At 33.7% G+C, this 144,179-nt stretch overlaps 1 protein-coding gene across 1 annotated transcript; it reads right to left on the bottom strand.

Annotated features, from left to right (window-relative positions):
* Positions 1 to 23,129: 23,129 nt before the first annotated feature.
* Positions 23,130 to 95,583, bottom strand: LOC124359558 (transmembrane protein FAM155B). The gene is made up of 3 exons (XM_046812405.1): positions 94,898 to 95,583; positions 30,223 to 30,406; positions 23,130 to 27,429 (listed from the first exon to the last, which is right to left on the bottom strand). The coding sequence occupies exons 1-3, from the start codon at positions 95,444 to 95,446 to the stop codon at positions 27,140 to 27,142; spliced, it is 1,023 nt and encodes a 340-aa protein (XP_046668361.1). The 5' UTR covers positions 95,447 to 95,583; the 3' UTR covers positions 23,130 to 27,139.
* Positions 95,584 to 144,179: the final 48,596 nt, after the last annotated feature.

The following is a 144,179-nucleotide window of genomic DNA, read 5'->3' on the forward strand; positions in this document are numbered from 1 at the left end:
GAATTCTGTTTTTAATACTGTAACTGTTACTACTGCATCATGGTGCATAACCTTGCTTCACAAATGTATAATTTCTTTCTTTAAAAGGTCAAAGGTTTTAAAATGTTTTATTAATTTAGTTTGAGTTCAACACTATTAACAAAACATATATTGTACAATTAATTGTAAAATTAACCTCATAAATTTATTTTTTATATTTATAAATAAACAAAACTGAAAACTGTTCAGCTTTATTTCTTTTGAATATGTAGTATCTAAATGTTTTGAATAATTACAAGAAAATTATCCTTGTGAGTAATGAGTAACCTCATGGTAATAGTTCCACTAAATTAACCCAATATGCTTCATATTTGTTGACTGCTGAGAAATAATGCCCAGAAGTTTTAGCAATTTACCTTAAACAACCAGAAACTGATTACTTGTGTCACACATAGATAATATTTCTGTTTGTTTAGCGCTTACTAATAATGTATCAAATTATTTAATTAGCCTTTTTAGTGAGATCACTTATAATGTAATAAGATGAAACCCTTTTACAATTTTAAAACAAAAAAAGTTGACATATTTAAGGTAATATAATTTCAGTGCTCATTTAAAATTTCAAGAGAATCATGGTAGACTTTGCATGATGAAGACACATACATTGAAACTATAATAGTATCTATAATATTTACTATTAGATTAGTTTCCTAAAAGGAAACGTATCTTCTTCATAGAACTCGGCCCACTATCCTCGGCTGTATGCTCAGTTTTAGTTTTTAGAAATTATGAACATTTGTAGACCTGATCCAATAAAGCTATGTCCTTGTTTACCAATGTTCCCTCACTATATAATCATATTTCCTAGGTTCAGTGCAAGAATTATATAAGTTTTTAAACACTCAATCACTATTGTATATGTCATCAGTTAAAAATGGACTTGTTTTCCTAGCCATAAAAACTTGCACTTGGCATTGATTGATTCACAGGCCATTTGCATTGTTCATTGATTCACTGCACTCATTATATTAGTGCCTGATCTCTATCTTTATTCCTTCAGTTACAATATGCCACAATTTCAAAGGAAGCCAATTTATTAGAGTAACTACTTACACACATCCTCAATTTTGTTATTTGTAAGTTGAATTGACATTTATAGCAGTGTTATAATATCCAGAACACTAAATGGTTTGAATTCATATAATTGGTGCCATCTGTTAAAACAGTTAAATAATACTATTGCCATTGGTGTTTGCAGTACATCACATCTTGTGAAATAATAAATTATAATTTCCTGTTTCAGCGAGAACATTGAAATATACTCTTACCAGGATTAATCTAGTGTACGGGGTTAAGATTAATAGCATACTGCAGTTAAAACTATGAATTAGAGATACAGTAGCGCAAATTTCATCAGTTATGTTGGGAAGAGCATGTTTTGGTTTGTGGAATAACTATTGGAGGACAATCACATTGAGGCATCTACTAATTTGTGTCCTTACTGTGGTACTCATTTCAGAATATACAGTAGATGTTCAATAAATTTACGTTTTCATAGAAATCCATTGAAACTTCATGTTCACTATTGTGTCTAATGTTCAGGATAGTTTAAGATAAGAATAGGAATTGAGTTTACTCCATTATCTGCTTCTCTTGTAGTAGTGAGTAACAAAGCCTTGTAATAGTGTTCACACTGAGATAGAGAATGGTGAACGGGTGAGATTTGGCACTGCAGGCTGGATATCAGCAGACCACCAAACCAAAGTATTTAAGAACCAGTATTTTATTTATTTCAATAAAAATATATAACTAATTGTGAAAAGTTAGAGATAAATTGAATATTGACTTTATAATAGTCTGTACATTGTGCTATTAGATCTTTTTGTGATAGATAATTTATCATACACATTTAGTTTTAAGTTAAAATAATTTAATTGAAAAGATGTGTAAACTTTGCTGTACCAATGACACAATGTATACATGACATTTTATGCATAATTTTGAGAAAAGATTGATTTTCTCGTCCAAATACTTTGTTAATAATGCACTCCAACCTTAATATTAATTGGAAATGGAGTGACTTTGCTTGCAACCATATATACTAGCAGTGACAGATCCTCAGGACGTAGGGAAGATCAACTGGGGAAAGATTCCTCCAAAACACAAAAAATAAAAATAAAAATGGTTAAAGAGTAACATCTCAAATTATGGTCCATTATGTATGTGCAATTTTTAAATTCTGTGTTTGTGTTTTCTTAAACCTTTTTTTTGAAGCAGTGTTATTAAAAAAAAACAGACATTTTTAAGCCACAGAATGGCCTTAAAATGCAGGTTTGTAAGTTACACTTTATAAAAATTTCCAGAAGAGGACTTCCACACCCCTTTATGCTTGAGGCTATTCCACACCCCCAATCTCGCCCAGTTGTGTAAAAGTTAACCTCTTAAATTTATAGTCTATTTCCGTCACTGCATGCTGGCTTCATTATTATACTTATTAGCCTCATACCGATTTGAAATAGAGTAGATTTTTAGGCAACCCTATTCACCAGACTCAATACTGACTGGAAATATACTAGCTTTGGTAGCAAACATAATATGCTACTTTTAATACCATACTCCCCATTCTTAATAATAATTTTAAGTATGACTAGCTTCGCTACCATCCATATTTGCTAGCCTCACTACTGAATGGACATAGACTGTCATGGTTGACATTTATTTTTACATCATGAATACAAGGAATCTTGTACTGGAATCTTCCCTAGTCAGAATCAAAGCGGAAGTGGGAAAATGCTAATCTTATCTGCAACCTTGTCTTGACAACCACATGTTAATGTAATACGTAGTCACATTCTTTGTTATAACTCTTTCTCATTAGCCGCAAGATCTCACCATCCTTAAGACATAATTGGGAAAACAAATTTGTTGTTACACATATCTTGCCAGCCTCAATTATTTATTTGGAAAACACCTATCTTACCAACCTCAAGATCGTATTAGATATTCACTGCATTAATGTCAAAACTTGTCTTGCCACCAATATCATATTTCCCAGCAACGTGATCTGAATGCAACAGCTTCAATAGTAACTTCCTTGCACTTCATGTGGGCATTGGGAGTTGGTAGCCATTGACAACCCTGTTTCATTAACCTCAAGGCATATTGGGATACACTGACTTCACCAGGAGCTTTTTCTCATTAGACACAAGTAGGAATTCTATTTCATCACTTGCTGAATTGGAAGTATACTTGGTTTGCAGAAAATTATATTACCAGTTCTCACCAGACTCACCTTGCATGAGTGTGTACTTCCAGCATTGACTGATCAGCTTCAAGGCAAAATTGAAATACGTTACCTTGATCTGCCAGCGATTACATCTCATCAGTCTTAATGTGGTATTGGGAACACACCTGCTTTGCTGGAAACTTATCTCACTGGTCTCATCACTGGATATACTCTGACTTCACCTGCAACTCTATCCCCATGTCATGGGCGCGATAAAAGAGGGGGGGGAGCTCAAATCCACCCCAAAATGTTGAAAGATGTAATATTGGCATTGCACCCAGTAATCTATTGCTTAAGTTTATCCATTCAGATTTACTTGAGCATATTCTTCTTTCAATGCCTCCGTCCTGGCTCATATCAGCTACCAACCATAAAAGTAGTAATTCAAAATTGCTTCTAAAAATGTTTAACCCTACATCGGGCGCTAAACGGAGTTTTCCTCCGTGTATTTTTTATTATTAAAAATAGTACTACTTTTCTGATGTTGGCAGTCGTTTCCCGCAGTGTACTTCACGAGCATCTTTCGGGGAAGCGAAACAATAGCCTCCCGCTTATCTTTGTCAAAATCTGTCAGTGTGAGGTCTACTTCCGTGCGAGACTGGACGATTCCTCCGTGAGCGCCCGATGGTGTGTTTGTAGTTCTTGGACGAAATCTCCGTGAGCGCCTTATTGTGTTTGGTTTTTATGGAGTAATAATCCGTGTGCGCCTAAATGTGTGACCTGTGATGGTTTTTTTTTTTAAGTTTTACGATATATTTTATTTGAATTTTGTGAAATGAGAATGAAGATGAGAGACTTGTCAGTACAGTACCAGTGTGCTAGGGAACATTTCAGTATTCTTTATGGAGTGAACATTGTCGTTATAAGAACCAGAAGGAAAATGTTTTGAAATTTTGTGTAGTGTGTAAAAAAATCTTTAGTAAAGAATAAAGTTTGATTTCAGAGTAATAATTGACATTACAATTGTATAATATCTCAAGAATTGAAGTAAGTTGTTTTTGTAAGAAGTTAAAAACTAAGTTATTTTCCATATATTATTACAGTAGGTTAAAAATGTTTACAATTAATTGCATTAAGACTTATATCTTAAAATTAATTATGTTGTTATTATACAATAACATTTTTTAAGATTTTGAATTTCTTATTTGGAAAATTCATTACATAAGAGAGTAATTTTTATATAATTTCTAAAAATGAATATATTACATTGTAATTAAATCAGTATGAATATTTAAACAAATAAAAGCAGTTTAAATGACTATGATATCCATTATTCGCTAACCTGGAGGAAACCTCCATGAGCGCCTGATGGAGGGTTAAAATTGCTGAAAATACCACCTTAAATTCACATTTTGGTAGATTTTCTGGTAGCATTACATTAGATTGTTGATAACTCAAAACCGACCAAAGAACAATCAAATTACTTTTATTGTAGGTATGTTTTTTCACGGCTCAAGATTACGAGTCAATGTGAAATATTGCTCTAAAAGCAATTTTTAAAATGTGCCAATCGAAAAACAAAGAAATAAAAATACTATCTTATGTATAAGACCACATAAAGTCTATGGGGGAAATGAGGTGGATAGAACCAATCCAAAAGTTCTAAAAATAAAACTACTCCCAAAATATCTGTATAACAGCAATTAAACTTGTTTCAAATATAGACGTTAAATGTTTTGGTTTAGATTAGGTCTATATAATTTACTCAAATTTAGATTTACTCAGTACCCTCATTATAGTATGCTCTTCAATCAGATTAGCCTCCCCAAAGCCAGGTTCTTGTTACACCACTGTTGTGGTCATGTTTTTATTAATGATAATAAAAATATTTTATATTTATCATTTGAAAGATGGCACACTACTAGGTGTTAATTTCTTCTATTCACAAAGATCACACCTGGTCTTATTGACAAAACTTGAGATAGACTGACCGGACTTCTTTGGTGTGTACTAGGATCGTTGCAGGTGTTCACAGCTTTCTAGCAGCTGGTTTCATATCTACCACTCGATGTTAAAATAATGCTCACAAAGACTCTTGTATTAGCTTACTTAAAACACTATGACATAGTCATTAATGACACGACTGTGACGCTTTCTAATAAATTCCAGTGTGTTCAGAATTTTGCATAGTCTCATTTTCAATCTCAGAGGTGATGATCACATAACACCAAACAATTATTTATATTAACATTTAAAGATCTTTGAGACTCACTCACCCTCTTGCACACTCCTTTAAATACTAATCACCCCAGTTATTTGTCAAACAATTATCAATTTATGTGTGAAGTAAGTGAACTAAACACAAGGAGGGGTATTTCCTTCCTATCTATTCCAATTTATCAAACAGATAATTTTAGTGAATAATTTGTAGTTTCTGCCTTTCGGTTGTGGAATGCTCTTCCAGCAGATATCACAGCCATTGATGAGTGTGCTTGCTTCGTGGAGGCGGTCAGAGGCTTGATGCTGAGGGTATAGCATTGGGCAACCTTGGTGTGTGGCACTTGGAGCATTGGATAAAAAGTTGAATGGAGTGTATCTGTTAATAAGAATAGAAATATATGTGTATTTAAATTAGTTATTGATCACTGTTTCTTTTAATACCTTCACTATGACACAAGTCATGTACCGACTTAAGACAGCTAGGAGTAGAAGGTGCATCTGCTGCAGTCAATGTGGCTAAGATTTATTATATATTTTTATTTTACTAGTTTAATTTGAAAGAAATAGCACTGTTTTTAGTTCTTAGTGTACTTTTTAGTCAACAAAGTTACACTACTGGAAAGTTTAAATTTGGGCACTGTACATTTTTTATTGAAATAAAGCATTTTAGACATAATAACTTTTATTTTGCCTCTACAATTATACTGACGTGGCGCAATGTTTATTTAAGGTTATAAACAATGGATTTTATCTATCTAAATTTGTTATTGTATATCTGATAATTGTATAAAGTCAAATAATGCATGGGACAAAAGAGGAAAAGCTAATTTATTGAAATGAATGAGGTTGAATATTTCACTACGTACATAACTATACGTATTTTGAATCCTACGTGACTCACCATTTTGTCTGGTGGACACGTTCCCACTACTGTGATTGTGTATAATTCCCATAATTTGTTACATTTATTTTCTGTTAGTCTTATTACTATATCTGAATGTTAGTGTAGTTTAAAAAAGTATATTGTAATTAAGGTTATTAGTGAGTTTTGTTAGGTTTTCATATTATATAGGCTAGGTCTAAATTATTCTAATTCAGTGCCGTTATTTTTCACATATGCCATTTTTTATCTCTCATTTCTTTATTTCTGTACAAAGTTTATGTACTATCATACACTGTCCAAAAATATTTATTTTACTGTTATCAAAAGAGCTAAGTGTTGTTCTTTGGAAATTTTTATTTTAAACTATAATTTTTTAGAGGTTGAGTAGTTAAAAGGGCTGTCTGTGTATTCTGTGCAGGGATATAAATTATTATTAAAATATGAATATTTACTTACACATTATAAAAATGGACTTATACTTTTCTTGCACCATTGAGAATGAACAATTTATAAACAGTTTAAATGTAAAAAAATTCATTGTTGCATTTGTATGGCAATTTTTATTCTTGTCCATTTATATATAACCTAAACCGGAGCTACTTTACCCCACTAGGGGTTACTTTACTAAATTTTCTGAAAGAGATTTTATGTTTGTGGATCAGAACATACTGATCGGATTTGACTGGGGATATTTTTATTTTGTTGTTAGTTACACTGCTTTATGATTTGCGAGAAAGAACATTAATTCCCATCATTTCTTGTTTGTTTGGTTTGAGATTAGTTGGAAGTGTCAATTTCCTAATATTTATATCTTCAATCTTTGACATCTAGACAGGTTGTGAGAAAAATACTTACGGAGTGGAAAAAGACTGGTGGATTCACATGTTCAACTCTCCTACAGCAGGACTTTACCCTCCTTTTACAAAAGGTTTTGGAGTTTATTGAGCCTAATTCTAAAACTAATCCAATGTCTGGTTTCAAGTCATGTGGAATCTATCCAAATAGCGATGATGAACTTTTAAAGAAAATTCCTCATGCATCCATTACTGATAATGATATTGAAAGCTCCTTTTTGGAATCTTTAGAAGAGATAGGTGGACTTTGAAAAGTAACGAGGGAAGGAAAAGGAAGATGGATGTAGCTACGGGGAAGGAAGAGCATCGGTCCCAAGCATTTGGTAGGTTTGGTTAAAGTGGCATCATCAAGTAAATCAAGTTAGAAATGGCAAAAGAAGTAGTAAAATACTGGAAAAAAATTTCCAAAGAAAAAAGCGGAAACTGAATGTGAAGACAGTGAAGAAGTGATATGGTGTTGATGTTCACACAGTAGTAGAAGAATATGAAAGAGAGCTAATGGAAAAAAGAGATTTCGTGGAGTTACTGCAGGGAAAAAAGGACACTTTCCTTTCACTAAAAGTGTTTTCAGAAATGTTGGTGAGTTTTTAGTCTTTAAATATGAAGAGGAATTATTTCCAGGAGGAATTGTAAGTTTCAATGATTGTGAAGTGAACATCTCTTCAATGCAGGAACCCTAGAAGTCATGGAAATGGTCGGAGCTGAAAGACAGTCATAATTATGCTTGACAAGATGTGCTTGGATGAATCAAACCTCCAAAACAAGTTTCTAAGTTTGGTTTTTTCAGTCCCAGAACTTGTTGTGTTAGCTGTCAGTTGAGCATATATTTGAACTTCACATCCAGTGTTTTATTTTAGTGCACTAGTAAGGTTTTAAAGATACATTTAAAAATATATAGGTTTGTTTAGTTTGGAATAAAACGTTAATTGGTAAACGGTCAGAGAGAAGAGATTCTCTGATTAGATATATCTTTTGTACGATGTTTAAATAAACCTTTAAGTTATTTATAACTAAGTTTGAGTATTTTACCATCTTTAAAAAGTCTTACTTTACCCCATTACAATGATTTGGCTTATATATATATATATATATATATATATATATATATATATATATATATATATATATATACAGGGTGTATATTTAATGTCTGGAAACACCCAAATATATCCTTTAATAATTTAAATATAAATTTTAAACCTCTTACAATCGTGATAGGAGATTGGGCATCTACTTTTTGGAACAATGTTTTGTTATGTCACACCAACGGGGGGACGTCCTGCCGAGGGTATCGTGAATATTCTTAATGGAAGCCTATACCTTGTGATACATAATTTTAAAGGTAATAGCTTACTGAATTGAATGCCACAAACCGCATCTCAAAGGAATTATTCTATCAGAAAATAGAGCATTTTTAGTATTGAAAATTTACTGATGTTCAACAATGTAATTTTAACATGGTTCTTGCCACAAAATGTGTTACACTAATTTTTTTAGCATTTTTTTAAATGTTCAATTAAATAAAACAAAAATTTCATTTTTAAGCTGGTTCTATTAGCACAAATTTGCCAGTTTTTATTACAGTACAATTATGGAAATACTTATGTTATTGATTTCTTATTACAAATAAAAAATAATGTATGCTGTTAGAAAAGTCTTACAACAAACGTTTTACCTGCATTTGGTGTCAAAGCAATTGTTCGAACTGTGTTCCTTCTACGGTTTGACAATGAGCCAATCTTGTGTAAAATGATTCGACAGAGTTTGCCTAACATTTCTTCAGTTATCGAAGCAATCTCCTCTATAATCCTTTTTTCTTAGGTCTTCCAAATTATGAGGCTTTCTTCTATAAAACATTGGATTTTAAATGACCCCATAGGAAATAATCGATTGGTGACAAATCCGGAGATCTTGGAGGCCATTCGATTTCTCCTCTTCGGCCAATCCATTTATGAGGAAACCTTAAATCCAAATACTCTCTTACCTGTCTCCCATAATGGGGTGGAGCACCATCCTGCTGAAACCATACATTAATCAAAGTATTCTCCTGATGCAATTTGAATAGTTGGGATTATTTCATTTTGGAGCATATTGTAGTAAAGTTCGGCATTTAAATTTCCATTGATGAAAAAGGGTCCAACAATTTTGTTACCTAAAATTCCACACCATACGTTCAGTTTTTGTGGTTGCTGTGAATGGGACTCAGTAATCCAATGTGGGTTTTTCACTAGCCCAGTAACGGCAATTGTGCCTGTTAACATTGCCATTTAGGAAAAAAGTTTGCCTCATCAGAAAATAGTATGTTGGTCAGAAAATCTCTATTGTCATCACATTTGCGCCATCACAAGTTCACAAAAACTCAACTCTTCTGTCGTAATCATCCCTCATTTAACTGTTGGACTAAATGAACTTTAAATGGTTTGTATTTATTAATTTTCAAAATCTTACTCACAGACATAGGGTGCATATCATGTTGCTGTGCAGCTTTTCTGAGCGATGTATGTGGGTTTTCAATAAATGTTTGCAAAACATCTAGTGCATGTTCTTCATCTGTTGCAGATTGTATCCTACCCGACTTTGGCCGATTACGTACACTCCCTGTCATTCAAAACGCTCAATAGTTTTTTGATATTGTTGAAACACTTATGGGATTCCTTTCTGGGAAAGTGTCATTAAACAAATTACAAACTTCCCGATAAGATCTTTGACGATCGCCATATCCTCGCATCATCAACAGAGTAATTCGTTTCTCTTTCAGACAATTCCATTAAAATGCCAAATAAAAACTGAACTACTGTAATTAGATAACTTGTTGACAGCAATGCTTCAGAGACACTGATTAACTCGACAGGAATGATATGACCTTTGTCCATTTGTAATTCCCAAGCTTAGACCTGTCTAGTGAAAGCTCCATGCTCAACAAACTGAAACCTGTAGACCAGATGGATTAATAACACAATAATGTTTCTCATAGGCTAGTGACCTTTGTCTCTTTAAAACCTTCCTGCTGACTGGAAAACACCAAGTACAGATTCATAAGTAATCAGAGAAAGTGACTCATAAGTTTTATTCATTGTAATAAAAACTGGTAAATTTGTACTAATGAAACCAGCTTAAAAATAAATTGTTTATTTTATTTTAATTGAACATTTAAAAAATGCTAAAAAATTAGTGTAACACATTTTGTGGCAAGAACCATGTTAAAATTACATTGTTGAACATCAGTAAATTTTCAATACTAAAAATGCTCTATTTTCTGATAGAATAATTCCTTTGAGGTGCGGTTTGTGGCATTCAATTCAGTAAGCTATTACCTTTAAAATTATGTATCACAAGGTATAGGCTTCCATTAAGAATATTCACGATACCCTCGGCAGGACGTCCCCCGTTGGTGTGACATAACAAAACATTGTTCCAAAAAGTAGATGCCCAATCTCTATCACGATTGTAAGAGGTTTAAAATTTATATTTAAATTATTAAAGGATATATTTGGGTGTTTCCAGACATAATATACACCCTGTATATATATATATATATATATATATATATATATATATATATATATATAATATTTATAGTTTTAGACTCAGAGTAAAGTAACTCTCTCTATGGAGCAACTTTTCCCCAAAATAAATAAGTATATAACTAATAGATAAACAGTTGATTTTGAATAACATTATTCAAAAAAACAAACACCTAATGTAAATACTGATTAGATTTATATCCTTACATATGATGGTGATAATTTATAAAAATATTATTAAAAAAGTAAATCCAAACACATTTTAATGGAATTTGTCTGGAAGTATCTCCAAATGACTATTTGGGATTTATTTTATACCCTAAGTGTGAGTCTCCTCCAAAATAATGTTGTATATACATCACTGCCTCCTGTCAGTTATGGGAATAACCTAGTAAAAGTATCACTCTAGCTTCGAGGTGGCACTGGAAATATACCAGCTATACTAACACCACTTTCATGTCAACTATGGAAATATCTTTGTTTTGCCAGTAATACTATCAATTCAGTTTTTATGTGTCACTTGCAATATACCAGGTTTGCTGGCACCACTTTCAGTTAGAGATTAGGAATAAACACTTATTTACTCGTGATATTATGTGTTTAAGTTGCATTCACAGGTAATGCTATTTTGCTAGCCTATATTCCACCAAAATAATTAATATAACAGATGAATATAATAGTCATACATATACGTTATTCTAATATAGGTATATTTATTATCTTGGTGGAATTACGACATTTAGAAATCAAATGTGAGATATTCTCAGTTTATATATTTATAGCATATTTTAAGGTTATTTGTTCATTAAATCATATTACATAAAGTTTCAGTTGTTAAATGGCTGTATTAGAGATGAAATTTAAAACTGTTACACACGTGGTTGATAAAAAAGATGCACCCATTGTGATAGATTTGATTTTCTTTCACCTAGGTGTTAGACTCTGGAGTGTTACGAGAGCCAGAATAATCTGGTGAGCATATCTCCAATTTAGAACATTTTTCAACCACTGGATAAGAAATTCACCTTCCAACTGGTGTGTTGTTGCTACTAGATGCAGATAGGAGCAATGTGCTAGGAAAGGTGGTAGTCAGAGAGCCATCAGATTATCAACAGGCAGTGCTTACATCACAAGCTCTCCAGTGGTCTAGGAGTAACTTTTCATTATAATGATTGACTCTACGTTCAGCCAGGTCGGTCAAAGAGCTTCCTAGCCAAAATAAGTTTTCAAATATTGTGAAGTCTTCTAAATCAGGTTGCCAAAAGCTCTCCTGTTAGTTGTAATAAGCCATCGTCCTGTTTAAGTTTTATGTACGTTGAATATTTCATCTTAATAAAAGCAATAAAACAAACTTTATAGTTTAGAGTATGTTAAGCTTTAGACTAGGTAAAAGTCTAAGAGAAGACATTATCCAACACTAAAATCTGTTACCGCTTGAAACATTCACTAGTATACTACCTTGCAACCAATGACAGAAATTGTAATTATAAATATATTACAGAAAAGTATCCATTATTTAACTTTAGTTGAATGGAATCGGGTTATTACTGGATAATTCAAATGTATTAAGTAGCTTACAATCGTCTGCCAACTAATTTGACATCCCTGAATGCTGAATGATATCTCATAAGTAAAATGTGAACTGAAAACAATTTGGTATATGTGATAGCTATTCTCTTTTTAATTGGAATGTCTACAGCTTGTGTGAACACCAAGCAGTGCGCTATGCTGATCCTATCTGTGCTACACAAACTGCATTCATAAATAAAAATAATAATAATTAAAAATGGAATAGTCCTTTTCACAGAAGTGTTCTTCAGCCAAGTACATCATAATCAGGAATCTCAATGGGATACAGTTTTTTTTTACTCTTTGAAGTAATTTTATCGTATGATTAACCCAACTGAAGAAATAATGGCAGATTACTTTAGCATTGTGGGCCAAGTTCCACATTCTCTTTCATAGTTTTAACAGAAACGGGCCACATTTTTTAGGTTCCACCCTTGGACTGTTTTAAACTTTCATGATTACCTGGATTGCAAGAAGAACTTTCATTGCTGACAATAGTATCTTGCTCCACAAACAGTTTATAAAAACTGACATAAATGTTGCATTTATAAATGGGATCTCTTATTTACTGTATTTCAGATCCTCAAAAAATTCAATTTTGCACATAATATGGTTCATTGGAAAGCACCAAAGTATTTAAAGTATGTATAGACATTACAAAAGCGCAGACAAGGAAGGTATTGTTGTAACTGCCAGCTATCTTATTTACCATTCTTATTATATGCACATGACTTAAATACACATATCACAGTAACACATCACTAACTTCTGGGAGATTTAAAGCACAAGCATCCATTGATCATTGTGAATGATGGTTACTGTATCAGTAATGTTTTATAATAAAGCCTTTAATTTTCTTTAACTATGGTAGATACTATTTTTTATGTTCAAATTTACATTACAACAATATGGTACTGATTTTTAAGGAGTTCCTGAATGATTTCTGATGCTAATCACAGAACGTAAATGCCACACACTTCTGGATAATATTACACTTAACTAATGCACTACACCTCTAATTTAGCATTTTGGTAAAAAATATAGCGTTATTGACGATAGTTTCTGAAGGACTCAATATCATATAGCTCATGTACAGAATTTAATTAAGTTAACTGATCTCTTCTGACATACACTTTTTAGCAATAGTGAAAATGTAATAGTAATAACGCGTAATCATTATTTTGCAATATGTTTTTGAATTTTTGTTTATTTATTTCTTGGTGAATAAGTAGTAGCACTCAGAATTTGATAATTCCAGGATTGTCATATCTATTCTGTTGCTAGGCCAATATTCAAGTATCTGCCAATCTTTTACAAACACATTGTCTCAAATTACTTTTACATAAAAGAGTTGATTCAAAAGTTATAATAATCTTACAAAACCCTCCTGTACCAACTAAACACAATGAGTCCAGTAAAAATAATTTTAACATTCTCAAAATACAAAGTGTAACAGAAGGTAAAATTCCAAAAATGTCAGATGAGCCATTAAAAAAAATTGAACCATACTTTGAAATAATAATAATAAAAAAAACAAAGAGTGTATCATGGCTTAATCGGCCAATCTAGCCAGCTATTTAGTTGAGATATTTATGTGAGATCACTTTTTGTACCAAATATGAACTTGTTTTAGTATTTCTATAGCTTTCATTTCCACATACTGCGTAATATAGCATATATATATAAAACGTTTTTAACAGAGGATCTTCCTGTAAGTGATACCATGAGGACAATTCCAACATGTTTGAAAAGTGATTTTGTGCCATACTGTTAACAATTTATTTCATTATTATTATAGTTTACCCACCTGCTTAGTTAATGAAAACGCTATTTTCTTTGCTACCAATTTTATTACCATATTTGACTATTAATTATGAACTCATGTTCATATTGGACATTACAGGGATTGGAACCCATTGCACACAGTGTCTGACATAAGCTGTAATCTAGGAAAGTTAAAACATGTGTTTGTCTAAAATGTGAATTTTATGGTTAGATTTTATTACAACTCTATTATCAACTGCTTTTTTTGTAATCTGATTGAGTCAGTTTACATGAAATACCATATATAATAATCGTAAATAATTACTAAGAGAATATAGATAAAAAGGTTAAAGCTGGTAGGCACAGGGTGAAGTGAATTAAAAATGTAAATGATTTACTTTATATGCAATGTTTGATGTAATACACATTTAGTGATTTAGGCAATTCCACTAAAAATCACTATAATAAAAGTTAAGGAAGAGCGCGTCAGCTGCTGGCCGTGCATCTAAGGCTCCACTTTTAACACGAGGATAAAGTTTAAAACTATTATGAATAGTAATTAAACTATAGAAGCTTAAATTTTAGTGTCTTAATGCTGGCGGCTTATAATATAATATATTCAATATAAAGTTCCTTATGGGAAAATCTATACTGAGTATAAACTATAAACAATTAGTATTAACAGATAATCATATTTAAGTTAAATAGCATTTTCAAATCTAAGCTTCTAAAGTGAAACATTTGTAGATTTGAGACAAATTAATATTCATAACACAATCTTAAACCTTATCTCCATGTTAAAAGCGGAGCCTGATGCATGGCAGGTAGTTAACTCATGTTCCCTCTTAACTGTTAATATTTTGCAGACATTGCCGTAGAAGTAGTACAGTTTCTATTCTCAACAGCTCTCGCTAAGAGAGGGAACCATTATAGTGTTGGGTGAGAGGAAGATCGAACTGGTGATTGCAGTCTGGGCCATTCCCACAGGAAAACAATTAGCAGTTTATAATTGGATCAAATAAATCATTAAACAATGATTTCCATGTACAGATAAAACACTACACAACATTTTAAGCTTTATATGCATGAAATGAATCAGTCAAAACAATTGTTTCCAAAAAAGCTTTTTGAGTGATTGGGTATGATTGCTGGTGGAACAGCATTCTATGAATATAAACAACTATTTGGAAAAATATATGACCCTTCATTATTAAATTTTAAATTTTGGCGATGGACTGTCAATTGCAGTGAGAAAAATTAAGTCTTTTCTCAACAAAGCCATGTTCATTTGTTATAGTACTGTTGTTTTAATAATTGTTTGTTGTATTTCTTATCATAATGACTAAGAAACAAGTCAATGTGGCCAGCCCATCTCCAAATAAATATTTTACTTGGCATAACAACCAGTAATTTACCATTTGATTCCAAAAATTACTCATATAAGCTTAATTTTGTCCTTGACTTCTATAATTCCACATTTAGTATAGATAGTGTAAAATACCCTAGCACTACAGTTCTGGCTTTTTAGGGATAAATCAAACCCCTTTCATAGTGAATCCGCTTATTATTTCAATATAATAATGTTATCTATGTACAACGAAAACTGTGTATTAGATTAACTTGCATAGAACTATGGAACCGTTCAGATAGGGAAATTAACATGGGACTATATTCGCATTATATCATTATTATTGTGAATTAACAACAGGTCGCAACAACGAACAACTCTTCTCTCTCATAACAATCAACGAAATAAAACTTAAGTCTGTTATCAGGCAGTGCCACCCTCTACTCTACGGCGCGGCGCCGGCGCGACGAGCTCTGCAACCAGCGCCTGGCTACATTATGTCTACAAGTATTGTTGTGTTGTCAGTCCGACTAACACTGCAGGGGTATATACACAGTCTAGTCAACCTTCCCAATTTTTAATGTAAAATCATGTAGCATGGGTCCTCTAGATTTTAAAACTCTGTGTCTTTTACAATAATTAAAATTCATATGTCACATATGAACCCATCAGTAGTAATTTTGTAGTGTTCAAAGTACAAAAAATTAATACAGTAATTCTTTTTTTTAACTTGTGACACAGAAATTGTATTTATTTTGAAAGAACCCTATCAGTAACCAACAATGTAAAACACTAACACTGTTAGGGAAAAGTAGTTCAGATTGACTATTTCTTTTTCATTTTTACAAACATTCATCTTGATGAATCTTTTAAGCTGTAATTTGCTTATTAATCTGCTGCAAAAAGTTATTGAATATATTGGAGACCATGTCTTTACAAAATAGGAAATGTGAATTGTAATGAATGGCCGCTGTATCAGTTTCTTAGGCCTACTATATAAACTCCACTTTGTACAAACAACATTAAAACGAAATAAAAAATCGTTTGGTAACTTTTACAACATTTCAATAACTCTCACACTAAAAATACCCAATGATTAGTGTCAACACATGTTGAGTAGGTATACAAAATCACCAATACCTTATAAATAACAATACAATTTGTGAAATTTAAAATTCTAAGAATAAAAAAGAATATTATAATAGTAATCCCACTATATAAGCACATACTGTAAAATTAAAATTACACCAAAAAAAGAAGAAAATACAATCTTTAAACTAGTATTAACAAATTTGATAGTTTTGTAATAATATATATCTTAAATTAAATTGACTTATTTGGACATTTTAAATCTACAAAATAATGTTTCATACAAAATATCAACAGTCAACATTTTCTAGCTTAGTATAATAAAGTAACAATGGACGTGAAGGTGAGATGGACAGTTTAATGTATTGATCACATTTCTGGTTGGAAAACCTATTTAGAAAATAGCAGTTTTGCAAGGATGTATGGTGTGATTTGCATTAAACAGAGGAAAAAACACATTAGATCTCTTGTAATACTGAATACTTCTCTCAGTCTGGCCATCATTCAGCCTAGAGTCCTTGTAAAATTTAAAAGTAATAACTTCCAGGTTTAGCCAAAATTTAGGAATTTCATTCAGCTTTTTAAATTCATAAACTTATGTTTCATTATATTTGAAATATTTTTTTAACCTGAAACAAATTAGGTAATATTACAAATATACACATTTTTAGATAATAACTTTCTTTGAGAAGTCAAATTCCATTGTATTAAGTTTTTATGGTCCAGTAAGTAACAAAATATTTCCAAACTTGGCATTCACATTCTGTATAATGTTAAAAACTTGGGAACATGTTTGTAAACAGTGAAGATTACGGATCGTTAATTTATTGGCAGCAACAAAAATTATTTAAAAAAATGAAAACGTAGTTAAGAACATATTATGTTTTAAAAAGAGAAAATATCAATAATTATGTAATTTTAATACAACCATAAAATTGTTTTATACAGAATTTAACTATCAATCTTCTAAATTATACACTCTAAAATTGATTCACTATTCCATTAGCAGATCTGAATCTCAGATCATGAACTTGAAGTTTATATTCAATGTACAGATCTTACTATTAAATTTATATATTCTTTAAATAGTGTTTTATTATGAATAACTTTAATATGTGTATATTTTATTGTTTTAATTTAAAAACATATTATGTTTCATAAGTATTGTAAAACATTAAATCATGACAACTTTATAATTATTTTAAAACAATTGTAATTAAATTTTTTTATTTGTATATATATATATATATATATATATATATTTATTTATATATAGTCATCTTATATCTCTGTGTATGTGTAAGATGATGCTGCAGTTAACATGTTAATGAAGAATCGTAAAAAACAATTTTAACAAATAAAACAACAGAACAAACACAAATTTTATTATTTGTTTTGTTTTTTTGGGGGGGGGGGAAAGGAGTGATCCTACTTGATCGAAATTGATATTTCTTTGAAAGAACACTATCACTACTGTGTTTAAAAATATTTTGGTACAAATTAAAAATTAATTATTAGATGAAGTTGTTAGATTGTATACGTTATGTTTGTCAAGAAAACATAATGGCACAATATTAATAGCTGTAAAGTATGTTTCTTTCATTGTTGACATGACTACAGATATCTCATTTATACTTTAGCTAGTTATAGTTTTCCACAGTTGTAACTTATTAGATAAAGCTAGTTAGACATTTTGAGATTTTGATAACCTAGAAAGACACAATGCTAAATGTATTACCAAATGTCTCTGTATCAATTTATAGAATGTTTTAGAATATCCAGAACAACTTGTCTCTTAAAGCTAAAGTGGCCCATTTGTGCATACCAAAAATGGTGTGCAGGTCGTATGGCAAACATCTTATAAACATACTATTTTTGGATAATTGCTACTCTCACCAGTTTAATTTGATTGTAGCAACAGCCAAGGCGTTCAATTTTTCTTTTCAGATTAAACATTTTTTAAATTCACCTCAATGGTTAAGTGGTTTGGACAGTATAGTTGGCAAACAAACAAGCCTGGTCTTCAGCTACAAGGAATTTTAAGACCAAAACTATTAATACTATTTTTGAGGACAAGGAATAATTAATTGAGTGTATGGAGGAAATCCAATCAACAATTTACCAACCAAAAACAATAATGAAAGCAGTGTCATAGCTCATATCCTTACAAATCAGAAATCTATTATTGGCTTTCTGCTTTTCAAAAATCAATGCGTTAAATGGATATTTTATATAATCAGTTACAGCTAACATAAACTGATAATGTGAGGACTACAGCTAATGTTGTCCAGGCTTATTTCATCAAGGCTACTGATAAAGATAAAACTAACATGGAGTTACATGGATATAAAAATGTAAATAACCACCAGATTTGCTTTCATATCTTGCTTCAGAATATATCTTTTAAGTAAAAACAGTTGTTGGATTTCAAACAATTTTTTCCAAAAATTAATTGAAGATGCAGTAAGTGTGTATTATTTGTATGAAAAATTGGTTCAAGATCTAGTTATACAACAACATATACAAGCGAGCTGAATTTAGATACATGCAGTACATGGTGTGGTCAGTTTTTATAGAAAATAATTTAGTGATTTTATTCTCAGAAAGCTTTTTTATTAATTATTGCAGTAATCTTAGTGATGACTATAGCAACATAGGATGATGTTTTTCATTCCATAAGTGATAAACAAAGCAACATAATCTTTAATTTGATCAACTTGTCACAACATGCTCAGCATACCACTGTCTGTCTGTAATTAATTCTATGTTTCAATCAAAACCAAACATATTAATTAATTTTCTTTAATTTAGCATTTATTTTTTTATAGATAATTAAAAACATATACTTTATAGTACATGAGGATACTTAATTTTTAGCAAAGAGAAGATTGCTGTTTGAACAGTTTTGTTATATAATTTTAGGCTTTTCAATACTTCTAGCCAAATGGTTCACACTTAAATTTTGTCAGCAACAAAGGGACAAAATTGGAAATAAATCTATAAAGTACCATTAATGAGCTACCATAAAAATAACAAATTGAGAGAGGAAACGTTTTATTCAATGCTGCCACATCATATTTTTTTACAGTAGCTGCTGAACAACCATGGTTATACTTACAACATACCTGGCACCAGGTTATTTATTTGATTCCTTATTGAGAGATATATTGTGATAAATGTGTCCTTCTAATGTTGTCTTCATGAATAAGAACATGAGATTAACCTTATAAAATAATGATAAAAATTAGATTTTATTTTTAGATGTTGTTCTTGTTAATCTGTGTAGGCTTAATATACAAATTTTATAGAAGTTATAGGTATTGTTAATGTGTCTATTATTCTTATCAATTTTTTGTTTTTTTTTCATTAACATTAAAATAATATTTCCTTTAATGCAAGAACTTTTATACCAGTAGCTTTAAAACAAAACAAAAGTCATTGCACATTTGCAGAATGCTGACAATTTGTTAAATTAGCCTTTATCAAGATCTATTCAAAATACTAGAACAATTGATCAATAAAATTACTGTAAATTACAGTATCATTACAACTATATTATATTTACAACTGTGTTAGGAAGCCTAGAACTTTTAAATACAATCCAACAAGTGCCATAGGTGATTAATTCAATAGTAATTAATTGTATATGTATTATTATAACAAAATAATGGTAACAAGTAATTTCAATGCTGAGATGGATGCTGGTGTTCCAAAGAGAAATGTGACCATTTACTTAAAAATATACGTACATTTTATAACTATGTACTCATTTCTAGTGGCAACAAACATAAAAATACCATGAATAACCTATACTATCCAGGAACTAATATTCGTTACGACACGTAACCCTACGACGTGAGTCATGTACAATAATTGTGATAGAAACGCCTTACAACACCCGGTATCGAGCTAAGTTTGACTTTTTACAAGGATTTCAACACGCATTAGAGTTGCTAGTTACATTAGTACACAGTTGTAGAAATTTTGATAATAATTCCTTCTAAACACATTTATGAGTATTACTATACAAAACGATAATAACTTTACATTTAAAAATTTTACTGCAAGAGATGTAATTGTGACTTCTACTGTAAATATATTAGTGATTTCATTTTGAAAATATTGAATTTGTAAAAAATAAATATTTGGAAAACAAAAACAAATTACACAGTAGAGTTGTAAGGAGGATAAACAAAATTATAATTGCTGATTCAATCAATAAGAGTTGAATTATGGTTGTGAATACATCAATGCACCAATGTTAGCTTTTTAGGCACAAATACAGATTCAAGATCCTTTAACTTGTATTTTGCATTGTAGTTTCAGACACAAAAATTATGTGGTATTTGGATAAATCACTAAAGAAGGGCACTTGGAATAACAAAAGTCTTTAATAGTTATTCATAAGGTTAGTGCAGATTATGTTTAATGTGAGAATTCTGATTTTACATTTAAAAAGATTAAAAAATAATATAAAATGTTGCTATTTTAGAAAAAGTTTTTAACTCATAAAAAATGATCTTATTTCTTATTGGTCAACATTAACATAGATTTATATATATATTTTTCAAAGAATGTACCGGAGTTTTATTTGGTTTAATATTTTTAAAAGGTAAACGAAGCATTTTGTCAACAATCCATTTATTTTAACACAATACAATAAATATTTTGAAAACAAGAACACAATATTATAACGATCTTATTATCAATACAACATCCAATCTATGTTCACCCATCAATAAAATTATGCATATTTAACTTGAATATTGAAATCTCCATAACCTCATCAGAGACTGCTGATTCAATCTTGAGGTTATAAACTATTTAGGTTGAAATTAAATTACATCAATTAAAGGGTTTGTTTGTAAACTTAGTAATTGTTTTACCAAACAAAAAATACCATGTTTTGTACTTAATGGTTAATTTAAGTCCTATCTGAAAAATCACCAATTCTAGAAGTATAAAAATAATTTTTTTAAAGACGAACGAAAGAAATAATATATAAGTAAAGTTTTGGAACACATTGACTTTTTACCCACCGCTACTTTTAAATAAAGGCTTCATGCAATACAAATTAATACAAACTAAAGTAAATTTGTATTTTTATATTAAAACAATGAATACAAATATTATCTGTACAGAATACTTCACTATGAAAGCAATTATTCCCCTGGAAATTAAAGTATTTTTATATTGTTTGGAATAACAACCCAACAAATATTTATAGGCAAGTTATTTTTGAAAAATTATGGTTTTCAATTTTTAATAGGACGTTTTTCAACAACCTTTGTAAAAATTACGTAATACAAATACAATCTCTGACATTTGGAAAATGTATCTATGAACTTATTATATACATTATTTTCTCACAAATAAAATATTTAGATCTTTCTATTAATTCAATTTAATGTGATATTTTACTAATAACTATACAGGAAACAGTACATTACAAAAAAATATATACTTTAAAATTCCATGAATGAATAGCTTAATCATATTTCAGTGAATTAATAAATTTATCAAATTTAATATTTTAATTGGTAGAGATTGTTCTACTGTAAGATGTTCGTTGTAATTAATTAATAATATATTTTTGCTTTTTATTGTAGTTCTAGAAAATAAATAAAATAAATAAAATTAAACCAAATAAGTTATTCAGATTGTTTGTTCAGCTGTAGGATTTTCATTTGTAAACAATATAAAGTTGTTGTTATCATAAAAAAATCAAATAATTTTCAATCAATTAGTTTGAAAGTAGTACAACTGAAAGTAAAAATATGTAATAATTTGACAGCTCAAGCAAGCTATACATTATTACATAATTTTATTTTTGTATATATTGTACACTTTAGCTTTAGCAATAAACCTTTAAAATTAGAATCATTTCTTGAATAAATTAGTTTTAATTTAAAAGTTTTTCATATAAAGCTTTTTAAAAAGCTACTTAAATAGAAAAATCTTCTTGACCGCAAATCAATTGCATATCTGTTCTATTGTTATTGTTGGCAAAAATGATCTTTAGGTTGTAGCCTTTTTGAAAGTGACGACTTGCACTGCCTAATTTGACTCTTACAATAATTATACTAAGTGATAAAGTTTTAAATAACTTCTTAAAAGTCCAAACCTGTCAATTTAATAAAATCAAAATAAAAACATGAATTGACCAATCATCAAAATGTATAAATACTATTATTTTACAACATTGTTATCTAATTGGTAAAAATATTGTATTTACTTAAATTAGGGTATTTAGACTTGAGAATTTAGGAAATTAAAAATGTGTTATGAGTGTTTTACGTAATTTCATACAAAAGTAGTACTGTGATACGAGAAAAATTAATTTTTTTAGGGTAGCAGTAATATCACAAACATCTGAGGGTGCCGACCCAGTACTAGTTAATTGTGCGTGTGGAGGATATTGTACTAAATTAGCCTAGGTACGGTTACATCTACCATTGGATACGTTGCTAATACACGTCCCAACATAACCAAACCTTGCAAAATATTTGGTGTTTGATCAAAATAATCTACACCTGGATAACTCAGTTACGTTTGCCTTATTGAGCAGTTGAGTCTTTTCAGTATTATATTTTAAGATAAATTTAGCATTGGACATTTTATCAAAATAAAATGATCTTCATGAAATTTAATCTAATAAAAATACTTGGGAACATGGTAGAAAAATATTTGATTTTATAAAAATATAATTGAATTCATTAAAATATTAACTAATTAACTAAGCATGTATTATTTTAAATATGTTTTTCGAATTCATCATATTAATGATCTGAATATTTTCATACTAAAACACATATCTTTACCTCAACAACTGTATAAAGTATTTAATAACTTTACTTTTCTGAAACATATATCAATAAACTTGTCAGATTCACAGTAAAAACATTTGTATTACGAAGCTTCTTTGTCAGTATTGTATCTGCACTTTACTACAAATTAATCAGAACACTCCAAAATCAAGGTCAGTCTATGGGAATTAATTAACAAAAACATTTGGTAGCCAATTTTAATTCTAAAATGTTATATTGCTGTTGTTCTAACAATAATTTTAATAATGATATCCATAAGACATTTAATAATACTCATAGAAAACAAAAAAAATCTGAAAAAAACTGTTTGTTTTGTGATTCTGTGCAAACAATTTCATAAAAACTTAAAGAATAAAATTGATAGTATGAAATAGTTTTGAACACATTACATTGTCAGCCAAGTCATAGTGTGTCATTCATAATTGGTTACTATTATTGTATGGGCGGTTCTTATATATTAGATAACCTGTTGATAAGGTTTTAGTTTGATAACTATAAATCACGGAATTTCAGAATAGTAGTGCAGTGTACTGATTACTTGAAGTGTTGTTAAATATCTATTAGTACTTGTACTTTTAAATTATAAACGAGTGGTACCGGTGCAACTTATTTCGTTCATAGAGTATTATATCTTAATATCTTCACAGGTTTGCTAGTGAAGTATGGGTAATTTTTCAGTAAAGTTTTAAGTTACTGTGACTGAATAATAAATGATTTTATAAAATATTATTTATGAATAAGTTTTCCGGACAGGGCTTAAATACACTCAAAGTTTAAATCAATTTGTACTGGCACTTCTGATGTCCTGAAGATTGAACTCTTGTATCACTTTATGTTCATCCAGTCTGGGTTTATTTAGATATCTGGACGTTACTTTAGAATTACTAAACCCCTTTTATGTTACTGGTTAGAATATGATGTCAAAATCATCTGTCTTATTTCCACAGTCAAGAGTAGAAAGAAAAAATATTTCAAGGAAAGAAGTGAAGAAAATGATATCACCATAGATTGAAGTCATACAAAAAGTTCCTGGCAATAATCCTATACAGAGCCCTATGGGGTTGCGCTAATTTTAGGATCTTGATCTTCTTGGTTTTTACACTTCATTTATTTTTTGTTTTACCTTCAAAACTTCTCCAGTCTTTTAGATAGCTTTTAGGCAACATTTTGACTGTTTCTTTAAATGAGCAGTGTATATAATGTTTTAAGGGATGATGGTCCACAAAACTTAATTGCTTGATCAACTTCAATAGGATATTTAGTATCTTATTGAAAAAAATTATGAAACTTAAAAATTCTGACTATTTTTAGGTAGAGAGCATGCTCTATTGTCTGCCTATGGCAGGCAAACAGTCATTGACGATACATGACGATGGGGTAGACAAGACAGAGATAAATTCTTGCCAACTGTGATCAATACAGTGCTACAAAATAAAAAGGTTTGTATGAGGTCTGTACTTGCATATTTAAATGGAAAAGATTTTCATTATACAGTATATTATGAATATTAAATGGTTTTAAAAACACTACATTATAAAAAAACTTTTACTTTTAACTAATCTTTGATTCTCATTGTTAAAATTTCTTTGTTTTCTTTGAAAATTTACTGATCAAAATTTGACATTTTAAAATCAAAACATTGCATATTTTGTTACTTTAAATCTAAAAAAATATAGGGAGGGAAATGAAAACCTCCTTCTGTTTCCCTAAAAAGTGTTCTAGATCCATAAGACTCACCAGAATACTATCTCAGAGGTTCAGAAACTTTCAACTTAACAGATTTTTGTTCCTATTTTCAAAGAGTCAAAATCAAATAAAGATTAAGATCACTTCATAAAATCTGTTTCTAGCCATACAATAAGAACTAAATGTTTTGAGACTTTAGAATTAAGAAAGGGCATCTCAGCTATGTGCTGTACATGTTTTAAAATAATCTATTAAGAAATAATATACCTAAGTTTAAAACAGTTTAAAATTTATATGGAAAGTTTACATAAGCAGACAAAAGACTTGATATTTTTCACATCTCATTACATAATATGAGTTAAGAAATAACGTTAAGTTTTTCATTGAACCATTTTCTTAAAGATAAAGCAGTAGGAATCACCACTTTATTTAAATTAAATCTTTACTAACAAGTTGTTATTCTTATAAAAAGTACAAAATTTGCAAAGACTTAACTGCTGCAATTGGCTAAAGCTGAGTTCACCCTTCCAACACGAAGTAAAATATAATTCTGATGTGTGAATGGTAGCAGAGCTAGATACGCTGCATACATCAACGCAATCTGTATAAAATATAACTAATATCATACAATATACAAACAATAGCAGACACATATTTCATTGCGTTCCCTATCTATTCTCGGGCTGTTTCTTGTTTTATTCATTAACCCTCGACAATTTAATAGTAATTATTATTTATTCCCTTGGTTTAAATATTAAAATTGTTCTAAACACTCCATGTCCACCTCAGAGCACTACAAATTTTTTAAACAATTGTCATAAGTTTTTATCTGTAAGAAATGGTTTTCCTGGCAGAGAGTAGATGGGAAGTTGTAAGTTTAATCCTTAGTCGCACTTCAACAACTAAATCGACCACTCGTACACTGTGCTTGAGAGAGAGAACGAAAAGGGTAAACTAAAGGACAAGTCTTAGTTAGGAACACTCACCACGTGAGAAACTAGAATCAAAACCAGGTGTGATCAAGGTGTTATAGAATCAGATGGAATCACAAACCTGGTTAACACAGAAGCTTTACCCTTACAACTGTTTGGCTACCTGTATTGTAGTGATATGCGTCGGTCATTGTAGATTTGTGCAATTTCAGTTTCACGAGTAGTTAGGAGTCAATTGTTCTAGTTCCCCAAAGTGGGATTTAAACCTGTTTTACTTCACCAAGACCCGAGGAAATATTACACTATGGAAGAATATTATCTCCCATCAAACAATTTATGAATGCTTTGTATCAATTTTACGTTGTTTCGATGTATATACAATATTTGTTTCAATGCGTAACAAATAATTTTGTCAAGGCATGACATCCTTCTGTCTTGGATATTTGGCCATCCCAATTTAATTTCAAGCCCATACATGAAACATTTGATATTAAATATTTCAATCAATGAATCAATTGAAATGGTTTTTTTCATGTTATATGTGGTTTTTTTTCTTCATTAAAAATCAAGAAATAAATTTTTGTTGCAAACAATTTGGCTTGAGATTCATAGCAATAGAGTACTTTAGAAAATTCACTGACTATAATGAATGATATAAACATGTAAGTACAGTAATCTGCAGTTAGCTAATTTTAGGTTTAAAAAATTGTGTATACAATTAAAGTTTTAAACTATACCATAGGCAAAGGTATTTACTATTTTGATAAGTTTGTATGAGTACAAACTTGTAAAACGATGATAATGAAACAATGCTCTCGATTTTAAATCAATTAGTATTGAAAACTAAAATTTGTGAACATATTTTACATGTTTAGATGTTAGTGTAATTTTTTCTGCAAAATAACAATTATGAAACTCGTACATGAACATATTTATTTTTATGAATAACATTTTATACTTTATTTTGATTTAATGTTCCAAATGAAAAAGTTATATTAATTAAACACAGCGAGTCCTGAAGACCCTCTAAATTACATGATTATCAGTGTTTTTCCACTTGGTGATGTGCAACAGGTGAGTATTACAAAATAAACTTTTAACATTTCATTTGTCAACCTGAAAAATGTGCGACGAAGAGCGCTGAACTGTCGTATGGAAGCAAACCGATTTTCAATTTATCATAATAAGGCATTGACACAGCGGTCCAGCCACTTCCCTCGTCTCCCTGCTAGTAAAAACTATTTCCAACTGATTTTAGTTCTTTTCCTACATCGTCGATCTATTAGATGGCCTAGAAGGAGTACACCGAAGAGCAATACACTCAGTCTGGCACGAGGGGCGGCACTGGCACAGGGGGCGAGCACCGATGTCGCACCGGTGGCACAATGTTCTGCCCGCGAACCACTGGCATTGGGGAGGCACTCGGCCGGCGTCACGCACAACTCACTCGTCCCACAATGTGAGAAACAGCAGGACGACGAGTAGGTAGACCGTTGAAGCTGTTCCCCCGTCTCCGGGATATTAGGATCTATAACACCAGTAAAAGAAAATTTAAAATTACTTGAACAATGAAAATGAAAAACCATTACCAAACTTCAGATGATACTCAAAATAATTTTTTCCAATACATATGCACTACTTTTATAGATATCTGACACAAATCCATGGTATTTTTGAAATGTTTATATGATTTTACATGAACCCAAATGACATAACATGCATAAACTTAGGTATTACTAAGGATTTTATTTTATCAGCTAGTACAACTGAGGAATGGAAAATGGTATTTTCAACACATGGATTATATTGAGGGAGGAGCTCTTCTTTTTGAAAAAAACAATTTTCTATTATTTTATAAAAGAAAACTCACAATAATCCAATAATTTTTATATTTTCACACAAGGCCTTTTGACATCAAAGATGACATCTTCAGGTGCCACCACGATTGACAAAGGTGCAGGACGATGGCATCTTTGATGTCGAAAGGCCTCGTGTGAAAATATAAAAATTATTGGATTATTGTGAGTTTTCTTTTATAAAACATGGATTATAGTTACTTTACAATCAATTGATTAATTTAAACAATCCTGCTTCCTGCAGAAGAACAATTTGCTCATGGTAGAAGTAGTGGGTGAGAGAGAACTTGATTGTTTTGATCTCAGGAAAAGTCCAAATGTCATAACCTCCACAGTTAGGATGGATCATGTCTAGTTTGATGTGTAATGCCAGATTGGTTGCAATATAGTACAAATTTGCAACAGAACACATGATTGTCATGATACAGTCTAGTGACGGTGGCAGTGAAGGTATTTACAATATACACTGTAGCTAAAAATATCACAGGGATTGTAGTGGATGCATCTTACTACTATTCTGACAGTCCTAAAGTGCGTACATGTGATACAGTGAAGTGTTGCAGTGGCAGTGAAGGTCTTTACAATATACACTGTAGCTAGAAAGATCATAGTGATTGCGGTGGATGCATCTTACTACTATTCTGACTGTCCTAAAGTGCGTACATGATACAGTTAAGTGACGCAGTGGCAGTGAAGGTCTTTACAATATACACTGTAGCTAGAAAGATCATAGTGATTGCGGTGGATGCATCTTACTACTATTCTGACTGTCCTAAAGTGCGTACATGTGATACAGTGAAGTGTTGCAGTGGCAGTGAAGGTCTTTACAATATACACTGTAGCTAGAAAGATCATAGTGATTGCGGTGGATGCATCTTACTACTATTCTGACTGTCCTAAAGTGCGTACATGATACAGTTAAGTGACGCAGTGGCAGTGAAGGTCTTTACAATATACACTGTAGCTAGAAAGATCATAGTGATTGTAGTGGATGCATCTTACTACTATTCTGACAGTCCTAAAGTGCGTACATGTGATACAGTGAAGTGTTGCAGTGGCAGTGAAGGTCTTTACAATATACACTGTAGCTAGAAAGATCATAGTGATTGCGGTGGATGCATCTTACTACTATTCTGACTGTCCTAAAGTGCGTACATGTGATACAGTGAAGTGTTGCAGTGGCAGTGAAGGTCTTTACAATATACACTGTAGCTAGAAAGATCATAGTGATTGCGGTGGATGCATCTTACTACTATTCTGACTGTCCTAAAGTGCGTACATGATACAGTTAAGTGACGCAGTGGCAGTGAAGGTCTTTACAATATACACTGTAGCTAGAAAGATCATAGTGATTGCGGTGGATGCATCTTACTACTAATTCTGACTGTCCTGAAGAGTGTACATGTTTCGTGATACAGTGAAAAGAGGGTGATAAGCTGGTTCTCAATTAATTGGTACCAAATTCACGTGAGCATTTAAATGTTAATGCAATAGTATGCAACAAAAATAATCAGTGTTCCTCCAACAGGGTACAATTTAAGACATAGTATAATTCACATACGTGAAGGCCAAATATTTGAGGTGATGAAGTTTAAAAAGCAAGATTATATAAGCTATTTTCATTTTAAACAACACTACGAAAAGAGCCAATTATTTCTCTTTCAATTTAAAACTTTATTGAGGCTTCAGGTAGTGTTATAATTGAAGGGCAGAAATGGAAAAGCCTTATGTCATGTAAAACTTTGTGCTCTTGTAACCAATTACTATTTATCTTTAATTATCCCTTTCAAACATTACAAAATCTATCAGATATGCAAAATGTTGTATAGTATCACATTCATTCTAATATATACCACCTTATTTATTTTAGTCTGGGTAATTCTCTTAAGAATTACAGAAGTTTCATTGTTATTGAATTGGAAAAAATCTTAAAAGGAGAAAAGAAGAATTCAGTCAGGCAATAAAATATAGAGATGAATTACCAGATCAAATATCATGAACATCCCTTTTGATGTAAAGTTGGATAAATACAGGTTTGATTTGGGCCTTAATCTTGAAATATACTGGTGATACATAATAGTTAAGAAAGTTAATTACACATGAAAATATAAGGATTAACGTAAAAACCATTGTCAAACAAATGAACGTTTGACCAAAAGTGTGGATACATTTTTTTTACCTAATCACTTGTTATTTTAGAAATCAAGTATTAAAATTTAATGATTAGTTCATTATATAACAGCAATAAATTCTGCTTGCTATCCACATTATTGTTGGAGATTTAGAAACTTTATTTTAAAAGATCATAAGGTCTTGAGAGTATTTTTATTAAATTTGGGCGAAAATTAAATTGGAAAAATTTGAAGTCTTTGAATTTGTTTTATAAATTAATATAACGTTGATGGGTAAAATATTTCAGGATAGTATGATTAAATAAATTTACTCCTATAGTAGCCTAACCTTACCGAGGCACAGGAAAGTGGGCTCCCCCGCATACTGTGTGGGGTAGGAGGGGGCACGGTCGCTCGGCAGAAAGAAGGGACACTTCTGTTCCACCCTCTGGCACACGGTTCGACAAGGCTTCACTCTATGTCGACCGTGAAGCCAGTGAGGCACCAGGGAGGCACACACCCACTGCCGGTACGCTTCCTGCAAGCACAAACGAATTAATCATTAATATAGGAAAACCACACGATAAGTACTTGGTTTTTAAAGTTTATGTTCTATTCAGTATAAAAAAGTGACCAGAGAACATTGATGTAAATAGTAGAAGAGTAAAAGTTTAATAGTATTAGTACCCTCAAACAGTTGCATTTAAAGCCATCTTGTTTTGGATGAGCAATTGTGCCCTCAATGATATTAATTTTTTAAACTAAGTTCATTATTCAATGAAAACTAAATAAATGAAAATAACCCAGCTACGGCTCCAACCATGCTCTTAAAGCCTCTGGCCTCTGGCTTGGTATTTCAAATTTTGGGCTACCACTGTTCACCAGGTCTGTGAGATCTACTGAAGTCTACCTCTGCTCACTGGCTCTAGTTCTATAGCAGCTTCCAAAAGTTTTCAGTTTCTAAAAGTCTGGAAACTTTATGAGAATTGTTATTTCCCAGTCTCAGGGAGCTCCCAGTCTCTGTATGCTTCTAGGTCCTGGGAGCTCTGTCCTCTAGTAACATCTGGTGTTTCCAAGCTCCCAGCTTCTGCAAGCATAGTAGTGTACGCTAGAACGTACAGCAGTTGCGTAGCCTAACTAAACTTTCAGAAGGAGGATCGAATATCCGTGAGTTTAAGAAAGGGCTGTCCATTGGAAGATTTACAAAGTGTTGTGTACAAAGACCAGTTTTAAAGCAAATTTTACTTTAGTAACATTTACATGCTTGAATAAATCATCCAGGCAAAGATAAAAAAATCATCAATTCGTTAAAAGTTTTCTGGATTTATGGTCTTTACTGGTTAAAAATCTTCCTTAGGAAAATACAATTATATAAAAACACTCTTAAACAAATGTTTTAAAGAAACTCTCTTGTATTTCTAAATTTAAAGTAATACAAGGATGAATAAAATATTAATGGGGTTTTTCTTTTTAAAACTCCATAGGTGAAGTGCTTGACATAATGTCTTCATCTATTTTGGGGGGGGGGGGGAGAAGTCAATATGCTAGGAGTTCAGCATACCAAGTCAGATGGGTTATTAGGACCAAATCTGAGAAAGAGGCCCAAACGCCTGTTGTGCAAGGAATTATTATAACATTTTTGTTGCGGAAGGATGTAAAACCTGCCAAAATTTTTTGTTGGTTAAGTACATTTTAAGAAACGTTTTCAAGGATCCAAGTCCACAATTTGCACAAACAAGTTTGAAAAGCCTGAGAGTCAGTGTAAAATGAGAACCATGCACAATATAAAAATGATATAAGAGCCAAGACCTGTATTTTGCAGGAAAAGTTCTTGCTATAATTTTTTGGGATTGTAGAATTGCTCATTAATTTTCTCCGTGAACGGCATACAATTAATGCTCTGTACAACAGCCAATTCCTTGATTATGAAACTGTACTTTCAGTAAAGACATCAAGATGTCTATTTGAAATACAATTCTGCTCCATGACAACACTCGCCACACAAAAACAGCTGCATTAAATCAAGAAACCAAATTCATTAGAACATTTGAACAGTTGAACATGACTAAATACAGTCCCATGTAACATCCGTGTAGCATGTTTGTGCCACTTAAAAAAGAATTTTGAGGTCACCACTTTGACTGACAATGGTGAAGGAATGGAAACGATTGTATGCAATCAGTTACAGATTAATTATTTGATGATGGCATTATAAATATTCCGATTCAATGGGGGAAAAAACATGTAAATAAAAGAAGAGATTATGTAGAATTAGAAGGGTTCAAAATTAATTTACTCTACAAATAAATGTTCTAAAAGAAAACCTGGTTAATATTTGATTTGCCCTCATATAATTGTTCTCAATGTTTATACAGTAAGCAGTTTATCGTTCTTAACAACAGTCTTGATAAAATTACTATAACTTGTTGAGTGTTTGCCAGTAGAATGTACTTGCCAACCATCATATATCACAGAACCAAAGACTTAAAACACTAATTACAAGATAAAAGTTAATTTATTATAATAATGCAACATGAGGTCCCAACAAACTAAACACATTTTTTGAATACAACTAACATAATGGAAAATACACTTTTATTTGTAGTTGAATAACTGATTTAGGCCAAACTAAACTTTTGTTAAAATTACTAAAAATGAAAACTTAGTAATCATAAATTTTATATATATATATATATATATATATATATAATATATATATATATATATAAATATATATATGAAATGTTTATTAGACAGAAAGTAAAACAAAATTATTTATAAATAAATAAATAGTCTTTCCATCTCAGTAAGAAGAATACTTAGTTAAATCTTGTAACTAGAATATTAATAATTTATTTCTTATGGGATTTATATGTGATCAATATCTCGAAAACTGTTTGAGATACAACAGAACTGTATGTTACAAAAAGTTCAATAAATGGTATAAGCATCCAAAATACTTAATATTTTCTCTAGGTTTATAAATAATGGAGTTGTGATCTTTAATAGTATTAGCAGCTGTTATATTGAAATACAATAGTATACAAATGTGGCTAATGACCATGACCAAGATATATATATATACCGGTATATAATCACAGATTTTGGGATGGAGAAACATCTAATATCCCTCCTGGCTGCGTCACTGGTTATTGACTTGTGGCAAATACCAGCCACAACCTCTTCCACCATCAGTCTTTTGGCATATGAATACTCTGTTATCTGGTGGTATTCTTTGTATTATTAAAACTCATCTCCATAATAAATTGATAAAATCCATGTATGATATCCAGACAAGTTGTGTAGAAAACAGTTTTGACCCATGATGGTTAACCCAATCAAATGATAAAAAACCTTCATCTATTTGTTTCACATAATAAATACTTTAATTTTGGCTATAACAAATGCATTTATAAGATTTAGAAGACAGTCATTGTAGTATGAGAAAAGTTCTAGTCCTGGGTTTTCATATTTTTGGTACATATGTTTATATAAACTTTTGCAGAATTCATTAACACAATAGTAATTGTATGAAAAACAGTTTTGGATTTGTAGCTCTGCACTCCTGCTTAAAAGTACTTCATGTTAAGTACTTACCATTGGTCTATGCCATATTCAAATGCATTATCTAAGTACATGTTGTGGTTATTTGAAAACCGTTTTTGGGTGTTGAGCTCTATCTTCTTAGCTCATAATGTGCTTCCTGAAATACCATTTTTTTTATTTCATAGAAAGTCCACACTAATTTTTGTTTAAACTCTTAATGTTGATCAGGAGAGCCAACTAAAGTATCGTTATAAAACTGAATTATCAGTTGACCAATAGTAAATGAACGTAACATTCTCTAGCAGAACCAAACTTTCTTCCAAAAAAAGTGAGAAAGAGAACATATTCAGTATTGCTTTCAAGTTTAAAAAATGTATTTAGTTCAGTATGAGAGGTCATACTTTGCATGTTCCGCTCTAAATTAGACAGCCAAGATCAAAAATAAATTACATAAAGCACAACTTTTGTATGCAAAACAAAATGTGGATGAGCTTTGTTTAAAAAAAAAAAAAAATGAATTTTCCCTCCAGATCATGACCATAACACTAAATTACCCTAATTTCCTGAGTAACAGTTTAAATAATTTCCCATCCTCATGATTCTACATTGACAACTCTTTTCACCATTACAGACCCCACTCTGTATAAGAAATTTCAGACCATGCAACACAACAAAAATAAACATAAATAACCGAAAAATCTCCAATTCAAACCCCAAAAAAGTAGCTCACTGGACTGATGATGGACAAAGCAGAAACAGCAAAAAGATAAACAAGACCAAAACTCAAACAACTTTGTAAAGACAAAATGCTACTTTTATAAGCCGGGTAAAAGACCAATTTATTAAAATAATCATGGCAAGTCTCAAACCAAGAAAGACAGGAAAAAATGAAAAAGAAAAACGGAATGGTACTTAAGATGAATGGTAGAGCGGTGAAAGACCCCAAATATTGGTGGTTAATCACAATCACTTCTTTGCTAACACTGTATAATGAGCATTAAACGAAAATAAACAAGGAAACAACTTTCTTCAAAATATTTACATCCCGAAACTAGAAATATTGGAAAAACACTCTCTTTCTATTCTGCTTATTTTTTAAAACTTATTTTTAGGTTTAAAACTGCAAGGGTCTAAGTTAGGTCTAAAAATGTACTAAAAGCAGGCATTGCCCAGTTTCTTGCTCCACACATACTAAAAAATTGCTTTAAGTCCATTTTTAAATAGATATATACTAAAGTCTATCAGAGCACAACCTAATGTTGCAATGTACGTACCCAATACTCTCATGAGGAATGGAGAGGGAAGGGAGGCTCACGAAGTAGGGGAGGTCAGTCTAAAATGACATACCATTTTGATTTTTCACTACAGATTTTTGTTTTGAAAGGTTTTTACTAAGATCTTTGCAATAACATATTTTATATATCTTTTTGAACTATACATCTGTTTTTAATTTTAAAATATCTTCAAAATTTTTTTTAATTAAATATTTTAAAATTGTTTGCAACTATGTCGTTTTAACAATATACTAGGATAAAATGACATAACACTCTTTTTTGAACCAAAATGAAAAACAAATTCTTTATTGGACATAAATTATGTTTTAGTTACAGTTTCACAAAGTTCACATACAATCATTTTAGTTTTTTTATCTAGGCCAGTGCAATCCATATGAGCCCAAAGTTTGCATGACGAACATTGCAGCCAAAGTTCCCTGGATTTCGACTTCGAATACAGTTCATTACAATAAATGCAACTTCGTCCTCTTCTTCGTCACTGTTGTCGAATAGGTCTTCTTCAAACGCATCATCTGGTTGAAATTGTAACCGCTTCTTTGTGTTTCTCAAGCTCTTCTTTTGTTCTTTTGCCACTCTGAGGACTTTTGTTTCTTTCAACACTTTGATAAAAGGAGAACTGGTCAAATGTGCTTCAAGTTTCTTCTTTTGGCGCTTTTTTATTGGAGTTAAGGCTTGAGGCAGTGGAGAGATATCAGCCACAGTTAGGCCTACTACTTTGCCAGTGCTTGTAGATGGACCTGGAGAGTCTGCAATTGTTTGCACTGATGATGGGCTCGGCTCGGGTGTTGTACAGGAGTTTCTTCATTAGGCGTACCGTTTTCTATTTCTCGAAGCCTTTTTGTTGTTTCACTTAAAGCGAACAAATGTTCAGGAAAAATATCTGGGTTTAAAGGATACATTCCAGTGTGCAAGAAACCTTTCACAGCATTGACTACTGTGGCAGCTTTTCCGTAAGCTACAGAAAAAATTGAGCAAATTTGATACACTGTAACAACTCTTCCGGGGTGATTCCGCATCCATTTATGAACCTCCTTGTTATAAAACGTCTTAAGTGGGCCAAAAAAGCTTACATCCAGAGGTTGCATTCGGTGAGTGCAGTGAGGAGGCAAGCACAACATAACAACTCCATTTCGTTTGGCAAACTCGAGGACAGTCACATCTTTGTGACTCCCATGACCATCAACTAATAACAATATTTTTTCATTGATTGAAGGCTGAGTGTGCTTTACGACATGTTCAAGAACTTTAAGAAAAAGTTCCCCAGTCATCCAGCCTTTTTTTTGGACAAGCCCCAGAGAACCAGTGGGTGCGTCATCTAGAAACTCATGTTTAAAATTTTTCCGTGCAAAAACAAAAACAGGTGGAATGTAATGGCTAGTGGCACTCATAGCACACACAACAGAAACATGAGATCCTCTTTCTGCACTAGTGATTGTTCCAACTTGCTTCTTACCAGTTGTCGCAAAAACCTTCGGTGACTCTTGCACTGTGGATAGTGCGGATTCATCAAGATTATATATTCTGTTAGGTGAAAAATTATTTGAACTAAGCATATGTTCATAATTTTTGAAAAAAGAACCAACACTTTCCTTGTTAAATCCTGAAGCACGGGAAAAACTAGTACTCTCTGGTTTTCTTAAAGAAATGCCAGGATTTCTTTTCCGGAACCCTGCAAGCCAATCCCATCCTGCTGCTTCATTTTCACAGTTGAATCTGTGATCAACTCCGTTCTTTTTAGCAAGTTGAAAGGCAAGCTTTCGGACCTCAGTAGGGGTTAGTCCAAAGCCCCTTGATTCCAAGAGCTTAATGTGTTCAAGTAACTCCTTTTCTGTGTCGGTATCAAATGTCGGTTGAAACCGTCCAAGTCCTTTTTGAGCTCCTTTGAACAACTTATTCTTACCTCCTTCGGCCCTCCTTCTTAAAGTAGCCTGAGGCACTCCAAATGTTTTGGCAGCTTTCAGCCATCCCATAGTTTTTTCTTCAACTGCTTTTAATGCAGCATAGACTCCTCACTCCAAGACTGCCTATCTGTTTTTCTTCTGTATTTACCCATCTGGAAAAAACAACAGAATTAGTCATATTCGAGCACGACAAAATGTATCATTTCACACATTTATATTTTTTAAATCTAATAACTGTCGAATTAAAAAGCTGTTAAATACAGCGTTTTTAAAATCTTTAAAATAAAACAGATTGCTTTATTCGTGATAATTTCAATTAATGGGTGATTTACTTTTTTAAATAAAGATAGAACGTTATAATATTTTTTCAATTATAATAAATAATTAGCACATTATTTATGGACTGGCTTTGGGTGTGAGAGAAACAAAGCACTTAAAAATTAAACAAAGAAACAAAAGGTTTTTATGTTTCTTTTAGAAAGTAATCTGGAACATAACCGAAGCACATTGATAAGTTTTTTTAAACTTTTATGCAGTGTTAGAGAATTCTTAATGTTTTTACGACAGATAAAATTGTAAAAGAGATTGGCTGTGATTCAGGGTAAAATGACATACTATGTCATTTTAGCCCATTTAAGTATATGTCATTTTACCCTGAACCACGTGATTTTAAATAATCTTAATTATATTATTATTACATTGGTTTTAAGGTTGTTTGGTTAATCAAACATGTACCTGAGACTACAAGGATTTCAAAAATAATAATAGTTTATAAGTTACTACTCACCTTGATGTAGAAAAATAATATTTATTACATCAAAGAAAAAAACTTTTGGTAAAGACAACACAGGAACTCAAATGACAATGGCCTCCGTGACCCAACTGAAGCTACCAGCCAGCTCAGACCACTGGAGACGGCAGAGTACCAACTGCTGAAACTGAAATTACTTGTATTTCCGCTCAAAATTTCCCTCACGGTGGGAAATCACGTGGTGTGTCATTTTACCCAAGTGTGTCATTTTAGACTGGTCTCCCCTAGTAGTCTTGGGTTGGGCTAGATGGTTCACTCTGTAGGATGAGTAAGTTATAGGGGCCAAACCAAGGCCAATGGCTTTTCTGATATAGTTTTTTAGAAACCTACAATACTATCTTAGTTACAGTAGAACTTTCAGTTCTTGCTGGTTAGTATACATACCCATAACCTCATTGTCTTGCAATAAAATATATGTTAAAGTTCTTGACCTGTCTGCCTCCAACGATCTTTCACTTTGGCACTCGAACAGGAATTTTTTGTGATCCCTCTACTAGACAAACTAGGCTTACAACTGCCTAAAATATCATTGCTTACTTGATTGAGATATTATAGCTCTCTGCTTTTGGAGACTATGAAACAGCACTAACCTGTCTTGACAGGTATCTAGCCAACAGACAAAAGATGGTGGATGTTAAATGCCTCCTTTCTTACATTCTGAAGTGAGCACAATCAATATTAACACAGCTCAGAAATATGTAACATGGCGATCTGTGTTGAGCACCACCCTATTCTTGTTGCTAACACATGTTCTACTAGACCAATATAATATAGAAAGCCGACATACTGCCATATATGCAAGTGATACTGTTATTACAGCAACAATTGATCAAATGATCAGCTAAAAATCAATACCTTTATTGCCTTTAAGCTGATAATTTAGGTATTGAACTTGAACGTGAATGAGAAAATTATCCTGCATATTTATAGCATCTAGGAAAAAGAAGTTGACTATCTGAACTGAACATAGAAGAAAACACAAAGTAACTTGGAATGGTGACAGATAAGAATCTTACATGGATTGATTAATTGTGTAAAAAAGCTTAGCTGAAGAACATATATCATAAGACTGATTAAGAAAACAAGCAGGAGTAAATCAATCAATGTTGCATATTTTGCATTTTATTAAACCCATCTTAGATACGTTTGGTATTACAGTATAAGGTTAAACCGGATGTTAAAATCTGGAAAGCCTTCTTGTTCAACAGAAAAGAGAATAACAAACCAGTTGTCAAAAAAGTAACTAAGAGAGACAATGGGATTTACACAAAATCATAACAGATTTTGTATGCCTGGGCACATCAAGAAATAATAAACATCAGCTATGTAGACAACTGGCCCCATAGCTAGAAGATGCCTTGTAGAAGACTTAAATTATCAACCCAGCCAAGATTTGGTTCGCCTTGTTTATATTTTAGTATTTTGTAGTAAGAGAAAATATTCTTGGAAATAGCCTCTACTTATGAACATATAGAGTGAAGAATTTAAAACAATGATTGTTATACTTTTCTTGTAACATAAATAGTTATTCCCTGTTAACATAAATAACTTTTGTTCTGTTCTCAAGAATATGAACAATAAAGAATACAAATCTGGATAGCAAGGGCATCCAGAATTGTTGGGGTCTAAGGCTATCATGTTACGTGGTTATCTTTGTTGCCATTTGCTCCATAATACAAATATGCAAATATGGTTTAAATCTAAGTAATAACAAGGAGTACAGAGTACTTGTGTAACAACAAAAGGGCATGTAGAGTACTTGTGTAGCAACAAAAAGGTGTGTAGAATAGTAGTATAGTAAAACAAGGCATGCAGAGTAGTTGTGTAGCAACAAAAAGGTGTGTAGAGTAATTTGTAGTAACAAAGAGGTGTGTAGAATACTTGTGTAGCAACAAAAAGGCATATAGAATAGTTCTGCCTCCTTCCATCTGATTAGCACTCATTACTTGCTGAACATTCATGCAGACATTCCTGAAGATACATTAAAAATTACAGTTGTAGTAACATATAAACATATAAAATTTGTTTTCATAAATATCATGCAATAGGTCAATTAGAAATTTACATGACAATTGCTCTAGTTTTTACGTCCTTTCCTTCTTTGACATGCTGTCCTTAAAAGATTTTACTTTATATTAAAAACCTTAAACATTTACAGAAAGTTTGATCAGACAAAATAATAAAAAGGTTTTGTAGTAAATAAAACTGTTGCTTGAATTTGAGCAACAAGGTATACAAGTTATTGTTAGTTTTTTTATAACATTGATTGAATATCTGAACAGTTGAAATATTCCAACTTAAGAAGCTAAGGATAGCTAGGGATACTGTAATTGTAAAAAGAAACTTACTATCATATTATTTAAACATTATTATCCATCTAAAACAATAAATAGTCTTTCATTTTGTTTGGCTGGACTTTCCAAGTAAAATAAAACTTTCCTTATATTTCACTTTCTTGAAGAACTTGGAAAAGAAGCATCCTTGAACATGGAATCGTATGAGTACATTTTCCCTTTTAGAGTTTTTGTTCCCTTTAGAAATTGGATGATAATTAAACTTTTTATTATAAAAAAGATCAGCACTCAATTACTCTCCTCATTTACATTGATGGTACTTTGATGTAAAGTACATGCAGGACCTTACCTGTGGTCTTGCTTGCTTTAAATACAGTTATTAGCTGATACATCTTTTAAGTTATGCTATTGAAATAGTCATAAAACTAATAGTTTTAGTTTAAATTACTTATCAAAGATTTATTGTACAATAATTATAATACTGTACAGGGAAGACTGGACGTTGATTTGTAACTGGAGGATTTAGAGTCATATACACCTATGAAATTACAGTCTGACTGTTAAAAAAATCCATCAAAAAGTTTCATGCACCAAAATGAGCTAAAATGTTACATATAGCACAGGTTTACTTGCCAAGGAACCTACTGTGTGAGTAATATAACATTGCTATCAACAGTCTTTTAAAGAAATTGCTAGTTTTTTTGAGGGAAGAAAATAAAATATGAACAATATTAATTAAAAATAACACAAAACATAAAAGATTAACAAATTATTAGAGTATCTTATGAGAAAGTATATACACACAGTACTTATACTTTCTATGTGGTGAATAAAGAAACATTGTCAGAGGTTTTTTTTGTAAAAATATTTTACAGTATTTCAGTAATCGTTTTCTTAAAACATAGAAGTCAGTTTTTCATTTTTAGTTATAAAAACTGAATATGATGCAAAAACTCTCTGGCTTGAACACGCTTTAAATTTAATCTATTGAATTTAATGACTTATCCTCATGTATCCATGTAAGGTCTTCTAAACCTATCATGACATCTGTACAAGGTCATTCAAATCCTCATATTCAATGCATAAGATGTGACAGCTATGCAAAGAGAATCTAGATACTGCAAAGCACACATTGTAACTAGAGATCATGTGGTAAAATTGGGCACTTTGAGCCTTGTTGTTTAAAATAATTTTAACCAGAGAAAGTTATAATACATTTACTCTGTGGTAATAATTTCTTAAACTTTTTACTGGTATGATTATGGATCTATACTATTGAATCGTACAAACTATGATTTCAGAATGATTCTGTTTTCAAAGTGGTTATTAATTATCCTTACTACCAAATGCACCTCCTAAAAGCCAACAGTTCTCATGATAGGGTTACAACTAAACAATGCACCAGTCCTTCCTCGTAGTCTGGAATCTGATGTTGTCACAGACTTGACTCCAGGAATCTTGAGTCATGTTCATCTGAAGAGATAAAAAAAGTCGGTGATGAAGAAGCTCCAATGAACTCTTTACATCAGAAACACCTAAACTATAAAATATAAAAATATAGTTTAGTCTAGGTGAAGAGGTATTCTTATTTTCTTATCAGTTGCACAAGTGCAGACAATCCAAATCAGACATCTCACTAAGGTAATAAATATGACCAGTTGCTATATATTTTCTGTGGTATAATACTAACATCAAAATTGTTTTAGAACACATTCTCCTAATGTATTTTTTGGTTAGGACATACATGAGTTAATAAGCTTAGTAATCTAGGATATTCGATAGAATTCGCTAGTGCTGCACTAGGTGTTACTGGCAATTACTAAGATGGGCCACATTGTAATTAGACTTTTGTAATGCATATTGTGAAGTAACACATAGAAGGATTTCAATTTGGTTAAATTTCCAAATAAATTTTTAAGAAAATCATGTACTTGGTTACTGTATTTAGACTAAATTTGAAAACACAAGACAGGTGTTTGCAACTTTATATTGCCTTGTTTTAGATGTGATGCACTAATTACAAAAAAAATCACGATCATCCATAATTGTTTTGCTGTGGGTTTTTTTAACAGAAGGATAAGCAAAAAGCACACAACTCTATAGATTTTATTTAACCCATTTTACCAATACTTTTATCATGTACATTACTACATATATTATAATTGTTGCTGTAATAAATTGTTAAGAAGTCTCCGAGACATGCATCATTGTAAGATTAATAGTTATTAATTACCTCATCAGTAGAATTAATGTGTATTTATTTTGATTTGTATTTATCACTTTCTTTATGATTTACTAATTGTGAATAAATGCATTTTTCTTAACTAGAAAATATTTTGGTTAATTCAGTATCAAGAAATTAATATAAAGGCCTACATTTGCTATCCATTAGTTAAAATGGCTATTATTATATCCTCGTTGTTACATGTAGCACCTTTAAATTTTAGACTAATATAGTCACTAGTTAGAGTTATAGAAATAGTATTACACAATAGTATTTTGAAACTTTACAACAACTGTATTACAAATCTAATAGCAACTTACTTAATGTGTTTAACAGGTGGAGACACTTAGCTGATCGGGTCCCTACATCAATGTTTGATACTGCTCCCTCACACAACTCTCCCACCCCTTTCATTGTGACTCATTACTCTCCTGGAATACCTGGGAATGGATCCTGGGCTGAAGATAGCTAACTATTGAAAGGAAGGGGAGATATTACTTGTACGAGTACCTATATGGCTATTTAACCCAACGAATTCTTTATTCTTTCCATTTACGAGTATTACCACATGTACAACAGATTGCTTGCAGCTTCTGGCCTACGCTACCAAAGCAGTGCACTTTCATTATGAATATTAGCATACATATATTATAATTGTTTCCCAGATTAGTCTCATACTCAATTAGTCTTCACCAGAAAGTACAAAATCTTACAAGAAAAGGTTCATCTAGATCATTGTTTAATTATTCCTTAAATTAAAGTTAAGTCTAAAATTAAAGCTGAGCTAATTATTTTTCAAGTAACATCAATGTACATGGGTGTCAAAGATGTCTGCATAAAATACTAGCATCACTATACTGTTTAGATAGAACAAACTTTTTTTTCATACTGTGTGCATTTTCCATTGTATTTGGCCACAATTGCAATATAGGCAATAATACTTTTTTAATGTAGGGCTCTATGAAAAGTACTTGCAGCGCTCAACACTATTAGTCTACAGAGTACGGAGAGCTGATTTGGAAGCTTCCTAATTTATTTTATTGTCATACAGACACTGCCAACAGCTATTTTATGTAAAAGGTGTATTATTTGCTGTATATGTGTGTGTACGTATTTTCGGGATTGTTACATCACATGAGTTTTAGGTTAGCGTAGTGGAACTTTGAATCAGTGTGATCTGGAGTTTGAAGAGGTAGGCTTAGTAAAGCCAGGGAGTGATCAGAGGGGTCCCCAGAGAGGAAGTGATCAAGTAGTCCCTGGGAACACGGATCGAGCAGTGATTGGGTACGGGAACGAGTTGTTGATTTCAGCTTGAATCAATCGGAGAATTAGCTGAACATCAAAAATAGCAAATTAAAAACTTAACGTAGTATGAGCAGTAAAGTCCTATACCTTTTCATAACTGGAGGAAGTTAACTTTCCTTCAAACTTCTAACATAATGCGCTAAAGGTAGACAGTTTTGGACACAGTTTTAACTAACCTTAATTTAATAATTATCCCTGTTGTCAGCTTAAAAGGTATTTCACGTCTAAAACAAAATCGCATACAAAAATATATTATACAATGCATACAAAACTGAAAACACTCACTCAAGTCAATTTTATATGTAATTTCTACGTTTATTAATGTTTTGTATAACACTTTATTTTTTTGACCAAACCTAATTAAGTATCAAAGAAAATAACTTTGAGTTAAAAAAAATAATGATAATGCTCAGCTGTATATTTGTTGACAAACTATCATCAGTAAAATTGTGTTTTTATTTTATCTATTACTCTGTGCAATATTAAGATAAGAATAACTTGTCATTTAAACGTTTTCACCAAACTGTCTATAAACTGTCTACTATTGAGTACGAGTATTTAGGTTTATGTGTATGTAAAATCATAATTTTCGTCTTTATTATGTTGAATCCCCTCATAAAGAATTTAATTTTTCCTGAGAAGTGATTGCAACATTAAGAATTTCTTCCTCATATTGTATCATTATCAAAACGTATGATAATCATTTTATTTCGTTAAATATGTCATATTAAAACGCTTGTCTTGATGTCTAGAAAAGAAATGATTATAAAGACCTCCGTTTTGAGCTACAATACTTGGCTCTTTTGTTTTCTTTCCCTTTGGTGTATACAAAGGGAAGTTTTGCCATTTGAAAAGTTTTAGTTGTGGGGTGGCGCTCTTTGGGGGATATCCCTTTAAATTTTTGATTATGCCGAAAGGTAGATCCCATTGACTGAGACATATTCCCCGTATTCCCTTTATCTTTCTAAAAGTTGTTAACAAAATTGTCAAAGGAGCCGTTTGACCATCCTATACTTCTTCAAACGGACCAAATACCTTTCCTTTGCAATCTCCTTTTATTGTGTAAGAAGAAGTAAGTTACTTTTACCACACACAGTTACATTCAATTTTTTTCTATGAAAATTAAACTTAACATTTTGGTGTTCAATAATATATATAATTGATTATATGGTGTATATAAGAAATTACAAAAATGTAATTTAATATATAATTGTTGATTTTTTATTTCTGTGTAATTTAATAATTTTAGTTATTCAAGAGCTTTACTTCTTTAAGACAACTCAGTTTTACATTTTATTATTACTTCACTAAATATGATTTTAAGTTGTTATCTAGTAGAAGAAACTAAATTATTAGTAGAGAATACCATTTACAATATATTTAAAATAAAAAATATCTACTACAACAAACTCCACGCTTTATCAACTTATATCTGATACAATTAATTGGTTAGTTTATTTTAATTAAAAAATGAATTAATTAACTTGTTTTAACTCATACAAGTCTTTCATTTTACTTCCCAGATGTTTAAGGTATTCAAGGAGTACCTTTATAATGAGTATCTCATTTTAGACCTAAAACCCTTTACTTTATCTTTTATTTCTAGCCTGATTTTTTACACACAGTCCAGATCTGGAGCATGCGAGAAAAATGATAATTCCATTGTTGCCATAATGCTGCAGGTCTTGTTTAGAATGTTCTATGAATTGTTGTATTTAAATACTCGTATTATAAATAATATTATGATCTAGATGTAACCTACATAAGAACACTATACTGTATCAATCATAGAACACTACTCATTTTCTATATCTGAAATTATCCACAGTTGGTGGAGACATTAGTAAGCACCGATCTTTGTTATGCGCTTTATAATGTTAATAAGAGATGAAAACATATTAATAAGCCAACATTTTAGATTTAAACCGTTATAATCAGCTGTTGTAAAAAAATTGTTGAGAGGCATGGGGCATTACTTCTCCCTTAAGCAAAACTGATCTAACTCCCAGTGCTTTAAGAATTCATAAATAATCATAATTGTGTTTTAATTATAAAAACTTTTAGTTTAGTGTTAGAAAATTTGTTCGTATACCGTTGTACCTTCACAGATAATATGAAGATATTACCAAAGCTGATATTAAGAATGTCCTAAATAAGCTGACATTTTGGTTAGGGTCAACCTTTTGATGTCAGGTTTATGGCATTGTATTCTAATAATAAAGACCTTTAATTTGATATGCTATTCGACCTACGTCCCTATTAAAAATGCGCTTCCGGGCCGTTCCCTTGGTAGCGTAGCGCTCCACTGAAAGCGTGTTAAAATAGTTTTTAATGTAAACTAGCAATATGTAAAGTTATGTAGCTCTATTGGCCTAGGCTTATCCAGTGGGAGATTTGGGGACTGTAACCTCCTCCCTCCAATCGATACAAATATTCAAGGTAAATTAAAATTGCGTTAAATTGAAAGTATAGACGAACAATGTAACATAGTTAACTTTTTTTAGTTGTTTCGATATTTTAACTATAACAGCTAACATATAGTAAAGCATAAGAACCATACATCGTAATTTTTCGGAATGACGTTTCCGTCTGTGACCCGTGGGTGTTGTCAAATATAATACAGACCTCACTTCCCGCGCTTCGGGTGAGAGAGAAAGCCAGCAATGGCCATGAACGCCTCTCTTTAAACAATTTGTAATATTCTTAAATTAGTTCTCATCGCTTTCGTTATTGGCTCTAGTCGTGCATTAATAACTTGTGTTATTAATGAATACCGGTAGTGGTAGTACTAACAAAATAAAATAAAAGTACAAGACCTCTAGATTGCTGATTGTACCATTTAGAAATATTATAATTCTTAAAAGTAATTAAATTTCACTCAGTGTTATTGTTACACTTCTCCGATATTGTTTCAACCAAAATTGTGTAAAACGTATACAACATTATATGCTTATCAAAACGTGTTATAAAGTTCACCTACCCATAAAGAATGAACTTTCAACACTGTAATGGTGAACTTCTGATATATCTCAGGTTATGGAATAAACCATTTGATTGATTTCAATCAAGTGTTCACAAAAACTGTACTTCCACAATTAAAGTGAACAAATATAATGGTTCTTTAAATAATATCTAACTTGAAGTTCATATTTTTTATGTTTTATTATACACACTATAACATGTAACATGTTTTGTTTGCATCAATTTCAGGAACAAAATATAAATAAATAATAACAAAAGTGGATAGGTGATAATTTTATACGTTGCCCTCAAAGAGTTGCCAACAGCAACAATCAAGCCCCTGGCGTAATCAAATTTTACCCTAGTAATAGGTTTTATGTTCTAACTTCTTCTATTTATAATAAATATTATTTATGGTGGGCCATTTATATTTACAATATAAGCATCTTGAGGTTCTTGTCTGCTAATTTATAATTTTTTAATAAACATCTTTGGCTATAAAAAAAAATTAAAATGTTGATTTGTCTTTAAACATCTCTTTCGTTGAACACTTAATTCCAATTTTCAAGTTACAATGTTCTATGACAATTTTCTTACTAAAAATTAGCAGTTTGATTTTTTCATGTTCAGCATACTTGCTTCTAAGAAACTGCTAAATAAGAGGCTAATTTGTTATGTTATGATTGTTATGTTGCCTGTAGTAGTTTGTCTAAAACTGTAACACAATAGAATGTCTAATGTGGCAATAGATTTTTTGTTATCAAGACTATGATGACATTAAAATCGACAAAAACAAAGTTGATTAATTTTCGTTGATTTATATTCGTGTACGTTCTTAATCATTACGATAGTTATTAACCGATTACTATAACGTGTTTTCTGTTACACTTTATGCATAAAAGCCCAAAATTACACAAACAAAGTAATTAAATATCGTGCTTTGTAAATAATATTTAACTAAGTTTATATTTTGTTCTACTATATATTGGTCATAGCTGAGCGTTTGCTGCGTTATGCGCAATGCATGCAGTAGACGTCAACTGATCAGCCGCGGTAAACAAAACCATACAAATTACTAATTCATGTCTCAAAATTTGTGTAATTGTATATACAGTAAATATATCCTCTTTAAAAATATGTCAATGTATACCCTGATATTTTTTACCAACCTCTTTAAAAATATGTCAATGTATACCCTGATATTTTTTACCAAGGATGCCATGGCTTGAAACTAAAATATGTAAATGTAAAATACATATTACTTAAGTAATGCAAATACACGGCCATATTTTCAAGTAAAAAATGTGTAATATATAAGTATCTTGGAAGTCCAAGTCTTGGTAAAATATCTAATACACTAGCAGCATGCAAATTCTAAGTATGTGTTTATAGTTATTATGAATCTTAAATAACAAGTGATTTGAATAAATGAGAAATGTTATTTGCTGTGGCTACAACGTGATTATTTTTGGTTAGTCTGAAAAAGCTTTGATGCGTTCAGGTCGATTGGTAAAAAGTTTAATTTGGGATTTAGAATATTTAAAAAAGGGATAATCTAGTTGACAAAAGAAACGTAATGCATAATCAAACGATTTTTGAATTTGTAGCGATTATATAGCCGATTTTATAAATATATGCTTATAATGTAAAATCATATGTTTTTAATTTCTGTTCAGTTTATATAGTATTGTCCTGGTTAAATAAAAATACTTTAGTTTTATTATTTGTGAAATTAAAACTACTCTTTATTACAATTTAATTGAAAAAAAAAAATCCTAAAATGTATCAATTTTTAAAACAATCTAGGTTGGGTGTAGCCTATATGCAAATTCTAAAACGGCCACCCACGGGATGATGCATTATAAATCATTTACAAATTTATAGTTCGTTTATGACCACATAATGGTGCACTGCAACTGTTATTTAAATTTATAAACTCATTGAACATGTCTGTACGTGTGAGATTTATAGCAAAGCTGGAAGAATTCCCAAAAATTATGTACAAAACCCGTTATAGTTTTTTGTTCCACATAAACTCAACAACAGACGACAAGAAGGAAGCTGGTGAAAGTATTGAGTCACCAAGGAATTTATTCAAGCAACAATTGTTTAACCTGTTACTACGGAGCAATGTAAAGATAGATTTCACGAGCTTTTATTAGTGGTTCACAATGCTCTTAAGTAAGATAAAGCATTTTAGACCATTCGTCTCTACCATTTAAAGATAGTGCGATGAACCATTTTTATGGATCTTGCTAAAAGAAAATCTTGCAAAGTATCATTCGTTGGTAATAATTAGGTAAGTGTGGAGATAAAAAAAATTGGTGATGGTAACGAACTTCCTACCTGTGGTATGATCGTGTACTCACTTGACTTCTGATTATAACCTAGTTAATCAGTATACAATCTCACTATGATTCAAGGATTACACAATACAACCTAGTAATCCAATAAGGCGAGTCTCAGTAATAATCCTTGGCACTAGTGGCAGAGAGCGAATTTGCATTTTATAAACATTGTATAACCTAGTTTTACTTGAAATCGATATAGGTATTCGTCCAAAGAAAGAAATATGCCGTGTTAGCAACGATAGTTTTGGTGGATGTCGAATTGGGAAAGTTTGAAAAGGTTTTACAATACGGAATAATATATTTTTACATACTTTATCTTTCATAGCTTTAAACCGACAGTAAGACACAAAAGAATAACTATATCACCGCCAGACAACTAGATAACGAGACTGCAAGTCGGCACTTTAAGAGCCTGTATATAGTTAGCTGACGCTGATCTAATATTTGCTCGTCTGATAGTTGGTATTAATTATTTTAAAATAAAAAAATATGATCTGAGAAAATAATTTCCCATAATTTCGTATTTGCAACTCTTCATATTTCTACCTCCATAAACAATAGCCCGGTTGACGATCAATTACTTTCTTAGGGAAAATGTATCTATTATTTTCAATAAGTATACAATGTAAATTGGTTCTCGGTTCCTGGGTATGTGACATGAGTCGTAGTACATTCTAGTACTGAAAATTAAATTATTAATTTAAACTAATCCAATTTCATGGAAAGAAGATATGGTTCGCAAGGTAGTCAGTCTTTTACAGTGCATATGATACTTGAATGACTAAGAAGTACACTTCATATAATTATCTAGGAGGCTAATACAAATTTATCTGTTTTTAGGTCTTTGAAAAACTCTACCGATTTGAAAGGAGATCGTTTTTTGTAAGTAATATCGTTGGTGCTTTCCAAAACTATGAATGAAACTAGGATCGAAGGAATGAAAGATATGTGTACTTATTTAGATGGCGTTAATATATTGTGAGCGCAATCAAAATAAGCACAATATTATAATGATAGCAGTTTATGGAGGTTAAAAGTGAAATACGAGCGACTATTGACAGGAAATTGAGATTTTCTCATAAAAAACTATCAACATACTGGGGTATGCGAGTACTAGACTATACTTGACAATGACCATACTTATGCCCATCGCAACTGAAACATTTACTTTCTCAAATGACGTACAATCTCTTCGAATGGTTTCGGGGATGGTTTCTCATTATTCTAAGTACCGTACATAAGGAATTTTTCTTAGAAAATAGGCCCACTAACTAATTGTATGTTGCCACTTTCATGTGAGGACATGATTGTTTAATCAAATTCAGTACAACTTAAAAGTGCTACAATTGTTTTTATAAATTAAGTATATTTTGTTACATTTTGCTACAGATGCTTCAATTTTGCTATATTTGTTTGCACTGTTCAGTTTTATCTCTAGGAACTATCTATCTCCAACAACATTATTCCTATACTGAGAAAGTCTACGCTGTTGTCGAGACTCTCAGGAAATGGAAAAATTATCATCTTGCAGAGAATTAAAAACGAATACTGGCCTCATCGTTGGAAATACAGCTTTGGAGAAAATTACTAGAAGGCGTCTGTCTGTCGACTTTTTTTCCAATATGACACTGTGTGAAGGCCAGGTAAAGACAGTCTTGAAGCAGATGCGTTTTCGAGTTTAGTTTATTTTGGTGAAAAATTGAATTTTATTTAGACAAACTGCATTGGTCTCTTTGTCATCCCGTTATCTTATCCAACATGCTTTGGTTAGATGGAAAAGTCTTGCATATTCGCTGGAAAGTATCAAACGTAGAATTGCTTCCTCTAAAATTTGTGCTGAATTGAAAACTATATTTTACATCAAGGGGTTTTCATAAATATCACATTTCCGTCTCAAAGACTGAATGATTTCTTCTGCCATCATCTTTTAAAAATAAATACACCTTGAAAATTAATTGTGGATAAATATAATAGTTTAACATTGGCACACTCCTGTCACGACAATTCGTGATTTAGACGTCACTGAATAGCTTCTAGCATAACCTCGTCGTATAATCAACAGTGACTTGGACATATTGGACGTTATATGAAAAACCACTCAACTCCCTCAGAACACATAATCTATCCATTAATAAAGAAGAATCAGTGTTGCATGCCGCTCTACACAGCATAGATCTTTACTTTGTACTACCTATCAGGAGCGAATACTCAAAGCGGTCTGTCAAACTAGATCTTGGCTCGTCAAGCCTGGACCAGTTTTTCTTTAAGGGGGCAACGTACCCAAAAAAATTTATTTTTTCTAAAAAAAATTTTTATTTTATTTTTTAGTTTCTAAAATGTTTGGAAACAATAATCAATTATTGGTTTTGCATTATCATTGCCAAAAGTGTGTTTTTTTTTTTTAAATAAAATCTATTAGCGTGTAGAGCTGATTTTGTCTCCTCCAGGCGGCCATTATAAGTGACAAGCTTTATATCATATATATATATTCATAATATATCATATAAATATTCATTACTAATGTATTTTATTGCTGTATTCAGTATATTAGAATGTCATAGTTTCAGAACTAAAATCCCAGCTTTTTTATGTGTGGTAATCACTCAGTAGATCAGCTGTTGTCAGTGATCAGCTGTTAGTTCCAGTTACTTTACTCTAACCTCACTTTGTGAATGACATATGTTTTTTGTGTTTTGTTGAACAATTAAGTGATTTAGACTATTAGATTTGATTTAGTCATGAAGCAATCAACTAAAAACCAATACTAAGAAGAGTGTTGCAGTCAAAGAAAAGACTGAGCTTGAAGTATAGAAAATACCATCAGGAAGTTAAATTGAAAAAGATGAAAAAGGAAGAAAAGATATTAAAAAAAGAAAGGTGTTACCTATGGGGCTGGACTCTTTTAAGTGTAAAATATATTTACACTAAACACAAAAACAATGATTATGTAAATAGTCTTACTTTTCATGGTATAATAAACATATGAAGTTTTTTGCCTTTTCCCGTAAGTTTGTTTTTTCCGTGTTTTTCAACACGTTTTACAACGTAACTTCTTTATTTATTGACCTAGAGAACTCATATTTTGTACATATGATCTTCAATATATACTGCACAAAGTGTAGTATGGGATTAAGTATATTTTAAATTATACTCCTAATATAATTTTTTTCCATTTATAGAAAATTAAAATTTTTTGAAAAAATTTAAATAAAATGTTACTTACCTATTTTGATAACTACACAAAATTCGATACTACACTTTGTAAGGCTATTTATTAGCTTTTAAAACAATATCTACAAATTTGGAATAGGTGCAATACAAAAACAGCTATGTTGTAAAACAAGAATTCTAATTTTCTTGAAAAACCCCCTCTCTTTCCCCTAAAGAGTGGTGGGAGGGGGTTAATAATATATTTTCTTTAAACCCTGTCCTAGAGAGACACTTTAATGAACAAAAAGATTAATTAGTGGCAGAAATTAAAAAATATATGTTTTGGGTACATTGCCCCCTTAAGGCTCAAAATTGGAACTCTAAATATGATTCTCTCTAGTGGAGAAAGCTGGTGAAAGCCAAGACGAGGCAGCTGTTTGTACAAGGCACCCTACTACTTCTCCCTCAGTTGGTGAACCACATCAAAATGTCTTTAAATTGATGAAACAACTATGATGATGAACTCTCAAGAATTCCTTCCAGTGAATCATCTACAGGAAGGAATTGAAATATTACAACCCAGTGAGATATTCGCAAACTGTAAACACATTATTAACAGCTGTCTATGGTCAACAGACTCCATTTTATTTTATATATTATTGTAATGATTATATATATATATATATATATATATATTTTTCCTTCTAAATAATAAGAAAGATGGCTGTGGTATACATTCATATGTAAAACAATGTACTATGAAAATACATTTTTTTGTTTCATAGAATGAGTTATTCATGGTATTTCGTTAAGTGTTATCACAATAGTTTTTTGTGAGTAAAACATTTTCCTCAATGGTTTCTATTTATTGGAATGCAAAGCACAACTTTTATATTAATGGTAGTAACCGAATACAATATTTCTGGTTCTCAGCTTTTAAACAAATTTATATAGTGAGTTTGCCACGATCACTCAGTTAACCGATTGGCAGAGCTTGCAGACAGTGACATTGCGAGGTCCAGGGAGCTACTGACAGTTGACCCTACCGTCCTCACTTATATCGATCTGACAAGCGCTCATGGCGGGCACGACAGACACTACTCCGCCCGCTCACCGCTCACCGCTCACCGCACCCCGCCTATACATTTTCAAAAAAAAAAAAGAAATATAAAAAAAAATCTGGAACACTAAGCAACGATTCTGAATATTATCTGCACAACGAATCTGCAACTGAAATTGTTTTGGCATTAACAGCAAATAGGCCAAATACAACTAGCCACGTCTCAATTTAAGGTGGTCTCAATCAACCAAAGAATGACATATTTACTTTCCCTATCTAAAGCATGTGGTCTCCAATGAAAGTCGCAATGTTTAAAACGATATATGATTTGACTGTCTTTTACATGGATCAAATTAAATGTTAGTTAATTCCTGAGCAGAATACTGTCTTTACTGAAACTAATTAAAAAAACGTAATATTCAAGAAATATTAGTTGTAGGGCTGAGTCTCAAATTACTTGGATATGGATATACGATCCAGGATTTTCTGGTTGGAGAGTGAAGAGATTACAGGATAGTTGTGCATATGTTCAAAATGGAACAACCTCAAAAAAACCTCATGAGCAGCTTGGCAAATGTTTGATTGCTTTAGTGGTATTACATTAAAAACCATATGGCAGTTATATTTTTGAGTCCCTGAATTATCAAAATGTTTATTATGTCTCTAGGTTCGGAAATAATGTTTTAAACTATTACCCTTCTTGTTTATTGCCCACTGATTTATATTATCACACCTTGAATAAAATGATCCCTATATTATCATCCCTTGAAATGCAATTATTGTTATGGCCATTGTCTTGAACAGGCTAATTTTTTATATTTTTAATACATTAAAATTGTAATAAATTCTTTGAATTATATATTTTTGACCACTGCACATTTTAACACTAATTATACAGCAACTCATTACAATAACAGATTTAATATTTATGTACACCATGAATATTGCATTATGAACGTAATTTGCAAAAATAAATTTATAAAGGTCACTTGTTTTATAAGGATTTTACCATTTTAATAAATGAACCCGAAAGCTTACATCGGATTTGAGTAATGATGCCTGAAAATGATGGAAAATACAACATAAATTCACTACATAGCAAATGATTTAGTGGACATGTTTAAGAATATCCATCAATTTGATCAAAACCATTAACATAAAAAAGTAAAATGTGTTGCCACAGTCATCATGGATTGTATTTACATTGATTCACAATTAACGAAATAAGGAAAGAATTGTTTCGTTGCTTTTTATGACTTCAAATTATGGGACGGAAAACATGGAATTGTTTGGAATTAACAAAATATTAATATTGGTTTTAACAGTCTTGTTTTGTGTTTGCTTGTTCATAAAATTCACTAATAAGTCTGCGTTTAAAATATTTAAAACAGTTTATTAAAGTCAATAGCGGTTGTTAAGCTAGTTAGCCAAGTGCTTTTGAATACATGTCGCAAAGAATTAAAATAGAATATTAAAAATCCTATCAGTAGCATTGATACGAGAATCTCCTGCACTTAAATAACAATCGGAGGTTCCACGCGTTTAGCCCTATTTATCAAATTTTGGCCACATATCACAAAAGTGGAAATGATGTAGAGTAGATAGTTTAATAGTTTCAAACATCTCAATGATCCCGAAATACACGTCGAAACGTTTAACGGTGTTTTAGGCACATTTATACTAAAGTCTTTCAGAATATGACACATTTGCATGGGACGTTTTAATTTCCTATTTTTGAGGAGGGTGTCATTGTTCTTCTAGTTTATATGAAAAATGCAGTAAAAAGGCCTACTAACATCTGCAGCAAGGAGCGTTTTCATTATGCAACATTATTTATAACGATGGATCTATAAAAAAACGTAACACACAGACGTCGTAATATTTGATTGGCTATGACCATTCTTGCTATGGTAAATACTATTCATATAAAAATAGTCCATCACAGTTTACGGCGTCCTCGACGAGATAATAACAACTTGAATCCCAAGGTGCAGCTCACATAAAATAAAGCTACCACTCGACAATCATGCGTTCTGTGGCAGCTTTGTACATTACATGCGAAGCTGTCTCTTCGAAATTGGAACAGCACTGGACAAATACATGGTATTTTTTTCTCGTAATTCGTTTTCTTGTTAGGGGGCAGCAGAGCAAACGTGCACGAATTACAGTAGGTAGGTAGTGCAAAGGAAGCACGGTACTCTAATGGTAATTAGGCAAAGACTCTTAGAACTGTAGAGTGATTTGGCCTTTCCCGAACGCATTTATAGTGAATTCTTGACTTACTCTGTCATAAATAAAGGCGCGATCAGAACCTAAGTAATTATTTTAATAAATTTGGAACGGTTCAGTGTTTTAATGGCCGGAGATAACCTCTATGAGCTTTGTAACCTGCCAAGCACAGACTCATAAGAACTGGTGGTTCAATGGGACGGTGGAAGCCAGAGAAGGGACGCTTAGTCTGCCGTCGCACACTAAATAGGAATATGGTTTGGAAGCCAAACCATCGCTGAACCAAGTAGGAACGTAGTAATCCAGAGTTTTCAACTTTTCCGATGTTAAATGTAAGAAGAAAACTGTTATACATACTAAAAAGGAAAAAAAGGAAAAAGGTGTTATTCTATTAAGTTTTGGACTCTAAACTAGCGATTCGATAAAATTGCAAGTGAATTTTCATAACCAGCGTAACCAAATTCACTTAATTGTATAGGATTATTAGAATACAATATGCTATCTTCGTAAAGTTTAACTGCATTAGGTGGAACATATATGTAAAAATACAAGTGGGCATGATTTTAGCTGAATCTGTTTTAGCGTGAAGTTAACTTTAAGACATAACATACGTAAGTTCGCAGTTAGGATGTATCATAAACTGATTTGTTTACAGTAGTGAAATGCAGAAGCTATAAAATGTAATTAACTCTTCCATTCTAAAATTTCAAAATTAAAGGATATTTTCATATGTTTGACGTGAAATACCAAACGCATTGTCAGAGATGGAGTTGTTACATACACCTTTGATCGTTCTTTCTTTATCGAACAATTGACGATAATGATGATTTGAAGTAAAAGTACGGGAGTTTCTATTTCAAATAACACATATAATGAGATATAACGTAAGATGTCTAAGTATATTTATAACAACAATAAAGTGTCTAAATTTATCTGCAAAACCAGCGTCTAAAACATGTGCGTACTTAAAGTTTCAGACGTTACAATAAAAATACTTTAAGCGGCTTCTTCAATAGTTAAACACCTGGCCTCAGGCCATCTTTCCACAAGAACACCGCCCGAGCAACAGCTGGCTACAAGGAGCGCGAAACAGGAAGGAAATGAAATTAACGGATCCGGATACGCCGCTGTTGCTGCGGTACATATTTAATGTTAAACTGGTCCGACTACGAGAGGGCTCTGATGGTGTAAAATATCTGAATTGCCTTTGAGCAGAGATTATCCTTTCACCTATTTCAGCTCTTGAAAATATTTTAAAGATGAGACAGTTAATATCATCTACTGATGGGCCTTCACCACACCGTTATGGTACAGTGTCATCTAGACTAGAATACGGTTTGCTGTACTGTCAACACGATGTTTAACTACAAAGAGCGTTTAAATAGTATGGAACCATCTTTATATTTTTAATGGCCACAATTAAATACGTAGATTTTATTGCGAAAAAAGCGTATTTGGTATGCGTTGGTCTACGTCCTGTGTACTTTGATTTATGTAATAAAAATCTACTGTCGAAAGGTGCATAATGTTTACCCCATTTTTAGGAGTAAATGTAATGTTTTGAAAATAGAAGGGAATGGCCTTAGAGGAAGCCATAATGGTTCTAATACAAAGCTATGCTCATCATTTGAAGACGTATTTTTTCTGAATAAAGATCTGCAAGTTTAACATCGAAAGGAACATCATTTCAAAGCCTGCGACTGGTAAAGTTTTAATGCCATGTATTTGAGCAGATGAAACGTCATTCTTATTAAATCAAATATTCAAATAAGTTTTCTAAATATATTTTTTCTACACTCTAAAAGTGTGCAATCCGTGCGTATAAAGTTGGTATTGCGTTATATAATGCTTCTCCACGATTCCATCATGTTGAAGTTTCCTGCATAATTTATTGCCTCATCATTTCTAAATCATGAGTTTTTGCATCGTAAACATTATTTTCTAATATCCACAAAAAATAAGTATATCAAATAAAGTAATTCGGGTTAGGAAGGAGGAGGGCAAGATCGCCTCACATATTTCTTCGTAAATTCGTATTATTGCAGGAAAATTTCGTATAAGCCTGTCATACTCGTAGGCGGAAGTGAAGAGGTGCTATGTCTTGCTGAACAAGCTATAGCAACGTTTTGGTTATATACATTTCATAACAGGGATTTTTATTTCAGTATTTGTTTCTGTAACATATTAAGATAAACTGAATACTTAAAAGTTGAAAATGAAAACTATCGTCAAAAATACAAGCCCATTTATGTTTGTGGAACGATTTAGATGTAAGATTTTACTCTACAGGGAGGATTTTGGTTAATGTTAATACTAACTTAATACTACTACTTGTTAATACTTACAGTATTTAAAGTATAAAAGTCTCGTATAAACTAAATAAGCCAGACAACGTTGTCGCATAATAGGCTACGCTAAAGTTTCGTGTAAAATTAAAAACATTAAATCGTGTCTTATTTTACCAGGAGAAGTATGGGCTGAAAGCCTATTATAACACTTAATTTGGAAACCAATGATTAGAGGAGACTTAGGAAAAACCAATCTCAATAGCAAATTTAAAGTATTTGCTCGTATTATTCTCAAGATGTCCTTCACTGAGGATCAACTAAATTATATAATACGTAATTGATTATATAAAAGGATGTTGAGTATTGAATTAAAATATTGTTACGTAGTGGGTATTTTATGACATCTTCTGTACGCATAAAGTAGTTTTGTAATTAAATTTGCCTCTATTGTTCAGATTCCTTCTGTTACAAGCGTTAGGCTGTGGAAATGTTATAGCTGTGATAAAAATTGTAAAATCAAAAACTACAATCAGAATAAAATGAAAAAGCTCGAATCTGGATAACATATTGTCAGCCATAAAAACCTATAATTACCTACACATTTCTAAAAAGAGTTAACGAATTGATGCTAGTAAATTAAAAATAATGATTACGTTTTAAAACATTTCTAAAATCTATTTAAAAATCATCTCATAGGAATATGCAAGGCTATAACAATCTCATTTCCTGGTAACGGAGAACCAAGGCGGAGTAACAATATTCAAACAGCGTCCAATAACGAAAGCCAGACTAATAAAATCGCCTGTTACCAGTGTAGAGCAACAAGTGGGAACGTAACACCAGGCTAAGTCAACAGATAACTGCCAGTACACGTTCACTATGGGGGTGCGAGCAGGGGCGGACCGGTTAATAATGTATGTTTATCTGTGTGTCCACCTCATATATGTCCGTCGATAGTCGTTAAAGGCCACCTAACATACCACTTTCCTACGTCACAGGTGGCACGCGTGTTTATTACTTGTTTATTTGCGTGATTTAGTTCTTTACAGGTTCGGAGTAGGTGCTTTGGACACAATGTGTAAAGAAGATTTAAAAATTGAATCTTTAAGATTGAAATATCAAACTCACAGCTTCACAAAACTAACTTTAGTTGGTAATATAATGTTTACCAGATATATCTCTTCTTAAAAATTTCGGGTTGCGGCGAACAGACTCTCAGCGTTATTGTACACAAACTATTCTATCACTTCTTGATTATCAGCTGTACTTTTTTTGAAAATACGGAAACAAACATGTAGATGATTACAATGATCGATTGAGATATTGCTTGTACTTACAATGCGACCAAGCACGCCTAAGTACAACTGTGTATGTCTCTCACAGCTCCTGCAGTCCTACCGATAGTTTTATTACAGCCACAACGTAATTAAGGCTGGCGACTCGTAATTCTCTTAAGTGGTAATATTATAATCGATTATAATAGTCTGTAACAAAAGGCAGTTAGATCTGCGAGTCCATCTTGACTAGTAACAAGGCTACAATACTAGGCTTTTATGTATTATTAATTTCTTATATATATATATATATATATATATATATATATATATATATATATATATATATATATATTATTTTATTAGTTAACACATGTAAATTTATTTCATTTTCTTTTAAAACACTTGGCTCGTTTTAATAAATTTCGATTTATCTAATCGAAACATTATGCGACAAGAGAACATTTTTTATGGTTGGCGATAATAATGGAAATTAAATTACGAAATGAAGTATGTTTTCAACAAAACTCAAATATGAAAATAATAAAGTTTTTAAGAGAAGCACAGTACATTGCATCACATAAAATTGGTGAATTGTATTATGTGTATACAAAAATCAATTTCAACAGTCAAGTTTATTTGAACTTAAAATTTACCTAGTTAAAGTGACGACCAATAAAAATGGTTTTAATTACAAATTTGCAAACCTAGCAAATTTGAGTCCAATAACATACTTTTCTCATAATTCCTTCGGCGCGGTATATGATCGTCTCGGAGCGCAGAGGTATTAGTATGTTTTAGATTTTACGTGTCGCCTTTTTGGGGGAGTCTCCACATGAGTTCTCCGAGCCAGCGTTTGAATTTACTAGGGGAAACTCATCTATGACTATCCGAGCCGACCTTACCTTTATCGACTTAAGAGTGTCTACCCAACCCTTGTGCGAATACATTGTTTTATTCTATTATAATCTTTTTATATTCCTATCCATTTTCACATATGTTGCTGAAAATGTCAAAGATGAAACTATACACCGACGAATACAGACTTGATGAAGGTAAGAGTACACCAGTTGACATGTGCGCAAGTTTCGAAATCATGAGCGTTATCTCAACGGCATCCCGGTGAAATGTAGTGCTTCACTTTTCTTACAAGCTGCTTTGATTTTACTACCACCACAAAGTACAAAGGGTAATCATGCCAGGAAGACCCTATACTGTCTCCTGGAACCCCGCTCCCCCCCCACGCTGTCACGCCTAATCCTTGAGACGTCATCCTTTGAGATGAGGGACATCTACTGAGGGGACAAGTACCATCATCGAACTCTATATAGAGATATTGTTTCGTCTACATTTAAAGCCTATTCTATCTCGTAGATGAGTGTGCACCATCATTAAATTAAATCTTGCCTGCGTAGAAGTGAAGGTTCACGCACAGTTTGAAGTCCATAGGTAAGTCGTTCGTGAGATATAGGATTGTTCTCCTGCCGATAAACATGCAGACAGAAGAATAATTTTGCCATCCCTTTGATTGATAATCTTTGCTAACGCTCAGCTAATTAGTTAAACCATATTCAGCAAATTTCAGTTTTACAAAGTAAGTTGATTGCTTTACCGCCATTTATATAATGTTAATGCAATTTCATAGGAGCATATGAATGGGTTGATACGAAAGAACTCTCCAGTTCCACGAAATAATACACATTATATAATTATAGAATGTGATTGATAAACTCGACTAGCCAAGGGCTTAGATTACCAAGTAAGTAAAACATTTGCTACAATCGGCCTACAGTGGTCATTTAAATACTATTTAGCATTAAATACATGAATAACAAACACAGAGAACTGATGTAGTCTTCTTATAGACTGTAAAATTAAAATAAGGAAAAATTAAGTGATGTAATTCTTTGGTATATCAAAAATATCCTCTAGAACATTAAAAACTAATGCACGAAGCATTTTTAACTGACGTAGAATCACATTTACCACTACTTTAATTTTTAATCTGCTAAACGTAAAAATAATTAAAAATGTTACCAGAAACTCAAAAAAAGGAAAAGTCCCTCATCATGAACCTCGCAAGACAACATATATGAGCACCGGAGCCAAATCAGTCTGAACCGTCCACAAAGGGTATAAAACGGATAAACAAACAAATCAGTGAAATCCGGAAGTTAACCCATCCCCTAATCGGGCGTATCAGGAAGAGAGACGTTAGTTTGTATCATTGATAGCAGTGCCTCCCTCAGATCGATTTAAATAAATATTTTATAAAAAAATAGTAAACGTCTAGATGTCATTACACCAACAACCAATCCGACCGTGTGAACCGAGTGACCTTGACGTGGGGGCAGTACGGAGCATGTTTAATTAGAGCAAGGGACTTGCGCGCTCCTGGTGGCCAATTTAATAAGACACTCAAGGTTTGCTGAGGTGGCGGCAGATACAGCACGGCACGGTACAGCCAGGCTCGTCACGGCCCGGCTCAGCTGGTGCTCTGGTCTCGCCGCCACAGTTACATCGATCAGCTGGTCTCGTCCATTCACTCAACAGCTGCCTCTTCTACTCTAACCTGTTAGTGCAGTTTCTTGGGCGACGACTATTCTTCATTCGTACGAGGCGATTTTTTCTATACTTTATTGTGTAAGAAACACTACCAAATCATTTAGACGTGCGTCTTCACCTCTGCGAAACAATTGTCAACGTCAACTGCAAATTTCCCCCAGTTATTCAGCTTCACAATTTTGAAAGTATAATCTTTAAAATGGACTAATGTTAAAAGCGGGAATTCAAACTTTAACATCCCGAAACAAGCAGCAAGAGATTGTAATTAGTACTAAATTAAATATTATATTGAGTTCAGACACGTACTATTGTTTAAGCACAAACCTTTAATTTTTTTAAATCTGCTCAGCAGAATTTTCAAATACTATGAATACTAGTAAATAATATGAAGTACAAAATTCATAAAACCTTCCTTTAAAGACAGATTTTTAAAGGTAGTGTATACTTTGGCCTAATAATTGGTACATAGACGTATAAATAGTATGAATTCAATTTAACAATAGAATAACTGAAGTTTGAAATTTTGAAATGTATACAATAACAGAATAACTATACAAAAATCATACTAAAGTAATGAACAATTTGGCAGTAACATCGTCGCCGAACTCCAGCTGCTCTATCGAGAATAAGACCCCAGCTGTGGCGTTAAATGTATTATTGAATAGGCGTTCCCAACGTCAATTCAATAAATTGTAAAAGTTACAGTTTATTCCGACCTTTTTAACCTCAAAGCATGCTACGAATCTCAAGGACGTCACGACAAACCAATAGTTGCGTTGAATATTGTATAAATGTGCCATTATTCAATGATGTTTAATTCCTGTATACGTCATAGCTCAAACCAGACGATTTCGCCGTTTATTACTGGCCAATAACGATGTCTAGAATAAATGTCATTGTTGTTTATCCGTGCTATCCGAGTTACATTTATGTTGATTATTAGGAACCGGGTAGTACATTCATGAAATCGTGTTGTTGCTATCCATCCGAGCTATTGATTGATAGAGAGCTCTTAAAGATTCGGAACCACACGAGTTACATTTGTGTTGATTATTAGGAACCGGGTAGTACATTCACGAAATCGTGTTGTTGCTATCCATCCGAGCTAGTGATTGATAGAGAGCTCTTAAAGATTCGGAACCACACGATTTACATTTGTGTAGATTATTAGGAACCGGGTAGTACATTCATGAAATCGTATTGTTGCTATCCATCCGAGCTATTGATTGATAGAGAGCTCTTAAAGATTTGGAACCACACGATATACGTTTGTGTTGACTATAAGAAGCCGACATTGCATTCATAAAATCGCGTCGTTGCTGTTCATCCGTGTTCGTAATTGATAGAAGGCTTTTAGAGATTTGGAACCATACGATTTACGTTCGTGTTGATTATAAGAGCCCGACAGTAGATTCTTAAAATGGCGTCGTTGCTGTTTATCCGTGACTTCTCTTAATTTCCATTTTAAACAGTAGCAGTGACCTCTTGTACGCGATTCATAAAATATTTCTTTCTCGAAGGTTCATTTAAAAGTTATTTTTCGTGTTAACTGTCATGTGTTTGCTCAACTGGAATTGCAAATGTGCCAGCCTGTAGCTGAAACGGTGATCGAGGAGGCGGTTAGGATAGTGCAGTCGGTTTTCGGTTGGAGTAAGGCTTTTTTTAACAATTTTATACAACGGATTAGTCACAGTCCTCTTGGATACTTTTTATTAAACCAGGAACAATAGAATTTTTTTTCATTTTACGAGGGAATATGCATATTAAAGCAGCTTTTAGGAACATCTTACCTAATAATGCTCAAAGAAAAACAGTTGAAGTAAGGATACAGTTGTTAACAATAAGCCTATGAAAACGAAAGATGGTTGGAGGAAACATCATGTTTTTAATTATAAATTTATAACATTAATTTGCTTTAGAAAAGTTTTACTGAGACACGTATTTCTGTCTTAAATATGCAATTTACATAACTAAAAACAGATCATTACTTTAAGTTATAGTTTATGTAGATTTTATTTTCACCTGTCTCTCTTAAGAACTATTTACGTATTCTTACTTTAAATTGCTGTGATTCTATGAAGAGTGATCATAACGCGTTTCTTCTTTTTCTGTCTGCAAATGTATCTTAAAAAGATACCACTGTACCATAAGACCTTTAAAAATAAAAATCGAGAGCGGAAAAAGAAAAAGACTATTCAAAGCCTAGCTGCGAAAATAATGTATAGTGTAGTATAAGAAACATTGCTCAGTACCGGAAGCTTTTTGAGGGAGTTAGTCCTAACAGTATCAATTATCCAAGTTGCACATCAAATTTATCACATATGCACACGGTTGATACAGAGTAGAGTACAGTACTTTGCAGCAAAGCAGCCTAAGTACATAGGTTTTCGTTTACTTCCCAGTTGATTTTGTGAAGCTTTTGTATCAGGTTTGGTATTTGCCTTTACGCTGTCTCTTGAAGATGAATTGTGAAAGAAAGAGATTTGTCTAAAGTGAGGCCAGCTACTATACACCCACATTATTGTGTACCATCACAGTAATGTACACGTAATGGAATATACTCTACATTCGCTACTGCTTCCCTCAGAATTTAATTTTCAATCTGGAAGCTGAAGCTCAACTCTTTCAAACAGTGCAAGTAAAGTTACAGAAATATTTAAAATGGATTGTGACTTATCAAATATAATACATCTGAGCGGAGCATGAAAACTTAAAATCCCTGCACTACAACATTCATAAATATTTGTGTAAAATATTATTCAACGTTATACTTGTGTACGAATTTAACTATCTACAGAATATGGCAGTGCTAAATAAATCCATTTGATTTGATTGATTTTTGAAAATCATTCAATGTTCAATATCTACTTATAATTTCCGCTAACGAAACAAAGAAGAGATGTTGCCAGTAAAACAGGATCAAGAAAAGTGATAGCCTCGGGTGATTAGCACAGTTTATCTCAATGTGGGGGGGTGATCTAAGAGATCCGGTATGGAGCAGCGTGACGTTCTACACGCAGCGGTCTCCAATATCTCGCTTACGGCCAGACGGACATCAATTATTAACCCGGACAACCTTTAAGTGAGCGGTACTCGATTGTCATCCCCTCACCCCTCCACCCCTACCCACCCACCGTAATGCCTTGGATTACTCATGAGTTCCCACTCAGTCGCCGACTTTACCGACCAACATGCCTAGTTTGTAGAATAAGTTCATACACATTACGAACAACTACTCGTTTTGGAATAAAAACAACCTTTCAGAAGTAGCAAAGTATGATTTTGTTCTGTACAAGTAAAATATGAGTATATTTATGATAAATATTAAAGATCTGTATGTAGTTCGAAGTGTTTTTGACGTACTCTTCTATTTTATATATAAACAAGCAGTACTCGTTGCTTTGCAACGATTTTATATTGAATAACATATGTCCTTTTTGGATGAAATGATAAACACTGCTAAAAGTAAGTGATGGCATTGAATGACATTCTGATCTCCTGACTCATTTCAGAATAATTGGACATTAATTTAGAGCATTCGAGGCCCTGAAGTTAGAGAGTGAAACGATTTTTATGAGAACCAGTGAACCACTCAATTGCAAATTTTTCTGCAACATTCCATAATATTTTAATAGTTCTAACAATTTCTGTAATAACCGAATTATTTTATGTCAGTGTGGTGATGTAATATGATGGAGCCCTATGTCAATTTTGAATCGAAAGTAGATTTATTTATGGTCTATATTTTTTCTGTGTTCTTTTCAACAAAGTTCAAAAGCTACACCAAATTGTGGCTGGTTCTCATTCTATGTTTGCGCGTGTAAGAACACTTCTAGTTCAAGTGTATTATATTTAAGACGACATAATAGACTTCACCTTGTTATCACGACCAAACAATATACATACGTTGATGTGAAAACAACATCATTCTAAAATCTTCTACTATTCTAAGGTATTATTGGAGTCGTAGTAACTTGTAGATTGGTACCCCGATCAAGATATGTGGGTATGAGAAGTCCACATATGAAGTATGTGTGTAATTCCATTTCTAGAACATCGAGAAGCTGATAAACATAAAAATAGCTCTTCTAGGTTGCAACTCATTTCAACTCCTATCTGCAAGATGAATCTTTTGGAAAGTTAAAAAACACAACTGTATTTGTACCTTCTCCCACTAAGTACAAAAGACAGAAACTATCGTTTTTACAGAGATCTGTTTGGCAATTATTGTGTTTAATATGTTATACAAGAATTGCATCTAGTTACTTTCTATCGTTAAGTGCATTAATCTAAATAAAACCAATGTTTAAGTTAATTTAATGCCTATGATAAATGTTAATGTTTAGTATTCATTCAAAAGCTATTGAATTTTTAACTTTTCCAAATCAACAATTAATTAGTCAAGTTTATATTGAAAAAATTTTACCTCATATTAAGTTTCAATTATTTAGAAAATAATTCCATAAGGCTCAATTCAAAAATAAAATTTTTAATTGTGGTTAAATGTATTATTGAAACCGTGGTAGATATTATTTGTAGAGCTCAATGTTTGATTAAAATCAGAATATTTCTCTAATTCATGATTAATAATACAGAAAATATTACAAATGTAACAATTAACAATAATTTTACAACTTTAATAAGTTATTAAACTATTGTTATCCCACACACACGATCATTTTTATTACACCCAAAACAATCTTGTTATTTGTAAAAAATCATAGTTTGCTATTAACTAATTACAATATTGAACTGATTTTAAAAAGTTGTATCCATTAAATAAATGGTTAAGGAAACAACACAAACTTGTAACAGAATCCTTCTAACAATGGCACCCACCCCAAAGGTGGGTTGTTCCAAAAGTTTTTGATAGTGAGGAACTGCCAATCGCAATGTTTACAGCGTAACAGAAGAAATTTTGTTAATTTAAAACAATTTATTTAAAAACTTTACTTAAGAAAATTGTATCTTTTATAAATAAAAACATATGCGTGAGATCAAGAAGACCGGTATTATTCACATCTAGCATCATGGACCAACGAAGGGAGAAGATTACGGATCACAAACTTATGTACTATGTTATATAATACTAGCTGTTTCCCGCGGCTTCGCACGCTTTTCGTAAGTTTTGTCCGTATATGAGCACTTCTGGTTCAAGTGAATTATATTTCCAACACTGATGTAGAGTTTACCTTGTTGCCAAGGAAGTCAAGAAAGTCTGTCAAAAGTGTATGTTTATAGCCATTGTACGCCTACATTAAAGTGGTCTAACACTCAAGCTTAAAGTTCACCAGAAATTTATTTTAAAGACAAATATAAAAACTTAGCGCCTTCAAATAATGTTTGGCTATTTAATATATGTAATTGGAGTTTATAATATGCAGGTGCTTTGATAACTTTTATATTTTGCAGCGCCGCCTGGTGGCGAGTTGCACCAATGGGCATAGCATATAAACCTTCTCCTACAATACTACATATACATACAAATTTTGATAATGATCGGTCACATAGTTTCTAATTCTATAAAGGACATACATACAAACATTCATTTTTATATAGATAGATGTGTACCAAAGTAACAAAGAGCAAAAGATGATTTCTTATAGAGATTTTAAAAAGTGTATTGTTAAAACTCTACTAAGACTAAGACTACTACTGAAACTTGCTAAGATTGCTGCAGTAGAGTAAAATGTTACGCAACTTCAAGATATTGTAGACAATATGGAAAACTTCATCACAACGAAAAAAGCAAAGAAATATATGATAAACAAGCTCCATGAAAATTAGATAATCAGTAAGAAGTTAAGATTAAAGAGGAAACTGAGAAACAAGTATCAAGGGACAGTGAAAGCTGGAAAATATATAAACTATATAAGAAATTAGCTAAAGTATATCAAATGACACACGTAAAAAAATGTCTGTAGGAGCTAGAGGTAAATAAAACCCCGATTGGGGTTAATACTCTTCTTAAAAAAACTGTGATATATTAATTGATAATATACATTTCCCGAACCACATGCATGTAAACGATATAAATAAGTATTTTGTAAAGATGGGTGGCGAATGCAATAAAAGAAATGACATTGAAAATATCTTTAATTTTTCTCTCGAATCTGAAAGAGAAGTAAAATATGCTATGAATGAAATAAAAAGCAAAGCAGTTAGCAGTGACCGTCTATCTATACAAATGACAAAGGTTATGAGTTCTTATGCTTTATGAGATTTACTCATCTTATTAATGAAACGGTATCAAAGGCAAAGTTCCTTAAACATTAGAAAGTAATCATTACACGCCCTATTCTAGAAGTTACGGCCCCTGAAAATGTCCTGCAACTGCGTCCCATCTCGATATTGCCAGTAGTTTCTAAAATTATGGAGAAGGGTTTTACGCCATTATTTTGGTAATGAAAAAAATATATAATATAGACAAAGACATAATATGGGTTCAGAAAGAATACTGTCCTGGTAAATTTACTTAGTAATCTATTTGATGCAGGACTTGGGAAGATATAGCACATTAGTAATACTGGACTAGTCACAAGCACTTGACTCTTTAAACAAACATTTGTTGTCGGTGATAGTGAAATGTTATGGATTTGGTGAACGATTAATAGAGTGGGTTAAAACATGTCTCATGAGACAGATAGGTGTACCACAGGGGAGCTGCCTGGGGCCTATGCTGTTCAAATTGTACATTTGGTTTTTCCAGTTGTGAACAGAACTGCTCAGTCCATCAGTACACAGTCGATTGACAGTTGCTCTCGTCCTATCTATTCCAGTAGTTGTACCCACCTAGTCATCGAGGGCTATTTACTAAATGCTGATTTGGAAAATATTGCAAAGTGGTAAAATAAGTGGTCAGAGTAAGGCTGAAGTGTAAGGAGGAGTTTCCATATCAGGAGCCAAACATGTACAATAATCTTTCCGAATTTCTCAAAGGTGTTGTTTATATTCACACTTTGAAGAACAAACTGAAAAGTATAATCATTAGGCAGTCATTTGATTTTTGTAAGTTAGTTATCACCAACAGTATTAATTTTAAGTATTGTAGGTTGCACTAACTAATTTTAATTGGTTGGTTTTTACGTGTTATGTTTTTCATGGCTTATTCTGAATACCAGTTATGATGTACTGAGAAACTTTGAAAATAAAAGGAATTTTTATTTATTTGTCACTCCCTTCAGTCAGCTTAAGTACTATACACACTGTAAAGATCTGTCTTCAACACATTTTCTGTGGACCTGACGCCCCTGAATACTTCTAAATACCCTAAAAGTGTCTACAGTTCTTTTTGGAATTAACGCAAATTCTTTCTATTATTCCTGACTGAAGGGGGATGGGAAATAATTCTTGACTTGAAAAGGGTTGTAACTAAGTTTTTTTAAATATGACTGTACTGACCTAATAGGAAGATTGATGTGAATAAGTTGGACTGTCACAGAATTGTGTAAGATTTGGAAAGATTCCTCTTCAAGTTTTTGTATCTCAGGGTTGGATACAAGTCAAGGGTGAGAATATACGCTCAGAGGCATTGGGGATTGTCAAAGCAACTGATTGTTTGAGACGTTTAAGAGCTACAATACTGTCCCACAATTTCATTTTACAATTTCAAGCGTTCGTTCTAATTTCCTCAGTGTACCACCACTTGATTTTATCTTCAGTGCAGAAGAAACAATCTGGAAGTGATAAATATACTTTTAAAACTATTTTGACGAATAGCTTAATATGACGACCGGCAGAATAATACACAAAACTCACTATTTTTAAAATAAATCAAAGCTATAATCATTACTAATAATATTCCACCTACAATTTATGGCCCATTATTTACTTTAACTATGGAACTTTAAACCAAATAATTAGAAACGAGTAATTATATCATAATAATTTTTAAGATTTTTGACATTCCTGGTATAAGTTTTATAATCGCAGTGATTAATGTATTTTCTAAGATATTATCATATTAAGGTTTGATAAACAGAGGAGATACTCTGTGCAATTTGGGGGGTGTTTGAGACTGTCTCAAAAATTGGACTTTTCGTGGTGTGAGACGTTCGTAAAAACTTTTGAAAAACATTGAATCTTGTAAAAGTGTAAATATTTTCACTCCTTTAAGTCACATATCTTATAATTTATGTACCCACTACTACAATTTGTTCAGCCGTTATTTTGTGGGACTGACTTTAACATGGCTAAAATTACAACTTTAAATGCCCAGTCTCCTCAAATATTAGTGTATGTCAATATTGTATAACACCTTTAACAAATACTCATTGTAAAATATAGGAAAGAGTGATTGTGTTTGAACGTCAAACAATATCCGACATTAGTAACCACATTAATTATATATTTATAGCTTGTAAAACGATGACGCTATAAAAACAATAGGTTTAACAGTAATAAATTGGGAAATGTATAAGACAATGTTTGCAATAGAAATAATATTTGAATACAGTAACTGTATTGTAACCCTGATGTGTATAGCTGGTAAATAAATATTGTAATGCGGCTTATATATTGTATAGTTCTAGATATGTGATGTAGGCTATGTCGTAATATTTTACTATAGAAGTAAAGGAATGTATTTAACAATACAATTTTTTATCAATGGGTACATTAATTATATACGTATATTACAGTTAGAGAGTTATTGTAGAGTAGTATAGGATGCAATGATACTAAGGAATATAAATATCAATAATATAAGTAACAGATCGACTAGATTGGTGGTGGTTCGTGAGGGGGAGGGATGGTCACGTGGGAGGTTAGAGTCACGTGTACTTCACGTGCTTTCATCGACCCGGCACGTTCCTCACTATTTTCTAGCTGGACCAGTGGACTGTAATGTGCAGTTGTAGTCTTCATTTTGTATACATATTTAATAGCTTTTAAAATATTAAAGTTATAATATAAATAAGTATATAACAATATGAATAATATATATATATATATATAAAATTCTTTTCCAATAAATCTGAAACTTATAAATAGGTAACGTTGTATATCTTAATTTACCCAATTACAGTGAATATTTACATTAAAAAGACATTACACATACAAATCTCGACTCTTAAACATTGTATATCGTTTTAAGTTTAGTTAATTAAGGAGTTAGCTTGCATAATGTTAATTTATAACATTATATAATATAGTTATGTTGCTGTTGATATATAATAGTTGTTGACTGCAGCTAGGATAGCGTTGATATACAAGTATAACATGTTCGCGATCGAATGTCACTGTGATAGTGAGTGTAGTAAACCAATCTATTAGATGCTAAGCTGTTCAGTATCCAAAGTATTAATATTATACAGTATACTATTAACAGGCATAGTAATAATGTTATATAACATTGGCTGATATACTCGTATAATACGTTTGCTACAGAATGGTACTGTAATAGAGAGTGTGGTAAACCAATATACTAGATGCTCAGCTGTTCAGTATCCAAAGTATTAGCATTATACGGTATACTATTAACAGCTACAGTAATGATGTTATATAAAATTGTATACGACAGCTATTGTAGGGCTGATATACCCTTATAATATGTTTGCTACAGAATGGTACTGAAAAAGTGAGTGTAGTAAACCAATCTATTAGATGCTCAGCTGTTCAGTATCAAAATTATTAACATTATACGGTATACTATTAACAGCTACAGTAATGATGTTGTATAACATTGTATACTACAGCTATTGTAGGCCTGATATACTCGTATAATACGTTTGCTACTGAATGGTGAGCCGGTTCAATACCTATATCTCCCCGGCTCATGTGTGTTTTATATAGTGTATGTGTGTGTGGTTTATTGGCTGCAGAGGCCACTGACCATTTGAAGGCGTTTGGCCTTTCCGGGAGAGTGGCGTCAAGACTCCGAGCCGTGGTGTACAAGTTAGGAGTAGCTCCAGTTTAATATTTTGTTTAATTAAGTGTTTGTTAGTTTTGCTGAGCTGTTTTCCTTCTGACATGTGCGGCTAAGTTTACGGCCCCTCACTGATGAGGTCCAGGAGATGAGTTGATTTTCTGCTGTCATCTCTCCATCATGCGTGGTCGCAGAGAACCTTCGCTTTTGCGCTCTGCTGAAGGACGGCCACCATGATGGACATTTCTACTAGTCAACATCTGTGATACCCTGCTCATATTCTTTATTTATTTGTTATTGTTATTGTTGCCATTTATATAGTTTATATTTTGTTATTTAATTTTAAGTTAGTTTTAGATATTATTTAGTTATTTCTTGGATTTCATTAGGAGCCCGCCCTTAGCCGAAGGATACCGGGTGGAATTGGCATTTCTTGTTTCAAATTATGGCGTTTCTAATTTTTGTATGCAGGTGCACCTGACAAGGATTGTTTGAGGTATACTACTGCAGGCACTTTTTATTTTTTTTTATTTTTTTTATTTATAGTATATATATATATATATATATATATATATATATATATATATATATATATATATATTTATTTTGACTGGATAGGCCTATGCTGTGTCTTAGTAAATGAACCTGAGTATACTGACCACGGTGTTCTTTTTTACCTAGTTTTGTTTTGATCCGGCATCCCGTTCGCCACCATTGTTGCTTCCCTGATGGTTTGCTGTGGGTGTGCGAGCGGCGATGTACGGTTTCAATGGTACTGTAATAATGAGGGTAGTAAACCAATATACTAGATGCTCAGCTGTTCAGTATTAAAGTATTAGCATTATACGGTATACTATTAATAGCTACAGTAATGATGTTGTATAACATTGTATACTACAGCTATTGTAGGCCTGATATACTCGTATAATACGTTTGCTACTGAATGGTACTGTAATAATGAGGGTAGTAAACCAATCTATTAGATGCTCAGCTGTTCAGTATTAAAGTATTAACATTATGCGGTATACTATTAACAGGCATAGTAATGATGTTATATAACATTGGCTGATATACTCGTATAATACGTTTGCTACAGAATGGTACTGTAATAATGAGGGTAGTAAACCAATCTATTAGATGCTCAGCTGTTCAGTATTAAAGTATTAACATTATACGGTATACTATTAACAGGCATAGTAATCCTATATTATATACAGCCGCATGTGTCTAATATACTATACAGCCGCATGTGAAACTGACTGACTGACTCACTGATATATAGATACAAATTCTAACATAGTTCTAGAAGTGCTGGAAACTTGAAATTTGGCATGCAGGTACCTTTCGCAATATGACCCGGAAGAAAAGTCTGAAAACTGGACATTTTTACTTTTAAACCCCTCAAAAAAATTATTTAAAAAACGCGCATTTTTTTTACCCTTGCAGGCCTTTTTTGTAAGCCCGATAGCGGGCGAACCGTTGGAGCTAGCTCGGATCTGACGAAAAATTCATAGTCAGGAATGAAGTGAACTACAAAAAAGGTCTAGTGACTTTTTGTTCTATCTTTCATGGTTAAGCGACAAAACGCTCGAATATTTGACATTCCAGAGATTTTTTCGATAAAAATAATGTTTCGAGCCCGATAGCGGCCGAATCGTTGGTCGTAGCTCAAATCTGATTGAACAATCAAAGTAGCAAATTACACGATATACAGGAAAGGTCCAGTGACTTTTTGCCCTATCTCCATTGGTTTGGCAGAAAAACGTGATTATGTTCAATTTTTTTGTAATTTTCACGTGAAAACTTTGTTTTTGGGGTCGATAGCGGCGAAACAATTGGTCGGAGGCCAAAATAAAACAAAGGTTAGATTTAGGAAATAATATGATCTACAAAAAAGGTTAATTGACTTTTTACTATATCTCCATTAGTTTGACCGCAAAACGCGATTAAGTGAAAATATTTGGAAATTTTCGCCTACAAATTTACATTCCGGGCTTGATAGCGCTAAGCGGTTGGTCGTAGCTCAAAACAAAATTTCAGTAAGATTTAGGAAATCACGTGATCTACAAAAAAAGTTCAGTAAAATTTTGCCCTATCATCAACGGTTTGGCCGCATAACGTGTTTTAAAGTTTTGATTTTTTGAGTTTTACGTGAGATTTTGTATTCTGGGTTCTATTTCAGACAAAATCTTAGTTTTGTCCCAGATTAAAAATTTTATTTTAATACAAAATAATGCGATCTACACGAAAGGTCCAGTGACCTATTACTCTATCTTCCATGATTTAGCCGTAAAACGTGATTATATTGAAAATTTCACTGAAAAACTTACTTTTCGTGCTCGATAGTGGCTGAACCTAAACCTAGCTTAAATAAAAAACTTTTTGTAAGTAGCTATTGATAGGATCTACAAAAAAGGTTCAGCAGCTTCTGTCGTTTATCTTTCCGTAAGCCTGATAAATGCTATAAATGGCTAATTATTCTTTGTCGTCAATTTTAGGTTTTTTAAATGTTGCAACTATAATTAGTGCGATTCATGCTGGTTCCAGATTGGCCTTGTATTACTACGTTAACGAGTGAATAAAACCCCCTCCACATTGGGAGTTTGCTGAGCGTTAGTGAAGCTTCAATAGTAGATAGGGACAGAGTGTTTCTTTATTTATATTTATGAAATATTAGTTCATTGTCAAACCTCTGGCGTGGAGTAATAATTTCCGAAGTAATTTAAACCCCCTGATCAACGTTTTATTTTGATAAAAATTCCTCGTGCCCAGACACACATTTACTAGAAAAGTAGGCTACCACGCGTTCTTTAACCCCCGACAACATTAAACCCCCCTCCCGTGAATTGTCTGGTAGATGAACTCCTAATTAAATTACACCCTCTGATCTACTTAATAATCTGATAAACGTTGTTTTTCTTTTCGTTACACTAAATCGGGTTACACAATAGCTGACCAGTGCAGACTTTTATCTCAAGCGTTGTACCGACTAAACCAAAGCTCGCAGCTAAAATCTGACGACAAAATCTAAAATTAAATTTCGGACAAGAAAGGTCCAGTTCCTTTTTCTCGTATCTCTAACGGTTAACCCGCAAAATATCATTAAAGTCAAAACTTTGATTAAAACTGAAATATTCAATAAAATGGGTCCAATTTAATTCCGAATTCCGCTTATCCCCGAATCTGGCCAACACCCGAAAGGGGGCCTGAGGTGTGTAATTAACCCCCGGTAACATTAATCCCCCCGGGATTTCCTGGTATGACCAGATAATCTCCTGAGTAAATTAAACCCCCTGATGTGTTCACCCCCCCCCCCGGGTAACATTAACCCTCCCAGGGAATATACTGGCTTGACCTCATGTCCGAATTTTACCAATCACCAATTCTCTTAACCCCCCTTGGGAAGTTCCTGGTATGACCAGATAACCCCCCGATGTCTTAACCCCCGGTAACGTTAACCCCCCCCCCCTTGGGAATTTCCTGGCATGACCTCATGTCCGAATTTTACCAATCACCAAATCCCTCTTATCCCCGAATTTAAGGCACTTACTTTGGGGGCCTGGGGGCGTAGCCCCCAGCGAGCCGAAGGCGAGTGATGTTATATAACATTGGCTGATATACTCGTATAATACGTTTGCTACAGAATGGTACTGTAATAGTGAGTGTAGTAAACCAATCTATTAGATGCTCAGCTGTTCAGTATTAAAGTATTAACATTATACGGTATACTATTAACAGGCATAGTAATGATGTTATATAACATTGGCTGATATACTCGTATAATACGTTTGCTACAGAATGGTACTGTAATAGTGAGTGTAGTAAACCAATCTATTAGATGCTCAGCTGTTCAGTATTAAAGTATTAACATTATACGGTATACTATTAACAGGCATAGTAATGATGTTATATAACATTGGCTGATATACTCGTATAATACGTTTGCTACAGAATGGTACTGTAATAGTGAGTGTAGTAAACCAATCTATTAGATGCTCAGCTGTTCAGTATTAAAGTATTAACATTATACGGTATACTATTAACAGGCATAGTAATGATGTTATATAACATTGGCTGATATACTCGTATAATACGTTTGTACAGAATGGTACTGTAATAGTGAGTGTAGTAAACCAATCTATTAGATGCTCAGCTGTTCAGTATTAAAGTATTAACATTATACGGTATACTATTAACAGGCATAGTAATGATGTTATATAACATTGGCTGATATACTCGTATAATACGTTTGTACAGAATGGTACTGTAATAGTGAGTGTAGTAAACCAATCTATTAGATGCTCAGCTGTTCAGTATTAAAGTATTAACATTATACGGTATACTATTAACAGGCATAGTAATGATGTTATATAACATTGGCTGATATACTCGTATAATACGTTTGTACAGAATGGTACTGTAATAGTGAGTGTAGTAAACCAATCTATTAGATGCTCAGCTGTTCAGTATTAAAGTATTAACATTATACGGTATACTATTAACAGCTACAGTAATGATGTTATATAACATTGGCTGATATACTCGTATAATACGTTTGCTACAGAATGGTACTGTAATAGTGAGTGTAGTAAACCAATCTATTAGATGCTTAGCTGTTCAGTATTAAAGTATTAGCATTAAACGGTATACTATTAACAGCTACAGTAATGATGTTATATAAAATTGTATACTACAGCTAGTGTAGGCCTGATATACTCGTATGATATGTTTGCTACAGAATGCTACTGAAGTAATGGGTGGCTCTATCTACTCAGCTAGTCGGTATCTAGTGTACATTATTGACTGAGCGTTAGCGAAGGCTATCATTAGGGAGGCTGAAGAATTTTATTTCTGTCTACTGTCAGCACTATATCTAAAAAACGAACTGATCTATGGATGTTAATTGTGCACGAATTCATTTCTATATGAGAAACACTGAGTTCGGTAATGGTGTGTGGCTCCATGGAATGTGGCTTAACGTTAACGGATAATTTTACATTGGTCTTTTGGGTAACCATGATGACAAGGAGAATTTATGTCTATAAATTAATTTTGAAAAAATCTTAGTGCACTCACAAGAATTTTTAATATGTCACATATTAATACATGAAGTCTAACTGTTCCAACACACACAACATCATTTATGGTGACTTGGTGTGAAGACTTATTATTTTAAAAGTGATATGATACTCAGTTTAATGAAAAAATGTGAATAAACAATATGGTAAAATATCTCGAGAAAGATTTAATTTGTAGACTTAATGTTGTATTTCATTTTTGCATGAACAAGAATGGGTTCTATAATAGTGCATGTCCAATATTGTATTTTACAGTAGGATGACATAGTTTTTTGTTGTGGGGGATGTAAAAATGTTTCTCATCAAGTATACATCTTTGCCTTTTGTTTTATCTGTCAGTAATAAAACGAGCTATAGACTTTTGCATTGAACTTCAGCAAATCCTATTATGCAACACGTGGTGTACCCATACCTTGTACCATTAACTGGAGTAATGATTAGTATATAACATTGTATACTATAGCTAGGGTAGGGCTGGTATATAATACGTTTTCTACCGAAGTGTATAGTATGAAGGGTATTTCATTACGTAATCAGCCACTCTGCAGCCAAAATATTATCATGGTACACTTTAAATATCCAGATAAAGTACATGTATAACGTTGATACTATAGTTAGTGACGAGTACATATAGATCATAACATTGTACTATACCACAGCTATTGTATGGTTTGATTTATAACATCCTATGTTTAAAATAAACATCTTGGTTTAAAAATTATACGTTATGTCCGACAGATAATTGAATGCTACAACTAGCAATATCTGCATAAAATGAAAATATTTTTTACGATTTCGATTTATCCCGGTTTGATATTTATTATGATCTATGGGTTACATGCCTATACGTATAGGGGTATATGTTTGTATTATAAATACAGTTACCGGAGACCAAGCTATGCGCGGCTTCAGACTGAGCCAAAAGGTGCATACTGAAGATATAACCCAGTGCATTCTAGAGTGTATGTACAATTCATGGGCTTCTAGGGTCTACTATAATTGATTATAAAAATCATTAAACGGCGATTTAGAGTCTTTTTCCCAATTCCGTTGAGAAGAATTCCTCCTGGTGTTCGCGCGTCGATCAAAACACCTAATCCTTCTTGCATAGAGTGTGTGCAAGAAGATATTTCTTCTACTTCCTCCCAGTTAGGCTTGTTTTACAGTCACTAAATTTAGGGCGCTCACCACATTTTTCTTAGAGACAATAAATCAAATCTCTACATCACCATTACGTTTTAAATAAAGTGTTTGCATCCGCCGTCAACTTTACCGCAGCAAAAACACTCTCCTCTACCCATGGGGTTTATAAGCGCGCGTTTTTGAACTAGTCCAAGCTACGCTTCTAAATGGATATTTAACAATATACTCATCCATAACTCATTTTCCATAGTTATTTTTGCCATCAATCCCCAGTAAAAGATATTGACGCACCTTTATAATTTATAAGATAACAGGTAAAAATCATATTAAAATATAATATTCCAGATTTTAGAAACCAAACAATTGTAGAAAATGTCAGTGTAAAACTTATTGCTAACTTAGTAACAAATGTGATATGATTACTTTTTACATATATTCTGTCCATCGAATTGATCTGAGCATTTCCAAATGGTTAATTTTATGACAAAAATGTCAACATACAAAACTAATTAAAGCAATAATAGTCTTACTGGGTAAACCTTCAAGCTCATTGACTATAACATTTACTTCCAAGGCTTATTTTAATCTTTCAAACCGAAGCCTTCGGCTGGATTCCAGATTGTATAGAGTTAGCTCGTATTAGATTAATGGATTTTCAATCACAAGAGTTTTATAGGTTGTGTTCCATAAAAATATAAATAAATACAACTGAAAATGCTTATTAACCTTCATACCATGCTTATTAACGATATCCCACCTGCCATGATTACAGAAATTCCAACCTTACCCTCCCACAAGTCCACCTACGTTGCCACTAAATAGCGGATGTTATTGAATACTTCATTTAAAAAGATAATTTCTCAAAAGATAATGTTTCTCGACACCAATACAAGTTAAAAATTTGTAAACACCCACACTCCTTGCTCCCTCTGCTTTTAATCTTCATCAATCTTTATTTGTTTGTGCTGTTAAAACGAGGCAGTGAAGAAAACCCACATACCATCATTACTTAAAGGTATACATTTCTTCCCCCACCTATTACTTTCATCTCCACCATTCATAAATGATGAGTGTTACTAAATACATAATTAAAAAGTGTAATTTTACTCAAACACTGATTCCTACGACATCATATACAAGTAGAGAAATGAAATTTAAACATTTGAGAACCTTCCTACTCATTTCTTTGAATTTCACAGATATTGCTTGAGGCTTCGCCCTCTAACTTTCAGCTTAAGGTAGTTTGCAGCCTTTAGGAGGTTTTAAAATTGAGAGACTCGGCCTTAAGATCTCTCGTCCTCTGGAAGTTCTAGGAATTTGGGATCTTTTGAAGGCTCTCGGCCTCAGTGAGCATCAAGGCTCTTGCCTTTAAAAGCGTTCTCATCAATTGTGAATATCCGATTTGTATGTAATTTTTTCTGGAAGCACTTGGCCTCTAGAAGATTCCTCTTAAAGACGAATTTGCTGCATGGAAGTCTTAAAGCCTCGCGCGTCTCTATAGATTTTTGAATTATGGGAAATACTGCTTCTAAAAATTCCTAGTCTCTGGGAGTGAAGAAAATTACACTCACAACGCGCTGACCACTGCAGGTTTTTGAAAATTTTTAACCTCTAGAAGTTTAAATTTTTGGAATTATTTAGCCTCTGGAAGCTTCCTGCCTCTAGTAGCATCTTGATACTTTCGGTAGCTCCCAGCTAATATAAGCCTACCAGTTCCTAGATTGTCAGAGCTTCAGACTTCAGAAATGTATCGACCCTCAGAAGATATTGGATTATAGGAGTTCTCGAGTTCTGGAAAAGCTCAGTTACTGGGAGTACCTTCTCTGCTAAGGCTGTGTCTCTTGCCTCCAATGTACCTTTCTTACTCTTGAACAAAATATATTCTATAAAATGTACATGTCACCTTCTAAATATATGCATACAGTACTCTTGGTTCAATTTGCAGTGTTTCTCGGTTACACTTTATTCTATACAACGACCATTAACAATTTTGTTTAAATTTTATAGATCTTATAGATCAAAGAATGTTGAATAGAGAACCTGAGATTCCGACTTCCTTACTTCACAGACGCTTATTAACTGTAACCGCTTTGTTTGTTTAACGTTCGCTTTACTGTTGCTTATAATTCCTCCAATCTATCATGAATAACAGCTTTGATACAAACACAGGACGTCTGGAGCAATCGTGTAGATAACGGTCTTATTTAGTACCACCGCTTTAATCCTCTTCACTGTCGAACGTCCTCACTAAGCTTTGTAAAGATTAAGAGTTATGGACATAATCGTGATGATAAACAAATATTTGTTTACACAAAATCGGTCCAATAAACACTCTAGAAATATACGTTAAATTGTTAACTGCTGATAATTGTGTTCGAAAGTAAGAAACTAAGGATTGACATCAGAGAAAATAATAGGAATTAATGTTTAGGAAATAATGTCTCAATAGTGACTAATGTTAGACACAACAAAATTCACTAGCTCAATTTATTATTACTTTCAAATATTATCAATCAACTGCTTATGAATCATTTGTATTGCCTGCAATCTTAATTGTAGCGCCACAAAACCATTAAACTTCAAACAATTGTACTAATTTATTTTAGTCGAAGAATTAATTATAGCAGGTATCCCATCGAAGAATAACGTTTCATTTAGTAGACTATTTATTGTATTTAATACTAATATTAATTAATACTAATTAATAATTTAATTTGTCACAATAAATGTTAAAAATACTATAGTTCGAACATATCATTGCAAGCCTATGTTGAGGAATTATAACTGTTGTGTAATGCATTTAGGCCTGTAATATATTGTTAAAACCTCATATGAATATTAAAGATAAGTTTCTTATGATAACACTTCTATAAATATTGTGATTTGTGATCAAATTACATTATAATAAACAATAAAGCGAAACTGTCCGGTTTGCAATATGACTTGTATCGTCCAGTAGTAACTGTGTTATAATTAGTTTAATACTCTTCAAAAGACTTAATAAAATTTGTATTTGAAACATATGCTACATTTGGAGATTAATAAATAAGCTCTTTTAATGCAGTTTTAATAAAATTAACGTACAAATGATAGCAGTGAATAAACCTGTTTACTGGTTGATATGGTATGTAAATTACTCCGTCAATATCAGAGGGATTTTGTTTCTAAAATTTCTAGACTAAGTTTGATTACTTAAGAATAGCCCTTACAATGTAATGTTAAGGGTATTTTGAAGTTTTTATAAATGCAAAAGTAAGGTCAAGGTTTATAGTTTTTCTACCTCAACAGTTCATAGATTTCCTATTTGAAGACGACCGACTATTAAATAGATTATTCTCAACATATAAAGTAAAAAAAAATCAATTTTTGACTTCAGATATTTCAAAACCTTGTCATATATCTGGAGATTAACAACGCTGCCGTTAACGAACCGCTGCATGTTAGTGTTTAAATACTGCATAAAGGGACCATACAGATATGGTCCCTAGTGTTTTCACGGCGCTCAACGGCAATATAGGTACAGTTCCACGAAACACAACGGCGTTAGTAGGCAATATAGAGACAAGCAGCGGTTGGTAGCTACGTGGAAATAGGGGTAAGTTGAGCACTCACACTGAGTGTCAGTGTCTCAGTTTATTATCTGGGCTGAAACAACTTAAAATAGATACATGACTTCCTTATAACCCTGTACCTTCGCAGCGGTAAGTGTAGTAATGCCTCGCCGACGTATTAGTACTGTGAATACTACAGCAAAGTATTTTACAGATCCTTGTTGTCTCAAGTGGGATGAATTGCACAGTTAAAATAGATACATGACTTCCTTATAACCCTGTACCTTCGCAGCGGTAAGTGTAGTAATGCCTCGCCGACGTAGTAGTACTGTGAATACTACAGCAAAGTATTTTACAGATCCTTGTTGTCTCAAGTGGGATGAATTGCACAGTTAAAATAGATACATGACTTCCTTATAACCTTGTACCTTCGCAGCGGTAAGTGTAGTAATGCCTCGCCGACGTAGTAGTACTGTGAATACTACAGCAAAGTATTTTACAGATCCTTGTTGTCTCAAGTGGGATGGATTGCACAGTTAAAATAGATACATGACTTCCTTATAACCCTGTACCTTCGCAGCGGTAAGTGTAGTAATGCCTCGCCGACGTAGTAGTACTGTGAATACTACAGCAACGTATTTTACAGATCCTTGTTGTCTCAAGTGGGATGAATTGCACAGTTAAAATAGATACATGACTTCCTTATAACCCTGTACCTTCGCAGCGGTAAGTGTAGTAATGCCTCGCCGACGTAGTAGTACTGTGAATACTACAGCAACGTATTTTACAGATCCTTGTTGTCTCAAGTGGGATGAATTGCACAGTTAAAATAGATACATGACTTCCTTATAACCCTGTATCTTCGCAGCGGTAAGTGTAGTAATGCCTCGCCGACGTAGTAGTACTGTGAATACTACAGCAACGTATTTTACAGATCCTTGTTGTCTCAAGTGGGATGAATTGCACAGTTAAAATAGATACATGACTTCCTTATAACCCTGTACCTTCGCAGCGGTAAGTGTAGTAATGCCTCGCCGACGTAGTAGTACTGTGAATACTACAGCAACGTATTTTACAGATCCTTGTTGTCTCAAGTGGGATGAATTGCACAGTTAAAATAGATACATGACTTCCTTATAACCCTGTATCTTCGCAGCGGTAAGTGTAGTAATGCCTCGCCGACGTAGTAGTACTGTGAATACTACAGCAACGTATTTTACAGATCCTTGTTGTCTCAAGTGGGATGAATTGCACAGTTAAAATAAGCATGGTCCACACATTGTTTCACTCTTAACAAATCTATAATTGTAATAAATAAGTTGTAATTTGTAATATATAATCATGTAAAATACAGTGTGTTTCTTGTTAAGGCATTAGCTTTTTATCCATAATATTGTAAAATTTAATTTTTAGCAGTATTACCATCATTGACAAAGTTAAAAGCTTTTAAAAAATAACAGTAAAGATGCTATGTGGTCCTCCTAATCTAGACTGTAAAATCAATTCAATGAAATTTAAAACCTAAAAGTCAAAGAGAATTGTACAATACTTACAAGACTTTTAAATATTTGTAATTGATAAATAGTTTTAAAATTTACTTCTTAATATGAAAGAAATAATAAATGTTGAAAACATACATTTGTATTTGATGTATTTTCCCGAGTACCCTAGCGATCAGTGGTGTTCAAATTTCCACACACCGTGATGCTTTCCACCAAGTGGCAAATCTCCTGCAGTTATACCTTGATAATGAGATGTTTCCAAGCAACCCTGATGTCAGTGATGGTTAAATTCCATTATCTATCATACTTTCCACCAACAGGTGTATCTTTCACATATCATTGTACCTTGATAATGAGATGTTCCTAAACAACCCTGTGGTTTGCGAAAATCAAATTACCACATTGCGGTCAGACTTTTTAATAAAAGACGCATCTTTTGGACTCTTACCTTTATGGTTGTTCCATCGTAATATAACTTAAATACCGCCGTGATTATAGTTTATTATACAATCTATCTGTTTATCTGATCCATCCAGTGCACCTAGCTCGAGATCTTTTTATTAACTCATAATCATATATTCTTGACTGGTTAGTATAGAAAATAAGTTAAAGTTTGGAAAGGTATTTGTATCGAAACAAAGTTCACTTGTTATACGAAGATTGACGCAATAGGGTTTGCTATCTCAGTTAAAAAAGTATATATATATATGGAATAAACTCTTATATATCATATTGTCTATGTGTTCATTTCTTTTGCAATCCATTCCCATGATTTCATGTTTGAAACATTCTAATACACTTTATTCCTAAGTAGGAATGTTAATTGGGAATTGGGCTTTCTTTTCATGTTCTAATGTTTTATTTCACAAAAAAGTTGTTATTATTTCACTACCAACGAACATACTCATTTATATAACACACAAAACTGTTAAATATAAATAAATATTATTTTAATTAGAATTACCAATTTAAAAAATAATTGTGTCAAATTTTCAAACTCAGCTTGTTTTAGACTCAGTAAGGTAATAATAACAGTAATATGGTCATATGGTAATACTTCATTCAAAAAATACCACTTATTCATTAAACATATCGATAGAGAGGGAGTAAGGAACTTTCTTCAATGAACATCATTTCGAGATTACATGAACGAAGTAACCGTGTAAACATTCACCATAATTATTTTAACATATATTATTCACCCAATAATTAAGATACATAGATAACATTGTAAATAAACTAAAATAATTCTAATTCATTGTTTGAAGCAATACTGCTTGCTTTTCATTATAAACCTTTACTTACACCATTATTAGGATCCTGTACTGATGATGCAGAGGCACAGTTATGCTGAAACCGTCTTCAGTTTCTGATCACGATTATAAGGAGGAAAACTCGCAGGTGTCACAGGAAGCCGTTGCGATTGAATTATTCCCGTGTTAATTGCAAGCGAAGTACCTTCCATCCCCTCTCCACCCTACAACATGTATCGACTCTACTCGACTCCTCTAAACTGTTTAAATATAACAGGCCAGATTACTGCTACACCAATATCGCTAGTCACCTGCTAACTGTTTTACTCTTATTAAACTCTAGATTGACCAAAATAATTAAAGTAGTGTTAAAGTAGTTCAAATGTCATTGTGCGAACTTCAATCAACACAAAGTGTAAATTAGTTTTTAAAAATCACTGGTAGCGGATGTTATTAGCAGCAGTAGTTAAAGATAAAACACAACTAATCAACAAGTAGAAGTCAAGAGACAGATGTGAGTCTGGAAGAAATGACTTCATTTCTTAGTAATTGATCACCACAAGACAAACCCCTACCAATTCCATTTGCAATGGTTACAGGCTATGGATGTTATTGTGCAGCAGTAGTTAAAGATAACACCCAAATTATGAACAAGTAGAAGTCAAGATACAGATGTGAGTCTGGCGGAAATGACTATATAGCTTAGTAATTGATCACCAAAAAACAGTAGCAGTAAAAAAAAAAAAAATAACTAATGATCATTAACTCGAAGACAAAACAAATATGTAAGTAGGCGCAAATGTTAAACATTTGGTAGTAAATGATTACCGCAAAATCGAATCCTGCCAAGTTGATTTGATATGGTCATAGTCAACGGATTAGTAGCAGTAGTTAAAGATAAAATCATTATTGTTTGACAAGTAAATTCTAGACACACGTTTGTGTCAGGAAGATATAACTACGTTTCATAAGAGATTTATCACCACAAGACAGACCCATGTCAAGGTCATTTGTAATGGTTACTGTTTACGGATGTTATTAGCAACAGTAATTAAAAATAAAACCCAAATGATTAACAAGTAGAAGTCAAGACACAGATGTGAGTGTGGGAAAAACAGCTATATTGGGTAGTTATTGATCACCACTTCACAGACCGATGCTATGTTACTTTGTATAGTTCAAGTCTACGGATGTTATTGGGCATCAGTAGTTGAAGACAAAACACAACTGATCAATAAGAAGACGTCAAAACACAGTTGCGATTCTAGGATAAACATTTGAACACGGACATTTGACGGTAACTGTTCACCACTAGACACACCTCTGCTAAGTTAATTTGTAATGGTCATAGTCTACAGATGTTATTGACAGCGGCAATTAAAGATAATACCCAACTGATAAACAAATAGATTTCAAGACACATATGTGATCGTAGGAGAAAAAACTACATTTGATGGTTACTGATCACCACTTCACACACCTCTGCTAAGTTAATTTGTAATGGTCACAGTCTACGGATGTTATTGGCAGCGGCAATTAAAGATAAAATATAACTGATCAACAAGTAGAAGTCAAGACATAGATCTGGTTCTAGGATAAATAACCGCATTTTATGGTATCTGTTCAGCAATAGACATACGCTGCAAATGTACTTTATTATTTTCACAGTCTACATATGTTATTGGCAGCAGTTATTAAAGATAAAACCAAACTGATTAACAAACAGAAGTCAAGACATAGATGTTATTCTAGGAGAACAAACTAAATTTGATGGTTATTGATCACCACTACACAGACTCCTGCTAAGTTATTTTGTAATGGTCGTTATCTACTGATGTTATTAGAGATAATACAGATTGGTCAGAAAGTAAAAGTTAAGAAACAGATGTGAACTTGGGAGAAGGAACTAAATTTTACGGTTATGGTTTACCACATGACATACCTCTGCCAAGTTTATAATGGAAGTAACCTTCAAGAGTACGTGTTGTAGCTTCTTTGGCAGTGCTATATACGAAACTGCTGATCTCATAAATTTTAACTTATTGTGTTTTACGTGTTTAGTAGACTTAACTTATTATTTTATATGGATTTTAATAGCGTGCTGTACTTAACTGAATGTAAGTACACCTTGAATGTGAAAATAGCTATCAATAACCTCCAAGAGGAGCAGTTTCCGGTTGCTGAGTGCAGCGTGAGGCTCTGGGTGCAGTGCTGGCAGCAGCGCGTCTGCAACTTGAAATATCCCGCGGCATAATGCACCAGCGCCCTGCACAATCGTTCAAAAGGCGCCTTTAATTTTCAGCCCGTAATATCATGCCATAGCTTTTCTATAAATTGCGAGCCTCTTTTTTCCGGGCGCTTCATAGGTTGCTACAGCAATGATCACTTCTGATTGCTCCTTAAGGATTGGTCTTTAGGATTTCAACGACGTCTTTCATTTTATTGACTTTTTAGTTAATCTTTTGTTTTCATTCATGTGTATTTTAAGAAAACAAGTGTATCACTGTTTGTTTTGCGTTTTCACGTGTCTTTAATTCATGTTTAAATTGTTATTTACTAACCACAGAATATAATTTTTAGTAATATATTATTTATTGTTTTTATTATTTGCAATGTTTTGTAATGTTACATGAATTATTTGTTTTAATTTTAAATCCTGTTATATTAGTCAGTTTTTGTGGCCATATTAACAATATCTAACTCTGTATATATTTGTAGTCACATTTTGATATTAGTTTTATTATTTGTTTATTCGTATTAAAATATGTATCATTAAGTAGTCCAGGTCCTTGAAATCGCCATGGTAAAATCTCGACCATAAAAACTAAATTATTTGTCCAGGGACGTTGATTTACTTGATAGTTTATACGTGAATGTTAAACCTATAGTATTTTATTTTGTTCATATCTCTAAGCAAGTGATTTCACATTTTGGTTCTAATCTAATGGAAGATGTAGTGCTTTTGGTATAAGCAATTTTAGGAAAGTTAAGTGACATTATGTGTGAAACCCGTGAGAAATGCTTGTCTGTAAGTGAACAAGACAGACAGATAGAGGGAGGAAGAAATATAATAAGATGTTTGAATTGGCAATAAATGAAGAAAAATCCAACACAGAATCTTCTTCCAAAATAACCCGTCTAAATTATATTTGTCGTGGAGAAATAAAGAACCAAAGAACACAATGACTGTTTTGCTTCGTTCGCGATACTCAATGTCACCGCCAACTAGGCAAAATTCAAGTCCAACGTCATTACATTTCACTTCTCTTCATAAAGCATCTAAATGTTGACTCCCAATGATTTTATTTAACAACAACAAACAGTTTTGAACCTTTGAATGGACTAAACGGGTGAACCGATTCTTCCGAAACAAATATTGCATCTAGTAGTCCCGTGAATGCACTACCTAACATAATTTGTGGTAAAACGCCTACTGAACGATAAAGTATCCTCTGGTAATAACTGTCAGCAACAGCCCAAACAGGAGGCATACCATGTAGACCTCCGTGTGACCAGGGAATTGGCCTCAGTAAGTAAAAGAAGGGTCCTGATCATGTCGGATTGATAAGATCAATCGGAATGTACAGCGTATACTCGGACACCAAGACAGCAGATCTCTGTGAGGACGACTGTGCAGTAGTTATAGGTGGTACCAATGCCATTGGCATATATAGTGAGCGGTAAATTGTGGAAACAATAAGTCAAATGACTACTGAAGTGAACAAATCAAGGATTGTTGTATCTTACCTGTGATATAGATATGATGAGCATGTGAGTACAATCTAATAAATCTATAGAAACTAAAGAGTAATTTTCTGTTTATTATAACCATAACATAAGCAAGATACTCTATACAAGACCTGGATTGCATATAACGAAAATTGGTAAAATACAAATATGTACAGCTCTAGTCACGTGTCCTACAGTGGTGTCGCCGCAGAATGGGTGCGACTGCTGACTCACAGAGGAAGCCTGTGAGTCAGCTTGTATCACTCACGATACAAGTTTTAGTAGTTGTAAATATCCTTCAGACAGTATAATTGTTAATTCATTTTTAGCGAACATATTCCATCAAATATTCTGATACCACCTCTAGTGAGTCAGGAGCAGACGCCCCCTTGACACCCCAGCACACACACACTGAGTATTTCCAGTAAAAATGTCCAAAGCTTGAAAAATGAAAATTCGGAGCTTGTTGCTTTTCTAAACTCCATGTCCTATTTAACATCTGTTTGCGAGAGACTGAGACTAATTAAATTACAGAGTCCTTATGAGCACTTGTAATGGGTACGTTCTAGCATCGTGCTTCTCACGTAGTTGTACCTTGGGTGAAGTGGTGAAGATACTAGTAAAATAACTACGACAATTGCAATTACTACACAAACGAGGGTTGTTTGAGTACACTGGATGTGAAATTAAAAAAGAGAATTATAAACCTTTTGTAGTGTCTCAATTTACAGGCTACTCGATAGTAATTATTTGGACTTTATTGCTAAACTAGAAGAAATAATACCAGCCTCATGAAAGTTTTAAATAAAAAAAAAACGTATCATACTTACAGGTGACTTTAATCTACGCGTGTTGAATGAATCAGAAAATGCGATAGATAGGGTTAATCAACTCATACAGCTTGAAAATTTATTTTAAGTAACATAAAATCAACTTTAACTACTCACAATTGTATTGAAATAACTGTAAATTTCCCCCAGAAAATTGTTCTATACTTGAACCTGGTTTATCTGATCACAAAATGCTTTTAATAAAACATCCACGCAGCAGAATTATTAATTCATTATCAACATTAATCAAACACAACAAAATCATCAAATCACAAGCCTAAAAATAAAATATAATACACACAGTACAAAAACTTTCTTGCATCTGCTACGTAATAAACAAACAAAAAATATAAAGCTTGATAAAAAACGACATAAACTACAATTTGTAATTATTTCATACCTCGTTTTATAAAAGATTTGACTTATAATTTTCCTTAAGTTTCGTGTAAAACAACCGTAAAATACGCCATTGCTAACACAGGAGATAATAAAATCAAAACATAGACGTCAACTACATGGAACCCGGCGCATTTCAAATTGCCATGCGCTCTCCGCATTTTATAGGAAATACTGTTATTCGAGCTCCAAAAAGAGCGGAAAGAAAAACTCTGAGAAGTGTGGAACGTTGTTAAAAGATAAATTGGAAGATTAATGCTGAAAGAGAATAAAGAAATACTGCTAAGAATGGAGAACAAAAGGATTTCTCAGTCACAGGAGAACTCTTTAAACAGTTTTTTTTAATGTTGCTGCCAATTGAAAACTAGATATTGAAAAATCTGTTCAGTTTCTTCCCAAACGTGATCGTTATGTACAGTTTTCCACGCTTGTCCACCCAACAGGTCCTAATGAAATATTACGAATAATTTGGTAATTAAAAATAAAATATCTCTTTGCTGGGATGGTATTCCAACTAATGTCCTCAAAGCTTCAGCTCACTTTACTGTTTGCTCAATGTCTTTTATCATTAATCAATCTTTATAAGTTACCAATTTTCCCGAGAAACTGAAATTTGCAAATGTAAACCATCTTTATAAAAAGAAATACAAAACAAGCATAACCAATTTTCGAATTGCTTCCCGTTATATCCAAAGGTTTTGAACACATTTCAGAATTATAGGTCATTTAAATAAATATTCTATAATTTGCCAAAATCAATTTGGATTCATAAAAAATTCTTCAACATTGTCAGCTATACACATGTTCAGGTTGAATCTATATTGAGGTGCTTGGATAGGAGAGATCGCTTAGCGTCCTTGGTGTGTACTCTCTCTAAAGCCTTTGACTGTGTTGAACACACTTATTTTACAAGACCTAGAGTGTTACGGTTTGAGAAGATCTGTGAATATATTATGAAATCGTATTTAACAAAAAGGAAGTAGGAGGTCATTTATACAGATATGCCCATTATTGAGCACTATTCCTCATGCCAAACCAATTATCGGGTAGTTCCACAGGGGCCAATATTTGAACCATTCTTTTTCTTCTGTATATAGATGACTTCCCATCAAATATGGGAGAGGCGTCAGCCATTCTTTAAGCTGATGACACTATCGTTACAGTATCAACAAAAAATATAATTTATCTGGAAATTGCTCTGAATAACTCATTTGGCAGGCTAGTTCTTGGTTTAGTTCCAATGGACTTATGCTGAATAGTTCACAGAGTCGACCTTTGCAGTTCTCCACCAAGGCCTTAAATTCACTTCTGAGACTAGCAAGCACTGTATCGACAACTCCACAATATCCTTGGGCACTATTAATTGTCTTTTAAATTGGAAAGAGGACTTTTATAATTTTGGGGTTAAACTCAGTTCAGCATGTTTTGGTTTTTACATAATTACTTCTCCAACCAATTTATTACTGCTAGAACAATGTGTTTTGTACATATCTTTTCGCATGACATGTTGACATTGCAACATTAATTATATTTTGTTTTAAATTCTTTTGATTGTAGTCTAAAAATTCTATACAAGGCAAACTATATTGTAACCTGTTATTGTATTGTTTTGTTGTTTGTATTCTGTACATCGCTTATTCGAACAAGGGGCACTATATTCATTTCTAAAACTGTTTAATGCCCTACCCTTTCAAATAAAACACATGGGTTCTTTTAAAAACCTTCCCTAAAGAACTACTTTTGAGCCGGGCATTTTATTCGGTTAATCTTAAATACTTAATATTAATCTTTGAAAGTTATTGTTATTGTTTTTAACACAAACTGTATTTCATTTAAGTTTAATGTAGCATAGAATTTTAACAAGTTAGATTTACTGAAATTTATTGAGTTATGCTTAACATTGTAAACCAACATGATGGAAAAAATAAAATGAAATAACCACAGCGTGTGGGTGTTATTGGCGATAGTAGTTAAAGATAAAACAACACTGATCAACAAGTAGAAGTCAAGAAACAGATGTGATTCTGGGAGAAAGAACTACATTCGATGGTAATGGTTTACCACTGAGCACACCCTTGCCAAGTTACTTTGTAATGGCCACAGTCATTGGCGTCAGTAATTTAAGATAAAACACAACTGATCAACAAGTAGAAGTCAAGAAACAGCTGTGATTCTGGGAGAAAGAACTACATTCGATGGTAATGGTTTACCACTGAGCACACCCTTGCCAAGTTACTTTGTAATGGCCACAGTCTGTGGATGTCATTGGCGTCAGTAAGTATAGATAAAACACAACTGATCAACAAGTAGAAGTCAAGAAACAGCTGTGATTCTGGGAGAAAGAACTACATTCGATGGTAATGGTTTACCACTGAGCACACCCTTGCCAAGTTACTTTGTAATGGCCACAGTCTGTGGATGTCATTGGCGTCAGTAATTTAAGATAAAACACAACTGATCAACAAGTAGAAGTCAAGAAACAGATGTGATTCTGGGAGAAAGAACTACATTCGATGGTAATGGTTTACCACTGAGCACACCCTTGCCAAGTTACTTTGTAATGGCCACAGTCTGTGGATGTCATTGGCGTCAGTAATTTAAGATAAAACACAACTAATCAACAAGTAAAAGTCAAGAAGCAGATGTGTTTCTTGGAGAAAACTACATTTTATGGTAATGGTTTACCACTGAGCAGACCCCTGCCAAGTTACTTTGTAATGGCCACAGTCTGTGGATGTTATTGGCGTCAGTAATTATAGATGAAACACAACTGATTAACAAGTAGAAGTCAAGAAGCAGATGTGTTTCTTGGAGAAAGAACTACATTAGATGGTAATGGTTTACCAATGAGCAGACCCCTGCCAAGTTACTTTGTAATGGCCACAGTCTGTGGATGTTATTGGCGTCAGTAAGTATAGATAAAACACAATTGATCAACAAGTAGAAGTCAAGAAACAGATGTGATTCTGGGAGAAAGAACTACATTCGATGGTAATAGTTTACCACTGAGCAGACCCCTGCCAAGTTACTTTGTAATGGCCACAGTCTGTGGATGTTATTGGCGTCAGTAAGTATAGATAAAACACAACTGATCAACAAGTAGAAGTCAAGAAACAGATGTGATTCTGGGAGAAAGAACTACATTCGATGGTAATGGTTTACCACTGAGCACACCCTTGCCAAGTTACTTTGTAATGACCACAGTCTGTGGATGTTATTGGCGTCAGTAATTATAGATGAAACACAACTGATTAACAAGTAGAAGTCAAGAAGCAGATGTGTTTCTTGGAGAAAGAACTACATTAGATGGTAATGGTTTACCAATGAGCAGACCCCTGCCAAGTTACTTTGTAATGGCCACAGTCTGTGGATGTTATTGGCGTCAGTAAGTATAGATAAAACACAAAATTGATCAACAAGTAGAAGTCAAGAAACAGATGTGATTCTGGGAGAAAAAAACTACATTCGATGGTAATAGTTTACTACTGAGCAGACCCCTGCCAAGTTACTTTGTAATGGCCACAGTCTGTGGATTCATTGGCAACAATCATTAATTTATATATTAAGAGGTAGTGTTTATTGTTAAACATATAATACCATTTTACTTACACATTTTAATTGTAGTTTTTATGCGTGTTCTTTTAATAAATAAAACATTAGCTATTTTTGTATTAGATAATCAATGCTTAACACTTTCGTTTTGATTTGTATAGTTATCTGTAAATAATTACTCTTTCAGGCAAAGATATAAAATGTTGTATTACGAAATGTAACTAATATACTTAATTGATGAATGAGAAAGAAATGTTGAGAAGGGGTTGGTTGACCTTTACTTTAAAAATATAGTGTGAGAAATAATCAATAACACAATACATACTTATGAAGAACATAAGAGATTTTTCGTCCTCCTCTGCAGTGTGTGTTTCCAGAGTTTAAAAACAGTTGCTTCTATTCAATAAAAATTAGTATTTTATCGTGTTTTTTTTTTACTTGTAGATGCACAGTTTTTGGTATTTTGGGTATAAACGTCTTGATTTAAATTTATTTATAATGTAGGAATTAAACACTGGTTCACAATTTATATTTGTACACATAAAATAATGAAGAAATCACAGCTTTAAATCCATAAATTCACATCAAATTTATTAGTAAAAGTGATGTAAAGTCTTTGTTACAAAATTTTCCAAACATAACAATAACAAACTTAATTTTTGTTGTTATATTAAATGTCCCTTCTGGATTTTAAGCTAACTTACATTTCACGTTAAGCAAACGTTAATTGCATACTTTTAAGAATGTTGGTATTTATCATAGTTGGTTGTTATATAGGCTGTGCTTTAATATTTCTCTGTTTAAAACGAAATGAGGCGTCACTTATAGATTTGTTGTAGAAGAATATGAAATGGACGATTCCATCCGAGCTTCCCAGAAACTAGGAAGAAGTAGGTTTCAGGAACACTATATAGAGAAACATATCTGTTTCACAGCGCGTATACACAAACTTATGGACTTTTAAGTTAAATTATGTAAGCTTCAGTTTATCTGGTCCAATCATATATTACTATAGTAAATATTATAAGAGAAGTAAAACATTTGCTTTTTGTAGCGATAACGGACTGTTGCAGTTATGAAACGGCTAAACAGTTTCCGAACCAATTGAAAACTATTCTGGTTTTCCGGATATCAAACGCGCTTTTTCGGGTGCTGGTTTTTCCTCGGTATTGCAGATGGATGGGATATCTGTAAGTAGTGCCTGTCTCTCTACCTTTCACAAATTTGAGTTCGATTCCGAGTCACTCCAGAGGGCTGTGGTCAATGTGGTTGTCATGGTGACCGACCCATCTCCCCGCGATGTAACCTCACCCTTGGCTGTTTGTTCTTCTCGGCATCCTTTTAGCTCTCAAGATCGCTTATCAGCGCGCCAACGCTACGCCACCCCCCCCCCCGCGCCATTTGACACGCAACCAGAATGTACTTCAACACTTACAAGTCAGCTATATAAATCCATTATAATAACTCTACTGGCAAAGTGGGAAAACATTATAAACTTCATGTACTCCTGTCATCCTGGAAAATTACATTGAAGATACAATAATAGTTCATGCATACTATCAGCTTATTCCTATGACAATTCTTTTTAATGGCTCGCACTTTAATACATTATATTAAACATTTCGAAAACTGTTAATATTTTATATTTTTCCTGACAAAACCACAGATTTTAGTATGTGATTGTGTTGGAATAAAGACATAACAATAGTCATAATAATAAAAATTAATTATGTTTTCGAACACTTTTTCTTGCTTTGTACAGGGTCATATTGATGGTCAATTACTTAATATCACACATGAACTTTATCAGGCCGTCAACTTAAAATCTTACAACATAAAATAAATTAAATTAAAAAATTATTTAAACGAATTACGTAAGTTCCAAATAACTTTTTAATGTTGTCCAACAACGCTTGCTCGATTAAAACTGAGGTTTAATTATACGTTTTTAAAACTCAATACAACATTTATTTACAGAAGGTAAAAGTTGAGTATTTCAAATAAATATTGTTCAGATATAAACGAGCCCCTCAATATTTCTTTTTAAATGGGGCTAGCTAATAAACATATAAAATATGATGTCTAAACTCTATTCCCGTGCCTTGTAAGGATTGGATAACGTAAAAATCACTGTAGTGTTAATAAGTTCACATTGTAAACTGTTGACAGTATGACGGACAAATGAATCTTCACACACAAGGGTTAGAGTGGGATTGAATTTAATGCATGGAGTTCATGACCAAAGAGGTCAGGAAATGTTTGGAAAATACTCACATACAATGTTACAATCTTTCTCATACCAGTGAAATGATGATGATTTTAGTAACCAATTTTCTGCTCACTATACAATTTACACAGACTTATACTACTATGCCCCGATAACCGATACCATATTAATTGTACTATGGGAAATATATCATTATAATGAATGACTAAATAATCGAAAAGGGTATGCAAGTTATTTAAAAAGAATTATAAGCTAGCTTCACCGAATCCCAATACGATTGTTTGATACTGAACTTTAATAATGAAATCAGTAGGATTGTTTTACTTATTTCTTTAGTGTTCATAAAAGTTGGTGAGAGATATGAGTGAACATGTTTTGAACAGTTTTCCAAGTAATAAAACGCTTGTCAACATTAAAATGTTATTGCAATTCATTTTATTACAACGTCTTGATGCAAATGTTCACCAACTTGAACATGGAATGTACACGAAACCATTTAACACACTATTGCCCTATAGTTGATAAGATTGAGCTAGGGTCTTGGATTAGGTCTTTGACATCGACTGGTTTAAAGGCTAAAACTGCAGTTTAATTGAGATTACTGTGTGGTTTGTATTCTTCAATCAACACTTATAAGTATATGACTGACCTGACAGTGGTCACAGTGGAAGTTGACCGAGTAGCTCTGGCCGCAGTCATAGCGGGATAACACCTCCGCGAACTCACACTGCAGTCTAGCGGCCAGTCTGTCGATGTCTATCAACGCTTGCACGGCGCGTTCACAGGCGGCATTGTCCAGAAACACTTCCGCGCTCAGCGAGTCGTGGACCGAGTGTTCGCAGCAATGCCTCAGCCTCACGCCCCGAACACCCCCGCCCCCGCCGGCCCCACACAAAACCGTTTTGTGCGATTCATTCAAATATTCAAGGCACTGAGTTGTATTATCTGAGTTTCGTGATGTCGACCGAGTAGACGATGAAGAAGAAGAACACGGAGGCGGACAGCTCGGCGGCGGTCCGGGGAATTCACTGATCATTCTGGAGCAGGAACCTTGGAGGTCTGGCGGGGAAGGCTGATGCAAGTCACAGGACGACAGCCATGGGTTGACGAGTGTTAGAGGCGAGTGTGGAGACCCTCTGGACGACATCAAGAACAGTAGGACCAGCCATCCCGTGCAGGTGTATCGAGCCAAGGGCATGGTCCGACTCGGGGGTGAGTCGCCGACACTGATTCACAGGTAGCTAGATGACGGCACGAGCGGTGCATCTCTGCTGGTACCTACAAGCAGACGAAACAGTGTTATATAGGCAGTTATCAAGCCAAGGGCATGGTCCGACTCGGGGGTGAGTCGCCGACACTAATTCACAGGTAGCTAGATGACGGCACGAGCGGTGCATCTCTGCTGGCACCTACAAGCAGACGAAACCGTGTTTACATAGGCAGTTATCAAGCCAAGGGCATGGTCCGACTCGGGGGTGAGTCGACGACACTGATTCACACGTAACGGAAGCATTAATAGATGTTTTACATATCTTGACATATGCCTAACTTATCTGGTAAAATTTAGTAAACCTATCATCGGGGGGGGGGGGGGGTTGATTTTAATATAAAGTTAAATTTTAATAATAATGAGACAACTACTTTTTCCAATAATGTTAAATCCACAGCCTCTACATTTCTTCACGGGAGCCAACCAGAAGAGCAAACTGTCTTGATTCTATTGCCACATCTCTTAGTTCCTGGGAGTACACCACGGATGTTCTGGACCCTGTCATCGCAGACCACTGCCCAGTGGTGATTGAGGTGAACCTGGATGAGGTAAGCGACCATTAATTGCCACAAGCAGTAGATACATTGTGTAAAGGGTGAATTACTTCCAAGTTTTAATATAGCGTTGCTGAACATTGACTGGGGATTTGTCTATTGTGGCGCCGCTGATGTTCAGGCTGTTTTTGAGTATTTCTTAGACAACTTTAATAAAACTTTTAATGCAATTGTCCCCATAAATCTGTTAAGCAACAACAAATAACACTGCCTATACCTGTAAACCACCTGTGGGGTTTGGAAGATCAAAGGAGTGGTACAATGAGAAGCTGGCTAGTATTAAGAAAATTGTTGTTTTTCTCCATGTCAGACATAAAATTCCTAGAGATAGGGATTAAATATATCGCCTTTACCTGAAGACAAATATATGTTATCAGGAGGGTGGCGATGCTACCAAGAGGGAGTACAACATGGGAAAAGTAATAGAGGTATCCAAACCCTGTTAGATGGCCTGAGATCTGGTCAACCGGACGCGCAAGAACAAACCAGCTATGAAATGTTCAGGAAGTCCGGATGTGTTCAGCTCCTTTTTACTGGAAGAGGTTGATAGGATCGTCAGATCCTTGCCGTCGTTGCCTGATATTGTTGCGGCATCTGCGTCTACAGTGGACCACAGAAATCATTTGCTTGGTAATTTTGTGGAATGGGAGCCTGTCTATCATTCAACCGTTGTTAAAACAATTCAAGTTTAAAAAATTTAACCTGTCAGGATGTATACGGCGTGTCAGTGGTAGCTCTAAAACATGTTACTGAGGTCATTCCAAATCCTCTGACCATGGTAATAAATCTTTGTTTAACAAGAGGTATTTTTTCGGATGTCCTGAAATTGGCTCGAATAGTGCTTATCTACAAGAGAGGTAACCCGGAAAATATGGAGAACTATAGGCCAATCTCAATATTACCAGCGTTGTCCAACGTTGTTGAGTCGATAATGAAAAATCAACTTATTGTTTATTTGACCCGCAATGGGCACTTTACAGATGCACAGCATGGTTTCCGGGAGGGCAGATCAACTGTTACTGCTGTAAAACGCTTGGTGTCCTATGTGTTGGGATTCTTTTGAAGCTGGTGACTATGTGGCCTTGATACTGGCTGATCTAACAAAGGCTTTTGACTGTGTCTCGCATGAGCTCCTATTAAAGAAACTGGGCAGATGTGGAATCAGTGGAAGGATACATCTTACGCTAAAGTCCTACCTCCAGAATAGACTGCAGGTTCTCACAATGGGAGGAGCAACATCTTCACCTCTACCTGTGAAGCATGGTGTTCCACAAGGCTCAATATTAGGACCATTATTTTTCTCATCCTAACAAATGATCTGAGAGGGAATGTTCTGCTGTTTACGACAACTCTAAATTTTTTCGCAGGGGTAAAACACCACACTAATCCAGCAGCCTTGCGAATGTTGTCTTTGATGAAGCAGTGGACTGGTTCTCTACAAACAAGCTTTGCCTTCATAAAGAAAAATCCCAACGTATGACATGCAGCCTGAAAAGAAATGTAGATACGTAAAGATACTAGGCTTTACTCTTGGTCCAAAGCTGACTTGGAGTAATCACATCAACAATGTTTGCATCAAGTTGGCGAGAATAAACTTCCTTTTCAGAAGACTTTAGAAACATGGTATTTGAGGCACATTTGGTCACGATATACCATGCCTTATTTCAAAGTCACATTAGATAATGACTGTTGCTCTGGAGTCACGCGGTGGGCTATGGGGCTGTGCTTCTCCTTCAGAAGAAAGTACTCCGTATAATTTCATCCGCTGGTTATCGAGATCACTGTGCTCCAATTTTTCAGAGACTTGGGATCCAGACTGTTTTCGGCCAATACATTCTTCAGAGACTGGTTTCTATAAGAGAGAACTTAGATAGACTTTCCAATCTAGAGCGGACACACACTCTTACAATCTCCGTGGTTTAAACAATAGGGACTTACTCTACTGCCGGCTTAGTAAGACAAGGGATTGTTTCCCAGTGCTGGTACTCAGGATGTTTAACAAAACTCCCTGAGACCATTTAATGTTTTGAGAAAAATACATTTGAAGTCAAAATTAAATTATGGTTACTCTCAAAATCATTCTACTCTCTTGATGATTTTTTTACATTTAGGTGAAGGAAGGGAATAAACTCTAGTGTAAAACCGCCATCATGCCTAGAGTTTTATTTTGAATAGTATTTGTCAATTTTAAGTCCAAAGACGCAATCTATCCAACTAGTCTGGTCAAAAACACAATATTGAAGTATCAAGTAAGTATCACGTGAATAGAACTCGTATGTGGCTACCGAATTTTACAACGGTTGTGAAAATGACATTAGCAATCCAACTTAATATTATGTTTTGCTCTTCGATGCCTAACATCTGAGATGCAACAATTTATACTACAAACTTTAAAAGGGTGGCAGCTTGACATCATAAGAGATATCGGGAAATATGCCAGCGTTTAGGGTTGTTTACAATAGCGTGATATTTAAAGAATCGAGTTATTTTGGTTCTATGTTACAAAATAACAAATTCAGGCGGCTGACATCCTAATTCTTCTCTTAAACCTTATATTTGTTGCGACTGATTAACGAACACATTTAAACTCGTGTTCTAAATAAACCTCTTTAAAATAAAATTTGAAAAAATGCCTTCCTTTCCTATTTCTTTTCATGCGTAGAGCCGGTAATGACTCATCACACAAAATCCTCTGATTCAGTACTATCGCTGAACAAATCTCTAAATAAAAAAAACTACCATTGTCGTAGAAAAACAAAATAGATTTCTATGAAATGTACTTAAAAAGACTTGTCGTTTCTCAATTTTCCACTTTATTCACTGTCTACTGTGTACTAGGTGTATTGAGAACATCGACTTAAATAAGATGTATGGAGACAAAAATTTGAAAAATGCATCCCTTTCTATTTATTATTACTCAGGTGTGAGTTGGTCTAGAGCCAGTAGTCCGCACGTGCACTCCAGTAAAAAACATGGATCAGTATCTAAAACGGTATACAAAACCTACAATGAACTAAAACATCCAAAAATTACATAGAAATATTATATATAAGTAGTGAACAATAGAGGATCGTATTTAAAATTATATCAGTAATCAAACTGTTTTAATGATTTCGCAGTTATTTCAAGTTTTTCTTATTATAGAGCAGTTAGAGGAATAACACTCGTAAAAACATTATTACACTTGAAAACATATTTTTAGGGCAAAAAATATTTAAATCTGTTTATTTGAACAGTAAACACGAGGACACATAGTTATTGATACTAGTGGTATACGACATTAAACAAAATATCCCTTTAAAGCTACAAAGGTGGATGACTTCAAGGTTCCGGACACTTTAGATACTCAATGATGGGAATGTGTTAAAAGACAATCTTCCCATAACTATGGCGTATGGAGTCATACTCTCTCTTTTTTCCTTCAGTCTACCTTCACATAGAGTTCCACAATGTCAGCTATATGAATGGATGATTTCATGGTTCCGACCCCTTAATATTGCTCAATTATCCGGGAGTGTTGTGAAGACAATCCTCCCATAACTACGACGTATCTCAAGGAGTGCAATTCAGGGTGTGATGTCTATAAATTCTGTTAACTGTACACCGGAAAATGGAATAATATTTAAACCTGATATAATGAGTAATGGTTGTCACCGATAAACTAGTAGAAATTATATGTATATGTGAGGTATAATCCCGCTCCATAGGATCCAGCATTGCAACACAACCGTGTAAAATAGTGAACAATGCATATTGGGTTCCCGATAAAAGCATACTTAACTGCATTGGAGACCAATCTCGTTCATGGGGATATTCTGTGTTATTTTTAATAATTTTTAAATATGCAATAGAGACTATTCTACGAACTTCGTGTACAATTAAACATTTGCCAGACATGTCAGTAGCTACAGCAAGCTGTGAGTTCCAAGGAGTTAGAACTGGTGAGGGGGAGGGGGGTGAAAGGGTTTGCATATTGGAGGCTCCGCTGGTCCCAAATGGAGCCTGATACGTCACACGTCACGAGGCTGTCGACACCTCATGATTGATAAGCACCACCCTCCCCCTCCCATGTTTATAAATCAATTTGAAACAGACGACATGACGCCCATTAGTCGAAGCTCGGGATATTCCGCAGTACCATTTATCCGTTGTATATATATTTGAAACAGACGACATGACGCCCATTAGTCGAAGCTCGGGATATTCCGCAGTACCATTTATCCGTTGTATATATAGACTATTTGAAACAGACGACATGACGCCCATTAGTCCAAGCCCGGGATATTCCGCAGTACCATTTATCCGTTGTATATATATTTGAAACAGACGACATGACGCCCATTAGTCGAAGCTCGGGATATTCCGCAGTACCAATTATCCGTTGTATATATATTTATCGTTGCAGGTCAGCAGCTTACAGAGTCTAGACCGTTCCGGTCCAAAATAAGAAGTGATATATTTTCCATAGCATGCACGTGAAAACGTTCATACACGAGTATGTCAATGCTATAGCCTTCAAGGTTTTAGAAAAATAATGAAAATATAAACCTTAATTTTATAATCTTAAATATTGTATTACACCAAATTGTAGCTACATTAAATGAGACAGAACCGTAGTGAACAATCAAGAACTGTAACAGAACCCCGGGTAGGAGTACGCTACAGTGCGTATCGAGCGTAACAGGCTTCGCGTAAGTCTACAGGATATCTCATTTAATTATCTTTTTTATTAGTATCTTAGCTTTTAATACAACTTCCCCTAAATACAGAAAAGTGAAATTTTTATTTAAAAAATATTAAGTTTCGTAAAAACAAAATATTTAAAAACATGTAATTTTTACATTACATGGTATTTCATTTGAATATAAACTATAAACGAATAAAAATTCCTCACTCCTCAACATCTTAAAAATGCCTCAACGCCGTTGAGGTCGTGCTGATAGACAAAGAGGCAGGCAATCGGACAGAAGAGAAAATTCCGGCAGTCTTCTGATTAATAGACTTCAATTACGCTCAGTCAAATTCTATGGATCGACTTGCATCTTCATCGAACTAACTCTTGTGTTGATGTAGAGATTTATGCAAAGTTTAAAGTCTATGGACGAAGTCATTTTGGGACATCCTGCAAGTTAGGCTGTGTAAAGACTTAGCCACATGCACATCATTAAGGCACAGGATGTTGCCAAATTACTTCATAGTTCAATTCATGTTTTAAATATCGAACTGAAAACAGACACACAGGCAGATAAGCAGTCAAAGAGACAGACCGAAGAGAATTTTTTCCAGAACCCAAAAAATATACAACATTTAAAGTTTATAACAAAGTTATTCTAGAGATATCACCCTGAGCGCTTTACTAACGCTCAGCCAAATGCTATGAAGTGATTTGCACTATTGTCGAACTCTATCTTGTCTGTATTTGTATAAAAAAACTGATACACCGGAGTATCAAAGTACCCGATATAATGTAACGAAAGTCTTACAACCAATCCATCAAATATCACACTTACAACGTCATATGAATGAACTCAGTCTGTTTACAAATTTGTTTATTCCATGACATTATCGTTGCCATCAGGGTTACCTATAAAATCAATGTAAAAATATTCACTAACGCTCAACAAATCCTAGGGAGTGACATGCACCGTCACCGAACTCGATGTTTCTTGCATATACTCGTAAATAAAAAGCTTCGTGCAAAATCTCAAGTCTACAGGTCTGTTAGTTTTCGAGATATTGAGAGAACAGACACAACTTCTCTAGTCCCCTGTACACATAATTTTTACAGAATGTACAGTAAATTAGTTATATCTTCAGGGAATGTGGTGTTTTTATTCCTTTATGGCTTATATTTAAATGTAATACCGTACAGTGTAAGAAAACAACAGTTTTTTTTAATATTTTGTTTTTACAAAATTTAATATTTGTATGAATAATGACGCTTTTCTTTATTTAGGGAAGTTACATTAAAAGCTATGATTCTAACATAAAACACATTTTCCAAATCCAAAATCGATTACACTATCTGACCTCAAATCAGACGGATAAGTTTCTAATGAAACTATACCAAATATAGCAAGAAAGTTAACACTTCATCTTCATGTGTTTATAGAAAATTGCATCTTCTGTTTACTAACCATAGCGTGTAATCATTGATTTTATGGGAAAGGTATACAGCAAATATAGCAAGAAAGTTAACACTTCATCTTCATGTGTTTATAGAAAATTGCGTCTTCTGTTTACTAACCATAACGTGTAATCATTGATTTTATGGGAAAGGTATACAGCAAATATAGCAAGAAAGTTAACACTTCATCTTCATGTGTTTATAGAAAATTGCGTCTTCTGTTTACTAACCATAGCGTGTAATCATTGATTTTATGGGAAAGGTATACAGCAAATATAGCAAGAAAGTTAACACTTCATCTTCATGTGTTTATAGAAAATTGCATCTTCTGTTTACTAACCATACCGTGTAATCATTGATTTTATGGGAAAGGTATACAGCAAATGCACGCACTTAACTATGAACAATTTTACATCGATTTTGAAAGAAATGTACAGAGCACAAGAATTGACTTAGAGTGGAACTATATACGTATGACCTAAATACTGAGAAAGAGAATAGTTGACTGAAACTGTACGAATAATAGTAATAATTGTGAGAGGAAGCAGCAGAAGAATGGAAAGGAGCCGGTGATGGGGAGGGGGGTAGTGTCGAGAGGTTTCGATCCATAGCTCGGGTGGTCGACTCCCTCACCTGTCTGTTGATTGATTTATTACTGTGGCGGTTCTCGCCGTTAGTCGACCATGAATTTTTCATGAATTTAAACTTTTTATTTATGTAACATTTAGTATAATTACGTGAGAAACTGTTGATCGCAATCCAGAATATGAAAGTGAAGCACAACAAGTTTAAATAGAGATTATATTAGTTGTATAAACCTATGAATTTGTTTGATACATGAAAGACAAACTACGCTACACGTTGACTAACTATGAATATGGAAGTAATGAAATGGAAGTGCAATGTATCACAGGTTAAAGCAAATGGAACTGATATACTATGGTTTAGTAAAAGCTCAAAGGATTTAATAGATTTTTTTATAAATATGATATACTTCACGAGCATACTTAATAAGAAATGATTTACTTTGATTTGCTGAGGTGTAATTTTAACAAAGATAATAAGAGAAGAATTCTTGAGTGGTGTACAATTGATACTTATTGTGCTTAAGATTGATAAGGTAGAAAGGAGAAAGCGTACTTAATTAGCTGTATGTACTATAGTGCCAACAAAAAAGATAGCAAGAGAAGAAGCAAGGAGAAGAGTGACTTAGTTGTTTTTAACTGTGCTTACCAATATTTAAAGAATTTTATAAGAAATAAGGAAAGGTTTGTCAGTTTCGCGGTACCATTTATTACAAAAATGCGGTTGAATTATGAACTACCGCGATTGTTAGTAGCTCATAAAAAAGACAAATAATAACGACACAAAAATCCTGAAGAATGGTCGACAACTACGGAATATTGGAGGGTTGTTTACGATTTCACCGATATTGTGTACAGTATTGGTGACAGCAATTTCAAATCCCCCTCACAGCGCAGCGGCTCTGTTAAATGTAACAATGTTGCAGGGCGCGGCTCCGATGCTGTGTCTGCTTTGTTACGCCGAACTTGCTCCATGCTCACTTGCATCACGAACTGATCGACATTTTTAATTATATTCAGAGAAAAATAAAACCCTTAAGAATGGTTATGTTATTGATTCTACATTTGCATGATTAGTTCAAATATCCTTAGTCTATGTGAAGTAGCGATTAGGTTCATTACATTAAAAATCGTACTCACTAAGTACTAACAGAGTGTCTCCTTGATTTATACAATAAAACATTCATTGTTTCCTGCAAAAAGGAACCATTATTATGCGCAAAATATTGCTTCACTTTCACATTGCACTAATTCAGGATCTCTGCAAGCTACGATCTCGTAAATGAAGATTGACCTGTCTGTACAAAAGGTTGATTTAATATAATTTTGGCTTTAGTCTTCATTATTAATTACAAAGACAAATACACGAGTGTCTAGAAACTACATAACTATAAAGACAAGCTTACAACGAACCAGTATCTATATTATTTAATTATGATCAGTGGAATAGCACGAAATTAATTTAACAATAAAAGACTTTTTACAAGAGAATATACATAGTCAATACAATTGTTTAATGCAATGGATAGTATTTTTATTCGTGTTGTTTCTATTCTAGTTTAGGTAAAAAACTTGTTTTTATAGACATTTTAAACTTTTCGCAAGACGCTGGACAAGTAATCTACGAAAATAAGATGAATGTCGTGCAGAATGAATATGGCTGCTCCCCCTCCTCCAGACTTCTCTGGTAGTGCCCATATTGATCGGTAACGGCACGTGAACGTCTAGCCAACAACGTTGTGATACTGGCATCACTAACCGTCATCACTTATCTCACAAATACTCAACGTTCAAGTAACTGGATTATAACACTACGCTATGAGTGCTGGCTCCCAGGGCACGCGGGACATGGATAAACTGTGGAAGTGCTCGTATTTATAGGTAACAGAACTTAACTTCCATCCTACAACGTTGTGATACTGGCATCACTCACCGTCATCACTTATCTCAGAAATACTCAACGTTCAAGTAACTGGATTATAACACTACGCTATGAGTGCTGGCTCCCAGGGCACGCGGGACATGGATAAACTGTGGAAGTGCTCGTATTTATAGGTAACAGAACTTAACTTCCATCCTACAACGTTGTGATACTGGCATCACTCACCGTCATCACTTATCTCAGAAATACTCAACGTTCAAGTAACTGGATTATAACACTACGCTATGAGTGCTGGCTCCCAGGGCACGCGGGACATGGATAAACTGTGGAAGTGCTCGTATTTATAGGTAACAGAACTTAACTTCCATCCTACAACGTTGTGATACTGGCATCACTCACCGTCATCACTTATCTCAGAAATACTCAACGTTCAAGTCTCTGGATTATAAAACTACGCTATGAGTGCTGGCTCCCAGGGCACGCGGGACATGGATAAACTGTGGAAGTGCTCGTATTTATAGGTAACAGAACTTAACTTCCATCCTACAACGTTGTGATACTGGCATCACTCACCGTCATCACTTATCTCAGAAATACTCAACGTTCAAGTAACTGGATTATAAAACTACGCTATGAGTGCTGGCTCCCAGGGCACGCGGGACATGGATAAACTGTGGAAGTGCTCGTATTTATAGGTAACAGAACTTAACTTCCATCCTACAACGTTGTGATACTGGCATCACTCACCGTCATCACTTATCTCAGAAATACTCAACGTTCAAGTCTCTGGATTATAAAACTACGCTATGAGTGCTGGCTCCCAGGGCACGCGGGACATGGATAAACTGTGGAAGTGCTCACATACAAGCATCACTCATCGTCATCACTTATCTCAGAAATACTCAACGTTCAAGTAACTGGATTGTAAAACTACGCTATGAGTGCTGGCTCCCAGGGCACGCGGGACATGGATAAACTGTGGAAGTGCTCGTATTTATAGGTAACAGAACTTAACTTCCATCCAACAACGTCGTCATACTGGCATCACTCACCATACATTAAATGCCCTAATGACAGGTTATGGCACATAAACGTCTAACCAGAAACGTTGGGATACTGACTGTACACACCATAGACACTTATTCCCTAATTACTCGACTCCAAGTAACAATATCAAAACACTACGCTATGAGTGCTGGCTCCCAACCACGCTTTGTGGTACACCAACAATGGGAGGGCTCTAATTAAGTGGAAGGACATTCAAACGTTTTACGTGCGAACTTTAAAAATTCTTCATAAAAACTGCTTCTTATTGGTAAATGAACTACAATTGTTGATTATGATCACGAATATAGCTGTTAATTTAATGCGTCAATTGTAGCAGAAGTATATTCACTTAAATGCATTGTATACTTATTTAAATTTGCCTTCATTATCATTACAGGATTTTCCAGCGGCAGAACACATATCATATTTATTAGTGTAACGTTAATAATGTTTACGTAAGGGAAAGTTTTCCAGGCCATGTTAACGAATATAATATTCAGAATTTCAACAAAACCAGAAATCGCAGTGAGAAATTGGTCAAAATTGAAAAGTAAGGGCCAAAATGCAATTTAGATTCTCAGCAAATCGGAATTAAAACTGGCTTTTCGCCACAATATTGTGTTTTATTCCAACCACATTGGGAAATGATTTGCAACGATTTGTTCTTATAGAGTAGCGATTGAGACTACCCAATTGTATCTATTATTAACCTCAGCTAAACATAAAAATCTACAGTTTTGAGGATAAAGTAAATGAACATGGAGCTTAATCACCAGTGTAAAATAAAACTCATATTTAACAATTCAAGAATGATAGGAAGAGTGAAATAAGTGTGCCAGTTTCGAGGCACAATTGTCTCCCTCGCAGTTCAGAACGCAGATATGTGGTGAGCGAAACGTTTGTTTGCCAAACTGACAAGATAATATACATTTCTCGTGCTATCTCCTGGCTGTCCCAGATATTTTAATCCGAGAGCCGGCACGTGAAATGAGAGCCCAAAATGAACACAGCCGACACCTTCCTTGCATTCTTCGTGGCGTCGCCTCCCTCCCACAACATCGTTAAAGATAAAACTTCCAAGGTTAAACATCTCTAATTTAATTCAACCTTTTCAGTAAAACAGCGAGGAACAACGCTCATTCTTACCGTATAGGGCTAACCAGCCACATTTCAAGTAATTTTGATAAATCTTTAAACATTTTTGACACATACGAGTTTGAAATGCAATATAAAGAAAGTTTCAGTGGAGCAACTTTTTAAAGTACTGCCATATTTTTTCGTTTTCAGGAAATAACAGTAGGTGCGGAAAATGTAATTGCCAGTTTACTATCTATCAAAACTCAATATGGATTCCAGTGCCTAAAAGAGGCAATGATTGACTAAGCGATGTCACTGTTAATACAAACACTTACACAAAAGCTCGCACACACACACACGCACAGTGTCTTTAATGACTCAAAACTTGTGTTTTCAACATCTTACAAAGGGGGCGATTAACAGTGGTGAGGACATTTTAAGGCTACTTTCCTCAATTTTAAAACTATAATGACCAACAGTTTCAACCAGTGTTGAAACTACTTTGAGAGCACTTGGTTCAGCTCGGGTTAACATTATGCCGTTGCTGTTACAGTTTGCTCTGCCTCTCTCATTATTAACTGAATGTATGTAAGGTAGCCTACACTAACATTCCAACTTAAGTTTTCACGTTCCTCTTTAATAACGCGCGTTTACGATGTTCTGCAGACGATATTATGATAAACCGATCATTCAAAACTGACCGATCTTGTCTTGTTTCAGATTGGAAAAACAAGAGCTAACTGGAGCTGAACACTTGGAGCGTCGCACAGACTGATGTCCTATGACGTCACACTACTACCTCTGATTGTATTAGTTACACAGGAGATAAACATTCTTACAGGCGAGTGTGTTGAGGCCTAGGGGATTATTTGAGGTCCAGCGCTAGTACAACGCCACGTAACTTTCGTTGTTACCGTTCAAATATTTGCCATCTGCCCTCTCATTCCACAAGGGGTAGTCTAAGGGCCCATTTTTGCCTCAATTAAAAACATTGGTCGAGATCTATTTTGTGTAACTGATATAATCAAAGCTGCTTCTGCACGTTTTTTAACGAACGTGTTAATGCACTGATTATAGCTGAACGAGATTATTATAATTTCAAATATGTTAGTTTTTGGAGAAAATGTTTTAATTACACACGGGTGCCCTCCTGGCGGCTGGGTTATTAGCCCCTCGGTTTATCACTTCAGGATCCCGGGTTTGAATTCCGGTTCGGCCATGCCATTCTATTAAGCTGCCAAATAATTGTCTGGGCCTAACTTGTAATGTGATAAGCGGTTCTATGCTACAGAATCAAAACATCCATAAATCACTTTATGAAGGTATCGGAATGAAAGAATATTTATCAAGAGTATTTATTAAGAGTCCAAGTCAACTCATAAAATGAAAGCATAGTTCAAACTGTAAATCGTTTTTGGAATCGTTCTTTGAAGTTTTGGAATATAAAGCGCTAAATAGGATATCGAATGATTTGTACAAATTCAATCACGAAAATAAGTTAGGTTAACGCGACTTAATAAGATAAGAGTGGGGACTTTTAAAAAGTACATTTTTGCCTTTCCATTTGATTGTTTAGTATTTGAGTGTAAAATTTTATTTGGATTTGTTAATGGCATTTATTAAAAATGCCCTTTTCTCTTGATTCATTTTTGCAATCAACTTTTGGTAAATCTTGCGTATAAAATAAATAAGACAATGTTTAGTATATCATATTTTGAAACTTTACGTAGTCACCATTTTTTTAAATTTTAATCGCGATGTCCAAATTTTATTTTACACGCAACTGTTATAGTAAAAAATGTCTTATTTAAAATGTTAGTAGGCTAAATACCAGCGGTTTTCATTACAAAGTGCCTTAAGGAAGATTCTAAATGTTTTCCAAACTCAATTTTGCCTCTTTTTATTAGGAAATACAATTTGAAACCGTTTGAAAATTAGTTATTTTTTTGAAATTAAAAGGTCCTCAAAAGATTTTTGAACGCCAATCTTACCATTTTTTCACAAAGCTCTTTAATCGTTTCTGAAGAACGATTTAAGATTTAGAAGCTTCTAGTGTATTAATCCCCTGAGATAAAGTAAATACTTTTAAAAAATTTTAAAATTTATGTCGTTCATTCATGGCGTTCTAATTTAATGGATGACATACCTCAGTCCAAAAATATTTCCAGAGTAAAAGTTTTTGTGTTGCTTTCCAGATATTTTACAAGAAATTCGTAGCTTAGCCTATAATCAGGGACTCAACTGGTATTCTTTCGCCAGACGAACAATATGTATATTCCAAGAATGTTAAAAATAAAAACGTTGTTTGTACCATCGAAAATGACAACCCATGTAATTTAATTTAACGTAAACCTTCTCTTGAAACTTCTTGTGGATTACCCACCCGAGGAATGAAGGCACTGATATTTTCCTACGGCGAATGCATACATGAATACTGAATTGGACATTGTGCGGACACTCAAACGAGGGGAAGACAACAAACAACAACGACCCTCCTTCTCCACCTAAGTTTATCGTCTATCGAGGCTTCAACAATAAGTTATTTTTGCACCTTGTCAATGCAAATATAAGATCAAAACTGTTCTCATCGTGACTTACCAAACTGGATATTTTTTTCTCAAAATCGTGTACAGGAAATGAAATATAAATATAAGTCTATAAAAATAGACAGAATTTAGTACACCACCAATGAATTGATTTTATATTTCATACGAGCAGAATCAGAAACAAATAAAAATCAGAGTAACATTTGGTTGACTAGTTTGTAAATTTTATTGCAGTCTACTATCAGAGTCAGATTTATCAACAGCCACTACAAAAATCACCAAAGTCATTCCAAAATAATATGTTCATCCTAAGTATTATAAATAATAAGTTTTATTTTCTAAGAGGTCGGGATAATATCGTTAGGATAATTCCAGCGAAATTTAAACTAATACTGCATCCAAACCGTGCCAAGAGCGTATCTCTTACTGGGGTAATACGTTGAACTGATTATTCACTTTTTTTATCAAAAAATGGTTTAACTTATGAGGAAATTTGGAATCTGTTGACAGGTGAGAAAATTACAATTTCCAATCAAAGTGCCGAAGTTAAGTAATTGTAACATTTATACAAACAGTAGCCCACCTCGAATAATTTTGCCCAATAAGAATACGATATTTTGGCTATACAATTTTTATATAATCAGCTCCAAAATGGCTCAAAGTAACATTTCAAATTGTTATAAATGTCTAGACGTACTACTTATTCAATTGAAATACAAATAGTAACCTCCTTTCCGGAACTATAGTGTGAAAACCCTCAAATAAACATAATCATGCATAGAACATCATTAAAAGAAAATATAATTTATTATGTTCCCAATAGTACAAATATGGCAACCGGCTTTCAATAAACCACGGTTAAACATCTCTCTCAAAACACAGTAGCATAACGATTTACTACCTACGTTAGTTTTGTACACAGGTACTCGATGAGAAATTTCATAAGTATCTTTTTCAAAAAGAAAAAGGTGGAATACAGGTTAAATTTTTATATGCATAAAATAAAATTAACTGGGATACCGGGGGAAACTTCCTTTAAATAAAAAAATTAAATGGTTGTAATAAAAACGAAAAAGATATTAACCTGGCACAAGTTTAAATCAGAAGTTAGGAATGAAACAGGCAACTGTTGAAATGGACGTTTCACCCCACACTCGACCCTAACATTCTTTGTGGCATCGCGCCCCGAGCGATCTCCCCTCCCCCACCACCCACCCACCATCCCCACAGCAACTACACCCCCCATTCTGCAACCAACTTACCATCTGACGGGTTTTATTTCCCTCGCCTTTTCATTGATTGCACCAGAAATCGCTTTTTACGAAATTTTTATTGACTATGTAAACATTGTAGATAAATTGGACACTTTACACTCCCAAGAATACGTTTTTAATTTCATTTCTTCGTTTTGTTTCTTGTAATCTGATTTAATAAACTATGAGAAATATAACTTGGAGTATATGTTTCATAGAGAGTGTTCACCACTCTTGAAGAACATCGCCTACTAATAAATATTGTCCTTATACTAGTACATCAAGATGTCAAGAACATCGCGTATTAATACTTTGTTCCTTTGTAGTAGTCCCAGGACCTGTATTTAATACCAAAGCCTTGTTTGATAGAGAGTGTTTGACTGCATAATATTTTACTTTCACTTTTCAGACTCGTAGGCTGCATCTATATGGGGATTGGGTGGCAGAATTATGTTCGGTAAAGTTAGTTCTGTTCCGCAAAGATAAGTGCATTCAAATAAATATTTTGTTTAATAAATGGGTTATAGTTCATTTAAACCTTATAGTTATTACCTCTTTAAATTTAATTTATCAAATTTAAAATTGTGGGTATTTTTATTATTGTCATAGTTAACCGAAAATTGCATTATTAATACTTTTGTGTAATACATATTAATCATTATTTACTTTGTTTTCCACTAGATAGTCCACAACCTTAAAGTATCAAGTGGATACAGATCTCAGCATTGGATGCATAATCTAATGCTTTTAAAATTGGATTATGCGTCAGAAGATATATTCATAAAATGATAAATTTGTTGTACACGTTCTACATTAGTACGTATGCCATTCTGAGACAATAATGTAATGACGTATGTATGGCGTACCTTTGCGCATATTATAACATTAATTTACATTATATAAATTTAAAACCTACACTTCGTTATCGTTTTTAAATATGTGTGTATTATGTAGGCGTGTACACTAATAAATCAATCCTAGCCTTAAGAGCTGATAATAACCATGTATGATAAACACTGATCTTATGTATAGACACTATACCTGGGTCAAACTGCTGACTGACTTACCTATTTCTAACAACATAGTTCAAAGCCTGAACACTTCCTTGAAATCGCAACGTTCCCAAATCATTTTGCAAATAAAAAAATACTTCTCTTTAACTTGTCTCTAAAGTAGATATAAACTCAATTACTTTTATTATTTACTGTATTATTAATTCTCGGCTTTTCTTTACGTAGGGGGAATGCATTTGCGCACGGAGTGTGAGACTCCCTTGCGGACTACCTACTAAACCCCTACGGGCCACGGAGGCCCAGGCCGGAACTCTTTCGGATAACATCTTGTCTGATCCGTATGTCTTATGTCCCATCCAGGACAAAACTAATTGTTTCGAAAGCTAGGGAGAACCTAATAACTATTACTGTACACAACGTTAATACTTACAGATAGAGGTAGCGGGAACTTGGCCTCGTGGCTGAGACGCCGATTTGTCTAGCGGATATCACCACACTTGTACCGGAAGTGGGTGTTAAACACAGCCACATATAAAAACTAGGCGTGTTCAGAGTGAGGTGTGGGTTATCATATTCTATGATCGGTATTGTATATATAAAAGGTTCATGGCATCCACTGTGAAGAATAGTGGAAAACAGATTTTAAAATTGAAGAATTTAATACAGTATTTAAAGTAAACTGTGACTCTATTTTATTTGTGCCTTTCTCTTGTATTTTTTAAATAAAAAAATCAGCGCAGGAAATCAAAGAATCAGAGGCCTATGTAGCTGAGCCAATATTTAGGTTATTACAATATACATCTCGTAATATAAATAACCAGAACAAAAAAGCGTTATAACGAAAAATACAACCATAGACAATCAAATAACTACACAAAAGCATTCATTGTAAGTTTTGACTAAGATCCTTCCAAAAAATTAGAAATAAAGAGAAGCATACAAGTGGTTAAGGATCGAGAAGAGAAGCGCGACATTTACCGTTGCCAGCTGCGAATTGGCCTCTATCCAAAGTCGAGTTCGCAAGGAGTTTTAACTTACTACTTAAAAATTTACCGCTTAATTATTTCTTCATAATTAACTCTAAACGAAAAGTTTTCTTAGTTCTAGTCAAAGTCACATCTTAAAGTCAGTAAAAGCATAAAACGGTTACATTCTACTGGCATTTATATATTTTTGCAGTTTTCTATGCTTATTTTTCGCATTTGTATAACGTATCCATCCCCACTGTTGCTATACAGTTTAAATGGTAACTACGAGATATCCTGCACGCTCAGTGTTCTTAGTTAAATAGTAACTACGAGATATCCTGCACGCTCAGTGTTCTTAGTTAAATAGTAACTACGAGATATCCTGCACGCTCAGTGTTATTAGTCAAATAGTAACTGGGAAATATCCTGCACACTCAGTGTTCTCATTTAAATAGTAACTACGAGATATCCTGCACGCTCAGTGTTATTAGTCAAATAGTAACTGGGAAATATCCTGCACACTCAGTGTTCTCAATTAAATGGTAACTACGAGATATCCTGCACGCTCAGTGTTATTAGTCAAATAGTAACTAGGAAATATCCTGCACACTCAGTGTTCTCATTTAAATAGTAACTACGAGATATCCTGCACGCTCAGTGTTCTCAGTTAAATAGCAACTACGAGATATCCTGCACGCTCAGTGTTATTAGTCAAATAGTAACTGGGAAATATCCTGCACACTCAGTGTTCTCATTTAAATAGTAACTACGAGATATCCTGCACGCTCAGTGTTATTAGTCAAATAGTAACTGGGAAATATCCTGCACACTCAGTGTTCTCAGTTAAATGGTAACTACGAGATATCCTGCACGCTCAGTGTTATTAGTCAAATAGTAACTAGGAAATATCCTGCACACTCAGTGTTCTCATTTAAATAGTAACTACGAGATATCCTGCACGCTCAGTGTTCTCAGTTAAATAGCAACTACGAGATATCCTGCACGCTCAGTGTTCTCAGTTAAAAAGTAACTAGGAAATATCCTGCACACTCAGTGTTCTCAGTTAAATAGTAACTACGAGATATCCTGCACGCTCAGTGTTCTCAGTTAAATAGTAACTACGAGATATCCTGCACGCTCAGTGTTCTCAGTTATATTAGTGAATACTTTTCAAATAACGAGAATCCCACGATATTAAACCATGTGGTTGAGTATCCCCTAAAAGTAAAAAGTACTCACTTTTTAACATTTATGAATATTTATTTTTACAAAGTACATTCCGGATTCGAAGAGTTCATCCTTAGGTATTGTTCTGAATAAAACAAAAAATTCAAATGACGTAGACATTTTTATCTCTGAGTTACGATCGTCAATAATTACATAAGACAATGCCATGTGCTCAAAAGTGCTTGCAAGCTTTTAAATAAATAGACTAAGCACTTTTAAATAGGTAAACTTTAGACAATACTATGAATTATGTAGAGCAGTAAAGTGCTTTTTATCATGAATGTTTGTGAATAAATATTTTCACTCATTACTGTTTAGATCCATAGAATAAATAAATCCACAATGAATACTCTCAGATGCCTCGCTAAACTCATACATTTTTCCAAAACATAACATGTCGTGATAATGGAATTCTTTCAACTGGGTCACAAATATGCTCAATTATATGTTTTAATTGAGTTTTGAACGTATGAGGAGTAAACCATCTCAACCTTGTTTTTAACCAACACTTGTTGGCTGATGTATTTGGTTAAAAACTCAAAAAAGACGAGACAGTACTGCACTGCTTAAGAAAGGCAAGTTTAAACAACACCTACATGAAAGGTAACGACTGTGTGTTGCGATTCCTATTGGATTCCCAAAACACTAATAGTTTCCACAATATCACAAACAATAACAAAAAAAAATAGTTGTTCAATTAATGGAGACGAAAGAATTCGAAATGTAGAGAGGAATTTAGACTTATTATTACTCCATTTCCTTATTTATTGCCACTGCCATCCAACTTTCTAAAATATCAGTCAACTCGTTTCTAACACTCATAGCAGATTTTAAAATAATGTGAAACAACACAACCATTTGAAACAATTTTATCGATAGGAGTATCCTAAATTATTAACAATATAATCCGGTATTTACTATTTCGTGGTTTTTCTATACACATTACACGAAAACGTTTCATTTATTTTAGTTAAACTAGTCTTTTATCATATTAAGATAAGGAAAATTATGATTTAATGATGTCTTTCTTATTCTTTTGTGACCATGTATTGTTCAGACAATAGTGATACACACAAGAATAAGCTCAAGATTTATATACTGAGCTACGAAATAAGAAATTTGGAAGAAACTGCCGAAAGGTTTTTGTTTATGACAAAAATGGACAGAAACCAACTAAGCCTACTCAAATGTGTATAAGGAATAAGAAATTTTTCTGAAAGAAGCACCCGCTTGCAACAAATGTATTTCCCGGTGTATCTAGAACGGACTAGTGACCTACAATATAAAAGAATAGTTCATACATGATAAGTAACGAAATTTAAAATATTGTAATAAAACTGACACTTTACACACTTTTTGCGAATATTGACAGCAATGTGTCATCAATCTGAAATCCATCACCAAATTTCTCATAGAGTAATAGTGATCAGAACCATAGTGCTTATTTCTTATTCGCATTGCAGCAGTTTCTAATAAAGCTAAGGATGACTTTTGAATTATACTGGAGATGATACTGGAGAACATTATTCTAATCAGTACCTTAGAAATATTACTACGGCCTATATTACATATTTCTCTACATAACATTGTGCGACTGCATTTTGTCTGAGACAGAATTATCACGAGGAAATTATTATTATAAAGTGTGGTTCCGTAATTATTAAAATAAATTTGAATATATTTTAACTTTGTTTTTCTTACAGTGTATCAGGATTAGTTCTTTTACAATTCTAGTGGTACGGTTATTTACGAAACTAGGTCATTTAGTGATGTCAGTTTCAATGTACCAGACTTCTGAACTCATTACCAGTGGAACCCCTAACTTCGTGGAGTTTCAAAGTGGTTTAATATATTTTGTGAGTTTTTCATCCAATATCGGTTAGGTCCAAAGAATAAATATGTCCCGAATAACCTCCTCCGATAAAATGCGACAGATTTCCTCACTCACAAGGTCAAAAGTTGTGACCATACAAAAACGTTTAATTGTTCAAAAGGGATAAAAACTAACAATAGGGTACAATTTGATAATCTAGTTTTAATTTAGTTTATGATTAGATTCGTGAAAAGACTCCCTGAATAGACCAAACAAGGGATGAAAGCGAATAGTCAGATGGCACTATGCGACTCGCTAGGAGGGTTGCACGGGTACGCTGCCAGATAGGGCGGATGTGAATCGCTCGGCAAACAGTAGGGGTCGCAATTATACGGCTGATTGTATAAATCCTAGTTAACTTTAGATAATACCCACAAGATTCAATACGATTAAAAAGTACTTAAAATAAAATGGATACACAGGTATGATCACTGCAAGTAAATTGCGAGTTGTTCTGCAAAACTACGTATATTTTAGATAATATGCTTACAAAATACTTCACTTCACAGTTTAGTATTAGTATATACTAATAAGTATAAGTATTAAATAAGTAAGTATTACTTATAATAAGCCACCAACTTTTTAAAATATGAGTCAACTCATTTCTAACTTGTCTCAATTGCCTCAAATTACAGTTTATAAATGTATCAAACATATAGTATATCATAATTTCTTGCCCGGAGTATTTTACCCCAGTACAATGTATTAAATTTATACCATTATATTAACAGTTCATTAACAAATGTGTAGACCGAAGTTTTGTTCCACTACACACATAACGGTAAACTTACTAAAGCAACGTTTTAATAACTTTGGTGTCTGAAACCTCTAATATTATAATCTTAGATTTAAATCCTAATTTAAATATTATTTTTATGCCAACAAAGTTTTATAACCTCACCATTATTGTACGGACATAAAACATAGATTCATAAGACTCATAAGCTACAGATTTGTTGAATTACTTTAATTATTAATTCATATTTTTATAGAATCAGATATAAACAGTAAGTTGGTATACACAATGTTAAAAATATATTCTAGTGATAACTTTGAGTTAATTAATTTATTAATAAGTACTGTATTTTTCACCTTATTGTGTTTAGTAATGTATTATAAAATAACATAATTATAAAATACTATAAATACAACAGATTCCAAGACGTAGGGATTGAATATTTATGCTTAATTGACTGTAACCGTACATAATACGTAGACTAATATTTACTCGTACAGTATTTAAGTTAGTATTGATTGGTATCTAGTCCATAGACGCAAAACTATTAGGCGTTCTAATATTTTTGATTATATCTGAAATAGAAGCAAAACCATTGTACAAGAACTTTATATATATATATATATAAATATATATATATTATATTATGTACGTAGCACATTCACCCGGCAAGTGAGAGATCCGGGTTCGAGTCCCGGCGGAGCAAGTACTTTTTGTGGTTTAATGTTTATTAAAAATTATACATATATATATATATATATATATATATATATATATATATATATATATTGTTATACATATAACTTTCATATTAAGTAATATTATTTCATATATATATATTTATTTATTTATTTATTTATTTATTATTTACTTACATTTTTTATTATGTGATTTATAGATTTATGTGTATTTATGTTTATATTTTATATGAATTAGATATATGTTGCAGCTTAAGATTATAATTTATTTTTCCCCAAATGAAAAAATATTCTTTTCTATAATACCAAATTTTGTAAAGCATTTTCAAAAAATCAAAATTGCTTGAAATATATTGATGAGATGACGTGCCGGTAGACAATTTAATTAATACACAGCTCCGGAGACTAATGCATATAAAGAAATTGTGTCGCTGTGGAAGGGTGTGACCAGAGGTGCGTCTGTGTTGTCAAAGAGCCCTTAACTATAACAACTCCTCATATAGCCCCTTTCAACGTCCTGTACAGCAAAACATACCGTTATAATAAAGGGCGCCCAGGCTCTTTTTCAAGGTAGATTTTAATTCTAACATACGTGGTAACATACGGGTTGAGGTTGGAGGGCGTCTCTATATTGTCAAACATATTACGTAACGAATAACAGTCTTATAAAATGGTCTATCGACAGTCACGGCTCCTGCTTAAAACTTAGTCTTAAACCGTCATGTGTTACAATAGTAACTTTTAACAAACATATTCGTTAATAACATTACATACAGTAGCTACACATGCTTTACATACCGAACAGTACTGCAGTTGTTACCTATGAATCGATACTGAAAAAATTGAGGCAATTTCAATGGTTTTACGTATCTATGCCATAAATATGCAGGGTCTGCTCTGGGTGTCACTGTATTCACGGGTCTGCTAGTATTCATATTATGTATCTACAAAATCCGGAAAGGACAGATTCCTAATGAAATATAGTGCATCCAAACTAATACGACATAAAGAGGACCAGAATCGTAGGTCATAGATAGTGATTGTTTTATTGTGTCTTTATATTTTAGCTCTCACCACTTGTCAAAATGAATTTCTCTTTTATGTTCCATTACTATCTTTGTGACATAATTAATTGAATGTCTGAATTATAATATTTCTAAAGAAGTAAACACAGTTACATCTTTAAAATTGAATTTTGATACAGGCTCGTGATTTGTATTCAGGTGTTTGAATGGCATGACAGCTAAATGTAAAATCTACGTGGTTGTATGGCGTGTTTAATATACAAACAGATACAAACAATACTTTTTAATAAAAAAATTTTACAAAAGAAAATATACATTCCATAAAACACCACCTTAAAAGCCAGTTTCATCGATCGGTATATTTTCTGTTGTTTTTGAACAAATTGTATGTGTTATACATTGAAGGATTGGTATTTTATCCTCGACGTCGTTTGTATTTTCCGACCGTATGCGATCGGGGATTAATTATTACTATTGTCAGATATTGGTTCAGACCTCAAATTATTAGATATTTTACTACACAATGTTTGTCTAGTTTGGTAACCGTTATGAAAACGGTGCCCATAATTATCTCTCTGGTCTTAGATTGACAACAAGCAACCGTTATCCCAGATTTTATCTTAAAAAAAAATTAGACATTGAGTTCGTGTTTTGTATCCAACACCATAGGGAATCCTTGTCGAGAGATTTTTAAAACTTCGACGGCCCGAGAATCTAAGGGAAACAGATTCCATTAATGCAGTTGAGACAGTGACATCGGGATCTCATCAGTCCAAAAATATCCGTCCAACTTTAAAGTGTTCTACACCAAATACTTCTCCCTTACTTTGTGAATATTGTTCTAGAAAGTCTGTATTATTCCCCAGAAGGGTTCACTTCTGACTATTTTATAACAGCCACTAATAATACATGCGGGGATAATGGAGTAAAAGGGTTAGTAGGCACTTTTAGTTTGCTGCAGATGATCACTGTTAAAGTGAGTGGAGCTCCCGTAGTGTTTAAGCTTTCGAAAAGCCAAAATTTGAGAGAGTATTGTTCCCTACTCTGCTTCAGCTTAACTAGTTAGCTACTCGGTCCACTTAAAACGGGACAACGCCGACAACGACTGGGGGTTAGCTTTGCAACGTGCAAAGCATGAAATCGTGTTGATAACAGCAAGACAGGGAACGGCTAGTCCACCGTGGCTGGGGCGCACGGAATCGCCACCCTTTGGCATTAAACCACAAACATATTGATAAACTGTCTTAATCTTTCCACACGTCACTTTACAAAGGAAAATATTGGATACAAATTTCAATTTTTCTTAAGGAATTTCACTTAAACCTTCATTATCCGATATAAATAGAAGTAAAGTATGTCTCTAAGTTGTATACTCTCTATGTTAAAAATTCGGGTTTTTTAAGATTACTAACAATATAAAGACACTAAGGATGGTAAAGGGTGTACAGAAGAAAGCTTTGCTGGATGGATAGACGATAGAATAAAAGTCGTCTCACTAATCAAAAGGGATCAAAGGAAAACCTCAAAAGTTACAATTAGGGTGAATTAAAAGGTGGCAATACATGATAGAACTGCGTTCCACTACTGGGGGTAACACCATCATTCGTAAGGTACAGGCGAGAGAGAGATCTTAACACCCATAATCTCCTCACAACCCACCGGCTTCCAAAGGAAGCACGGATGAACCTGTTGGGATAGGGCGCAATACACTTTAAATGCACGACCATCACAGCTAGACGAAGAAATTTATTATCTTTGATCTCACTATCTAGTATTTCTCTTGTATTCTACCGTTTTCTGTACAACTTTTAGACTCGTGAATGTAAATTCACATTTACAAGTATTTTAAGTGTCAAGAAAAGAATAGGCCAACACTAAACAGTCAACCATGTTAAGGAAACACAATGTAACAGTTGTCCCACACTGCTGTGGTAGCAGCCTTAACAAGTACACAGTAGCGATGGATAACCAGTTTTTAGTTGTTGAGTTACCGATAAATAACAGTAATTTATGAAACCAACAAATAATTTGGGCAACGTTTTAATTAAGAACTGATCAGTATTATTCATTGTATTTCATGGCCTGTAACCCTTCAAAGAGAGCGAATAACGACGACGTGCTTAATGTTACCGAAGTGTTTGCTGATCGCGTAGACAGCGATTGTCTGCAACATTGCGCGTCGTGATCAACGAGACATCGCGTCGTTACCGCGAGCCTCACCATCACCGTTAACTCCAAAATGTAGTGCAGTAGATCTCTCGCACTACACCAATGTACCAGAGGACATAACTGCGCTATCGCGAACCATTAGTGACTTAAACCTCAATTCTAATAGGTTAATGCCAAAATATCGGTGCTTCCAGAGTTTTCTTAATAACTTGTATTTTATTATCTTATCAGATCTTTGGATAATTGACTTTGATAAAACGACACTGCTCTTAACTACTTTACAGGGACTAAGGTACGACCTTACTTTTGCTCGGGTTACCTGAGGACAGCTGCCTGGGTACGGACCACACTTGACGAATGCTGAGAAAAAGTTCATATTTTCTACAGTCGTTACCCATTTCTCTCATCTGGATTTTTCAAGAGAGTTTAGCAAAACTTTAGTATTAAGAATTATTAATCTCTTGTATGGGTTCCTTACTCTCTCGGCTGCAACGGTACGTAGTCCTTTCAAAAGCCTCAGATTTGGAGTTATATCAGTATTTATAAACCCAAACCCTGTACCTCATTAGTGAAAAATCAACGCGATGTCCCCTCGACGAGTTTCTGTCAATAAAATTGTATTTAGTGTACTTTTATTATTTAAACACTGATATGAAACCCAATCTAATGAAAAAATTTGAATGTCTCATAAAGGTAACACATATCGAGAAAGATACCATATGTATACTTTTAATTTTGCATGAAACTTCATTTCTTCAAGAATGAGTTCTATAATGAGTCATTTTTGTGTCAACTTTTTTTGTATATCTATCTGTCCGCAGAACATCTCGACAAATGAACTTTAGATTTTAAAATTTGCATGCAACTTCAGACTTATACAACATTATAGTGTGGCGTTGCGTTTTATATACCTTTACTATATAAAAACAAATTTTTCGTATTCATTTTAACCTTAAAAGTGGGCACCGCTAATAGTTTTAACTACCACTTCGCATACGTATTTTATTTGTTGTAAATTATTAATTTTTATACATGATCTTTCCTTTAGAAATCAAAAGCAAACTGAAGAGGTGATATTATACACATTAAAAATACTTATTGTTTAAGAGAACTAATTAATTTTGGTAAATAGTAAAAATCAACACTCGTTATTCTATAGATTCATTAGTGACTCAATTAATTAACAGGTATGCGTTGTACATCTGACTAAAAGAACCAATGGTGCATCACTTGCATACTATACAAGAAAAGGCTGTTTTAAATCCATTTTGTTCATGACTGTCAAAGCCTAAATAACATAAGTTATTTTAGATATTTTTAAAGTGTCCCTTTACTCATATATATAAAACGTCCTACGAAAATTTTGAGATCGTACAATTTTGGAAGTTTTGTATTGTGTATAGTCTCTTCCATAGTTCTAATTTCCCACTTAGGTTGTTATTTATACTACTATTAGGCCAGTTTATTAAGAAATATAGAAGTACAAAAATATGTGTAATATGTAGATAAGTTCGGTTCCAATACACTTGAAATAGCAAACTTATTAACACTTTTAATCAATATAACTTACACGAGTCAAAAGTTTACATCAAGACCATTATTATACGAATTTAAAGCATATATTCGTAAGAATCATGATCTGTAAGCTTTTTTAAAATAGTAAAATAAAATTAATTACTATAACACAATTTTATATAATCAGACGTAAACGATAGTATACACAATTTAAAAAAAAGTTATCTTTATTATCTTAAAAACTCGTATAATATGAGATTATTTAAATTTATCAATAACTATATTTAATATAACAATTAGAAGTATTTACCGTTAAAATAGTACTGTATCATATAATACAAATACGATAGATTCCAAGCTATACGAATCGTATACTGCTGCTTGACTTCTTCGACTGTATCCTAAAAATATTTATTTTGACTCACTATGATTTGCTTTTATCACTAACGGAATTACATGTTTATTTCATTGCGTTTGAATAGAATTATTAATCCAATAATCTTTCAAATAGTACATAAAATGATGGGGTTTAAGACGCGATGTGAGGTTAGAGTTGAGGGTGCAGACATGCGCATGCGCGGGAGTCCTTCCCTCCCACACAATTGATTACAGAGATACCCAGTGATAAACGGCACAGCCCACTCCTGCAGTCTCACTGGTAGCACCACCACAACAGACACCTTGCTACAACACCCATAGTATAGCTCATTCAACATATATTAGTGACTGTAGGCACAGCCCACTCCTGCAGTCTCACTGGTAGCACCACCACAACAGACACCTTGCTACAACACCCATAGTATAGCTCATACAACATATATTAGTGACTGAAGCCACAGCTCACTCCTGCAGTCTCACTGGTAGCACCACCACAACAGACACCTTGCTACAACACCCATAGTATAGCTCATACAACATATATTAGTGACTAAAGGCACAGCTCACTCCCGCAGTCTCACTGGTAGCACCACCACAACAGACACCTTGCTACAACCTTGCAATAACACCCATAGTATAGCTCATACAACATTACTAGTGACTGAAGGCACAGCTCACTCCCGCAGTCTCACTGGTAGCACCACCACAACAGACACCTTGCTACAACACCCATAGTATAGCTCATACAACATATATTAGTGACTGTAGGCACAGCTCACTCCTGCAGTGTCACTGGTACCACCACAACAACAGACACCTTGCTACAACACCCATAGTATAGCTCATACAACATATATTAGTGACTGTAGGCACAGCTCACTCCTGCAGTGTCACTGGTACCACCACAACAACAGACACCTTGCTATAACACCCATAGTATAGCTCATACAACATATATTAGTGCCTGAAGGCACAGCTCACTCCTGCAGTCTCACTGGTAGCACCACCACAACAGACACCTTGCTACAACACCCATAGTATAGCTCATACAACATATATTAGTGACTGAAGGCACAGCTCACTCCTGCAGTCTCACTGGTATCACCACCACAACAGACACCTTGCTACAACAGCCATAGTTAGCTCATACAACCTATACTAGTGACTGAAGGCACAGCTCATTCCCGCAGTCTCACTGGTAGCATTACCATAACAGACACCTTGCAATAACACCCATAGTATAGCTCATACAACATTACTAGTGACTGAAGGCACATCTCACTCCTGCAGTCCCACTAGTAGCACCAGCACAACAGACACCTTGCTACAACAGCCATAGTATAGCTTACACAACATGTACTAGTGACTGCAGGCACAGCCCAATCCTGCAGTCTCACTGATAGCACCACCACAACAGACACGTTGCTACTACACCCATAGTATAGCTCATACAACATATACTAGTGACTGAAGGCACACCTCACTCCCGCAGTCTCACTGGTAGCACCACCACAACAGACACGTTGCTACAACATCCATAGTTAGCTCATACAACATATACTAGTGACTGAAGGCACAGCTCATTCCCGCAGTCTCACTGGTATCACCACCACAACAGACACCTTGCTACAACATCCATAGATAGCTCATACAACGTATACTAGTGACTGAAGGCACAGCTCACTCCTGCAGTCTCACTGGTAGCACTAGCACAACAGACACCTTGCTACAACACCCATAGTATAGCTCATACAACATATACTAGTGACTGAAGGCACAGCTTACTCCCGCAGTCTCACTGGTAGCACCACCACAACAGACACCTTGCTACAACACCCATAGTTAGCTCATACAACATATACTAGTGACTGAAGACACAGCTCACTCCTGCAGTGTCACTGGTAGCACCACCACAACAGACACCTTGCTACAACATCCATAGTTAGCTCATACAACATATACTAGTGACTGAAGGCACAGCTCACTCCTGCAGTGTCACTGGTAGCACCACCACAACTGACACCTTGCTACAATACCCATAGTATAGCTCACACAAAATATACTAGTGACTGAAGGCACAGCTCACTCCTGCAGTCTCACTGGTAGCACCACCACAACAGACACCTTGCTACAACACCCATAGTAGAGCTCACACAACATATACTAGTGACTGAAGGCACAGCTCACTCCTGCAGTGTCACTGGTAGCACCACCACAACAGACACCTTGCTACAACACCCATAGTATAGCTCACACAACATATATTAGTGACTGAAGGCACAGCTCACTCCTGCAGTCTCACTGGTAGCACCACTACAACAGACACCTTGCTACAACACCCATAGTATAGCTCACACAACATATACTAGTGACTGAAGGCACAGCTCACTCCTGCAGTCTCAATGATAGCACCACCACAACATACACCTTGCTACAACACCCATAGTATAGCTCACACAACATATACTAGTGACTGAAGGCACAGCTCACTCCTGCAGTCTCAATGATAGCACCACCACAACATACACCTTGCTACAACACCCATAGCCTATAGCTCACACAACATATACTAGTGACTGAAGGCACAGCTCACTCCTGCAGTCTCAATGATAGCACCACCACAACATACACCTTGCTACAACACCCATAGTATAGCTCACACAACATATACTAGTGACTGAAGGCACAGCTCACTCCTGCAGTCTCAATGATAGCACCACCACAACATACACCTTGCTAAAATACCCATAGTATAGCTCATACAACATATACTAGTGACAGAAGGTACAGCTCACTCTTGCGTCTCACTGGTAGCACCACCACAACAGACACCTTGCTACAACATCTTTCGTATTTTGTGACTAGGAGCTTCGAAGGTCAAGTCCAGAGGTCACAAGTCCAGTAATCTGACTCACTCTTAGAGAGTAAATGGGCTAAGTTTTGTTTTTAGTGATTATAAGGTCAGAGTTGCTTGTAGATACGATAGGATTATAGACATCTCCTGAGGTATTTCATGCAATGAATATTTTCATAACAAGGAACATCTACAACTCGCTCAGCACGCAGAACCTTAGTGTTAACCAGGTTTAGTCGTGAATAGTTCATTGGTACGTTGTTATCGACCGGTTTCAGAAGGCTGTTCAAGTGTATATAATATGTTTATACCCGCAACTTGGCTTTCATGTTTTCTTATTATAAAGCAACTTTATATAAGATAAAGTAGTAATTATCATCGCAAGATCTTCGTTTGTTCAGAACCACTTCCGAATCGTTTATGTCTAACTCCAAGTATGTATGTTAGTGTCAAATACCGTATGTATAATATGTTTATATAACATGTTGAGCACATATCTCAATATTGCAGTGACTTCAAATGATCTTGTGACATTTTTCGTGAATGTTCAACAGCGGATTCTATTTTTCAAGTCTCGGCATGACACAAATCTCATTTATTTCTCGGTATGACACAAATCTCGGCTCAACCAAGACAATACTACTGTGATTGTACTATAAATATTTGCATTAATATAAATGTTATTAATTTCACAATAGTTTTTATAAGTCTTTAGCATTTCAATATGTGAATCTGTAACAGCTGGAATGTAATGAACCTTGCAATGTATGACCCTGACTCTAAACGTAGCTGGATCTAACCCAATAATTCTAACATGTAATGATATCAGTACATCTGTAATGGATTATAAAAATAAATCTATTTTAATAATGTGGTGTGCTAGGAAATATATTTTTAGTTTTAGATAAGATTCGAAAACTTTCCTTTTTAAATAGTTTAATGGTGACAGATGCATGGTGATAGATGATTGTGATGATGGTTTGGATGGTAGTGAAGTGTAAAATGCGTTCCCTAAGGTTTAAAATTTTGAATATGCTTTCGACTTTCAATTGAGTAAAGTATATAATTTTGTGAATTACCTATTTCCCTGATATCACATATTAGTTAGGTACATAAATACCAGTGTGCATGAAATTAATGTATAAAATCTCATGTCTTTATTTCATGTATTATTCTTTGGTTAATTTGATGAAGTATGAATGTGTTTGGTGTATAATGAAAGATTTGTGTACAGTCATGTCGAGGTTACAACAATTTTAGCTACAAATGCTGGACAAAAAGTACTGAGCATTGTTTATGACAGATTACACCTGTATATACATTACTGTACATTTATGGTACACTTGTAACTTACAGATTACCTACAGTCATGTCGAGGTTACAACAATTTTAGCTACAAATGCTGGACAAAAAGTACTGAGCATTGTTTATGACAGATTACACCTGTATATACATTACTGTACATTTATGGTACACTTGTAACTTACAGATTACCTACAGTCATGTCGAGGTTACAACAATTTTAGCTATAAATGCTGGACAAAAAAGTACTGAGCATTGTTTATGACAGATTACACCTGTATATACATTACTGTACATTTATGGTACACTTGTAACTTACAGATTACCTACAGTCATGTCGAGGTTACAACAATTTTAGCTATAAATGCTGGACAAAAAGTACTGAGCATTGTTTATGACAGATTACACCTGTATATACATTACTGTACATTTATGGTACACTTGTAACTTACAGATTACCTACAGTCATGTCGAGGTTACAACAATTTTAGCTATAAATGCTGGACAAAAAGTACTGAGCATTGTTTATGACAGATTACACCTGTATATACATTACTGTACATTTATGGTACACTTGTAACTTACAGATTACCTACAGTCATGTCGAGGTTACAACAATTTTAGCTATAAATGCTGGACAAAAAGTACTGAGCATTGTTTATGACAGATTACACCTGTATATACATTACTGTACATTTATGGTACACTTGTAACTTACAGATTACCTACAGTCATGTCGAGGTTACAACAATTTTAGCTATAAATGCTGGACAAAAAGTACTGAGCATTGTTTATGACAGATTACACCTGTATATACATTACTGTACATTTATGGTACACTTGTAACTTACAGATTACCTACAGTCATGTCGAGGTTACAACAATTTTAGCTATAAATGCTGGACAAAAAGTACTGAGCATTGTTTATGACAGATTACACCTGTATATACATTACTGTACATTTATGGTACACTTGTAACTTACAGATTACCTACAGTCATGTCGAGGTTACAACAATTTTAGCTATAAATGCTGGACAAAAAGTACTGAGCATTGTTTATGACAGACTACACCTGTATATACATTACTGTACATTTATGGTACACTTGTAACTTACAGATTACCTATGTTGGACCAGAATAACCTTTCATAAGATACAAACCTATTATTTAACTTTCATCTAAATTCAAAATTGAAAATATAGTAATACACTTTAAAATGTAGTATTTTTAAATTTCGAATAGTACACTACAATTATTATTACATTAAATAATAATCTACTGAAACAAATTTAAGAAAACTAATTGTTTTCTATTATGTCCAAACAAACATGTCAGAACACTAACCTATTACGTAAAGTAACCAAGTTTGGGGTTCAGCCTCTCAGTACTTGTTAAGCCGAGTCTTTGTTTTACAAAAGCGTATTGTGCGAATAATGGCTGGCCTAAGGCAAAGAAGCTCTTCTAGAGATGCTTTAAAAGAACACACAGTTTTGACTTTCCCATTGTTGTACACATGTATGGGACTAATATTTATGTAAATGTACAATATAAATAGCGCTCTGTTTTTAGACGTCAATTTCTGAGAGGAACCTTCCGGTAAATTGCTCTTCCAAGTGATCTCCATGCCCTGGGACTTGAAACATCGAGTAGTATAACAGACTAGTGCTTCCTTTAGGCCGGATCCTCCCTGATGCCAGGGGTTCCCAGAGACACGGAGATAACAATAGTTAGGAGCCATATAGAGCACACATGGTTCTACAAAGAGGGAAATCTGACAACATAGAGGTTATAAGAAATAGCAAAATAATACATATTAGAGGCTTGGAGGTTAAGGCATAGCCGGAGGAGTATTACTGGCCAGTTGGGTTAAAATATGAATTTTCGTTGACTAGATACTTTTAAGATCATTAACGGTCAGGCCAATTAAAGAGGTAGGTCTACTATATGGTTGTAGACTAAGAGGCTCGCATAAGCAAAGTTATCTCAGAGCATAGAGACTCCTAGAGGCGTGAATTAAGCGTTAAATACTGCGAATCCTAAAATGTACATTGTGATATAGGTAGAAGCTTTGTTGACCCCGAGAATAGATATTAAGACTGTAGAGGCTAATGATCAACATTTTTTATCAAAGAGTGGAGACACATCTGACCATCCGGGGTAACCAAATACCATACATGGCGATTGGAGATCTCGAAAGGTCTCGAAATATCTGGTAAAAAAAGGGTTCATAGGTAGTAGAAAACTTGCAATTTCAGAGCTTCAGCTGGGTGATCCCAAAGACCGTAGGCATTTAGGTGAATGTACGCCTGGATAATTTGTCCATTCTGAAACTCATACCTTACAGGATTCTAGTGGGTTTGGGTTTGGGTTTGGATATTTAACATTTTACGGTGGCCAATCGTATTGGGTGTCCTCCAGAATTGTTATCAAACGTTTTGGAATTAATATCAATATTATTAATCAAAAACTACGTCTTAAATGTATAAATATTTAGATTTATAAAATATATAATTAACAGAATCAAGATCTGAAAACTATTATCACGTTAATCGTGTTTTGTTAATTCAACACGCTATTTTTACACACTATTTCCATAGGTTATAGACCCTAGATCGCATACATTGTAGTTATACGTAAAATATCAATATCCGATAAAGTAACGTTTCTAACTATATAATCCTTATCAGTTTTTAAATATTTAACTTCTCTTTAGCACTACGTAAAAGTAATTTACTAACAGTCTCTAGTTTCAAATTTTAAATGGTTCTGTATGCAATAATAATTTATTTCTGAATATATACGAGTAGAAAGTGTTGTTAATACACAATATTATAAATTGTATAATGTTACTATTCACTCCTTATGGGTAATTTTTGGAGAAATTCTGGCTTTAAAATAAAATAACTGAGCAAGTATGAATAGTGGTTTCAGCTCAAGGCCCACTTGTTCCAGATCTCAAGCTTCTATTCTTCCATGCCTCGTCCTTTACCAGTAACTTTCCACTTGAATCTTTTTAGTAGTAACGATATTTTGTTAATGATACAAAAGTAACTTCATTGATAAGGTTTCCTTTACTCTTCGTAATGTTTTATAAGTCACAACCTTATTCAAACGGTAGAATAAAATAGCAAACGTTACACATAATCTTATTTTAATTTCTTCACAATTCATTGTTCTTAGAAAACCCTTTGAATAGTATAAAGCAACAAGACAGAAACCTTGAGGAGACTTGTTGTTATCTAAAATGTTTGACGTTGTGATCAGTTTTCTCAGAGGAACCCTCTAGCTGACATCTTGACTGATTAAAACTCTAGATACTTAATACTTGCTCAGTGTAATCTCCGAGGGATGCGTATATTCATTGTAACTTTTATTTTCCTTTTAAATATTCCACAAACATAACCCATGATTTTTATAGCAACTGTAAATAACAAGAAGGATGTTTACAGCATCTTAATTTTTATAAAAAAAACTTAAATAATCTAGCATTTTATTTCCTTTACAACATTGAAACAAGTACAACCACAGTTATGCCTGTACAACATAGTGTCATTTCCAGAAAATGCTGCATCCTGTTTTCGTAAGAACTGAATTTAAATGTGATAAAAGTAATTTAAACAGTCAAGAACACAAAAGATGTTATAACAAGTTCTAAATTAATCTGCAAATTTCAGACTGAAAATATGAAGTCTATAATAATTTTTATCTAATAAAACAGCTAATAGCTAATAATATAGCTAACTTAAGAAAATACCGAATATGTTGGGGGTGTAGTCTGAGTGTTTTAAGAACCAAAAACTTTAATTTGTAACATCGTGATTCAATTGTTTTTTATATAGTTTACCAAATATTATTATTGAATGACTCGTACGCTTAGATGCTGAATCGACATAACAAAATCTAACAAGAATGATGAAAAAAACACGCATAAATTTATATTTTTGCTTAATAATCTAGAAATGAAAAATGCGTTTAACTTGAATTAGTTCAGTTGGTGCAAGGTAGATACATTCCTACACTATAATTCTTAAACTGAATTTGCTTAGTACAATAAAGTAAAACGGAACGTTTAACCTGACTGAAATTATGTCCTCGTTTTTGTCTTTTAAATCTTAGTTTCCTAATACACTGTATAACCTAAAGACTTAATTACTCAACTACAAAAAAAACACACACAGGAAAGAATGAATTTTTAAGTAAATGAGTACAATATCCGTTGAATTAACAGTTATATTGGCTTCGAAAACAAACTATGAAATTTAACGATTTAAAGATGTATTTTAGGAATCGTAAAGACTTAATTGTGACCAAATTGATTTAGTTATTTTTTCATAAGAACTATTTCTCTCAGGTTATTACTGCCTTTTAAAAGACATCAGAGTACAACAAAAATAAATGTCACTAATTTATAAAACAACTGCATTAATTAAAACTGCAGTTTTAAAATTTAAATGTTTGGTTAACGCTGTACTTTTCTTGGAAATTCCTGAATTAAGTTAAAGTAACTTTAGCAACAGCCCACAAAATAAATTAAAGACACGATTTGAATAATTGATGTTTAGCTGTTAACGAACACTGTATGTAATAGTTTAATTAATGAAGCAACAGATTGTTGTCGGCGTGATGTTACAGCTTTGATGGTAGGGTGGCGGCAGTGTCAGAATAAACAAACAGGGATATGCCAGTTAATAGATTCTACCCTGGCGATAAACGTTTTAATAACTCATCGATGTACATCTGGGTTGTTCACACTCCTGTGCCGATACTGGTGCTTGTTAAAATTATAACCCATTGTGAGCTCCTGTTTTACATTCCAATATCAATCTCCAGTGTTATCTGGATGAATGTTTTCACATTCTAGACTTGTGAATAGAATACTAAGGTATTAGATTTGGACAACGGACGGCAAGAGGTGGTAATTCAAGGAATGTTAATCAAACTTGAACTAGCCGTCTTGAACGTTGGACAGTCTTCCGCTTAGTTCTAGGGTCTATACTAAACGAGCTAGAACTAAATATCCTACAAATATGCTCCAAGAAAATGTCAATTATTGAGAATATCTTATTCAGAAACATGTGTATACGATTACAGAGAGCTCATCCTATTGTACTTGAATTTTATGACCAGGTGAATGTTGTCCTGAAGACGTTAATAACGGCAACAAAGTCAATCAGAGAGCTATATATACGTTAGATTTTACAGTATTAAGGTCTTCAATGCCTGAAATAGCTTGCCAAAGACGGTGATTTAACACTTGGTTACAGGAGGGATTTTACAATAATAGCAATATAAACGGCGGAACGAAGGTGGTTAAGAGGAATTAAGGAAAATAGGAAAGAAGATCAAATAACCCATCACAGCCCCCGCACCTATAGTGCTAATTCCTCCACCTACAGAAACATTTCCCTGAGCTTCCTATATGTTAGACCCAACCAAACTCACCAGACATTTGAAACTACCTCAACAGAGGTGCTCATCTAGAAGTGACTGGTCCTGACATTGCTCTTGTCAATAATGTCCAGTCTCAATAACTGATTATCTCTGTACTTGCAAAGCCAACCAACATAACTTCTTTACTTGCCATACGAGTCTAAAAATGCAGAGATCGTCGCCTCTTTGACATGTGTCTGGAGTGTTGCCCTAATATAACTCCGACCAAATAGCCCTTAAGTCCCCTAAGTTAGAACCTCGAGGAAATATTTGTAATGTGTTCTCTTTAATCTTGATGTTTTCGTCTTGTGTGATCCTACCACCACCAGTGAAGGCGAATAGGCTCTCTCTTATACATTTAACTCTTCATCACCACTTTTGCAGATGTCCTACAGGCTAACTTCTTCTTCTTCTTACTGCTTCTGTGCCACCGTCCACTGTGCATCAGATTGTGCTTGGTCACAACTATATTATGTCACACGAGTAGCGGTCTCTGACATATATTAACGGGTTCGGCATTGGGCTTACAAATAATGCCTTCTTGTATTAGCTAATGAGATGCCAATACAGATTCGGACGTGAACGAATTGAACGTCCAACAAGTTCAAAGCCACTTTTGATCTCTGAAGTACTTCTATCCTGCTACTTCTTCTTCAGGTTCGCTTCGGAAAACTGTTTTCCACCTAAAGAATATTTGCATTCCGATCCCAAGCAGTTTGCTTCTTGACCTAATTTCATACAGGACACACCTGTAACGTCTCGGGATGGTAAACTATGCAAGTGTTTTAATCTTCCAAGAATCTATTGTTAAACCCGCGGATAGCTACAGCAGGAGAGGAGCCTTTAATCTAAAGTCGCGCACAGGAGCAAGGAAATCCCCTCAGGCACATCCGTTGACAGTCGAGGAAGCAAGGAAGCATTTACAACGTAAAAGTACAGAAAGTTCTAGAGATTTGAAATGTTCAACATATCGAATCCAGCAATAAAACTGATGTTTCTGGAATAGAGAATGAACAAATTTCGAAATGGATAACCGAATAATTTTAAGGAAGCGAATAATGCGAATCCAAAACAAGTGGGATTCCTTCGGTTCAGTACCGGTTCAACTTTTAAGGCCGCACCAAGGTAACCTGAGCGGACATCTGTAGAAAAACACACTTTCTGTCCAAATGGTTGTGGGAGCTCTAACAATCTTGGTCTTCTTAACTTTGTCGGTCGGGGTAAGAAATGCAATATTGCACTGGGCAGTACTGAAGGTAAGATACGGCCTAACCTGCGTGACGTATAGCCTGTGCTGTCGTAGCCTACTACACTCGATCCAGAATTGTCTAAATCGACACTTAGAAAGAGTTCCAGTAAACAAAACAGTATAAAAATAACAATCACACAATTATAATACTGGCTCTTACCTTTTGAAGTAGTCTTTGGTCTTTTGTCAAAATCCACAACAAGGAATTTAAAAGTAATTGCCATCAAAAAAGCAACATTGGCGCAAGTTATTTATATCCGCCTTCTATAGGCCAGGACCTCATAGTGATTCCTGACGATCTCTGTTGTGTTGGCGATTAATCGAAATTACTGATCGATCTTTTAGCAGTGACAACTTTCCTGCTAATGTAAAAGTATTATCAAGGTTGTATTGAGACCTAATAATGAGAAACGAACTCCATTAAATGCTGGGACTGAATTTCATTGCTAAGAAGTAATGCCTCCCCAATAAGACAAGGGCAAATAAGACAGGGATCTTGGTGGCCAAAAATCTATTGAACTCTCTAGAGCGAGGGAATCCTGAACCAATAAGAAAACAATCATAAGGTCTGAAAATCTAAAAACACAAATCCAAGAAATTTTAATGGCAAACAAAATGAGATTTTTGACAATGGTTTCAGAGAAGCCTGTGAAGAAGGTGATATTAGTAGAGACAGCCTGTGTTGGTTACCAAAATAGATCGAAAGTCATCATATGACGAAGTAGAGAAAAAATATATAGTTATTTCTTATTATCAGATGATCCAAACAAGATGATCAGCAGCTTTGATTAGAACTTAATAACAAGCAGTATGTTGATGCTTTATAGAGTTCATGTATGTATTATCTCTCTAAAATGCAGAACGAACATCTCATATTACAATGATTGCCTTTCCATTGGGCATCTAAAGTAATTATTCATAGGTTTATTCCAACTTAGAATTTTCTTATATAAAAATCTTCGCCAATAAATCTATAGGTTTGGCATAAGTGTCATAAATTATTCTACTTTTATTTGTAAGGTGTATGGTCTATTTGGGATGAGTTCTCATGAGGGTGGATTTAGGGAAACAGTCTATCGAAAAAATAAAAAATCTTGGAAATGGCACCATTAGATACATTTTCATATATATTAGCTATTAGAGTTCATACTTCATCGTCAACCTATATTGCATCTGAGTGACAAGTCAGATTAGATACTGTGGTTATGAGTACCTACTGGAATTCGGGGGGGGGGGGGGTAGAAATTGTTTCTTCCTTAGTAGATTCAGAAAAGTAATACTTCAATAACTTACTATGTCTTTTGCTGTAAATCCACTCTTAGAGTTTAAAGCTTCTACTTACGTAAACACTCATTAGTAACCAGTTTGATACTTCTATTGAAAGCGTTTTCGTATTTGTAGTGGTAAAGGTAATAATGAAAATAATAAGATTCTGTATTCAAAGATTTATATAAGCCAAGAACTTTCAAATGCAGTAGAAATGATAATTTACAACATTCCAAATAATGAACGAAATAGAACTAATTACCTATAAGAAGACAAGATGCACCAACAGACGAGCTATCCACTTTAATCTACAGGCTTTACGACAATTATCATACAGACCATGATCAACCTACGAAAATTAGATATGTTACCCACTAGATGAAGAAAAATGCTCAATGAAGAGAATCTTTTTATTAATAAAAAACTCTGAAAATTAATTAATTTAACTATTCAAAGGAAATCTTACACCATTGAAGAACGAAATTGGTTCATCCAACAGATGAACGAAATCATTTATATCAATGTAACAAACTTGGAAATTGTATTATAAGTTTATCTCAAATGACAGGCAAGGTACTTCATTGAATTGGGATACCGAGTTACACAGTTAATATCTAGAACTTATAAACTAGATATCAAACTAGTATCTTACCCCAGTGAAAAAGATACATTTGCTATATCGACACGTAACGCATTTTAAAAGCGGATGACATAAATACCCGTTTAACAGGCAAGTTATTTCAGTAAAGGAGGATAATGACTTCAATAACTTTCATCGCAAGAACAATTTGTACATTGACAATGAAACCGCATATAATATGAATACGTTATTTTTAAGACATCTTTGAAATAAAGATTAAATATATAGTCAGAAGCCCTGAAGATAGTTTTACGATTAGTCCACAATTTACAACACATTGTGGATTTTACTGCGGGCTGAAATAATCTCAGATAAATATAAAGTGTTGCAGGTGTGAAAAATTAAAGTAAACGAGATTTATAGTCTTACATTTAGTTAAAACTGATTGTGACAATAATGTTAGATAATGTTGTAGAGTATATAGCTACAACAACAGTATGAGCGTTATTCGATAAAAGCTATAGTTTTAAAACTAAACTACTGAAAATATCAAATCTGTTCAAAAGGACTCACAAACCAAAACTGAAAAAGAAAAACTAATAATTCCAAGAGAGACACAATTTCATTATATAGGTGAGTTTGAGAAGTTGATTAGGTATATAAAAACTAATAGTTTCTAGAAATTACTATACAATTGGGGCTATTGCACTTTTTCACACTATGAATGAAATTATTCACACTTTTTACAAAAACATCTTTTAGTTGTGAAGACTAAAAAAGACATGTATCACAGCGGGTAAAGAGCTGAAACATAGCAATTGATGTGCTCGATAATGTAGGTAAAGTGGCTAACTGAACAGTTATTCATTACGTCGAACCATAAATAATCCACCCAGCGTACTTTCCAGTTTCAGTTTGAATGACATTAAAGACTAACTCTTCATAGAAACTTGTATTTATGACTTGATGAGGGGTTTTATTGTAATTCACAGAACGGGCGTAAAAAGTATTTTCAAGCACTATTATTATAGTCCCTTAGTACTTCCAGCTTTTGGATTTATCTAGTGAGGCACTGTGCATTGTTATAATAAGACTAATCTAAATCCAATAATAAGTTATAGGAGGTCACATTCTCTCTGCTACGAGCTAATGAGCAACAGAGGGAAGTGTAAGCGACGGACCCGCCGTGCCGCGACGCTCGGAGAGAGGGTGTACGCGTATGTAGGCGGGCTGAGGCTGACGGTTGGGGGGAGGGGTTGGTCCAAGGTCACATGCTTGCGTTGGCTCCTTTAAGTTCATAACCTTCCCTTGTTGATAATATACGTCACATATACACAGTAAATGGCGTTTTCTTAGAAATTCGCAAAGCAATGGGCGCGGCAACAAGTGCAAATGTCGTGCGAAACCGTGACAGAAACTTAGCGCTGCCTTCGCGCCATGTTTTTTAGAATAGTACGAACCTGCACCTGAAACCTGAGTTATATATTAAACTCGTCTATCTTCAGTATACAGAACATGTATTTAAAATTGGTGTTGGAAAATTGAGGAATTATTTGGTGTCTAAGAGGTCTTTGTTCAAGAAATCCATAGCAATGCCTCGTATTTCTGCAGACTGATTGTTCTCGTATTGTTTGCTTTAAGCATAAAATCAAAAGATAAAGTGTAGGATACGTGGAATACGTAATCAATTTGTTAAGTCCGTACCTCACTGAGTACACCAGAGAGATGGATTAAGGCGAGTTGATTTTTTGCTTCCCATGTTCGCTGGGCGTTGCATTTACTTGCATAGGGATTTGTATGAGTGCTTTTTGAGGAAGAGGTTTATAATTTGTGAGTTATTGACTGATATAACTGATATAACAAATCACGTTTTGGCCCAACCCAAAAACGGCCAGATATCTTATATTGGTTTTATAAGTCCACCGATGTAATGCAAAATGTTTTGTAGTATTTAATAGAATTACAAAAGTATGTTTATGCATTTTTTCAAATCCCAATACAATGTTAAAGTACATGTGAAGGAATAAATGTAAATTTTATATTCTATTGTAATTTTGTGTGTTTGGGAGGTTTTTATGTTAGTAGTCCGAAAAGGACGATGTGCTAAAAGAGGAAACAAAATTTGTAGCCTTCCAACCTCTCGGGTTCAGAAGGAAGCCATTTTTATTTCATAGGCAACGGGAGTAGGTCATAGAGAGGTCCGGGAGCGAGTAGCCTACTGGCTGGCATAGTTACCTGGAGCGTATTCCTTGCGGCCGTGTCCGGTAAGATCCGCCTGTAGGCAGATCCCCACGATCATACGCTGCACACGCACACGTCGTCCTATCTCCTGCCCATGCTCGCTGTCGACCTGGACCGAGACTGAGTGAGGCGCGAGTTGAGCCGAGGCTCATCCTCGGACCCGGAACCCTCCACGATACTGTTTATCGTGTTTCCATAAGCGATGTGTGACGTCAGGTGAGTCTGACAGCGGGTCCACACTACACTGCGGTACCGGACATGTCACCGGGCCACCGCCACACGGTCACGCACAGTCCACGACACCGTTACCGGACTATATCGGCGAAATGTCGGCGACTGGGGCGGTTCGGCTGACGGCCATGTTGGCTGACTGCGCAGTGGCTAGGGCGACCCGCGCACCCGGCCTGGTCGATACTGCTAGCCGTGCCGCGCCGAGCCGAGCCGCTACCCGCTCTCATTCATGACAACCGCTCGCGCCTCGCTGCAGACACTCACACACGCACAATTATCAGTTACTATCACTGTAATTAGTTGTACAGAGATCCGTCTCCTCCCTGTGCCCGTCAACCGAGCACACTTTACTTCCACCTGTAAACTCCTTACTGTACTACATCCACTCGAGAACCGTGTAATGAAAGCAAGCCCGATCGAGATTACAGTATAAATATGTAGCAGAGCCTCACCATAGCTTGCACACAGATTCTGTGGAGATAACATTAAGTATATGCGTCCTCAATTAAAGGTATGGTCGCGTGAGAAAAATGTACAATATTTTATTTGAAATTTACCTGGTCCAATTAAACGCAGTTAGAATTGTCTGTATTTAATGAGACTTGTTGCTATCTCAGTAGAGTATTAAATACACACAATGAATGATCTTAAAAATTGTTACACATTATCAGTATAAGTAACGGTTAAGAGGATAACCGAAGGTGATGATACATTTGAAAAGACATTTCGATACATAGGTGACATTAGTGATGGATGGAATGTATGGAATAGCCTCTAAATAAACAGGAGAAGGGACTCCTTTCAGGAAATGTATTAATTTTAGAGTAAACTGACCAGTTCTGATAATTTTTGTGTAACTAGACTAAAATTCGTAGATAATTAATTATGCGCATAACATAAATCGGAGGCAACATTAGTGGAGTTGCTAAATTGAACTGTTTCATTTAAAGTTAGCGTTAAAAAAACAAACTATTTAGCAATTACCCACTAAAATATTCATTTTAGTAAACTTGAATTGTGTTACATTGTTTTATTTATTGAAATTAGTTGTAAACTAGTAAAATGTATAAAGTATATCTAAAATTAATTCATACTGTGCGTAATGGGCATGGTGTTCCAACTAACAACTGTTTCATGTATCTGTTTGATACTTTAAAAGTGCATCAAGTTGATCTCAAAGTTTCTAGATTAACTGAGTTTTCTCAGATGAAAATTAGTGTATACACTCGTTCCGTTCATGCATCAGTACTGGACAAACTATAAAATAGAGTTTAATATATCATATAAAGCTGCTCCATCATCATACCAGAATAGAATTCTCACCGGCGGTTGTGACTGTACTCTGTAACTCATTATAATTTTATATGAGTACTACCATTTTCAAGTATGATTTTTATATTAGAAACATTTTTCTATAAACTATACTTTCATACTAATGAAAGTAAAACCCAAAAAAACCCGAAAAATAAAAAAACCCTGTTTGAAATTTTGAAACCCGCAGTGTATCAACATATCTCTCTTTTAAAAGATACAAAATGCGGTATTTCATAATCTGAAATCTGACATCGTCTACCTAAGAATGATAACAAAACACAGATTTTAGGTGGATACATCGCACCATAACGTCGGCAAACAATAGACAGAAATCATAACCTGTCTGTCAATATTGTACATCAAGCCATAAATAATGCTAGGTGATACAAGTCATGCCGTAACACACACACACACACACACACACACACACACACACACACACACACACACACACACACACACACACACCACACACCACACACACACAATGGCACAGGTACGTATGCAACACTAAGTGTGAACGTGCTTTGTCATTGTGTTATGTTCCTTACTCACATCTCAAGTCTTCGTTATTTTAAAGATCTAAGAAGAGATCATAATTGGGGATATGATCAGACCAAGCGGGACACGCTACCAAGTAAAGACCGTGTTTTGTGTATGAATCGTCTAGCTACATTCTCATTAGTGCCAGCCATTTTTTAGGTGCGTAGAATTAGATCAGAGTGATGAATGTTGTGGGGAGGGGATGAGAGAATAATGCAGCGAACTTGAGATTGTTGTTAATAGCCCAGTTTCAGCACGCTAGTTGTAGGTCCACAGGGCATAACTTGTAACTGCTGTTAAACTGTTTAAAGTTGATACATAATATGGGCGGCTCGTGCTTCGAGTGTGTTAAGGAGAACCTTGGCAAATTGCTCAATTATCTAAACACTAGCAACACATTTTCTTATTATTAGATTATTAACAAAACCTCATTAAAATCCATATAAAGGTGTCTAAATACAAAATAAAACAAAAATAATTTCGTAAAAAATGTTGTAGGTACAAATAAATTTAAAATTTGTAAAAATTACGATTCGTATATTTTTATATCTTTCGCTCTCTTTATGACCATCCAGTAGTTGAAATTTTATAAATATTTCAAAATCATTATTTTTAATTCGATAAAAACACTAAAGGTCAATCACAATATATATTCAGTCTTACTACTGGAATACATATTCCTTTCACATTATCCCAAACATGACTTTCATGTGGACCCTAACATAGGCAAAAAATGTCATAGAATCACACAGGTCAGTTGTGGGAACTCAATCTATTTTAATTCATTTCTATAATTTTTACCAGACCTCTAACAGCGTACCTTGATACATCGCGAGATGTTCATTAGTTTTAAAAGGAAGTTATAGCCATTGGAATAATTCCAAAAGATGGTGTTTTCGAGAATTGACAGAAACAGAGGACACCCATCTAGTATCTCGGAAATTAATCATTGTAATTTTAGAAATACTAATCTCTGCATTATGTCCTGTCTGGTCCATCCAGGATGTCTGATGACATATAACAGGATCGTCACCCAGACTCTAACATGAAGACATGTTCCCTAACATCCCTTGACTAGTTAATGGTAAGTTGAATAAATTTACTATTAGTCCCATTGCACCACGTCATGTTTTAAAGGTGTCATGGTAGACCGGACTCTGACAAAAACATTCAAATTGGGATAACGTCTGTGAGATAATTTGTTGTTTTGTATAGATATACCAATATATCGTTATTTACAGGGGTTTGTCTCATTAAAAGCTGTTTTCTAATTAATAATCTAAGATTATCAATTATTTCCTGGACAATAGTATTAAACATTGTTTCAAAACAAGGCGAAGACGGGCTGTTTTATATCTTTTGGAAATTGACTTAGATTTCCGTTCACTGATACTATTTATTCCAATAATGTACTAATCACTTATAAGATGTCTATGTATAGCAATGAGGAGTACGCTGACATGCATTTAGCATATGGTGCTGCTTGGAGAAACATGGAGCGGTTTCTTGGCAGACATCCCTCATCTCAAGACTTTAAAACTGTTTATCCTCGTTTAAGAGATACACGTACGTTCATAACAATACTAAACAAAATATCTTAACAAAATAAAGGTCCGTTGGACTAAACCATGACGTAGAAGAAAACATTTTGCTACCCACAATACTACAACTGTTGACGCCGCCCAGTCTTTACAACCTGGAAACAACTCTGTTTTGTATGTCTAAATGTGCCATGACGAATGGCCGAGACATACATGTGTATGAGACTAGAGGCAGAGATAACTACCGAACTAGTAGACACAGAACGGTGGTTTATGAACGCTGGCCTCCATAGACAGGTGTTCATTTCGTCGACAAATTACCAAATTCAATAAAAGAAAATGCTCTAACGCCGCAATACTCATTTGAAACGCTTTTTAGTGTCACAAATGTTTTATAATGTTGACGATTGTTTAGCATATGATTGGGAGACCACCAATTAAAAAGACTGACTGAATCCGCTCCCTGGAAGTGAGAGTCATTGGTAAATGAATGAATGGATGTATGTAAATTTTCAAGTTGTATGTTTGAATGAAAGCTATTGTGGGGTGTATGACAACATTTTAGCAAGTACAAAGTTGACTTTGCTATGCGATGTAGAATGTTCCGGCAATAAAAATCTGATTTGACTATACCCTCTAAGGATTAAATATTGTAATTTGTTACAAGTCATATTCAAAGTCCAAAATCATTTTAACAATGTTGATGTACAGAAAGAACAGTATTTTCACTAGGGCACTAGAGAACCCTCACGAATGATTTGATTACACCTTATCAGCAGTTATTGGTTTAAATGTCTAGTGTGGTATACTTGGAATTTCCCTGCTGGGGCCACATATCCTTTTCTAACACATAAAATCATACAAAGACTAATTAAATAATCGTCCTAAAGTAAATTTTATGGTTTGATAAACCCTACTTATTAAGCAATTTCAGTAAATAATTTATTTGTAAATTTAAAACATAAATGGAATTATGGCGTATACAGCATTTAATATTTGATATATATATATATATATATATATATATATATATATATTATATATATATATATATACTTACAATTTCAGAAAATAAGTTTTCTGTTGCAGTTCATTACTGCAGAATGGTGACAAAGATTTGATTTTGACATAACGACCAATGATAAGATCGTTCAATTCAATTCCATTACGATTCTGATGCCACGTTAATCAAACTTTCAACCGCTAATCAATCCGAGGTCACCAGTCGTACAGTACTCAGTATTCATTAGAACTCTCTTATATAGTTTAGGCTAGATCCTATCAGTCAATTACAATTATTTATTGAACATCGCTTGTTACAACTATGGTTTACTGGAATTAACTTTTGTTAAGCTTTCTTGATTTATTTAACACTATTGCATTAACAAACAAGACGTTTAAAAGTAAAACATTATTTATCAAATAGTATCAAGTGTTATATTATTACACATGAATACAAAAACTTAAATGTAGTGTATGCCTCGAGAATGGTCCCCTATTTGGTTTGATACTCGATTGCGTTTTAAAACATTTCAATGTATGACAAATGTTGGTACTCTAATATTTTAGGCAGCAAGACAAGATAAATAGTTTCTCCAAATATGTTTCTATACATACTATATATTTTATATAAATAAATATATATGTATATATTTTTTTTTTATTTATTTATATACATAAGTAAATATATAAACCGTGCAACAAACCACGTTGCGGTTCTTGCAAAATTATAAAAAAACTCTAGGGAATTCAGAAATAGCTAAACAGGTTATCCCATCATTGGCAAATTAAACTGTGACTAAGAATGTAATTTACTAAATTAATTGTAAATTTTGTAACAAGCAGTACATTGGACAAACATCTAACCTCCTTAGAGTCAGAATAACAGGGCACATATTTGATATTTTCCATAAAGACAAGGAGAAGCCATTGGCCAAACGTGCTGCTGAGCACAAAGAAGACAAAATTGAAGAATGCTATAACCTTAAAGGAATTAATAAGGTCTTCCCTTGTCCTGAAGAAAATTTAAATAGATTAAAATTAAAAATCTCGAACAAGCACATAAGTTACTTTAAAAATAAAAATACCCAAATGGTTTAAATTTAAGATAAAGTTACCTTTTCCAAATTTCCATCTGTGCCATTAATGATATAACAGATGCGTTTTTGAATGTTTTAGTTGCGTAGTTACATTTTTGGTTATTTTCTTTTTATTTCTTGTGTTTCTTGTGCTCTTGATATTTATATTATGCTTCCTGAAGATGTGGGTATCAAATCCCACGAAGTATATAGAAGCTTTATATCTTTGTTTTTCATTTAAATAAATGAAATAATATATATATATATATATATATATATATATATATATATATATATATATATATATATTATTTATGTTATACTCCGTGGATTGTTTTTAAAATCTTTACATCAAGAAAATATATGATATAATTTATATTATTATTTTTGCACGCACATAAAGTTATTAAAAAATAAATGTAGCATACTTCAACTTCTTTGTTTATTTGATGCAATGGACGCAGTCAATGGAAATCGCTATCCAATCGTCCCGTGTGTGTTGACTACACTACGTTTTTAAATTGGATTTAGTACCCGTCTGAATAAATAATAATGTGAACGATACTTTACAGGGTCATGTTCTTGTCAAAGTGCACTTGACTGACAACCCGTGGTCATATGCAACAACATACCAACAAAACAAAATACCAACACATATGCAACACTACGTTTACATCTCATAAATAATTGTGTTAATCAACAATTATTATTACAGTTAGTTGGAAATAGGCTAATATTTAATTAACTGATTGTGAATAAAATATTTAATAGTGAATAAATAACGCCATAGTACCTAGACTTACATGCGAGTCTACCGTTATGCTCTTCTAAAAATATTGAAATAATGTTTTATTTACCACAGAATGTTTACACTGTTAAATTTTAATGAACGCACAATTTGCAGATTTCTTTTATGGGTTTTTTAAAGAATCAAAAACTCTCCAAATGGTACATTTTCTTCTTTGTCACATATTCCAAACTACAATACTGGTTACTTAAGTAATTTTCTAACACATACCTATAATAAAACTTACAACAGATTGCATTTATTGTCATTATTCGTATTTACAGGGGCGACAACTTTCCGAAGAATGTGTAATTGCTTAGTAAAATATGTATTTTTATTACGTAGATTTCTCATCTAACTATTGCCATCTAATTACCATCACGATTATTGCTCAAATTCTTAAAGCATCTTTAGGAAACAAACGTATTAAGTGCGAGGTATTGGTTGAGAGCTGGTCTACATAAAGTTCACTTGGAAATCAGACATTTTATTTATCTTTAGGTCATGGTTGGCAATTTATATCATCATAATCATGTCATCAATAGAATTTCAATGGCTAAAAACGTATAAA

Source organism: Homalodisca vitripennis, chromosome 4, assembly GCF_021130785.1.
Source record: "Homalodisca vitripennis isolate AUS2020 chromosome 4, UT_GWSS_2.1, whole genome shotgun sequence".
NCBI lineage: Eukaryota > Metazoa > Arthropoda > Insecta > Hemiptera > Cicadellidae > Homalodisca > Homalodisca vitripennis.

Bases quoted from the DNA above. Each gene is read 5' to 3' on its own strand.
- LOC124359558 (XM_046812405.1), bottom strand. From the start codon at position 95,446: ATGCCCTTGGCTCGATACACCTGCACGGGATGGCTGGTCCTACTGTTC. The intron at 30,407-94,897 runs GTCAGTCATATA...TTGTGCTTGCAG, and splicing joins TCCACTGTGACCACTGTCAG to GAAGCGTACCGGCAGTGGGT. The intron at 27,430-30,222 runs GTAAGGTTAGGC...CTGGTGTTATAG, and splicing joins GCCCACTTTCCTGTGCCTCG to ATCCTAATATCCCGGAGACG.